At 42.4% G+C, this 144,179-nt stretch overlaps 5 protein-coding genes and 1 long non-coding RNA gene across 17 annotated transcripts in view; 3 read left to right on the forward strand and 3 right to left on the reverse strand.

The window, feature by feature from the left end:
* Positions 1–6,592: 6,592 nt before the first annotated feature.
* On the reverse strand, positions 6,593–9,180 carry HNRNPA0 (heterogeneous nuclear ribonucleoprotein A0). Its single transcript, XM_063349273.1, has one exon. It carries the CDS (start codon positions 8,886–8,888, stop codon positions 7,953–7,955), a length of 936 nt encoding a protein of 311 aa, XP_063205343.1. The 5' UTR covers positions 8,889–9,180; the 3' UTR covers positions 6,593–7,952.
* A 1,156-nt stretch (positions 9,181–10,336) lies between these two features.
* On the reverse strand, positions 10,337–62,633 carry LOC134522177 (uncharacterized). Of its 3 annotated transcripts, none has more exons than XR_010072957.1 (11): positions 62,341–62,633; positions 53,650–53,790; positions 51,893–51,981; positions 34,586–35,201; positions 31,902–32,023; positions 31,353–31,565; positions 30,521–30,606; positions 29,414–29,680; positions 25,514–27,378; positions 14,366–14,549; positions 10,337–12,665 (listed from the first exon to the last, which is right to left on the reverse strand). It is a non-coding gene; the product is annotated as an uncharacterized LOC134522177 (long non-coding RNA). The 3 variants fall into 3 exon arrangements; XR_010072956.1 differs by having other exon boundaries at positions 13,022–14,549; XR_010072955.1 differs by having other exon boundaries at positions 10,337–14,549.
* On the forward strand, positions 22,914–24,077 carry LOC134522060 (neuropeptide Y receptor type 6-like). Its single transcript, XM_063349327.1, has one exon. It carries the CDS (start codon positions 22,956–22,958, stop codon positions 24,075–24,077), a length of 1,122 nt encoding a protein of 373 aa, XP_063205397.1. The 5' UTR covers positions 22,914–22,955.
* Positions 62,634–69,167: 6,534 nt separating the features above from the next.
* On the forward strand, positions 69,168–82,867 carry MYOT (myotilin). Of its 4 annotated transcripts, none has more exons than XM_063349274.1 (10): positions 69,168–69,367; positions 71,058–71,660; positions 73,795–73,945; positions 76,372–76,473; positions 78,476–78,525; positions 79,100–79,232; positions 80,372–80,579; positions 81,037–81,202; positions 81,716–81,849; positions 82,270–82,867. In XM_063349274.1, the coding sequence occupies exons 2-10, from the start codon at positions 71,224–71,226 to the stop codon at positions 82,440–82,442; spliced, it is 1,554 nt and encodes a 517-aa protein (XP_063205344.1). In that variant the 5' UTR covers positions 69,168–69,367; positions 71,058–71,223; the 3' UTR covers positions 82,443–82,867. The 4 variants fall into 4 exon arrangements, with proteins under 4 accessions (XP_063205344.1, XP_063205347.1, XP_063205345.1 ...); XM_063349277.1 differs by having other exon boundaries at positions 69,175–69,367; positions 71,058–71,093; XM_063349275.1 differs by lacking the exon at positions 71,058–71,660 and having other exon boundaries at positions 69,175–69,367.
* A 1,404-nt stretch (positions 82,868–84,271) lies between these two features.
* On the forward strand, positions 84,272–96,031 carry PKD2L2 (polycystin 2 like 2, transient receptor potential cation channel). Its single transcript, XM_063349457.1, has 14 exons — positions 84,272–84,320; positions 84,525–84,626; positions 84,873–85,006; positions 86,240–86,499; positions 87,261–87,482; positions 88,087–88,315; positions 88,839–89,009; positions 91,398–91,579; positions 92,222–92,342; positions 93,057–93,158; positions 94,311–94,390; positions 94,471–94,540; positions 95,360–95,475; positions 95,902–96,031. The coding sequence occupies exons 1-14, from the start codon at positions 84,296–84,298 to the stop codon at positions 96,029–96,031; spliced, it is 1,944 nt and encodes a 647-aa protein (XP_063205527.1). The 5' UTR covers positions 84,272–84,295.
* A 3,828-nt stretch (positions 96,032–99,859) lies between these two features.
* FAM13B (family with sequence similarity 13 member B) overlaps positions 99,860–144,179 on the reverse strand; it is a 51,997-nt gene continuing 7,677 nt past the window's right edge. For 4 of the 7 annotated variants that reach the window (XM_063348779.1, XM_063348778.1, XM_063348781.1 and 1 more), the window contains exons 2-25: positions 140,605–140,771; positions 139,435–139,625; positions 138,753–138,965; positions 134,627–134,804; positions 133,874–134,018; positions 130,511–130,668; positions 123,741–123,782; positions 122,571–122,726; positions 120,494–120,629; positions 120,239–120,262; positions 116,603–116,670; positions 115,782–115,836; positions 115,215–115,362; positions 112,489–112,554; positions 111,199–111,409; positions 108,822–108,951; positions 108,242–108,323; positions 107,748–107,977; positions 107,275–107,358; positions 105,980–106,075; positions 103,626–103,709; positions 103,348–103,520; positions 102,821–102,922; positions 99,860–101,600 (exon numbers count right to left, since the gene is read on the reverse strand). In XM_063348779.1, coding sequence (XP_063204849.1) covers positions 101,477–101,600; positions 102,821–102,922; positions 103,348–103,520; positions 103,626–103,709; positions 105,980–106,075; positions 107,275–107,358; positions 107,748–107,977; positions 108,242–108,323; positions 108,822–108,951; positions 111,199–111,409; positions 112,489–112,554; positions 115,215–115,362; positions 115,782–115,836; positions 116,603–116,670; positions 120,239–120,262; positions 120,494–120,629; positions 122,571–122,726; positions 123,741–123,782; positions 130,511–130,668; positions 133,874–134,018; positions 134,627–134,804; positions 138,753–138,965; positions 139,435–139,591 — 2,862 coding nt within the window. In that variant the 5' untranslated portion in view covers positions 139,592–139,625; positions 140,605–140,771 and the 3' untranslated portion in view covers positions 99,860–101,476. The remainder of the gene's footprint in view (positions 101,601–102,820; positions 102,923–103,347; positions 103,521–103,625; positions 103,710–105,979; positions 106,076–107,274; positions 107,359–107,747; positions 107,978–108,241; positions 108,324–108,821; positions 108,952–111,198; positions 111,410–112,488; positions 112,555–115,214; positions 115,363–115,781; positions 115,837–116,602; positions 116,671–120,238; positions 120,263–120,493; positions 120,630–122,570; positions 122,727–123,740; positions 123,783–130,510; positions 130,669–133,873; positions 134,019–134,626; positions 134,805–138,752; positions 138,966–139,434; positions 139,626–140,604; positions 140,772–144,179) is intronic. The other 3 variants (XM_063348780.1, XM_063348784.1, XM_063348783.1) reach the window with 3 other exon arrangements.

The following is a 144,179-nucleotide window of genomic DNA, read 5'->3' on the forward strand; positions in this document are numbered from 1 at the left end:
AAACCAGAGCTCCCCATTGCCACCAGCTACGCACAAACCCAACCCAACCCTTCCCAAACACACGTGGTTGTGATTCATCACCAAGCTCGTGCCTCAAAGAGGCTTTTAAAAATAACGATACCACAGAGCAGAAGCCCAGATTCTATCTGGTGCTGGGGGAATAAAAGAAAACTCCCAGTAACAACTTCTAAATTATATAATTACAGAAAAAAATAATAATTTGCCTACATTTAAAATTGCAGAAACCAATGGATGGGTGAGCCTAAAGGGCAAAAGGCATGGCAATTCACACCAGGTTACTGACTGCAAAGGCTTGAAACCCCCCCCTCCCCCCAGCCTTGTGCTCCTGGGCATCTCTGTTTCAGGAGGCTACGTCTCCATGAGAATAACAGTAGAAAGCTCGCATTACTTCTCTTGCAGAACGCACTTTGCTAAATATCCTACGCAAGAGGCATTAGCAATTACAACTGCAACCATCCTGCAGTCCAGTAGAGAACGCGGGGGGAGAAGTCCTGAACTCGCCATCAGACAAGGCTCTAAGGAGCTCTCGCCGCTCAACGGAGCGTCATTATTCCAGCAGTGGTGGAAAGAAAACAATTAAACAAGCCCAAATGAAATCACAATGAAGGATTTTGGCCGAATTTGTTACCCAGTAAACTTAAAAGATTACTAAAGCCTGAAGAGGTACCAGATAACCACACAGAGAGACTTGGGAATTCAGCATCAGAAATCTTTCACGACCCGGCAACCCAGCCGGCGAGCCCGAAGGCAGAGGGCATCCCTCTTGAGGAGGGGGGGGACCTGGAGGATGAAATAGGAGTGAACTATTCCAAAACCCAGGTGAGGGTGCTGTTGTACAACAGGGAGGGAAGCACAGGCTCCCCCCGCGCCGTGCCCTGGTCCCCTCGCTGTAATTTGTCCATCAGGGCGTGTGTTGGCAGAGGGAGGCTTTGCCCCGAAGCTGTGTTAGCATGCAGTGAAGAAAACAAGATTATTGATCCGCAGAGAAAAAGAAAAAAGTAAAAAGAGCGTGAACCTCTGGTGCCAAATGCACCACTCGCGCATTTTATCCAGCATTGCTTTAATCCAAGTCCATGCTGGAGACAGGGACTGGGCTCCCGATTCTTCTTCCCAACCAGCGCCTGCAGTGACCAGACCCCCGCTTCCTTCCCTCCGGGACTTTGCAGAAAGCAAAATTTCTTACACAAGAAGTCCATTGTAAAACCACAGAAAGCAGCAGCAAAAGTTACAGAAACGACAGAGGAGACCGAGATGATATTCATCTTTTATATTGACTAGGTTACAGACCAGCAGCCTATTTTCAGACGCGTAGCTTTGCATGCCTTTCCATTCAAAACAGTTTTCCCAGTGAGAACAGGGCTCCTGCGAGACAAACTAGTTGACAATCGCATGGTATAAAGCAGCATTTGAACAACTGAAGTTACTTCCAGATTTGTCAGCTCATTCTGCTTCTACAGCATTTTTCTGCAGCGTTCATCGGTGATTTGTACTCCGATGGTAGTGAGCAAATGTGCGTCTTGACACGTTTCCAGCCAGAAACATAATCCCTTTCTGAACTGGCATCGATTCCTTACTGCATTACACATGAAAAGAGATATTTATAGCAGTTTAATTAATGTAATATGTATCAATATTATTTATAGCGCTACAAAGTGTATTTTGATTTTTTTTTTATTTCTTTTTTTTTTTCCCTGAGGAAGAGCTGTTTTTTCCAAATCTATTTTCCATTTGTGAAAGCACTCGGGAACGAAACTGTGCGCAGCCGACTAAGAGGGTTAATATCCAGATGCCTCAGACAGATGGCATTATTAACCTGACTGGGCTCGACATCTACTTTTCAAAGTTAAGGAGCTTTGGTTACTTGGATGGCTGACAATCTGAGAATAGCCAGTGCTCTAAGCTTGATGCTTTCTATAATAGCAACAGGCAATAGCACAGCTTTGCCTAACAGACTTTTAGGAAAAGAAAAAAAAAAAAAAGAAAAAAAAAAGAGACCAAGAGACCAAGACCAACCGCACTGAGAAAGAACTTCAGCAAATGCTGTTGCAACTTGTAGTTCTGGACTCCTACTGGCAAAGGCTGAACCAAGTACTTGAATTTTAATTTTTATGCTTTTTTTTTTTTTTTGGCTACAGCCTAAACCTGAAGCGTTCCATCTTTTTAACTGTTCTGTCTATTCAGTAGATAGGAGAACTACAGGAAATACAAGAATCTGAAGAATGTCTCTCTCCTGCACCAAACTAGAGCTTTACAGCCCATGCTCTTTCAGCGTTCCCACTCCCCATTTTCCCCATGAGATGGGTTAGAGGTTTTTAAGGGGAATATAGATACGATTAAAACATTCTTAGAACCAACCGAACAAGAGGCATCAGTTCAAAAGTGATTATATATTTCCTCCCCTTTTTATATAAATCAAGGAGAGTTCTGGGAGCAGAGAAGGCAAAAAGACTAGGATTCGGCAAAGGAAGACCCAGGAGGAAAGCACGCAACTCCCTCAGCCCCTTTACAAGTCCTACTATACAGGTAAGCGATAGAAAATTCCTGGGTAAAGATAATACAGCAGAAGAACTTTCATCTCGTTATAAGAAATACACATCTGACACCCATCAACAGCAGTACTTGCATTACAGTACAAATAAATGCTCATGAAAGGTAAGTGGAAGTAGAGGCAATGTTTGTGTGGGCATATACATGCACATACCAGAAATAAGAGAGTAATAACTTCAACAGGAGACTGAAAAAAAAAAAGCGCCATTAAGAAAAGCAAATAAAGCAAACAGTGCTTGTTCGCGCTGGCTGAAAACTTCTGGCGCACTTGCATTGTGAAATGCATTTTGAAGTGAAGCAAGGATGTAACTGTTTTATTCATGTGAGATATACAAAAATAACAAGCAGAAAACTCATCTTCGAGGAACGCATACACCAGATCACGGAACCAGGTATGCAAAAAACATTAAATAACCCATTGTTTTGTAAACTACACCTCTGGCTAAGGTGAAAGACTGAAATTTTGGGTGTTACACTTTCAGTCACCCAATATTAGTCCAAGGTATTACATATATACACATTTTGAAAAATGTATTGGAAATGCCTTCTTCCTATTCAATAGCTTAGAAAGCAGAGGTCCCTAACAACGTATACCATGTAAATGTGGTACAAACTGTTGATTACATGATAAATATTAATTTTATAATAGCTACAACAGGACAAGCCATCCTTTTTAAAAGGCTCAGATAAGGTACCTTCTATCAAACCCAACCATCTCAGACTGCAGGAGCAAAATCCCATTCTCCCAAAACGCACCACGTTTTTGTTTACTACGCGTATCTCAGAAGGGTGTCCTCCAGTTTTATTTTTCAGAGAGCAATTAACAATTTACACCAAAGCTTTGCATTTTAGGAAGACCGCTCCGAGGTACACAGAAAAAAGCCGCCTCTCTGTTTTCAGCCTGGGATGGGAGGTGGGGTCCTCAGCCCCACTCAGGCTCAGCCCCTGTTCGGCAGCAGTAGGAATGCCATTATATTGCGACAATGGTATCAGCTGACAGGGCAGGATAATAAACCAGTGTTCTGACCTACACTATCCACTTAGGTCTTTCAGTGGTAAATGAAAGCAAAATTTGCTTTACAGAAGGGATCCAAGTCGGGCAGGAGGGAGGAGAACACCATAAAGGTTTAGAAAACTTTCAGTTACATTTTTAACCGTTTCAGCTTCACTGATGAAGTGTGTACGCACAAAGTACGTGACAGCGTTCAAGCACACCTCCTGCCCGCATCCCTGCGGTGACAGCACCAGACCCCAGCAGGTCTGCGCTCCTGAAGCGGGGCCGGGAGCCCAAGAGCTGGGAGGGCAGCGGCACCACGGGCAACTCCATCAGCACATCCCAAACCCCAGAGCTCGCTCCGTTCTGGAGGATAAAGAAGTATCATCCGCCAACACATCCTACACAAGCCTGCAGGGCAAGGCGCAGCTTTTATTTAGCAAGTCTGTCCCAGCTGTAACACAGCCAGTGGCCCACAGAGATTCACCGTGCCCAAAGCCGTTCTAAACCACCCTTACATCACCTAATATCAAAACAAACAAGTGAGAGGTACTTCCACTGATTCGTGCAAGTATGAATTCGTTACGTATACAGGTGTTTAGCGTGTTTCTTTTTAATGCAAGTCATCAGTATTATAAAAGTATACGTTAGGCTGGTTTTAATAGCCAAATAAAATCTACAAGTCACACAAGATGCAGAATGAAGAACAAACTATACTTTGGAGTTGACACGAATACCCATTACTATTAAAAAAACTGCGCGCACATCACAACACGCAGAGCTGTGCTGTGATACTGTAGGCTCTGAAAAGCTTTGTTTTGGGGAATTTCTTTTTGTTCACGCAGATTACAAAAATAAAAAGAACATCTGTGTTTTAAGAAAACTACTGCACTTTTACTTTCATTGTTAAAGACTGAAAGTAAACTAATTGCTCTCACTTCCCATTTCTCACAGGTGAAACCCACACAATCCAGCATTCATTCCTGAACAGGCCATTAAACTATTAATTTCAGACACATATACTTCAGAACTAAACTACAAACAAAGAAACGGCAAACTAAAGCTACTTTATTTCTACCTCCACGACCATCCTAGAGCCATTGTGCAGTCACAGACTTCTTTATTTACATGCCAGCTCTATACATTTCATCTTAGTTCTTCCTACACACCTCTGTGCAGACGAATCCACCCAGGGGCCAGGAAATTACCAAATACCATTAAATACATAAGCAAAGCTTTAGCAACAAGTCTCTTCTGTTTACTAGGAGCTCTACTAGAAACAGGTTTATATTCAAAGAGAGTCTTTAATAAAGTCACTGTGTCTTTAACACTACCCAATACAGATATGCATCTCTTTCTGTATTCCATGGCACATCCTGCCATCACTGCCCGTTCTCAAACCAGAGTTTACGCGAGCCTCTCCAACGTTACCTGCATGGTCACAATGAAGTTCTTGCTCCCCACAGGTCAGAGTAGAGCAAGTCACACCTACTCAAGACACTGGCCACAGAACACTGTTAAACAGATGACAGTCTTTTAAGAGAGAGACTAGGTAACATGCTCCCTAATACAGGTGCAATTCCTGGGATCTACTTTTTGTTCTAGAACACATTAGCCCGACAAGAGGACTATTACGAACGCAGATAATCAAACAGCATGATCCAGTACAATTCTCAAAATCAAGCTGTAGCTTGGCAAGACCGTCAGATTTCACACATAAAGTCACTTTTTTAAAAAAACTACTCGCTTCTAGCATCAACGTATTCCTTCATGGCACGTGACATGTGAAAATGCCACAAAGCTCTAGTTGGTGCACAAACTCCTTCCCAAGTCAAACGACAAGCAACATCACCAAAGTGAATTTAACTTTTTCTTTCAAAACCAGGCTGTCCCTTGATAAGGTAAAGTCCCCATTGCAAGGGACTAAATCACACGCCCAAACTAACACAGGACCTAGAACTCAGCAGTTCATTTCAGCCACAAAAAGGAAAGTTGTGCTTCAAGCGAAGCTCAAGGATGACTGTCCAACACAGTTTTAAAGTGCAAAGGTAAAGTAAAAAACTTCAAGCCCAGTGAGCTGAAATAAAACCAAACACCTGAAGCTGTCTGCCAACAAGAGCTGTTACTTACAGTATTTTACAAATACTTCTCTCAAATGACTTGCACTCTCAACAACATATCGGTGATGCTGGTTCACAACAGAGGCTAACAAGCTTTTGAGATAAAAAAAAATTACAATATAATTGCAAATAGCAAGGTACTTGGAACCCGTTTATAAAACCTAAGCCACAGACAACCATAGAAGAGTCATAAATTGCCACAATCAAGAGGAAATTCAGCTCTTGGTTTAAATCCTGACAATACCAAAAGGTTGTCATGTTTATTTAAGCTCACATAGGTAATTAAGTTGATGCTAGTTTACTTCTAGTAGCAACAAAAGCCCTCATTTCAACTAAAACCAACATCAGGTTAGATTGACATCAAAGACTGACAATACCTTGAAATTTCATGCGAAATCCTCAGCCCAGAAGCACAAAGCCCTAGATGTTTACTTCCCACCGGAATCAGTGGGAATTACGTGCCTAGTATCTTGCATATCTGGAGCAAAGCAAAAATCAGATGTGGTCCCACAAAGCACCAGCATTAAAGACTAAGCGCTTAGACACCTGCAGTCAAAATAATTTTGTACTTTTTAAAATCCATGCCCCGTGTCATATATACTCTCACTCAAGCACATAAGGAATTCAAATCTTTATTTGATATCCATAAACGTTGCTATTCTATATTTCTATGCAGGAAGGCAGTTTTCCCCTAAAACATTATGCTTTTTAATAAACAACAAACTTTAATTCTATTGTGTGAAAGGGCTACAAATATACATTTGTTAATCAAGCAGACTACACAGATATTTTTGCTTTACAACTGGCACCTATGTTACTGGTACACTTAGCTGGCTCATTTATCATAGTGCTTTGCCCACATAGTTTAGATTATCACTTTCTGAAATATGGGCAATTGCAATTATTTAAAAAAAAAAAAAGAATACGTGCTGAGGCAGGTATTGCAAATCCGTTCTTTTTTCCAGTCAATACTCATGGAGCCCATCTTTATTCACGTGCAGATGTCATTGCATTCTACACCAGTCATCTAGTGGCATAAAGTAACTTTCAGAAGTCTAGTACAAGAGTTAGCAAACCAATTTTACTCCTGCTGTAACGAAGCCTGCAGCAAGGGGGCTGCCATCCTGTCGGTAGATGGTGCTGCGAGAGATTCTCGGGGAACTTTAACGAAGGACAATAGTTCAGAGTGAAAAGTCTGTTAACCCGGTACTATGAAAACAAGTACGCGTTTAATAGAAGAGATAAATGTCGACCCTTTCCTGGAAGGAATCACACACAGACAAACCGATAAGAGGACGTGAAACTAAGCAATTGGAAATTCTGAACATTTTATATGAATGAAGCACATGCTTAACACAAACTATTTCTTCAAAACTACACAGTACATACGTTGATGGAAAAGTCCTATAGAAAAAATTGACCAACCATGTCAGCACGTCAAACTGCCTAGTACAAGATGGTGGATGCACACAAACTGCATAAGTGAGAAAGAATATTTAAAAAACAGACCACATCCACGGATTAGTACTTCAAAAATTTCTCTGTCGAATGTTTGAAAACCAATAAATCCACTAGCAGGGTAGCAAAAAAGTCAATTAGGACCTTTACTTGCAATAAAATATTTACTCTAAGTACACAGAGATTTTAAAGCAGAGGAACACTTGCTTTGAACCTAGCAAAGCCTTAAAACCGTACGGAATGGATCCTAGGAAAAAAAATTAGACATGTAAAGGTCAATGAACACAATGATTTATTTAAAAAATAAAAAACGTAAAAACGATTTTTTTTCCTCCTTTACAGAAATGTTAATTTCAGTCATGGGATCCGAGTAGATTTTGTAGAAAAAAACGTAGTAGCCAGGTATCGAGTCCTTACAACAAAGGAAATTCCCCCATAACCCTCCCCAGTTTTTACTCCAGATCAGCAAGACACTTCCCACCCCGTACCCCCAAAAAAACAAATTAAAACAAGACATTTTTTCGTTGCTAGTATAAAAACGACCAAGGTCCAAGTAATAATAAAAAAATAGAGTCCATCAATGACTGTAACACAAAGTATGTGTATGTGGGGCCCAGTCCATCTTCAGAGAGAAAGAAGTGGCATAGGCAGCAGAGGCAACCCTCAGGGGGCATTTAGGAGCTGCTCCCACAGCAGGGAGGCATTTAAAAGGAGCTGCCCTTCAGCGAATGAGGGGAGAAACCATTTAGAAGCTGCCCCGTAGCAAAGGGAGGGCTCTCCACGCCACCCCCAATGGGTATGGGCGCTCCGGCTCAGAAAGAGCCGCCCCCGTAGCCTCCCCCACCATAGCCTCCTCTGTACGGTCCACTGTTACTGCGGCCCCCCCAGTTGCCGCCCCCTCCTCCACCTCCTCCGCCGCTCTTCATGGGGCCGTAGGAGGACTGGTGCTGGCTGTAGCTGCCGAACCCGCCGTACCCGTTGCCGTAGTCGCCGCCTCCCCCTCCGCCTCCGTAGGAGCCGCTGCCATAGGAGCCGTAACCGCCGCCGCCGCCGCCTCCTCCACCGTAGCCGCCGTAGCTATTGTAACCGCCGCCGCCTTTGGACAGGCCGTTGTGATCCCGGTTCCCAGATCCGCCGCCGCCCCGACCCCGTCCTCCTCCTCTGCCTCCCCGGGAGGGCCTGGAAGAGCCGCCGCCTCCCCCGCCCGACTGGATGTCCTCCTTGGGCACGGCCTTCTTGACCTCCACGCGGTGGCCCTGGATCGGGTGGAACTTGACCACGGCCGCCTTGTCGGCGGCGTCGTGGTTCTGGAAGTAGACGAAGCCGAAGCCGCGCTTCTTCCCGCTCTGTTTGTCGGCGATGATCTCGGCCTTCTCCACGGGGCCGAACTGGCTGAAGTGCTGCACCAGGTCCCCTTCACCCACGTCCCCTTTGAGGCCGCCCACAAAGAGCTTCTTCACCTTAGCGTGGGCCCCCGGTTTGGCCGAGTCCTCCCGGGACACGGCCCGCTTCAGCTCCACCGCGTTCCCGTCCACGGCGTGGGGGGAGGCGGCCATGGCGGCGTCGGCCTCCTCCACCGCCGAGTAGGTGACGAAGCCGAAGCAGCGGGAGCGCTTGGTCTGCGGGTTGAGCACCACCACGCAGTCGGTGAGGGTACCGTAGGCCGCGAAGTGCTCCCGCAGCCCGGCCTCCGTGGTCTGCACGTTCAGGCCGCCGATGAACAGCTTGCATAGTTGCGAGTTCTCCATGCCGCCGCCGGTACCGGGGCTGCGCCTGGGCCTGGCGCCGAGACTCCTCCTCCTGTTGGGGGGCAGCTCCGAAGCTTTTTTTCCCCCCTTCTCCGTCTTTGCCGCTTCTTCCCCCTCGCTTGCTGCGAACACTGCGAACAGCGCGACCTCACGGCTGCGGCAGCCGCCGGCGATGGGTCCCTCGGCCGGGCCCGACGCCTTCGCTTCGCCTCACCTGACCAGCAGAAGAGACGGGGGCGTCCCGGCTGCCGCCGCTCCTCAGACGGGGGGTGGGGGGTGGGGGAAAACACAGGCACGCACAAAATGGCGGCTGCGACTTCTCAGGAGCTCGGCCGGCGACTGGTGCCCACACAAAGGGGACGCTGGGAGCCCCGCCCCCCCGCCCGCCGCCGCGCACGCCCCCCGCGCCGGCGCAGCCAATGAGAGCGCGCCGCCGGCGCCGCCCGCCACTCACCATGAGGGGGCGGGGCCCCGGCCGCGATCGACGAGCGCGGCGGCTAATCGGAGGGCGCGACCTCCGCCGCGCGTCGGCAGGAGGCGCGGGGGGTTCGCCGGTGACGGACGCGGCGGGCAGCCAATAGAGGCGCGCTGTAACGGCCGGTGATAGGGGGCAGCCTCTGCGCGCGCCGAGAGAAGGGGCGGGGCCGGGACCGGCCCGGGCTGCGCCAATGCGTCAAGCCCGCGGACGTTAGCCAATGGGCGCCCTCCGGCGCGGCCGCGCGCGCTCTCCGCGGGCGGGGGCAGCGGGCGGGGGGCCGGCGGGCGGCTCGCGCGGGACCGTTTGAAACGCTTGACCGTTGGGCGGCGGCGGCGCGCGCCCCTCCTCACCTCAGCGGGGCCCGCCGCTGTCCCCGGCCTGAGGGGAGCGGCGCCGCTGCCCCATCAGGGGGGACGAACCCCCCTCAGGCCGGCGTCAGCCGCTGACCGACGGCCGGAACCGGCCCGTCCCGGATGGGCTTTCTTTCCCTTCTGGCTGCATCCCGTCCTCCCCCGCTGCCAGCCCCGGCCTCGCACCTTCGTTCCCTTCAGCTCGCCCGCTTTCCCCGGCTGTACGGCCACACGGACGGTATATTCCTGAGGGGCAGGGACTCCCCTCTGCGGGGGATTTCTCCGTTCCTTTTTATCTGCTCCCTCTTAGCCTTAGTTGGATCTTCCCTCGTTTGTGTTCATTTTCCCCTTTCCAACATGCTCCCGCCTACCCACTCTGTTCTCTCAGGCAGCTTCTTTCTTGCTTTTCCTGCCACAGTTTCCTCCCCCGTTTCCCAGTCTGCTTTCCAACCCAATCACTGCCTCCTCACCCCTAAATCTCTAAAATCTCATTTAGCTCTAAAAAGGAGGTATTTTCTTAGACAAATCATTAGAGATATTCACGGGTATGCAAGTCCCATGACATGACTAATAGTGAGATGGATTTCCCTTTTTTTTTTTTACTTTAATAGTACCTTAGACATTGTCAGCTTGAAGACTGAAGCACTATTTTCAACATAGTGATTTTTTCGTCAGAAACAGGATTTTTTTCTATTTTTTTGTCTTATACCTACTACGGTTTATGTTGGAAATTATCTAGGAACTAAGCACAATTTTTTTGGTGGAATTTTCTTTCCTTGAAGATGAAAAGGTCAGTTCATCACATCTCACTAGGCACATCAGCACCTCCACCGCATGGTTTCTGAAACTCAGGTTAACTTAGTCCTCCTCACAGATACTTGTCTCATCTGTTTCTAAAACCTTCAGTGAAGGCAATTTCACAGCCTCTTCAGGTAGCATCTGCGTGGGGACTGCTGCGCTCCAGCCATCTGATCCTGCCTTCTCTCATGTGCCAGCCCTGATGCTTGTGCAAACACAGCAGTCCGCTTAAGAGAACTGAGACAGCCAAAAATAGTTTTATTGTGAGAAAGGTCTTCGGTTTTAGCTGCCTCAGCTTTCTGAAACAGTTTGTTGCATGATCCCAAGTGCTGCAGCTGGCAGGCTGCAGAACTGCAGTATCCCCCTGATTTAGATCAACTGCTGTGGAAACGCAGCCTTGGAGAGTCGCCGATCCGAGCGCAACATTGACGGCGCTGGGCGGTTAGTTAACTGATGGAGTCCAGAGGGGCTGAACGTTTCAGCACAAAGTAAACACTGATTCTTCCTTACTCCTCTTCAGATGGCGTCAACTCCAGAGACTAACACTGCTAGTAAAATTACAGCCTCATTTCTGTCACCAGGCCAAGTTTTCATGCTTTAATCTCAAAGGCTGTGATTATCATTAACCAGTAGAATTAATACTTGCAATATAAATAGTCTGATTTTTCTTAAACTGGATTTTTTTTTTCTGTTCTAGCCAAGTCTATTAAGAGTAACTTATTAATATGACAGGAATATTAAATGTCCACGTTTGACATCCTCTTACAGGGAAAGATGTCAGGTGTTTAGATCCATTTATCTCAACGCATGAACAGACACAATCATTTCAATCATGTTATCTAGTTTTAGAAAAGAGATTATGCTCATAATGTCACTGAAATATTTGTGGGTTTAAAATAAGCAAACATATCCTACTCTATTTCTCTATTTAAAAAAAAAACCAACAACTTCTTCCCAGAGGTTGTGTGCAAGCTCCACACAATTACAGGAAATACAAAAATACATTTTGCCTACCACTTATTGTAAAAACTGTGTGGCCCCTCCCAAGATAAATTAATATCTGTTTCATGCAGAAAATAACCCACGAGAGTTTTATAGACCCTTAATAATTTACAGCAAAAAGGAAGAAAAATTAAGAGGCGCTAATTATGGCCTCAACAGATACCAAAGAAAACAGAGCGCTTGTTTACTGCTCCCTTTCTCTCCCTGAAAGCAAGACAGACAAGTAGGCCAAGGAAGAGATCAAAGAAAGAAGTCACTACTTCTTTCAGCAGGAGGAGATGAGGGTCTTTAAGATGTGAGCAAATCAGCAGGCAAAATCAGCCGCTGACACAACTCAAGTATAGCCCAACTGCTTCCTCTTCATTTGCACTTCTGACTGGTTGATTAATGAAAGGAAAACACCTTTAAAATATATATACCCATCTCTTGCAGATAGAAGTGTCTCCTCTGATACTACAGAAAGGACACACTTCACTTGACCTGGTGTCCTCCTGTCCAATGTCCTTTCCCAGCTGCCGTGTAGATGACCTTGAGCAGTTCACGTATTCGCTCTAAATCACGTTTTCAGAGTTCAGTCCCCACATTGAAAGGGCCAGGCACACTGCAAACGTACACGTGCCCTGACATACCAGCAGGCTCCGGTGATGCAGGGTTTCCTAGACAGCTAAACGTTCATTCCTCCTGCGTATCCCACAGACCTCGCAGGTCACCTGAGACGCCGTGGAGACTCCGACCAGACCTCTCCAATTCCTGTCAGATTCACGCCTGGTGAAGCATCCAGTCACCCAATCAGTGCACCAGGTCACTTGTTATGAACATTCCCACGAGTTCCTTAAATGTGCCTTTTCCTCTGGCTGCATGAGCCGCTGCAGACATGAGAGACACAGGTACCACAGCGGTGTACGCACAGAGCCAAAGCAGGAGTCTCACCGTGCACATGAGATGTGACAGGTCTGCTAAAACAGTCAACACTCCAACAGCTACAGCAGTCTCCCCACCATATTTTTAAACGGCTTTTAACTATATGCAAGTAAATGCATAATATTGTCCTATATATTTAAAAGGCAAACACCATTAAAAAGAAATACATACTTTTCCCCTCCTGACAGAGCAGTCGCAGCATTAAATTGCTTCAATTCAGAGAACAACCTACAGAATAAAAATTCATTGTATAAGCAGTTTAAGTTTCTAACACAGGTATAAGCTCCACTTGTATCATCACCTAAAGAAAATGCATGTCTCAAACCAGAGGCACTGGCCAAATAACGCACTGTATTAAATGTCCTCATGGGATATTTTAGTTAGAAGGATTATATATTATATATATTATTATACTTTCTATACATTACTATATTATTCTATATATAATATATATATTATTATATTATATATAATAATGTATTATATTGATATTACATTACATTATATTATATATTAGAAGGAAGGAAAACCGTATTATTTTCATGCACAAAACATTCCAGTTATTCCAGTAGAAAGTATACTACCTAGAGTCCACAGGAGGGCATCACTGCTTAAGAGATCGTGAAACAGGAATTTCAACAGTCCCTTTCCAGCACTAGGCTTCCTATGTTACCATGTATTCTAAGTAGAAGCTGATACAAAATAAATTATTAAGAAATCTTTATAGCAATTTTTGTCACTAAAGAAATATACTTCTGTCATGCTGTTTAATGGGTCCAAACTTCTAAGACAGAAAAGGAATGATGAAGTTTTGGAAAAGAGCATCAGGGGCAACAGAAAGACATTAGGAAGTCAAAAGTAGCTCTTATAAATATTTTGATTATGTAAACCCTCGTATAAACACAGAGTCATATCCTTTTAATTTGTTTCAACCTCTTCAATCTCGTTTATATCACTGTGGTTGGCTTCCATAGTCAATAGGTGTTGATTCATTTTTTAAAAACAATTTGAGTGTATCAACTGTATTTTTTTTTTATGAGTGCAATCTTCTAGCTTTCAGTCTGGTTTTATCTTTCCACGGTCTGAAAGCATTCTGAAAGCAAAAGGATTCCTTCATACAGCTTGTTCACTGAATTAGTTCTGCATTGACATTACGCTCCTTGAAGACTGTAATAACATCATCCTGCCTACAGACAGATTCCATCCTGATTTTCTAAATGTGCAGAGGTGGAAACAGTTGGGAATAAAGGGGATTCAACCGTAATTTCCCAGATCACTCGGAGAACCACACATTCACGTGAGGAATTTTAATCTAATCAAAGAGATATTATTAGACTTTCAGAAGCCCCACTCCTACTCAAATCAACACCCCAGGCAGAGAGTAATGTTGCAGTTCACAGGAAGACACCACAAACCTCCCCATCCTGGCCCCTTGCTTTAGCTATGACTGTGAAGAATTTCTTAAAAGAGATACAACTGTCCTTGAGAGAGCTCTGGCTTTTTTGGCAAAAGATATATCTTTTGCCCTGTTCTGCTGTTTGTACTTTCACCTGCATAAACATCAAATCTGTGATCTTACTTTTGAAACTATCATGAATTAGCGCTGGTTGGGAGAGGGCTTTCATTGAAAAAGATTGATTAAAATGCACTGAGAGGAAACTAGATAGTCTTTTGCCTACCTGAAGTTTGAACATGACACTCTTCATGATAAAAATTCCTACCCTGTGCAAATTCAGATGGGGAATAAAACACTACCCCTCTCTTTTATTCGCCTAATGCAAAATAAGATATTCTTCAGATAAAAAGGTAACAACAGAATAACCCACAGGAACTATTTCTTCAGTAAGTAGTATCAAAAGTTCATCCTACTGAACAAAATCCTCCCTGAGCCCTTTGTAAGGGGAGTGCGCTGAAAGTGAGAAACACACCTTTGTGAGGGGTGAAGTGGAAAGTCATCAGAGAATTGAATTTGCATCCTTTTCTTTGGACTCGCATTACCATTTTTCCTTAAATCCTGCCCTCCCTCCTCTTCCCTCTGAAGCTCGGTTTCTCTCTTCCTCTTTCATCTTTTCACTCTTCTGTCATAATTGATGATTTCCTTTCTTCTCTTTCCTAAAAGTTTATAGAAGAGCTGGTCATAATTTGGAGCGATGGGATGAAAGTAAGACAGCAAAATACAGTCTGAAAAGTCAAGGTTCTTGCCAAGGATCAAAGATTCTAGCACTGCTGCGACAGATGTAAAAGGGCAGATCTTTATCTGAGTCCGAGACAGACTAGGATCATAAGTTTTGCCAAAGGAAAACCTGGAGCCAGCAGCAATCTCAGTCATGCTCTGATCTTTTTCATCTGCAAATCTTTCTTTATGTATTTTCCCGTTAAAATTAAAGTCTACTAGCTTTTTTCCCCATTAGCTCTTCCTAGGCCCCGTCTATTTCTTCCATGGAACCTCTGTAGGGTGTTTTTTTGTGGTGCTTTTGCATGACTCACATTTAGCTTTGCTTGAAAACAGCAGGAGGAGTTATGCTATGAAGTTCAATATGTACCTGCCTGAAATTAGCTGTATGTTATATATACTTATATATTAGGTGTATAAAAGTGAGGCTTTTCTAGACACAAAATAGCCATTGATAATTAATATTTTGAATTGAGAAAATCAAAACTCTTACTACAGTTTGAAACATGCAGGAAAATCGAAACAGACTGAGATTAACAGGAAAAACCCCTTTTGATTATGTAAGTATTTCTTAATTAACAATTAGGACAGTGAAAGATGTCATGGCATGAGAACAGCAGGGTTTGATGCTGACAGTGTTGTTATAAAAAGACTGCAGAATGGAAAAAAAAAATAGAGATACAAATGATTATATTGCCCCAAAATCTGTGAGCTATTGAAATAATTCTTTTTTTTGGCAGAGATTACTCTTGGAAAGGATCAGCTGGAGAAGTTCTAGAAAGCTACAAAGGATTGAATCAGGATTTGGAAAGTGGAAACTATTATAAAACATGAATTAATGCAGTGACACTCCTATTACAATTGCTCACATATCTTATCTCTTTTTCAGGAAGAAAAGTAACTTGGCTGACCCAAAAAATAAAGATGCTAACCTTCCAGCCAGAGAGTATATCAATCTCCATCTCAATTGTGTGCCAACTGAATAAGGTCCAGAAATTAGCCGAAAGTTCACGGCATGACATAATTTTAAAAAATGAATATGCTATTATAAGTAACTCATTTAAAGTTAAGGCAGATTTTAAAACAGTTGACTTTTCATTCTAGGCATGACCTAATTGAGAGGTACAGACCAGAATGAAGCGTCAAGGATATTGCAAAGCTATTCTCTAGAGCTACGCAATACAATGGAGTGGAACCTAAACTCCAGATATTAAACTGAGTGATTTTTGTGATAGTTTTTTCCAATCAGGAAAAAAATTCTGAATTGTGGGGCAGTGCTCCAACTTGCACGTATTCATCAATCCTTCTTTAGCTGCATGATCTTTGGAGAAAAATTTACAGCGCATCTGATTTTCAGATGTTGCTAGTTTGGTCAAATTATAACCTATTTGCTGAAGATACCTTATTAGGTTGTTGATCTCTCCATGAAACAGGAAAACGTACAGGGACTGTGGTCTTCCTCCATCATAGCATATTATCTTACTTTCCTGACACTACCCGGCACATCTGACACTAACCTAAGAGATTTCCAATTATACTTGCTTATTTCTCTGTGCCTCTTTGAAGTGCTATAAAGAATAATACTTATAAGTATCAGGAAGAAATATTCCAGATCCTTCAGGGATATTACAGCTCACTGACCCAGCTCTTGGCTAAACTGCTATTAAAGAACTCTTTCACCTAGGAAGCTGAGAAATCCTATGTGTACGTCTCTACTAAATCTGGCTTTCTGAAGAAGGGGGCTGGCACCAGGTAGGAGCAAGGGCTGCTGCGCAGCTACATGGGAGAAGGAACTCGGCAAAAAAGCAAAAGCTTAGAGCGGTCAGCCATCAGCAAAGATTCCTGCTGGGGAAGGAATCATGTAAACGCCAAAGCAAAAGGTGAGCTCAAAGGATTTATATGCTAGAGAATTTTTCACCAACAGGTTGTTGCCAACGCAACAGACGATATTACAAACTTAAAGTTTGAAAAAGTGTTTATTATGGCACCTAATCACTTAGCCTGGTTTTCCACACTGCCCATGGTCTGTATGCCGTAGCCTGGGAGCCAGAGTAATCGCATGCCTGTAATCAAGACGAGACTGCACTTCATAGACGTGGAGCTCGTTTAGCTGAGCTGGCTGGTTCAGATGATCGCGCCCTGAGCTCTGGTGCTTGTAAGGGTTAATTGCTGCCTGGGTTCAAACTAGCTTGGGAACGTTTCCGCAAGCTGAGGTCATGCCTCTAGCTGCTGGATAACCAGATGTTTGGAAAAGATGTTCCAATTGATTTCAATATGGGTATCATACCTGGAAAGCTTTTAGGACCAGGCTTTTATTGGAATGATTGTGATGAGGTGATAATCAGTATAATGACTGGCATTCAGTATAGCAAGAATCGGCACACTAATTGTTTTGAGGTTTCTTGTGCCTTTGTTTGTTTTGCAAACTGAGACAGAAATTGCTACTAAAATTATTTAAAAATCATATCAAAACACGTACCACTTGCTACAACATAGAGTCATCTCTGAACTGCTGAAATCCCACAAAGGCAGAGTTACTAAATTTACACTTGCCATTGGCAAGCTAATGCAGTCTTATCTGCAATATATTTTAACTTTTTGTTATCAGGTTACATATAAAGTTTGCTTCTCACTACAGCTGCTGTCCTGCCTTCCAGTTAGTTATCAAAGTCTACTGATAAAGGCTATTTTCCCATCACTTAATATTAAGCAATTTAGAAATAACGTGATCATTAATAGAAAGTAAATACAATTCTGCTACCCATTAACCTTTTTTGCAAACAGATGCTACAGCATTTGGCTGAAAACAATATACCTTGATCCCTTCATACACAGCATAAAATCCACTTACTATATGTACCTTTGACGTCAGGCATAAATAGGCTGGGAACAGCTACACCCACGAGCCTCTGATGTCGGATGTGATCTAACTCACAACAGGTTACAACAAAATGAAATCCACGGAAGGCAGCAGATTGATAGGACTGTAAAACTAAGGGGCTCACACGTTAAACACTCCAGTTTTTCCACGGATGGAGGACTGCATACAGAGTTATATTAGAAACAGAAGCCTATGTAAATAAGAAACCTGACCTTTGTTTGAAATTTATGAATAGAATCAGAACACCTTTTAATTTTACCAACTTATTTCCTTTATAAACAGATAATGCATTTTTATGGCTTCTTCTGATGCATATCTAGCACATTTCATTTTTAGGTCTTGATTGACTTCCGGAGCTATGCTACAACCAGAAGCAGAAATTCTGAAGTACTTTGGAAAAGCTTTGTTTTTATAGTATTTTTGACATAATGAAAACCAGCAAGTGCTAGAAATATTTTAGAAAAGTATATTCACATTGCTCAATGGTAGCATTTTGGTTAAAATTTCAGAATTCGCATGGAACTCTTGGAATAAAAAGCAATGGACTAAAGTAAAGGAAAGGAAATTTTAGGTGGAGGCATTAAGGAAATCTTCCTAACATTAAATTAGGCACTTGAATACATAATCTAGGATTACCATGGATGTTTAAAAAACAGGTTGGACAAACACATAGCGAATAGATACAAACATACTAGAAGCAGGAGGTTTGTCTGGCTGATCTCAGAGGCTCCCTCCACCTACAAATACAACAGTATGACAACTAACAATATTTCCAGATAATTAGTTCTAATCTACACTCTAGGTACAGCATCAATCTTGCTCATCCCCAAAATCCTACTGCTTTTCAAAGTCATTCTCTCCAAAAAACCAGACACAGTAAGACAGACGCCAGTATTCTCTCAGATGTTTTGTCTGCAAGTTTCTAATTCTTTAATTTAACCAGGAATCATAATTAGTTTCCCAAGTCTGCTCCCATGCAAACACATTCTAAATCTGGACTATTTTCTTGCCTTTGCTTTTTCTAGTAGTGGAGAGCCACAGGAGGGTTCAGCATAAGAGACTGGGATACTGGGGGTTAAGGGGACCCAGGTACGGATTCAAGAGTTTAAAAAGCAATGTACCAAAGAGCACACCCTAAGAAAGACCAGCTCCTGCCCTGTCCCATAAACACCCACTCTAAATATTTAATAGGGAAACACTGAATGCTAATTTTTATAAACAAGCGACTATAAAAGGTATGGGCTTTTACTGGAAAAACAGTAATAGTAATAATAATAATAAAGCCCCTTTTCAGGACATGCCAGTGTAATGTGCCATGCTTTGCTTTTCAGGAATATTTTTATATCGCTGGAGTAAACGCTAAAATAGCAATTTGTAATGAAAATAGATGATCTTAATTGCAATAGAGCAAATGATACATTTAACAGGGTGTGCATGCTCTTTCTAAGTAGCTTACTGTATTTTCATATCTCCCTCAGTTAAAAAAGCAATAAGCCATCTGCAGATGTTTATGTATGAAATCCAACACAGGGAAAACATTTGCACTGCAGAACAGATAAGATAATTGAAATTGAAATTGCGAGATAAGGTGTCTGACAGGGCGGAGGGAGGCTGCACAGTGGAAGAAAATCCATCCCCATGACTACTGGTCCTTTCTCCTCCCTGCTCATTGCTGTTCGTCTCGTCTTGGATTCCAGAGCTTGTTTTATTCCGCAGCAGCCTTTCTACAGACTGGCAGATTCAGTCACAGTTGGAAATTGTGGAACTGTGGTTTGTTTCAGAAAGAAGATTTTAAGTATCGCTTTAGCAGCAGATGGCTTTGCTTTGGATTCTTTTATACACAAAGGAGATGTGTTTGCTGGCTTTGTAATTAACTCCGAAAGGAAAAAGGAAAACTGTTAAAGGCAGTGTGGATATGACTTGAATTTTTCATGAGGTAAGAAGTCAGAAAATAGATAAAACTGTGGCAAAAGTTACTGAAATAGATCTTTTAAAGGATTATTGTAGTCTGTACATCCTATATTTAAAATTGAATGGAAAGTTTCCTCCAGATTTTATCCGTGCAATACTTTGGAACTCAATGAACAGACAATGTGTGCAACCAAAACATTTACTGGTCACTTTGAAGGGATGAGACTATGCATCTTTAACATAGGTAAGAAAATACTTAGCAAAGAAAGCTTTTTTAGAACTGATTTTCTTTTAGACTATGCTTTTAACTTTCTTCTGTTTATGCGCATTTCAGTAATGTTTCTGCATCTAGAGGAATGAAACAACTAGGCTAAGTGGATTATCATTTCTTACAGAGTTAAACTCTCACTATGGTAGAGAATCTTTTTCAAAATGCACGGATTAGGGATTGAAGTAATTAGTTCTCTTATTAAACACTTCAGTCCAATTCTGACATCAGCTGTAACTGTGGTTCAAGGATGCTGATTCTGTTAATATTTATCAGCTTAAAAAAATGCCTGTATGTATTGCAACAGTTCAACGTGCTGCAGTAAGTACCAGTGTCACTTATTTTTCTAATGCTGTGAATACTCCAGATGTTGAAAGAAGACAGATGTAATTGTTTTATTGCCAAGGAAATGTTTAAATTGCCTTGCAGAATGACATGGACTAAAGACTAAACTTTTTAACTTACAGTACAAACCAAACAGTGAAAACAAATTAATCTTTTTCATAAAAAAAGGACAATGTAGATGATCAGTGTGCCTAAAGCTAATGTAGTGAGTACAGGTCAGTACAGGGACTTTTCCTTAATGGTAGAAAGGGCCAAGGAAGCCCTGCTACCCACACTGAATTCTTGGGAGAGGACATTCAGCACTCGCTATCAAACCGTGCTGTGCAACCATGGATAAATAAGGGAGCATAGCAAATAGCGCATAAAATATTACAAACCTGGCTCAGCCTCATGTCCTCTGAGTCCCCACAGTTTCTCCTGCTAAGATAAAACGCAGGGAAGAGCAGAGCTTGTCTTTGAAGGCATCTTGCTTCCAAGCCAGGTCCCCTGCTAACACCTGATCTTTTCTCAAAGGGCAGGACTCAGATCTGTGCGAGTCAGGTGAATACCAGAGGCAGCGCAAAGAGGAAGATCACCCTTGGGGTAAAGCAGCCAGACTTTAGACGCTTACACATCTACGGTGGCAGTAAAGCTCATCAGGACAGCATTACCACTGCCTGGCCTCTTGCCCTTCCAGCATGCACCCTTCTGTGTGGTAAACCCAGCCAGGCCATTAGTGCTGCTCCAGGGAAAAGCAGTTTACAGTGAATTCCAGGAAATATGTTGTCTGAAGGTGCTGTTGCCCAGCCACATCATTGATTCCTGCAGGGTCTGACTGTGCTAGCTTCAGAATCCCTTCCATTTCTCCTGGACATATTAGGAGAAGAGTTTTTGCCAGCTGGTGCACACACAGTAGGGTACGTAGCTCTTGTTCCTGACCTCCTGGACTAGGGACACCTGCGAGGGCCTACCGAGTCTACCTGAGCCACTGGATTTCAAAAGCTTTTGCTTTTGCAGTGTGATTGTGCAAGTTTCTATGCCATTCCCTCAACACAGCTGTAACCAAGCCAGATAGTTATTTAGGGAGGCTACAGGGCTTAATGTTAGCCCCTCACCACAAATTAAGCCATATTTGGAATATCAGGGCCACGCACAGTCACATAAATCTACAGCCACTTCTCACTCCAACATTGACTACACTAGTTGAAAAGTCTACTTTAATCATAATGAGAGTGGTTATAGATCCTCCAAAGGTGGTTGGGTTTTGTTTTTTTCAGAATCTTAATTTTAAGCACCCAAACTAATGTCATGCCAAAATATCAGGATAAAGTAGTTGAGGATATAACTCTAGCTGGAATATTCTTTGCGGGCCGGGGGGCAAACAGTTACAGAATCACAGTTGCCAGTTTAACTCCGGATTTGGCGCTTAATCTCATGCAAGCAACCAAACACTTTTTATTCCTTCATGACTAAATAATGGCAATAATTTCTGTAAGAAGGTTGACAAATCTACACATAAACAAATTATTTCTAGTAATAATATAACATCCACCTATCTCTTCTTTCTGTGCATCCTCTTTAATTTTCCACTGTTGCTTCATCCTCCTTTTTCCACAGGCTCTCAACACTATGGTATTTATTACTTAGGGGTGAAGAATGACCTCCTTCCAACTAGTTTCCCAATAATTCCTACTTCAAATAGGAATTAAGGTGAGTTGAGTTAGAGCTGAGTTTTGAAAGGTGTACATGTAGAACATATTTATCCATCTTTCAAAGTAACTCTTACATCCTTCTTTTTTCCTTTCCCAGGTTGGAAACAGCCTCTTTCTGGCCAGAAAGCTGCCGAGCCTTTGATTTAAGATTAACTTTAACTCAATGATAAATTCAAACCCATCAAGATATTCTGCTGAACTTAATTCTTCCCATTAATATTTGTTTTATAACAACAGAATTGTACTAATATCAGATTTTTGCTTGACAACTGTTTAAGTTAGAACTGAAAGACGAATCAATTCTGTGTCTCTTGAGTACATACTGTATTTAACCACAGAACATTTTGGGGATATCATTTGTCAAACTTGTACAACAGCAAACGGTGTGTAGGGAAATGGGACAACCTTTGGCAACTACCGATATGGGAATAATTGTATGTAGAACTAAGATGTGATCTTCGTTTGGTTTACGTTTTTCTCAGATTAGATTCATAGAACCATAGAATACCAGGTGGGAAGGGACCTCAAGGATCATCTGGTCCAACCTTTCTTGGTGAAAGACTGAGGAAAAGGGACATGCTATCTTTAACACACAAGCAGAACAGGAAGCTCCTTTAACGCTGTCATTCCTAGAGGTATTGACTATCACTTAAGCTCAAGCACACATCATTTTGATTAAGCCAGAGGGATTTGTGTATTAGCTCACATTGCTTTATAGTTCTAGAGAAAATACAATTGTGATGGCTAAGTTGGCAATGTGATGGCAGGACCCAATTCTTCATTTTTCTGATAATAAAAAAGCAACAGATTATCCTCATTGGAATTCCTTAAACCTTGCTAAATCTTCAGCTGGGACAGACCTTAAAATACTTTATTTTGAAAAGCAAAGTTTATCCACAGTTGGTAAAGGAGGACTTGTACAAAAATGTTCATGTAAGTTTCAACAGAGCCATCACTGCTATTTCTTACACATCACCATCAGTTACAATTCTGTAACACTGTCAGTACAGAACCTCAGAAAAGGAGCATCAACCTCCATCATTTATATATCTACACCACCACTAACATTCAACCACCAGCTCTTCCTGTCAGGATTTCTTGGTGCTATAATTAATATCGGATTTGCTCAAAACTTCAAGGACACCAACTATAAAGACAGATTCATAGCAATCATTGCCTTGGAAACCTCCACACAAAATATCTTCTAAGTAATACTAGATTTGGTCCATAGGTTGGCGGATGCTTCACGATGGATAAAGCCATTCAGCATCCCAGTGAGATTCTGGCTAACCAAACCGTCTCTAACACTAGCTATTCTCAGTTTTTGAACTTTGATACATGCCAACCTTCCTTCCTTGCAGAATTCTTGCTTATTACAGCCTACACGTTAGTTACAATAGTGGGGCTTTTTGGAAATCTTTGCCTGATTATTATAATAAAGAGACGGAAAGAAGCTCAAAATGTTACCAACATTTTGATTGCCAACCTCTCTTTATCGGATGTCTTGATCTGTATCATGTGTATTCCTGTCACAGTTGCTTATACCTTAATGGACTACTGGATATTTGGGGAAGCTATGTGTAAAGTAAGTTCTTTCATACAAAGTATATCTGTCACAGTCTCCATTTTCTCACTCGTGCTGATTGCTGTTGAGAGATACCAGTTGATTGTGAACCCGCGTGGCTGGAAGCCTAGTATTTCACATGCTTACTGGGGGATTCTTTTCATCTGGGGGTTTTCCCTCATAATATCCATTCCTTTTTTAATATTCCACCAATTAACTGACGAACCCTTCAATCATCTGTCTTTCCATAGTGATTTCTACAAGAACAAGGTTGCTTGCATCGAAGCATGGCCCTCCGTTACAGAACGGCTGATTTTTACCACTAGCCTGCTGGTGTTCCAGTACTGCTTCCCACTGGGGTTTATTTTTATCTGCTATCTCAGGATATTTGTATGTCTTCGAAGGAGACATGGTAAAATAGAGAGGATGAGAGAGAATGAGAGCAGACTGAGTGAAAACAAAAGGATTAATATGATGTTGATATCAATTGTTGTGACTTTTGCAGCTTGCTGGTTGCCTCTCAATATATTTAATGTTGTTTTTGACTGGAACTATGAGGCACTAATGAGCTGTAATCATAACCTGGCATTTACAATATGCCACCTTGTGGCCATGATCTCAACGTGTATCAATCCCATCTTTTATGGCTTTCTCAACAAGAATTTTCAGAAGGATTTGAGAGTGTTAGTTCACCACTGCAAATGCTCAGCATCACAAGAGGAATATGAAAATATTGCCCTTTCAAATCTGCAAACTGATGCATCTAAGGGATCTCTCAAATTAAAAAATCCCCCTGTGGATATCTAAAATAATCCAACAGCAGTTTCCAAAATTTTGTATTTTGTTGTAGATGACCTCCTTTTGTAGGTCGTGATTTGTTACCACTGAGTTTCGAGGAAGTCTTTGAAATTTAGTTCAGCAAAACCAGGATTATGCTCCCATAGGCATACTCTTAACAGATACTTTATGACGGTACTAATGCTAATAAACCACTTCCAGGAGTCCCAAAGATTATTATTATAATCAATAATAATGAATTATAAACAGTATTAACATCTCACTTTCTTAATCCACAATTTCCAAGTCACTGGCATGCTACCTTAGCACCAACAAAAATACTTCCATCTCAGCCACTGATGTGGTTGTCCTTCTTAAACACCTGGCTTCACCCAAGTAAGCCATGAATCCGATGGCATTCCTAACTTCAGCAGCCTTCTCACAGACCGCTCTTTGGCCTTTTCATTTTCCAGCCCTACATTCTCCCCATCTCTGGTTAACCTGCACAACAGTTCATAGGCACGTCACGCTGTCAGGTAGGCCCTTTAACGTTGCCCTAAGCCTCCACCATCTTCCTTTCAGCCCCAGCGTGCAGTTGGCTTTGGTTTAGTACCAGTTCAGCCTAGAAATTGCATTTTAACAATGGAAAAGGCTAGAGTTGGAATTTCTTCTTTTTTTTTTTTTTTTTAAATGAGCACTAACACAGGCCCCATTTGATGTACTGCAAATTCCACTCCGATTGGTGCTGTTCAACATCAAATACATATTTAGCATTTCTAACAGCATTGTATTCTACTCCAAACCACCAGCATGGATCATTGCTTTCTCTGTTACCATCATTACAAAGGTCCTTCAAACAGACCTTTTAGAATCTCCAGTATCAAACAAACACACAATGAATTCATAGTAAATTTTGGTTTAGCTACTTATCCAGATTATAGGTTCCTCTTTGAGTAGAAAATTAGGTCTGTGTTTTAATTTCAGCAATACCTTTCACCACATTTCTGCACTAGCAAGAGGCCACACTATGTTTGAAAGTAGTTTCTTTTGTAACACATTGCATAGAAGCCTGAAGGCATAATGCCGAACACGACTTTTCTCAAACTAAAACATTTTAAAAAACACTTTCCAGTTTGGCCATAAGAAAATAACCAAACATATTCTTCATCCATGCAACAGTGCCAACATTAATAATCACTTAATATTGGGCTGTTTAAATACAATACTTACAATGCTTTAGTCCAACAACTCACCGTGCTTTCTCTGGTTCAAGTTAAATATAATTAATTACCCGTATTGCTAAAGCGCTGCCTTTTTTTTTTTGGTTCCAAAAATCACCCTTGTTTTAACCCTTGTACTTAAAATTCCTTGTAATTTATTCTTTAACTTTAGCCCCACTTAAGCAAAAAGAATTAACATTCAGATTACGATCAGCTCCTCGGTGATTCAGCTATGATGAAACTTACCTTAAGGCTATGAAATTCTCTTGGATAGGGACCAGCATTTTCCATAGTCGTGCTGTTCTTACAAGATTCAGTCCGGTCATAGTTCTCTTGTTCAGTCGCTACAGCCTTAGTGCAAACCGTCTGCAGGACTCTGCTCATCAGAGGAGCTCTGGGAGAAGATCCTCACAAGCTCTTGCAGATACACTGGATTGTTAAGCACTTCCTGATCCACGCTGAGCCAAAAGACTCCTTGAAACCTATTAGGGTCCGATCCCATTGGAGTCATGAGGGCAGCACTACTCACAAGAGCAAGAATGGCAGAGTTAATGACATAGTAATCAAGTATTTGAGTGATAGACATGGATTAGTGTTGGCAGAATTTACTATTTTTTTCTAATTCGGTCAAATATAATGCATGTAAAATAGGGTGCATAAATAACCAAAAACTTAAACACCTGCCTTGTGCATCACAGAAGGAAAAACAGGAGACAGCTAAATACCTAGTAAAGGTGAATGATCAGGCTGTTGAGAGTATCTCACTATTAATTATTTCCATTAACACCAGCCTCAGTCACTGGGCTCCCTTTAGTGCTGATAGGCACCATCCGCCTGTCCAGCACAACAGGCGTTTCACCAAGCAGCAGCCAGCAACTCCTCGTCAGCGATACTGCCGACCTGCCGTGCGTAATCACAGTGGCTGGTATACGCTTTGTGAAGGGAGGTGATGGAGTTGGTTCTCTGTTCTACCGGTGAGACTCCAGGGTAATAAAGTGATTAATTAGCTCCATTTCACTTGCTTAACTGAGAGCAAATCTGATCCGGGATTTTCACTTTTCTTGGAGATTCCAGCACCCACACAGAAATCATCAAATATTGTCAGATCATCCACTGAACAGAGCATTTTCACAAATTATGGTGGCATACCTGCTAGAGGCTGGGTTATCAGCTGGATCTCTCCAAGTTTGGAACGCAAATCTCTACTATCATCTTCCTCGTATTTCAGCACACTTTTACAGCTTCAGGGCCCGTGCTTAAAGCAATTCACAAGCACATGACATTCACGATATACTCTGATTTATCAATATTAGACACAATAGTTCAGATTACTCTTAGTTCTCGCCGCAGCAAACATCTCAGACAGTATTTAGCGTTTGAATCAGGCCCAGCTGAGATTCCCATGTGTGAACTTGGCCTAAGTGGCTCCCATAGCAGTATTCCCATGCCATGGGCATGCCCAAGTGTGCTTAGTTATACAGCAGAGGCGGCCCCAAGTGGTTTAAATACAACCACAAAATGAAAACTAGTCTAAATTATGTGGTCAGTGGGCCAGCAGAAACTCTTGTGACTTTATGAGAAGGCCAGGGATGCCGATGGATGGTCTCCCTTTACTGTCTCTCCCTACAAGTGCTTGGGCAGTACATTTCTGTGGCATTAAGCAGCTTTTAAAAAAAAAAAAAAAGGTTGCTATGGCTTTTTGTAACACGTGTTATCTACTCCTGACATCCTGATCAGAGTTAAGCAATCAATTTTTCCAGTCTGAATCTCGGCATAAGAGGGTTCTTTGTTACCAGGTGGAAGCTCTCCGAGCAGTGAGACTGCTTCAGAATCGAATGTGAATAATACTACTTGTGCCTTGATTTCTTGTCATTTCTTCCTTACCCTTTCATTTGACTCAAGTGCTGATGCTCCATTTCTGTGCTGAGCGTTCCGTTATCAAGTATCTCTTTTCTTAATGCTGCACTTTTAAAAATCATTGCTAACCGAACAGAGCATCATCACTGTCTTGAAGACGTCGTCCTTCACGCTGCATGTTCTCTCGTTATACCCACTGACTTTATGCGCGGTCTGGTGTCTAATTGCCAGACAAGTCAATAGGAGTGAACTGACTTTGAGAGGAATAAGAACAGACAAAGAGAAGTCGCTTATTTTTAATACATGAGCATTAGGGACTCCAGTGTGCTGTGCGATGGTGATGTGTGTAACTGTGCATTATGCAATATTTAAAGATTGTTCCTCAAGTCATAGTATTAAACTGACAAATGTTGCCCTGCGTTAGGTAATGCTGATAACTCTGTTTTCCCTTATTTCATTGGTATGGCAAGTAGATAAAATTATAGCAGCCTTGCTCACCAGACTGCTGTTACTTGATGCAACCTGATGGAGGACTGTGAGCTTCCTCGGGGGAGCAGAAACACGGAGTTAGTTATGGAAAGCTAGAGGGGGAACCTGACCTCCAGGATGCTATCCAAATGTACAAAGTCTTAGCAGTGATGCTTTTTTTAAAAACCTGCATCAGAGCTTCGTTCAAGTTGTTCAGTCATGTAGACCAGACCAATATATTTATAAATATCTTTGTAAATGAATATCTCCTTACATGTGTTTGTATTTTATGGTTGATTGGTTTAACTGTAAGCACATATAACTAGAGTTAGATACTCGGGAAATGGCATTCTTTGTGAAAATGATTCTGTTGAAGAGAGAGCTCAATTGATTATTGACTGTAATTATGCGTGTGGACAAAAGCAGTGCCATTGCTGTGTGTTATTTAAACACTTTGATTCCTCCCGTCTACTGACAAATAAATATTACCCTGTATAAAACTGCTACGTTGCCAAGCTGCTGAATTTTACTGCCTACGATCTTGATAGGACAATTCTCACACAAACAGTTCTGGAAACTGGTTTAGCATTTTACGTGTTCACTTACTAGATAAACAAAGATCAGTGAAAAATCAGATACTTGCTGTTTCCAGAAGAGAGGAGGACTTATAAACAGCTAAGGAACTGTTTATAAGTATATAAAGAGCTGACATACTTTTTGGTGGAGAACGACAGAATCATAAACCAGGGAGGTTTCAATTGAATTTATGCCTCAAGGGCAGAGCAATTTTTTACTATGATACTTTACGATTTGTACTCAGATATAATCAACGTGGTCGGAATACTGTTTTCTTAGACATTTTGCAGACACATTGAATAATCTGTGCAATTTGTGAGAGTGAAAGCTTCCCTTCAGCACCTCAGGAAATTCTACCTGCAGCACAAATACTGGAAGAGCTCCTGTGAGCGCTGCACTGCAGCCCAGTTGGTACGAATCCGCTCCCAAAGCAGCACCTACTACTGTGTTGTAAGTCATCAATATCTAAGTAGGAGAAAGATACTTTTGATTTTTCTTGCTTAAGCCAAAATGTTCATACCACATTTGCCTGCATTATCAATATTTTATCACATACAATAAAAACTTCTGGGATTTAACAATGCCGCTTATTACTATGACAGATTCCAGCCTTGGAGATGAGATGCTTTTATTTTACCCAGTCCTGATCCACTACAAGTGGCAAATGATAGTCAGGTTCTATTTCTTGCATGATATTTTTTAAAGTTACATCACAGCTGCATCAATCGCAAGGCAAGAACATTTCACCCTGACATAACTGTAAATTAACATAGCACTAAACTGTACCGCAACAGGTAAAATTCTGAAAAACACTAGAGTTGACTTTCAAGGAGATAAATTCTGCATCTAAGAAGTGTCTGAGTCTTACCCGGATTATAAGAAAGACATAGAACTTATGGCAAGGCAGGTAACTACATACTTATAGAAACGTGGTCATATAATGCAATTACAATATGTTATTTTATGCCATCGTTCTTATTTAGCAAGCTGTGTTCCATGCCTCTTGAAGCACAGTTCGATTTTAGCCTACTTTCCTATAGAAACAAAGTTTATACCATTATGCTTCTGTTCTTTTGACCCCAGTAACATTTGAGACATTGGCCAATCTTAACCAAATTTGAAAGAAAAAAATGTCTCACAGATTAGTACACTCCTGTCTGTGGAAGAACGGTGGCTGGCTAGAAGACAGAAATGCAAATTGCCGTCCCCGCTGAAAGGTTAGACACGTGCTTGGGTCGGCACTACCTGATCAGAAGATGCTCGGCTTCAGACTCGCAAGAGCACGTGCTGTCCATCGCCCAGGACGGGTATCAGAGTTTCAGAGAGACGACACAGAAGTTTCGCCCCAGTATTTGGGATCCTTCGAAGTTAAACAAACAAACAAGAACTCGCACACAAGTTGCCACACTGTGTCCCCACCACACTGTTGTAAATGCATCAAAACCTTTGCAGCCATGTAGGCCGGAATGGCATTTCAAAACATTCATGATGCTTTTTCCAGGTTGAAATGGCCTATGGGGCAGAGTTAAAACAAAGTAAAAAGAAGACAATAAAACACCACCTCTGACAGAGAGGTCTTTTAACCAAAACGTTACCTTGGGACTCAAACTATCACGGGCTAACTACGGAAAGTCCTCTAAGCCCTGCACCTCCTGTCCCAGCTGCCGCCTCGTGTGCCCCCATGCACAGATTGTGTGGGGCAGGGGCTGCTTTACAAGATGCACAGAGTGGCCAACACAATACTGGTGGGCCGTCTTCTTACTGCAGCTCTGGATGTTATTTAGTGGAAATAAAATAACGTTTGGCTTTCAGGAGAAAAATCACCCTTCATATTCACAGACTTTTTTTAATTTTCACCCAACTCTCCACTTCCTCCAGGCCCATCACAGTAGATGGGTGATAAACCAAGCTAATAGATAAATATGAAGTTTGCTTCACCACATAAATATTTTTCTTCCTCATTGTTTTGAATAGCGGTGTGAGAGGAGAGCAAATCTATAGCAAAGCTTTGAGTAACCTCACAACAAAGGGACAGACAGGCTGCAGATGTACTTAGTGGAACCTCATAGACTCCATAAATATAAAACAACACTGTCCTTTCGATTCTGTGCTAATAAGACACTTAAAAACATTCCACAATGGCAACCTTAGAATTATCTTGTCTGCTATCACTCATTTTTAAACAAGGTTCCTTTGGCATACAGCTTAGTTTCCATGCAAACGCACTGACTGATGTCTCTTATTTCATTTCATTTCATAGGCTTCTCTATTAGTCACAGGCTATTTACATGATGTGATGGAACTGGCACCTGGGTGGAGCGACTCTCCGTGCAGAATTCATTTCACCCTCACCTGGTGAGGAAAACTTGTTAATTCCCGTAGATGTAGGAACTCCAAAGTAAAGGTCAGAGGGACCTCACCGCACCAACAGCATAAACCTTTGGGAGAATAATCAGTCAGTAAAAAGTCCCTTTTAAGGTATCCAGCCCTAATATTCCACTATTTGTAAAGAACAGCTTTATCAGTCCAACCTAGCAAGGCTGTCAGCATGGCCTCATACCCTGTCCAGCACACATTCACATTTTGGCATTTCAGATGGCTTTCAGCGTCTTATCGCTTCCAGCTTTTTATTCACAGACTTTCCCGTCCGTGTGAGCAGGTCAAGTTCTCACGCACACCAAACGCACCGTGCACTCCTACGCTGGTTAGAAATCAGACTTAAAGATCTCCTCCTTGGGACTCATATCATCCATCTCAACCAACAGCAAATGTCTGCATAAAACACGGCCTGCGCTTTCTCCCAAAATTGGCTCCCACTAGGGCGATTCCCACAGACGCCGTCTGTCTCCAGCTCTTTGTAGGAGGGAAGCGCCAGGTCGCAGCACTCGGGCTGGAGAAGGGAGGGACTGTAGAAAATGTCACACTCCGGCGGTTTTGAATGCCACCATCCAGGCTAGTGACCGTAAACGTGATGCTAAGAGAGCACATTCCCCAGAGGCATCCACCACCCTTGAGCTCTGCAGAACCTCCTGCCAACCAGCAGCACACCCCACGCCCGTCGGGCAGAAACCCCAAAACCTAAGGCGTACGAGGGTATAACCATATTTTGAGGTGCTCTTTATTAACTAAAACCAGCTAAAACTTTGGCCTGTGTTTAGGTGTGCATACATAACCATGGACGTACTGCGCTTAATCGTCAGTTCAAGTAAGCGAAGTCCCGTGACTGACTGGGAACGCAGGATTGCTGGCTTCTAATTAAAGATGAAGTTCAGACTCATTTAAAAGTTGGCCACAGAATTAGCACTGAATCCGAACGCAAAATCTGAGTTGACTGAAAGGTCATCAAACACAGGGAGATAATTACTGCTTGATGTTCCAGGAAACCCAAGTTCTGACACTAAATTTAAAAAAAAAAAAAAAAAAAAAAAAAGAAAAACAACAAGAAACACACACATGCTGGAAGCCTTTGATGAACGATAACAAGAAGTTTCTTTCTTTCCCGTCCCCATCACGCGAACAGACCAAGCATGGAGATACTGAGGGCATTATGCAAGAAAACCCCAACAACCACGTGAGCCTGAGCATCCTGTTAAACCTCACGTCTTTATTCATTGAATACCAAATATTTCAAGGGAAAACGAACTTTTTTTTTTTTTGTTACTATCATTTACTTTGCTGACTAATCAACTTACAGAGTTGATTAGCTTTTGCTTACGCAACTTTGAGTCCTTACCTCCTTCCAAAAGGAAAATAGCGTACTACAATTCTAGGAGTACTCGAGCTGTGATAAAATGCTGTGTGGGGTCAGTGTTAAAATCCTTTCCGTATGTTTTTGAATGGAGGGCTCTGCAGCAGCTGTACAAAAAGCATTTGAGAACAGCAACAGCAAGTTATCAACAAAACCAAGTTACGAACAAAGACAAATTATGAACAGTCAAATTAATATAATCAAGAGTTACAGGACATCTGCTGCTAAGAAATAATAGCTGCTTCTTGTATTCTTGGAAAAGCTCAAAAAAACCAACTGCTAGTTTAATAATTAGGGCGGCTTTAAAAACAGAGAATGACAGAGTCACTGAGGAGGGGAAGGGACCTCTTGAGATCGTCTAGCCTAACCCCCCATGCTCAGCAAGACATAATGATTTTTCTTAAGTATAATAATAAATTTATCTAATTAAAACTTCAACAGACAACTGCTCCTGGGACAGCTGGCCACAGAGGAGCCATGAGGCTGTGCGGGTCCAGCAGTGCCTGCGTTTCTGCCTCGGCACGTCGCTTAACCACCGCTGACCTCCATGGCAAGCTTGGTGCCGGCTCCGGCTCAGTATCTCCCCACCCTGGAGGATTTATTTTTTTTTCTCCATCCCAGTTCATGTTGCTGGCAAACCGGGAGCTGATTTTTCTAAGAAAAAAAAATCAAAATTTCCCCGGTGGAGGCCACTCTGGCTGGCAGAGCGAAGGCAGCAGTGGGGAGGCAGCGGTGAGCAGATGTGATGCAGAGCCACCGACGAAGCAGGCAGGAGCCTGGTATGTCTGGGCAGATGTGCAAGGCACACAGTAATTTTATTTTTTTCTTTTTTTATCCAACAGACCCAACCAGGGCTGAATTCAATAGAAATTAGTTTCTTGCCCACTTCATCTGTGGAATCATGATGGGTGTGGAAGCTAATGTTTCAGTACATGGTACCGACAGACAAAAAGAGACCAGCAGAACTCTCTTAGATGACCAGAATCCAGAGATCCTGCAAACAGGCATCTACATTTTATATTAAATATGTCAAATTTGCTTGTCAAATTTGATCCTCAGGAATACGCGTTGACCTTTTATACTGGCTTTATTTGTTTTACCCTCTAGAGCAATCAAGCTGGTCCCCGAGGCAGAAATTACTTGCATGCCACCTTTAGCACAATCAGATTAGCGCCGTGTTTACTCTAAAACCCGAAGCCTCGGTGCAGTGACGAACCGAACGCTCAGCATTGAAATGAGATCGCCTGAACGCAGCACGTGGCCCGGCCCCCATTTCCAGCCCCGTCTTGGAGAGAGCCGTGCTCACCATATGGTCCTCCTGCTACGCCTGTGCTATTTCTAGCTTCAAACACTGGAATTGGAATGGACAGATTTAAAAATAAGGCTTTGATCCCACCAAGACGTCCGCTGACCACACCTTAGACCTTTTTTGCCGGTAGTCAAACCAGCATTGTGTCACACACCCTTCAGATGGTCCCTCTTAGTCCCTTCATAACACAGGTTCACACACTTTGTTCTTTCTTACCCAATTCCTTACATCTAGTTTTACCTGCATTGCTTTCTCTCCTCCTCGCAAACCCACGTGCCTGGATTTGTACGTGCTTTGACTCTGACATTACTTATCCAGCTGGAAAGAAAGCACACCTATACTCCAGGCAATGAAATGACTCTTCCAACTTCTTGAAAGCCCCATGACACCATTTACCCAGCATCCACCATCAGTGCCAGGTGCCACTTCAGCACACACAGACCTCCCCGAGGACTGGCCGGTCCCGCGCCCAGCCCCCTGGGCACAGCTTCCAGTCAAAGTCTGGTGGAAAACCAGGGACTAACCACTTTGTCACCTGCAAAGTTGCCCACATCCCAGCGTCAGTTTTGGGTAATGCTAAAAATAAAACAACAGTTTACCTAAAAGCATTAACTTCTACATAAGTCAATCGATTTCTAGTTAATAGACCTCCCAGGACTTTTTGCTACACCAAACACTCCTTTCAAAGCAAATGATTAGGGCTGTATAAAAACCATCCTTTTCACTCTACTGTTCAGCATTTAGATTAATCTGCTAACTAGTTCCTACCATCTCAGCAGCCATTCTCCTGCAAAAGCGAACACTGAACAGTGCCAGTCAAAAAGCCTTGAAAGGCTTCAGTATTCTCAGGGGGCGACAGAGATACAGAGGATCTCTGCGTTGCACAGCCGCTGACCATCCTAACTGCCCACAGCTGTGCCAAAACCAGAAATCTGACTTGCACAGCACCCACTTCAGTGCCCCGAGTACCTCATCAATTAACCACTTGGCGTGTAGGATCAAAGGTAGGAAATGCCTCGTTACCCAGGACGGTTACGCAGTGAGGAAGGTTTTACCCAAAACACACAGAAGAAATGGATTACTCCTGTCCCAGAGCTCATCACACATTTGTAGCTACACCAGGACAGAGCGCCTTCCAGTGCTCGGCTTGTTCTACCTGCATTTTCAGTTTCCCTCTCCCTCCTTCTCTCTACCACTCCTTTACTTACTGGGAAAGAGCAAAGATGAAGTTTCTCACAGTATTTAGCAAGAACACCTACATGATGGAACTGCTTTCCAAGTCCTTGGGCACCATTAAGCAAGCCATGGGCTTATTACCAGTGCAATCCCCGAGTACTGGGCTACCAAATACCAGACTCACCCTTTTCCTTCCAAGAGATTTTTGTCAGTATTATGATGTCCACAGCACATCTCAGACACTCCAGAAATAAGGATTTGTCAAAGGTACAAAAGGAAATAGTCCCAGGAACAGCAATACCTCAGGTGACACACCGACCATGTGCCAGCAGGGGACATAACAAACTCAGTTAAACGCATGCAGGGCTTGCGTTCATATCATTCTCCTGGAGCCAAATTGAAGCCTGCTTTTCCTTGTCTGCTGTTTACTCCACCTAAGTGCCAAATGACATTAACATGAAGGCTCCCTGAAATTCCATCTCACTAACATTTAAAAATATGCTATTGATTGGTGCCTGTCTTGTGTCGGGACTTGTCAGCAAGCTGCTGTGAAGGACATGCGAATGAAGCGGGGCGCTCTTCAGAGACGTTCTGCTGCAGAAGGGGAAGGTTCGGAGCGCTCAGCAGCTAACTGCAGTTCCCAAAGGGATACGTACACTTTGGTAATTGAGATGATTCCAGTTTCCCAAGCCAGATGGCCAACTGATCTGATATCATAGAGCGCATGGCCAGACTTAAGCGGTTTGTCATGCCTCATTACACAGGCTGCTTCCATGTCTAGTTGCACATCTTCAGATCCTCTGGAGAAAAAAAGAGTAAAAAAAAAATAAAAATTACTCCCCAAACTGGCAGAAGATACAGGTACAGCAACACCCTTGTTAAAAACTAAGCCTTGAACCTTCTTAGGGAAATTAGTGTACTTCCATTGTCATAGGCAACTTTTTCCAGGCAAGTATTTTGCTCTTCAAATACTTCCAAAACGTGAAGTTGTTGGATGTCACAAAGAAACGACATTTACAGGTCAACTGCCTCATTTTAAGTGTCATGAAAGGTCAGGACAAACTCAGCTCTACATCACTGCCCGGGTCTACTTACTCTGCTTTGATTCCCACGGAGCAGCAGCCCGTGCTTGTTGGGGCAGACTGGGAGGACCAGCAATCCCTTTCTGCACGTTACTGGGAGGTGCCTGCAACGCTTCCTGCACGAGCACTGTGTCAACTCTTCTTCCCAAGCACCCCAGACCTCTCAGTCTGCCAATTTACCACACCTTACACTGACTCTACTATAAAGTATAGTGAAAGCGTTCAGACACTATTCTCAATTAATTTATACAGCTGCATTTAGACAAAACCCCAAGAGAATCCAAACCTGCTGAGCTGACTGTCGAGTCAGCACGAGCATGAACCGCCTGAGCTGTCGAGTTCCACAATCACACTTGCCATTCCGCCAGTAAATCTGCAAGTCCCACATATTTTTCTCCTGCTGGCCTCCATGTAAATATGCAGAGCCTGACTTTATGAAACAATCAGATTTTTTCTTCGCTCAGTTTTGAAAAGAAGAAAGAAAAACAACCAAAATTCTTTCCCCATCTTACTCTTTTATTGTATTGACATTTTGTCTTTTTATCTCTGGAGACCAGGGTTAAAGTTCCAACTTGGTCACAAGTCACAGGACTTGATGGAATTGCTTCAGTCCCTAATACGTTATTTGTCCACATCATAAAACTATTATCGCACAATCTGTCATTATTAGCCATTCCTGTTTGGCCAAGGCAGCAGGTTGTATTGGTCACACCTGAAGTACAGGCTGGGCTGGGCAAGTTAGCTAACACAGCAACTACCTGCACAAGGCATCCCTTTAGCTAGGGGAATTGTCCCCTTTTTCGAAAAAGAACCACATCTGCACAGAATTTCGGTGGAGCGGTTATTTCATAGGTATATTTCCTGCTAGACTTTTATGGGTACAAACTATTTTTTGCACTGGAGAAAATCAAGGCAGTATTATGCTTAGATTGTATCTAATTAATTTTTCATACTAAGAACCTTATCAATGCCAGATGGCTGGTACGTGGCCATTTAGAAAGCAGAAAGCATCAGTCAGAAAAAAACCAAAGCCCTCAGCTTCGTCCGCTGAGCCCCCTTTTCACCTAGGGCCTTGCTAGTTGAATTGTATTATATACCTTTGAACAGGGAAGTAATCTGAGAGGAGCGTGAATCTTTATGATTTTAACGCATCCATTTCCCTAGCCTTCAGAATTATTCTTTCCCATACAAGCCAAGGGTAAAATACAGGAGCCCAGAATATTAACCCCTGAGTTACCTTTTGCTAGGTTAAAAGATCTTTGGGTGGTCTTCATCACCACCTAACTTGGGGCCGTTGAGAAAGACACACAGGGAAACGGGCTGCTGTGGCTCCCGTTGTCACCTTCCAGGTACATTTTGCCAGCTGGCAAAGGACGAGCATCCCCACCAGGACAGCCGGGCAAGGGACAGAGAGCGCTGCTGAATCCAGCACAACCGCAATCAGACTCGGTGTTTGTCACTGCTGGTGCAGGGAGGAGCAAAGCCCCCGTCTCCCTCCTGCGCAGGTGAAGCCGGGGCTTACACAAACAGCGCAAAGGCATTTCTGTCCTCTTTACGCCAGGCTACCCGCTGGCTAACATTTGCCAGAATGTCACAGGAAAAGGAAAAAAAAGGCTCCTTAATTATAGTCCTTCTGTTGTTCGACTCAGGGGTTTTATTAAAAGGAAAAAAGCATGGAGAGCAGCTAATCAGCTGCTCCTAACAAATAAAGTTCTGGAGATTGATTTTTCAAGTGATTAGCGGTGCAAACACGCATTCTCACAACTCAAAACTTTTGCATTTTTATCCAACGGCTATTTTCATTAACCAAGAAAGGATCAGAGAGGGACAGTTAGCAGCCAATACTAGCCTCAAATACTAATGGCTTTTTTACTGCAGCACAAAAACCTATACTGCAGCTTTGTTTCCACGGTCCCAATAGCTCCGGAGGTTCCATAAGCAGCTTTAATTAGAAGCAAAAGCTGTTGCTGTACCTTTGCACATATGATTCTTTCATGACAAAACATCACTGGCTGGATAAAATGCCATTCAGCTTCACACAGGCCATTCACCATCTCCAGCAGCACTTAGCACTGTTGCCCCCATGCTCGAGTTAGAAGCTCTAATGACGGAGCAGAGCAGCTGCCAGCAACTTATGAACTGAAATAGGAGTTGAAATAGCTTAGAGACAGATGATACACCCTGAAGGGAGCTAACAATAAGCGTGGTGGCATCAGGCAGCCTGTATTTTTGCTGTGCTTCTTCCCATACCTGCTAGTCTCTCGAGGTACTGAGCACTCGCAGCTGACTGTGCTGCTGGGACTGGGAGCGCCAGGTCCACGTAAAGCCAAGCCTCAAAAATTACAGTCTGTGTTCTATGGGCTCACTAACTAGATTTAGTTTAAACCTCCAAAAAGGCCAGCTTTAATAAAGTAATCGCTTGTCTACCACTTGTTGCCTAATTTCATTAAGACAAAAGCAATACAAGTTTCACCAGTGACAACATCTTTCTGAGCAATAGACTAGACGGGGAAAATGTGTTTGCTCCCACAAACAACTAATACATTTCCACCTCCCTGGACCCATATACACTGGTGACAGGAGATGGATTTTTTTATTCCCTTGTGCTCCTTTTCACCAGCCATACCCAAGAGAACAGGCTGGATGAGCTTTGCTGCCGACAACCTGAAGAGAAAACAACAGGGGATTCTCCTTCTCCCAAACATGAGTTTCTGTGTCGTTCCCAAACACCAGTCCAAAATCCTCTGGACGGCAGCGAGTTAGCGTTTGTAAGAATAGGTGAGAAATGCACGTGCGAAGCTAAACACAGCAGCGTGTAAAGCAGCTACGCTGGGGAGTGAGAGACTCTCAAGCCATGCTTCATCTTGCCAAGTGGAAACTGCAGACAAGGAGAGACTGGTTGGGCTCTCACCCCCGGGAGGCTGCGTCCTGCCTCCTCCATGGCTTCTCCTTTACACAGCACAGCCTGGCTCACCCTCCCTGCTGTGAAACGCCTCTCTGGCACTTCTCCACTGAAATGGTCCTGACACACTGTTGGATGTGATTTCAGACTCCCAGGTGGACAGCGGGCCAGCCCTGCCCGCACCGCAGCAAGGACCTCCACAGGCCCCCAGAGGAGTTAAAATGCCCCAAACTCATATTGGAAGACAAGATATTCCACCATCAAGGAAATACATTTAGGCTGTGAATACTTTGGTTTCCAGCAGCTGGAGAGGGAGAAGAAGGGGAGCTGATGCTTTTAGTTCATCCTCACCAAAGCAACCTTAGTCTTGCTTAACACAGAGACAGTTTATGGCAGGTCTTAGATTCTATTCTTTCAACCTCTTACAGCTTCCAAGATGCAGCATTAATGCCCCGGGAAGGCAGAAGACTCTGAATTAAGGGCCTGGTTGTCACGCGAGTTGTTACAGCCCTCCCACTTTCACCCACTGGGCTCTCATTACAGAGCACCACAGGATATTCACTTACACCGACGACTGGAGCGTCACAGCGTTCTGGCAGAGTGATTTTTCCTCTAGTCAAATGCCATCATTTACAATTAGTGCAGTTGCTCAGGACACTGTTACCAAACCTGCAGTTAACAATTACAATTAACTGTTGGTGATGGGAGAAGCATGGATTAAAGCACTGTCTATACATCACACAGATCCGTATAAACTACTCTTCAGAAAGACATTTCATGCTGTATCTGCAAACCCAGCCTTTTCATTGCACTGCGTTTCATCCACTCCTGCACAGGGATTAGAGCAGGTCGGTGGGACCAGGACAGAATGTGACTATATGAGCTTGTCCCTGCCCAAGATTTGGGGCTCCTAGATCACCTTCTCAGGCCTCCAGGGTGAGCTGGTCTCATAGAGATCAGTGAATTCTTTCCAGTCTCAATCCCAGGTTTGTTTTTCCTCTCCAAACTGCCTGCACAAGAAGCTCTTAGACCAAAATTTCACTCCCAAGAAAAGTTTTGCCCCAGTGCAGAGCAGCTGGAAAGCCACATACAGTTGTTTCCTAAGAATTGCTCTCTTGAGGAGAAATCCACTGCCTAATTTGGGGCTGTCACAAAATTCCATGTGCCCCAACCTCCGCTTTCTGGCCCTTGGCACTGATGGTGGAAGCCAGAACTGGCAATAGCCATTGATAGTTTTCTGGACCCTGAATTACACTAGACATTGGTGCAACGTATCCACTTCTTCTTCCCCTTATGGAGCTTTAAAATCATAAAAGTATAGATGAATACAATACGGGACCTGAAAGTAAAGGTTGACTCTTCGTGCTTACACAGGCTCAGAGATAATCTCGCTGCAGTTCTCAGTGGAATTAATTCATGCACTGTGTGCACATAGTGTTACCAAGATATGAGAAGGAACGCATTACATAAATACACATTTATCGTAGGGAGTGGAACAGCTGAGACTAATTTTCATTTTTGCTTCTGCACTTAGATATGCTTTGTAGATATTTTCCTTCAGCACGTGATTCAATCCATCACAATTAAAGTAACACAATGTAATCTTTCCTTTGATTTAATTGTTCCCCTTCTGCCAGATATACAAGTTCAAAATACATTCAAAGTAATATTTAAAATAGATTATTTTCAAAATTAGTACAAATCTCCTAATGGGTTCAGAATTACATGCTGGGAGTCTTGCAATGCATTGATTTTTGGTACTTAATTTTAAAAGATTTCCAAAGTACGTCAGCATGAATCTGAGCTGATATTTCCCAGGGAACTCTAATGGACTTGGGTATTCAAATCCCTCGGAAGATCAATCTCCAAGACCAGGCTGGACGGGGCTTTGAGCAGCCTGGTCTAGTGGGAGGTGTCCCTGCCCAGGGCAGGAGGGTTGGAACTAGATGATCTTTAAGGTCCATTCTAACCCGAACCATTCTTTTTATCCTGTGCGCTGCTGCAAACGCTCTCCTTCCCAGAGCTGCCCTCTCAGATCCAGGACGGTGCCACAGCCCACGGAGGACGGAGCCCTGCCTCCTCGCAAGGCAGCAGCCCACGGCATCTGCATCTCATGTACTTACACAGCTCAGGAGCAAAGCTCTAGGGAAGGTCACAAATACAAGGTCAGAAGGAGAGACACATGGAAAGACACCAAGCAGAAATTCAGATGGTGTCCACTTCTCTGACCCTCAGGGAGAGGCAATGAAGTTACAAAGCCAAGCTACATGCCCCAGCAACTTTGCTCGCTGCTAGCTTGGGCAGATCTGACCTGACAACTTAAAAGCTTTTACTAATAGTTCCATAAGCTTGCCCAAGGTAAAGCATATGTACATACAAATACGCTTGTTAAATAGCAAACAAGAGCTATGCTCAGAGCTTTTGCACTCTCCTGTAACCAGGAGACAAGTGAGGAAGAGCAATTCAACATCACCCCAATTAATGAATGGGATTTCTTCTGTCCCTTCCTTCTATCTTCCATGTCCTGATTTTGTTTTCAACTCCCTTCCCTTGCTGTACCTCCTGAATGTTTAGTTTCACGTCCAGGCTCTGCAATGGAGAAATGCCAATGTTGATGCTTCCTAGGGGAAGAACTGAGGACTACTTAGCATGGGACAGATGAACACTTTCAGCAGGGACACCAAGTACTGGAGCGCACTTGGTGTCCCTGCCGACATCCTCAGATTGCAGAGCCACTGGCAATAATTTTAGTGGAAATGGAATGCACCACCACTATAAGGATTTAAGTTTTCATTAGCTGTTGACACAGGGTTTTATACCAGCAGTAGCACTGTTTTGTCAGGAACCCTTCCCGAGTAAGTGATTCAAAGGAAATGATTACCCAAAGGAAGCTGCAAGTGTCCACATCATGGTGAAGCCCTTGCCATTCCTCAGCACAGCCATCCCAGAGCTCTCTAACTACTCAGCAAGACAAGGATGCTAAAATCACCAACATGTTCAAACCCTTACTGTAGCAGGTATGCAGCCAGAGCTGGAAAATAGCCTCAGAAAAGAAACTGGTGTAAAAGGAGTAAAAACTCACAAGTTGTTTTTTTCCCATTTTCAAACGTCTCCCTGTGTCTGGCAGGCAGAAAGCGGCGGGCAAGCACATGCAATGGGCTTTAGAGGGTCAGGATGGGAACAAAAGTCAGTAACGTCCTCCCAGCTCACTGTCCCCCCAGCTGAGCTTACACAAAAAGCAACGCTGCTCTGTCCCAGGCGGACTGGGGTATTTCTGTGTCACATTGCACCACCCGGTACAAACCTGTCCTGGAGGACACCAGCATTGCTGCACATCACCTATGAGCATAGGCCGGTGAGGAAAGGGTCCCTGTTCTCACACTCAGGTGGGCTGGAGCAGGGGTTGGGGTCCCAAACCTCTCCCTTTCATTCTCCGCACACTGAACGATGCAAGTGAGCCGGGATGGCAAGGCAGTAACGGACGGCCAGCAGACGGAGAATTGGCTATTTTCAGCACTCAGCGACTTGCTAAGAGTGAGACGTGGCTTTTGGAGTTGATCTCCACCCCAAACTGGCGTCAGTGGAGGAGCAAGCTGACCAGACGTGCACTAATGGATCAAAAGGCCTGTGTCTCTCCTGCTTCACGTATGAACTGAGGACCATTCTGCACAGAACCACTGAATACAGTTATTTACACCAGCGTTGCAAGATCCAGACCCTTTGTCTCCATATACCGAGTTACTTCACATAGCTGTTCTATGCCAATTAAAAATTGCCTAATTCTTTACTTATATACTCATAAATTAATACATCAGAACTCATGTTGTTACTTTTCATGTACACGTTACTATTAGTCTATCCCACCCAGAGACTTGGAGCTAAAGGAAATCTTTCATGTTTAAATCAACGGAAGGTTTTCCCCTCATCTTCAATGGAATTAAATGAGACTCTCTATTGCATTGTGACACTGATTGTGACACGATGCATGTTAGTATGTGCATCAAAACATAACAGCATAGCAAATCCTGTTAGAATAGAGCCTTATCAAAGAAATGATTGACAGGAAATATGTTCTCCAAAAATAACCACAGTGTTTGCTCCTGGCACTCACACAAAGGATATCTTTGAGCCACAGTTCCTATCTTTGCCAAGTGAAAAACACAGAAAGACTATTTTTTTTCCCCATTTTAATTGTACATATGACATTTTAAAAAATAACATCAACATATTTTAAAGAGAATTTTTACTTTTTGATGTATGTTTATTATTTTCTATAACACATTGACAACATATAAACAAAGCAAATTAGCAATGATAGAGCAAGCTAACAGAATCTGTGCATCAATTTAATGCTCACTTGCACAAAGGAAATAAGCAGGGACGTGAATCCTTCTAAAATACAGCATGGACACAAGGAACCATCTATATGGTTTGAGCTGCTAGAAAACTAAAAGCATGTCATAGCAGTTATAACTTTGTGAGGTCTTTAACTACAATTTCTTCTGCTTATTCCTGTAATCACAGCTTACCTCTTTCTAACAGAATGTGCCTGACAAGCTTTCTCTTGCCTCTGCCACCTCCAAGCCATACAAATAATTAAGAAGCAACCTCATTTACAGCAGGTGTGAATAAGGTGTTTGTTGAACGCAGGGTTGTTAATGATGTAAAGGTTGGGGCCACAGCCACAGTGAGAACCGAGTCACCCAGAAAGACAGGCTGCTAGGCCAGGTTAAAATAGGGGCTAAAATTCCTGGTCATGGCCATCACGTACCCACACACGGTCCTGGCCAGGGGAGCTGACAAAGCAGCTCATCCCCTCCTGCGACTTCACCAAGCTGCTGCCTGAACCAGCCCCTGAGGGTGCTGGTCTGTGCCCACCCCAGGTGATACAGAGCTGTGTCCCACCCATCAGCCACAAAGCAGCAATCAGGTTATTTTTTTGTTTGTTTCTTTGGCCGCAACCCACGGCAGCAAGGCACCAAAGATGAGGAGGAGAATTACAGGAGGAATTATAGCCACTAGCGGCCTATTAAGTTGCTTGCTGGGTACTTCTAGCGCCAGTTCCTAATGTTCCAGGCAAAAGCTTGAAGCTGCCATCAGTGAAGCACTGAAACCTCCCAGCTTTCCTCCAAGCTCCCACAGCAGCATCTCGCTTACAAGAGGGACCCCCACGGACTGCACCGGTCTCCCTCTCAGTAGCCACAGGCAATGTTGACTTGCCCCCGTATTGTAGAGCTTCCTCAAATGGGCTCGATCTCATAGTCCTTACTTGGACACTTGTTCTATTAATTTTAGCCAGGCTATTTGGGATTAAACACAAAACCTTCCCAATTTGCATCTTCCTTGTGATGCGGGGGACAGCAACAGCCACTGCACGCTGACAGCTCAGCTGGGACATGTGCAAGTGTGGATTTGTGGACTGCAAGTAGATGCTAGGGACCTGTAAATCAAAAAGAATAAAAAACCTCCAAACAAAACAAAACAAAAAAAAACCCACAAATCAAAACAAACAAAGCCCCCACAACTCTGCTGTGGCCTTAATTTCACAGCTTAAATGCACAATAATATTTCACCTGCTCGTTACAAGCTGTAAGATGTTCTGCTGAAGTTATTTGTGGTTTGCCTGAACAGGCACAGAGTGCTGGTGCCATCTGCTGTTTGCTGGGTATTGGCAGGCAAGCCCAGGCAAATCAAATAACAACAAAAGAAAATTACTTGATAAATTAATATCTGGCATAAATGAAAATCCATCAGATGCCTGGGGGTCTCCTGTGGCAGTTTAAGGAAAACAGGGTTTTAGACAAGATTGATTTACATGGGAAATATCACAAGCAAATCCTTGCTGACACAGTCCGTAAGGCCTCATGAAATCAGACACAACACCCTTATAGAAGTAAAGTGCAGGATAAAAACAGAGACAGACACTTACTTGTAGGGCTGAAGGTACTTTTAGCTTTTAGCTTGCTCAGTTACTTTTAGCTCCTCAGCCAGAAGCATGACTCTTGGAGCTCAGAAACCGAGCAGTCCCGAGGAGGAAGTACCAAGGGCTGTTCCTAAGAATGTATCTACTTTCAAGGACACAGAGAACCAGATGCACATATAAAACCCAGACAGAAACCCCTCCTGCTCTCATCCAGCGCCTCCACCGAAGGCACTGCCAGAGGCTTATGATTCCCTACCCTTCATGCCATTGACTGCCACCTTCCAACCTCTCCTGGAGCCTTCCTCAGCCACCCTCTTCCTCGCATCCCCCAGCCGAGCCACCCCTGCTTTTGGGACCCCCTCATCAGGGGCTGGAGGTGACAGATCCCCAGCGAAGCAGGTCCCGGCTGCCCTGTCAGGGAAGGTGCTGCCTTGTGACAATGTGGCTGGTCAGCAGCAAGGCTGAGCACTGGGACATGTCTGCCCAGCGTGGGGACAGGGCACCAGCCCCGTCCCTGCCAGGGTGAGGACAGGAGACTATCGCAGCCAGTGACTGGGGGACTGGAAACACAACCACTTGCCCCACTGCCTTTTCAAGATGCTCGGTTTGTGTCCAGACCTGATACAGAGACAGCAGCTCACAAGATAATTGTTTGACAAGGGAGGATATTATTTTGCTGGGGCCCAAATCAGCTGCTTTGTATGAGAATCATTCCCACTGTCCTTCCAGAGAGTTATTTATACTGACAATTGTGCTCTGCCTTAAGCATTTAAGCTTGCTGTCCCATCAGAAAACAGGTTTCATGCTAGATAAAGTGCCTCTTCCTACCCGTACCAGTCACTAAACACTGATAAAAAGTGCTATGCCATACAGAGAAGGCGGGTAGAATATTTCTGGCAGGGCACAGACAATGTAATTTTCAAATGTCCTTGCTTATGGGCATTGAAGCCTGGAGACGTGAGGGCCAGAGGTGCTTGTGTGGCCATCAAGAGAGCTGCAGCTGTTGGGATGGCATTCGGAATATGCAGAGGGAGCTTCTGCCAGAGCTAAAAACAGAAAGCCTGGGCGGCGTGAGCAAAGTGCAGGCGATCTGCATGCTCCATTTGTTCTGACCATCTCTGGCTGAGGCACGCCAAAAGGAAAAGTCTCTGCTTTTACCCATTTTCTCTGCCTCAACAAATGGACTCTGTTCTCCTAAGCACCAAAGGGTGCCAATTTTAAGACCACTGCCACAATGGGAAACGGAACATCAGATCACGATGAACGCAATCTTTTCTGCTCTAGCATGTGGCTTGCTTAGGGAAAGGCCAGGATAAAACATCCCGCTCTGGAAATATCACAGTTCCAGCTGGATAAAACCTAGACCACATCCATGGGGGAAACACACATACATTTTTGACATATTTTGTGGAGCCTGTATCATGATGTAGCCAGCAGGGGTTTGGTAGGACCCAGTCTGGGGGCACATCAGTACACTGCCTCTGTAGATATCAGGGTATGGGTCCTATGCAGGACTGGCAGACACCCAACAATGTTCACCACTCCTCAAATTGCCTACAGATAAGTCTGTATAGCCCAGATTGGCACAGGTTTAAGTTACAGTGGAAAATATATTAGATATGTCAAAATATCTGAGGCTAAACCCAAGGGAATGCTGCCAGAAAGCATAGCTGTAAGATCATCCAATAAACGGATGCCTCAAGGCATCGTATAGTAACGTCTCTACTGCAACACTGTGAGTGAACTTTAATTTGAGGCTAGTCAGTCTCCCCATTAAAATGCTGCTCCTGGGATTCTGCATGTGGAGACCAAGCAGGCACCTCTGCTAAGTTGCTTTCAGAAGTTAATGCCGACGGATGATGGAGGACATCTGCCAGCAATGCCACTTTTGTTATGAAATAACACGGTTCCAAATTACTCCTGCTCACCTGCAATCCTTTTCCATCACACTTGCTCAATCCCCTTGAAGTCTACAAACATGTACCAGCATAATTTATAAGAGTATTTGCCTAACAGCGACAGCAGCAGAGATAATTTACACCAAGATACCCACGATAAGCACCTAGACTAAAACTAGCAGTCTGTCTGGTTCAGTGAGAACATCAGATCTTCAGTGGAACAGTAACTAACGGCAGGAGAAAGGTGAAATGTGTCCTGTTGTCCAAATATTGCCCTCATGTAAACCTGCATTGCTGCTCTGAAGCCAGAGGAACTGTACCCATCCAAACTTGGGCTTGGACCAGTATGCTATCAAAGATGGAGACAGCCCAACAATTGCTGCTCTCAGACAGGCTTGGTTGAGTTTAATCAGCCAGACTTGGCTGAGTCTACTGGTGAGTCCAGTTTCAGACAGGTTTGACTAAGTGTAGTCAGCCAAACTTGGCTGAGTCTATTGGTATTTACCACCCACTTGGAGACCTCAGTGGTGAGAAGACAGGAGGGAGGGCTTGGGGAGCCTCCCGGCACACACACTCACTCCACCGCCCCTGGACCACAGGCAGGCTGTGACAGCTTCTGGCAATGACACCTCTGTGTGACTTAAACCTGCCCAAGTCTCTCCTCCTCTGTTCGCAGATGATTACTTTTAACTTGCAATCATGTTCATTGCACTTCGCTGAGGATCTCTTAGTGGAAGAGCCCCGACTATTACCAGCACTGGGCACCACCACCTTCAAACACATACCACAGGCAGATGGAGAAGACTGTCCTTAAACACCTATCTGCTCAGCGTCCTCTCTGCCAGCAGCTGGCCTCAACCAGCCTCTGACTACCAGAGGTAAACCACTCTTTGGGGTGATCCCCAGCTGGGGCTCCTCTCTCTCCCGAAATTCACAGCACCGCCAAGCTCCCTCCCTATCCCAAGCTCCCTTGTGACATGAACACCAGCTTACGCTCAGCTGCTTCGTGCAATAGTGGGAAGATGTGCTGGATTTCCTCACAAAAGTGAGAAGTTTCTGCCTGAAGTCTGAATCCAGCCAGAAGAATTAATTCAATTCTTACTGTGAAAACTACCCTAGACACCAACTTGCCAGTGAAGATACCTGGTTTCTCCACACGGCAGATTCATTCATTTTCACACCAAGACCATTTGTTATCTACATTCCTCCATTCAGAAAACCCTTTTGGAAAAATAAAAATTAAAAAAAAAATAAAATCACTACTCATCTGTCTCAGAGTTTGATGCGGTATAAATTGAAATATCATTTCAGAAGCGCCTGGCGAAGCTCTTCAGGAAGAAGGGCCCCAGCATTTGTGGCCTTTGCGCCAGCTGCTTTTCCATTTTGGGAAGGGTTTAAGATGGCTGGAATAGCCAGTCTCTTCCCACCAGCCCTGCATTCAAGCCGGCGTCAAAAGTTCATCTGATAATTACCCCATCAAGAGGTGAATAATAGTTTCAATTCCTTGGGCTAGATTGTCTAGCTAGAGGATCCAAGTGAATCCCATTGACTTGCAGCAGAGTTGCTTGTCCACAGGAGGTGCGCAGCAGCTCTCCTGGAGGTCCAGACCCTGCCTCAGAGGTCTTCAAGCACAGATGCGAACAGGAGAGGCACAAGACTGCCAAAGGAAGCAGGCACGAGCAGGTGCAGCTCCCAGAGCATCCCTATACCATAGTCCGTGCTGGAGGGGAGGATCCACACGTCCTCAGGCCCAGATGGCCTTGATACAATTTGCAGTGACAAAAAAAATTATATAGCCATTAATAGCAGTGCCAGGAAAGAGGCTTTAGCCAAAAGTAATTTATACCTTTTTGCACAGCTTCTGGGACTCGGCATGAATGAAGCAGGCAGGGAACTGGAAAAATTTAGGAGCCTGTGCTTGCAGGAAACCCAGCTGCAAGTCGTATTTTCAAAGTGGGAATCTGGGGAAGACATCCAGAATCCCACAAAAGGTAACTAATTCAGCATACCTGAGACTGCTGGGTAGGGCTTCGCAAAGCAGCTGGGTTATTTTCATGGACACAAAACTGATAAGGGCTGACAATGCCAAGACTGAACGGTCTAACACCCCGTTGGCCTTCAGCTGTGGAAGTGCAGTGCTATGGTAGAAGATAAGATCCAATTTGTTTATAAACACTTTCAGAGTGATGGGCGGCTTTGCTTGGGTATGGCTCATCCTACCCTTTATGCTTCTACACAAAGCAATTCCCCCAAACGAGCTGTTAACCGGTGTTTTGCAGCACAGGAATTTCCGGGTAAAACTTGCTGCACTAACACTGGCCACTGACACCACCCTGCGCTTCAGAAATGCCCTCACTCCAGCTCCTCCCCTACCTCGCTGAATGATGCACCTTGCTTGAAATTTAAGCTCATAATGGCACTGTGCTTCTGCCATCATCAAAATATTACTTCAGCTCCCATGAGCTTTACGCAGCTCTTCTACCAAGTCTGGAGGATGCTAATGTGAAACTGTTTAAGTCAGCAAGACATAACGCTGGCTCCACCGACCCAAGCTATCCCTCTGCATTCCTCAGCATTCAGGGAAGGGGAGTAGCTCAGGTTTTCTTTATATCCCAAGTGAATAGGAAATTCTTCACATTCCAGATCTCTGTAAGAGTCCTGCTTCTAATGAAGTTTTGCTACACTTCTCTTTCTTGGCCCTTTTTCAATGTAGAGACTCACAATCAACCTGAGCTGGCGTCTTTCCAGCACTCAGAACTACTAGCATGATAAATTATAAGCAACTACAGATCTGGCCACCATTGTATCTCACAACAGTGGACCTGTTTTGTTCCAGCTAATGGTGCTGTTCTGTTGACTTTCAAACATGCTGGGGAGAATAAATTGCTGCAGTTTATTCCCATACAGCTGACATTCCCGCCATGCCATCACTCACAAGCAGGGATCTGAACATTAGAAATGTAACCCACCACCCCAGACAGCCTTCAGTCCTCGGAGGGGAGTCAGTGGAGAGGAGATTCCACTTCAAGACTCAGCGCTGACTCAAGCTGCTGGCAGCAAGAGCTCCAAAACCAAACCGATGGCTTAGAGAGGTAAGTAACGCTTTAATTTCTAGTGTACTAATCATGTTCTCAGATTACGTGAGAGCTTTTCAGGGGATGGAGAGGAGAGGCAAGGATATGATTTTCAATTTCAGATAGCAGCGTTCCCTTTTCTGGCACACTGAGCTCTGCTCTTACCTTTAGGCTCATCAAGGGTGGTCATTTGAGCACCCTGGCAAGCCAGGAGCTCAAACCTCACAGCATGCCTGGCTCCGTCCTCCTGCCTGCATGAGCATCTCTTACCCTCACACCCAGGAAACCCAGGAAGACTGTGGTTTCCAAAGCAAGAGAGGACACCACTGCCAACCAGCAGGCATCCCGGCTCCACAGCTCGTGTACAAGGGGTGAAGCCATGATGAGCTTTATCCTCTTGAAATCTCACTTCATTAATGAGATACTTTGCAAGCAGCCAATGCAGCACTACTGCATTCAGTGTCTTAGGCTGAGAGAAGAGGCAAACAGTCCACAAGACACTCAGCTGGGGTGTGGGCCTAGTTGTGCAGCAGAGCATCAACTGGAGTCCACAGCATCCTTCTAAACATGGCTTACAAGCGGGTTAAAAAGAAAAGAGAAGGGATCGAGTTGCTACAGGGTAGAAAGCAGCCAGAAAATACAATGCAACTTCTCAGTAAGAGTCTTCTTGTAGCATTGGGAACTCTACGTAGTGGAAGTCACCAGAACCACAGGCTTGGGATTTGGATTTAGTCTTTCAGCCCTTGCTCCACCTTTCAGCAGCAGCGCACTCATCCTCTAACAGCACATCATTTGCTGCCACAAAACTCCATTGTCCAGCAAAATAACTCAAAGCTACCATTGTGTGCCAGGAAAACACACTACCTCAATATTTCTCTGCAGCAGCCAAGGAGGCAGGACACCCTGTTTGTGCCGCCTGCAACAGGGCGGCAGCAGAGGGTCATCTCAAGCCATGGGCAGAGCTGGGACAGTAACCTCTTCTCCTACCCCAGCAGTGCAGGAGCCCCAGCCCCAGCCCTGTGGCACAATAAACACTTTGCACATTATCTGTAGGCCAAACCCAGAGTGTAGTGAAAACCTGTGCCAGGTGTGGATGGGAGCTTGAGGCCTCCCAGCTCCAAATGACAAAACAGATGAGGATCAAGCATTTTCTTGGCAGGCCAGGGAGTGAGGCAAACCTCTTGAACCTGACCTGCTTCTTGAAAGGAACTTTATTCCCTCTGTTGCCTGGATATCAGCTCTTCTTTTTCGTATTTTGCTTTTCAGTTGTATTAATTAGTAGATTTTGTGTATCCAAGAGCTTTGTCCATAACACTGTGTTATCTCCTAGAGTAATTCCCAGCTGTTTTTGCAAAACGTAGCAAGAAAATTCAGTGGTGCATCTTCACTGCCCAAGAGAGGAACTTTGTCCATTCACCACAAATACTATTAACAAGAGCTATAACTTGCCTCTACTTCTGTTGCTTATTTAACCTATAACATTCTAAATGCATTTACTTGACCAGCTCTCTAAACAAAAGCAAACTTTTTTTTAGCAAGCAGGGCAAAGAGAGGCTCTCCTGTGCCTGCACACATGGCTTCGTATTATCATTTCCTAATTTCCAAAGGCTATGGCTGTCAGGGGACAGCCCCTCGCTGAGTGCCAGGGCTGCTGCAGGCTCTGGTTGCAGCACTAGCTGGAGTTCACAGCCATCTGGACATCGTTGCATTCGGCACTGAACGCTGGCAGGTAAAGTGTTTCCAGAGCAGCTAGAATTACATTAGGCATTTTTGTTTTCCTGAGGATTTCCAGTAATTAGGCACTATAGCTTGCTTAAGGGACACGTGAGCTGGAGTTTAGCAGACACACTATCTCTGTCACTCTCCAGGAGACAGAAAATTCAAGGCCTGCTGTATTTTTAGGGCTTTTCTACCTAGGAAGTTTGTGTCTTAGCTGCCCAAAAGACGGCAATCTGAGCACCCACTGAGATGACTGCCTAGATATACTCTTGAGCAATTAGCATAACATCTAGTAGATCCAGAGACCACCAGTAGCTCAGACTCAGACCACTGCTGGCTTTCGTTAAAAAACATTTTACTGTAGAAAACCTTTTCGCAAGAGGGGAACAGAGCAAGCATGACCAGAAAACCTTTCAACCACTTGTAAACAGAAACAGGTATGCACTAGCATGAAATGCAATACAGGGTGAGAAAAATAAATAAGTCACGCTTCACTTTTCTAATGAAATGGTGTTAAAAATCTAAGCGTTTGGGCACTGCACATCTATGGTTACAAAGCTGTAGCTCTGATTTATATTGAGTCAAGTACAAACTAAAACCAGGCCTGCCCTTCTAGCTTGCCTTTGGGTGGAAATTAACATATTTGCTTTAGCGATGCACTTGGATTGCTTGACAAGCCTGCAGATTTGTATGACACCAGCTGCTTCCATATCAAATGCTGTCCCTGTAGTTAAAATTAGACCGATCATGTTTCCTGGAGGGGTTTCGGCTGTACAGCCCACTGTCGGCCTGCACGAGGGCTGCCCAACAATGAAGAGTTCACTGCTCGGCATAAAGCAGGCACACGGTACTTTGTGGAAGCCCAAATGCCATGGCTATTCTTTTAAACTAACCTTTTCTCCTCCTTGGACACAGGGTACGACACATGTCACTGTCATAAGAGGTGTTTGTGAGAGCTTAAACAGTCCGGTCTTGCTGCTTCCTAGAGGGAAAAAATAACCATTAGAACAGGCATACATTTATTTTTCATTCAGGAAATAGCTGCACAAGTTATTTAATTTTATGCAACACTTTTTGCCAGCTCAATTTTCTATAAAATGGCTTGGGTTTTGTAAAATTATTTCCCTATAAAAAGTTTCCTTTAACTATACAGTGACGGCTTCATTTAGGGAACTTAAATAACAATGGTTTGGGGAATTGGTACTTTTAACTGCTTCATAGCCTATGCTTTAGTTCTACAAACGCCGCTAAACTACAGCGTTTAACAACATTCCGATTATTTGCACTTTGCACACGTGATTTGTGCTCCGTGTAAAAGCTCTGAGGCTGGAATAGTGTTTTACCATGTTTTACAGTGCAACAGGTAGGTCCCTGTTTTGAGCTTCGCGGTGATATGGCAGCATGTGCAATGGGATGACAGTACTCTGAGCATTGCAGGTCTTCCAAACTTGGTTATATGATGCATTCTGGGGCCCAGCAGTTTTGGATAATTACCATGAACCCCGCTAGTGGAACCAGAGCTGTTGGTATAGACTCAGACTCTCTTCTAGATGCCAACAGCTGCCCAGCTTCTCTGGTGAAGAGATCAGAGATAGGGCCTGGCCTAGACACAGGGCTGAGAGCAAGAATTTAAGAGACCCCAGCTCTTCCCCACTGCACAATAGTCCTCCAGCCTCTGCAAGAGCCACGCAAGGCTAAAATGACTGAAAATCCCCTCCTTGTGTTGTCATCAGTGCCAGCTGCATCCCCTGCTCCCTCACTGCTCCTCTCGCACCGCACAGCACTAACATTGTACTCTAGAATCATCTTAAAAAATGTCACTTGAGATAACTCTGCCACTCAGGTAGCAGCAGAGGGAAGAGCCCTGCCCCAGCCTGAGCAGGTGGCGGCCAAAAAACCCATCCTTCAGATGCCCTCCTCCCAACTCCCAGGCCTGCCCAACATGGGGCATTGCAGGCAGGCCTGGGGAGGGAGCCAATTTCACCCATTTCTGATGACCAGTGGCTGGCCCTGGAGTTCACGTGCCCACCGCGAACCCCGCGTCTCCCAGGGGAACCACACACTGCCTGCGTGCTGCCCCAGGGAAGGTGCCTCTGGTCAAATCCTCACGCCACCAACGCGAGGACACGGGGTTGTCTCCCCAGCGGCTCAGACAGACGTGCCTGTCAGGAGGCTAGTGAGCTAAAAACATCTCCTGGCATGTCAGTGAAACCTGAGATGAGAGAGCTTTAAATAATGCTCCGCTCAAGCAAACAGTCTCCAGTGGGATCCTGGGTTTCTTGTTTAATTGTACAAGTTTAAATCTCACCCACTGACTTTGCTTTGCTGGCACTGCCCACCCCGGGTGTCGGGGGCTCGGCATGCAGGAGTGGGGGCAGGACGGGCAGTGGCAGAGCCCCCAGCAGCAGCCTCGTATGAATGTGTGGCCCAGCATGCTGGCTGAGCTGAACTAGGACAAGATTTTTAGGCCAGAATTCACTGTGGGCACAGATGCAAGGTGATAAAGTGCAGCGATGGGTAGCCTGGAGGATTATGTGCTGCTATTCCTGTAGACGGGCTCCCCTGCCTGGGGCAAAGGCTGGAAGCAGCTCTCGCAGCACTAGAGATCAGACAAGGAGTCAGGGTCAGGGCATGAAACTCAGTCACTCACCTCTGCGTTCACTGCAGCCTTCTCCATCGCACAGCAAGAGCACGGGCAGCTCAGGGGCCTCATGTGCAGTGGGACAAGAGGGCAGGCGGGCTCAGGAGCTTTGGTTCATCTCTGGATCCACCAGCTTTGATGACATCAGGGCTAGATGGCAGAAGCATCAGACCACCAGTTAGGATACGCTGTGAGATAACCACACGGGGCACACTTGTGTGACAGGAGATGACAGAAGCTATAGCAGGTGCACACTGTTTTGCACAGCACTGGAGAAAAATATTATGCAGGATCTGGAAAAGCTACCCTAGATTCCTATTTTTTTCTGAGTGCAACTTAGCTACTGCTATCAGTCTATAGACATCCCATTTCAATATGTTCCCACCTGAGGGTATACTTTCTCTTTATTCCTATTCAGAACAATTTAAATCAGCTAAGTAAAAGCAAGAGGCTCCAGGACAGAAAAAGCTCTTTTTCCATTTTGGTAATTACTAATATAGTAATGACATCCTATGCTACACTGGATGCTATAGCAGTCACAATTCATACAGTGCTGTTCACAAAAATTCCTTCTTCCCAAAGAAGGAGGGACATGCCTAACAGGTCTGGTTTGGGGACAGTGGAGATCGGAACATGCTGCGTTCTGCAGAAAGTGCAAACGTAACGGCACAGCCATGGGCTGCAGAAACAGCCAGTCATCGCTGGAGCACTGGATAGCAAAGCCATGAGTCACGCGCAGTTACATGCACTGACCACACAATTCCGATCTTCTCCTAAGCCTGCTGAAATGACATATCCACATCCTTGGAAGGTGTGCCCCACATAAAGTACCAAGCTGCCTGGACTGCTCTCTCTCTCTTCTTTGGCCCCGTTAACTTAATCCTCCGTATGACTCACAGGAGAGTCATCGTTGTATTCTAGGGCGGAGAGGTTAACTTACTTGCTGGCTGAAGAGCGTACGGTGATTTTTTTTCTTTTAAAAAAAAGACTGTGGGTTGTCTTATGTATTAGGGCTGAGGCTCTGCTTCATTATTCACTGCAGGTGTCCATGGGGAAACGGGGAAAACACCCTCCAGCAGTCAGCAGTGAAAGGGAGCACTGGAATTTGATTTATCCCCTCCTTATGCACAGCTGGGCTCCTGCAGGCAGGAGGCGCCCCTGGCTCCTGGCACTGTGTGGCTACAAGGAGGGGAACTGATGGGTCAGATGGCTCACAGATTTGTACCAGACCAGAGCAGCTCAGCACTGCCCCAGTGCATCGGCTCTCCATCCAAGCACCGACAACACAGAGCTCTTAGGAAGCAGTAATCCACGAGACGGCGAGCCTGTGGGTGTTTCCCCAGCACTTCCAGGAAATAACTCGGCCTAGCTTTCTTACTACATAGCATCCTAACTGCACACTTCATCTGTCAGGCAGTCTGGCTCAAAATCCTTCCACATTCCTGTAATGCTCTGACATGCAAAGAAGTGGGGCAGGGTTGGTTTGGGTTTTTTTTATAGGGAAGAAAGGAAGGAAATGCCCAGGATCTCTGTTTGACATGAATCTACTTACTTCAACAAGTATGGAGCCTCATGATTTCAAGTGGAAGCTTAGCATCTCTTAAAATAAGCTCTAGGCATCTTCTAATGTCGGTACTTAAAAAGGGATTTAGTCACTTGGTTCTAGGAACTCCAGTTTGAGTCAAGTGTCCAATATCTGTCGGCAGTTCAGCTGTTACCCAAATAAGGGGAGGGAAAGCCAGGATTTTCCAGCCCTGAGAAACAGCTGTACTCAGAAGAAGCATGTAATACGAGGGATAAAATTAATTCACTCTCAGCCCTAGTTTGCGAGCCGTTCCCAGCCGCTGGATGAGCAGCCTGAATCTCACAGCGGGTCCCACAGGGCTGCAGGGAGTGCACCCCGCTAGGCGGCCCCAGAGCCACGCCAGGAGGGACCTCTGCTCTCCTCCAGCGGCTGGATCGGGGGACCTTCAAGGCAATCGAAAGGTGATTTGAAAGGAGAGATATTGAGGCCCCATCTCTTGGGGTGGGACGTGTACCATGAGCAATAACACCCTGACTACGTGCACCCCTGCACACTGCCCAAGGACACCAACATCCTACAGATTTCACAGCCACGTGGGCCATACACAGGGTGTGTTTGCAAATGCTCATCATCCCATCAGGGACACGCCTTAACTAATTCCAAAATTAGAGCTCTCTACTGTGCTTTTTCCTATACGAAGGCTACCGTTGCCCAAACACCATTACATTCAGATTGCTGATGTTCTTTTCCTTGCGACAGTCTGCTCCATACAATGGACAAACTCATCTTAGCAAAGACTTTCAAGCATGGAGCACAGTACACGTATTTCAGCAGCCGTGTTGTTCTCCATGCTTGAAAGTCTTTGCTAATCCCAGAGGGAGCCTGTCCTTGAAAGCCAGCACACCTTTCTGCCCTTCCTGAACAGCACGTATGGAAAAGTCCACAGAAGTCCCATACACACTTTTTGAGATGCAAATCTAATATCCTACCTGCTTGATGGGAGGCATTAAAAACCTAATGCACAGAAAATGAGCCTTTGAAACACAGCTCTTCAGTGCCATGTGTTCTGAAAACGTGCTACAAAAACTTGGTCTTTGAACAATACTTGGTGTTCAGCTGCATTTCTACAATTTAGAAGGACTCTCAGCAAGCTTCAAATCCAATCAGGATTCTGTGGTTTCTGTAAATACTTTATCAATGGCTACAATAACCTCCTCCAGCTATTTGCTTATTTTCAGAGTATTTTAGCCAACGCAAACCTGCTCTTCTCCCCACCCAAAGAGCAGTCATTTTAAGAAATCATTCAACAATTTGAAACTATCACAAATTTCCCTGCAATCTATCCGGTCATCTTGGGATCGTTGGTGCGTGGGAAGAGAAACAAATAAAATCATTTTTTTCTCACTTCCTACAGAAGTCTTGTTATTCACACCGCAGGAGCAACAGAGAAGCCACTTTCAAATCACATATTCACGTCAGCAAGTAACTCACAACTAGAAAGCTCACTACTCAAGCGGTGACAATTTCCCTATTTAGCCATATGGCACAGAGGAAACAAAGCTCCAGACAGAGCTTTTTCCATCCCACTGCCTTTGGGAAAGCCTCATTCTTTGTGCTCCTGTGTTCATATCACTGTTAAGCCACACAGGGTAGTGCCACAAGATATCCACATGTCTAGCACACACTCCCAAGGCTTGAACACCTCTATGAAAATGAGCAACACCATCAGGTACATGCAGATGGCTTGCAAAATGCATGGCTTTAAAATTGACTGAAGGTCGTTATCCTGTATATCTATTAGAGTCTGTTTTCTAAATAAAAGACATGCTGGTACATTAATGATGATGCAGTCTAGGTCTGCCTTATTTCTAGGTGTAAATTTTAATATGTTCTCCTCCCCTCTACGTACACCCTTTACAATGCAGTGTATTTCAGATCCAGCAGATGCTCATTTTCTTCCTAAAACAGATTTAATGGGTTTTCCATGATCTAAACACCTGGCAAAAGAGCTTCATGCAGCTTTAATACTTTCCTAACCCTGTGTTAAATTTATCCTAGTGTTGCATATAGCATAATTCTGCAGCCATGTCAACTATTCAGGTAATGCTAGAATGTCGTCATTATGGTTTGTGTCAACAGCGTGTTCTGTATGTACCTTGTAATCATTCTGGTGTTGGGTTGCAAAGGTCCTTGGACTCTTCATTTGGCTGAGTCTAATTCTGTCCTCTTCACAAAGATCTAGAGTTACACTAAGTAAAGGTTGACATTTACATGAGACACATGGACTGCTAGAATGACTCACCAAGGTAAAACCTTGGCTATATATTCTTTCAAGGGCGTAAGCTGTACAGTGCCGACATTTCCGCTGACCTGCTGTAGAAAACGTCTGTGCTTAGCAAGGCAAACATGGACAGAGGGGCACGTCACGCATGGAGCTCGGCAGGACTCAGGAACTGGATCTCAGGAGTCTGAAAGCAGATAGTTAACGAAGCCTGGAGCAATCACTCATAACTTAGAAAAGGAGACACGTAAGAGAGAAAACAGCTATCTCAGAGTGACCTTCCAGCATTTTCCTGGGAGCTGAATGACCTCCTCTCACTTCTACTACTACGTTGGACAGGCCACATACACAGCCTCGTACACAAGCCAGCTTTGCATTTGCACAGAAGCCCACTGTTTCAATCGTGTGAAACCAATTAGTACTAGCAGGGCTTGTCAGCATTGCAGCCAGAGTCCATATGCTCTCTCCCAAATTCACTCTGCCCTTTAAAGCAGCACCTGTCACCATGTTCAGCACACCTGAAAGTCTCCTTGTTTACTAAATATCCAGAGACTCATCGGTGTCATTAGGTCTCAATAAAAACCAGGCAGTTCAGACTAAAACAGCGACTGTTCCAATGATGAAGCTTGTAAACCTTTTATCTATTCCCATGAACTCTTCTTTATCCAAATCCAATATTAAAAGTGAAAGCATCCAACACACCCATGAGAAGCGAACTGTGAAACAGAAGGACCACAGAACAGGAGATAAGAACAGAGCATCTACCATAAATCATGTATGTGAAGGGTGAGTTTGTCTACAAACCAGGGTGCTGCAAGTAATGTGGATTTCAAGGATGGCTTCTGCTTTAAACAACAGACACATACACCAGCCAAGCTCAAACAGACTTCCCAATGGTGGGGTCTCCTCTCAACTGAACTAGTAAGATCTGCTTTGGCAAGAGATTAGCCTAGCCTCCCTCAAGCACTGGCAGCTGCAGCATCACATATACAGCTTCCTGTATTTACTGTGTGAACACTGACTGCTTGGCATGTTACATGGCATCAGTCCAGTTTCACTTGCAACTTTGACAGCCATCATCTTTGGCCATGGTCTCTGCCATAGCAGAAGGTCTTAGCAGTAATCATCGCATTGAGGAACTAATGCCACACAACTGAGTAACTGTCTTGAGCACAAATTCATAAGCTAATGCTATTCCTGTTAAGTGCTAAAGTTCAGTGCCAGTTTTAACATGGCTGGAAACCTGTCAGAAGCTGTTCTTATTCAGTTCAGTAGACAAACCTCTCTCCAAGATCTTGCTTCTCACTCCAGGTAAGGTGTGTCCGACCTTTCTGAGCAAGTGTCCTGGAGTTTCTCACTGTGCTTTGATCTTAAACAACAGCCTGCCACAGCCTCACCTCTGACCACTTCACTTACTCTTGCTAAGGGCATGTCTGACTGATCATGGACTTAGAGATAAGAGTGGAACAACCAAGAGTGATGGCATCTGTACAGGAGAATTAAGCCTTCTATTGTACAGGAAAAAGAGGGGCGTAGATTCTCCAATGCGGTTTTGTTCATGCTGTTTCAGTCATATGAGGTGATCTTTAAAGCAGGTATGTCAGCCCAGGAACTCCTTTCACAGCCTGCACATCTGATTTTTCACCACGCTTTTTCTTTAGAGGAAAATAAGAAAAAACAAATCAGCCAATTTTAAAGGTCCTGAAGGGTGACTATACTGACTGTTACCCGATAAGACTGCAAGGAGGCAATGCAAACAGCATCGCAGGGATCTGTGGTGGAGTACAGCCAGGATTGGTTTGTGGCGGGAACCAGGGGCAACTCAATAACATTGGCTTCCCAGGCCCTCCTCCCACACCCAAAGGCTTGGGATTATCCAGCAGTCCTTGCATCACGGCACAGCCCTGTTGATGGCCGCGTGACATAACCTTGGACAGGAGCCATCCTTGAACTGCTTGAGAGATACTTATAACTCAAGAGCAACAGATAGAAATATGAAGGCCATGGGTGGTCCAAGTACATGTGTAACCGCTTTGCTGGATCAGGGCCAGGGGTAACATACTGCAGGTTTAGATGAGACACACAGTGACATGTTCTCATCAGAGATGTCTGACTGCCTTACAGCAGCCCATTGTCCCACATGGCTGCCTGCAGTCGTCACATGGCCTCACCAGTCAAATCCAACCAGACTGCAAAACATCCTTCACTGTAATCAGTTATGACTGTTTTGGAGAGTGACAGAAAGCAGGAGAGAGAGAGAACAGATCTCAAATTATTTGGATCAAACAGCTATGCAAAGCCTCTGAAGAGTTCAGATGCATATACTGATTTTATTTGACAAGATGAGTGCTTTTGTAGCCTACTGACCTGTTCGAGGTAACTAAATCCTAGTTTGTTGAGGTGCCTCCATATCTCTACACCATGCACCTATCTGCATCTTTACAAATGTGCCTCCAAGACACAGTGACAGTCAGCTAGAAGACCGCAAATTCAAAGTTACTCTACCTATCAAGTTACAAATGCTCTAAGTACCAAACAATACCATACAGAACCAGAAGCATCGAGCATAGGATCCAGACCCTGAAGAAATACATACATTTGACTGACCTAGTCAGAAAAACAGCCATAACCTTAAGGAGAGACTTCTTACTTGCCAAGCCATGACCACTCACATCTGGCTCCTGGCAGGCTGCAAACACAAAGCAAAACTGCCACAAAGGCAGTGGTTCGACAGGCGAGGAGCTCACAAGGGGACAGTTACGGTGGCCTTAGCAACTGATCACTAAACAACAAACAACAGCTTTGTAACCATCTGCCAATACCTTAAGGTACTGTTTGCATGACCACAGACACATGCAGGCACAAGCACAGGACTTGGCAGCACGTGACAACATCGGCTACCAGACAGTGTAGGCTCTGAATTTGACACTGCAGGTGCTAAGAGTGAGAGAAGGTGAAGGGCTGGCTTCATGGATGGGGAACACAAATCCCAGGGCACCCTTTGGCGAGTCAGCAGCTCAGGAGCATTGCATCACACCAAATGGCTCAGCAGGGGACATGTATTGCTCCTACGGCCAGCAGAAAGTCAATTCAGTTCTTTCCATGCCTTCTCCTTGCTGACAAACCAGGTTCAATTCCTTCCCTGCAGCTACAGCGCAAGGCAGACAGACGAAGGAGCACCGGCTCCACGTCTCACACATGCTGCTGTCTCTCAGTCCAGAGTCACATTTTTAACGTTCACTCCAGAAGCCGAGCGTAGGACAACAGCACTGCTGCTGCTGCTGCAAGTTATTTATCAGGACCAGCATTTTCACTGATGCAGCTGGGCCTGGGAGAAGCAGGACCGTTATCCTGCAGTACTCCACCAAGAAAAATCTCTCTTTCCAGAGTAAAAGGGAAACAAAGATGAAATCTGTAAACCTTTTATTACCACTGTGAGTTAATAAGCTACCAGTAACTACCTTTTTGTGTCAATCCACTATTTTACAGTCCTTACATGAGAAGGATCTGCTAGCTGGTTTATGAAGTACCATTTTCACTTTAGCTAAAGTAACAAGGGTTTTCTTTAGACTCTTCCACCCAAACCCAGAAAACCCCTAACTCCGCCATGCAGCCAGGCTTCACAGGTGACTTCTTTCTTTTTATAGGTCCTTATCAATAACCTTGGTTAGACGTCTCTGTGCTCTGGAGGTGACCTGAGCCTACTCTCAAATACTACAGATGCTTCTATTTTCTCTGGCGCATACCACTCACTCTCTGACCAGCATATGCTCAGTTCACAAAACAGAGCCATCACTGTGTTGTTAGAAAAAGGAGACACCTCTGAAGACACTGATTTATGTTTGTCTCTCCAGGTTCATAGATTAAATCTGAAGGCTAAGCCTCCTTGCAAGCCTCAGCATCCTGGCAGGGCCGAGGAATGTCACAGTAAGTGCAAACATTGTTGGGTCAAGTATGCTCAGCATTCTAAAGTCTCTGTCTCCATCCTGCCCTGTTTATTTTTCTCCCCACACTAGGAAAAAGTGGAAAACCACCAGTGTTTTGCTGACCATTGGTTCCTCAGACAATGAAGTCTCTGGCAGCCATTCCGTCCACCAGAGCTACACCATTTTAATTCAGCCATTATCTATTGACCCTCAAAGAGCATTTTTTAAATTATTACTCATAGTATTTTAGAAACGTTTTGCAAGGATTGTGTCAGGCCCATCTTCAGCATGTAACTAAGAGAACTGATGAAGCAGGGGACAGGGTGAGAAATGCTCAAGGGGCTACCACGCAGCTTAGCCATTTGTCAGCCTACTTCAAAGGCTCACTTCAGCACAGAGAGTTGATTTAGAGCACATACTTGGTCAAGAGCTGGGGAACTCAGAATACCCAGAAATTAACTTAAATCTTGACTCAGGCTGAAAGGGAAAGAGCTGATAACTTGGGTTATTTCAGAGAAAAGACAGATTATAAAAAAGACCAGTGCCACAGCAAAACAAACCCAAGCACTTCAGTTGCACATTTATATGCAAGACGCATAGTTCAAAAGTTAAATGAGACAGATATGAGTGCACATCAACACTCCACCATGGAACATGGACATATCTTGCACTGCAAATATTTGATCATCTTAAAACCATCTTTCTTGCTTAATCAGAGACCTTATTATAACCTCTGCATCAGCTGACCTTCAGAGGAGGATGTCAGGACAGAGCAACAAAGTTCCTGCTCATTTCTCTACCTTCAGCTTCACTGTAGTTACCACATACACCACACAAGCCAAGAAGAGCTAGACCTGGGACCAACTAAACCAGGAGGGGATCTCTGCAGAAGGGCGCAACTACTGGCAAGCAACCCTGATCACAGAGACTACTAATTGGCTTATAGCTATAAGACCAGCAGCACTTACCAGTTCTCAGCTCCTCTTTCCACTAACTTGGGCGTTCAGAGTCAGGGAGGCATTTCCTCTTGGAGTGCTTGAATGGAGACTCTCCATGGGGTATTTATTATGCTGGCGCATGAACAACAGTAAAACACTCCGGCATCTTCTTCTGTTTCAAAGTGCCAGCAACGCAGCCAGGTTTCTGCATATGAGAAATTCAAGCTATAAAAATCACTTTTCTTTTCTATATAGATGCAGAGTCCCTCGGTGAGCCTGACCGGGTCTGCCTACGGAAGCACGCCTGTGTTTACAAAGGTAAAGAGCACAGGTCGTCTGAACGACACAGCTCGTTCTGCAATTACTAGCATTGGACTTTGAGTTTTCTTGCTCCATCAGAAGGTATTTCGAGACTGGAACATCGGTTCATTTACAATTCAAAACAGCCAGCATGCTTCATTAGTGATGCTATCAATCTAACATCTTAATTGGTAAACAATCCAGACAGACAGAGCCACTTACATGAATTCATCTCATTTATTTCCTACAAAGGAGGCTGAAGAGGAAACCTCTCATAGTAACCTCCCTTATTATGTTGTATTCACTGGAATAGATGTTTTTCCTGCATTTTTATCTTTATTTAAATGCATAAGCAAGCTAAAGCCTTTTAAAGAGCACTGGTATACAGGTGAAAAAAAAAAAAAATCCACTCACAACCCATTGCAAATGCATTTAGAATTAAATCAACTATTGTAAGTAAAATAAAAATAGGTGCATGAGATCATCTTCTTCACTGAAGGGTGTATCATCCTGTAATAATTGCTTCAATGGGGAAATACTTACGTCAGACACTTAACTCCAATTTTTCCTCCTCTAGGGTCTACAAAACATAAGAGCTACGAAGGGTCAATTAGTGGTATTTGAATGTCGCATTCGTGCTACACCCACCTTACAGGTTCACTGGTACAGAGAATATGATCCGATAATCGACTCTGCCGATTTCCGAATACTACGAAAAAGTAGGTATTACTATATCTGCCTGATGTACAGTAATTTTATTGGGGCAGTGAAAAGACAGGAGCAAAAAGTGATACAAAAATCAGGAGACAGAACACGTTCATAGAGGCAGAGTTAAGTTTACCAGTATTAAATGACCTGAAGCGACTGACTGCTGTTCAGAGACCATGCTTCCTCCGGCAACACGTGAGCAGATCAGGCGCAAGGCGGGAGATTGCCATCCTGTTAGTTATTAATGAAAGTACTACTGAGCCATAACGTCATTGACACCACATATTATAACTACTGATGAACTCAGGAAAAAGAATTTAAAATATAAGCATATTTTAAACAATTTATCATACTCCCAGGCATGAGGTCATAGCCCCAGTGGGCCAAATTCACAGCAACTAACTCCAAAGTCGGTGGAGCTCTTTCTATATCACCTCAGTGGAGAAGTGTTTGTACCATGAGGTTCCCCAGCCAAACCTGAGCTTCTCCTATCCAGATGGACAGAAAGGGAGATGGTCCCTTTTGTAACGGGGCAACAGCTGAGGTGGGAAAAGAGGTGAGGGCTAAAAGTCCTTCCTCCATTCTGGCATTATAACCATTTAATTTTTTTCTTTCTTATTTTGAGCAGAGGCTTGTTCATCAGCTGTTCCTGGTAAGTACACTGCGTATTTTTTTGTTAGACACCTCATCGGTTAATTACCCCAAGCTTAGTTTTTCCCACTTCATGCAAGATAAAACAATAATGTTCAAAGGGGAGCCAGAAGACAGCATTCAGTGTCAGGCTGAGAGCTTTCAAGTCCTTGGTTTTGACACAAGCACCTGAAAGGCCCTGATTTATTTCACAACACAATGAAAAAGGTATCATCCCGTTTACACTCAGTCAAGGAATATGTTCCCTATATGTTAAGGGAAAACATATCAACTATTTTGACCTGTGATCATTTCTGGGGTTTAAACTTGTGCAAGAGAAGACAGAATTTAGCAAAAAAATTGTGTCTTGTTTCTTGGAAGTCACAGGAAGAAAGATCATTCCTTCACCTTCGCTCCTTCTGAACCCCTTGGATTCCTATGCCCTTCACATCACTTTGTTGCACTTCCTTGCTCCCAAGCCCCATCACTAAGTAGCCATCCTTCTGCAAGGACCAATTCCTACAAGTTAACATTTGGCTTTTATGGTACAACAGCATGCCTGAATTTGTCATTTCAGAGGAAGTCTGCACCCTGGTAATTACTGAAGCTTTTCCAGAAGACTCTGGAGTATTTAAATGTGTTGCTGAAAATGAATTTGGATCTGCGGCATCCAGTGCACGTCTCTCTGTTTCCCCAGGTAAGCTCATGTGTCTCTGAACTGAGCAACTAAGCATGAGAGAATTTGCTGCTGCTCCACATGAGGTAGAGTGACGACCAAGCAGAAGCCAGACCCTAACATTTTTGCAGGCGAAAGAGAAGAGAAATGCCCCAAAAACACAGTCTGCTTGGGTCCTTCTCAAAGCTGGATGCAAGTTCTTCTGCATTTCTACTTTTGTCCTGTCTTCCTCCAGGGTCAAGGATGACAAGGTGGAGATGTTGTTCTGTCTCACAGAGGAGTCTCATCCCTGAGCTTCATCCCTCCAGGGACCCCAGCTTAGCCCAACACATTGGCTGTATCTATACCTTGTTTATTTTAACACCTGACTTGTCATTTCAGCTTGTGCTGAAAACCATCTCCAAACAGAACAGCACCTTGTGTCTAAAGCAAAGCTCACCAGCCCTGGTGAGAAGTCAGTTTTGGCCAATGCAGCTGTGCAGGTTCTGGTCTATGCAGACCCCAGGCAGGTTGAACTCTCATCCACCTGCACAGACATATCAGTTTCCCTTCCTGTTACTGCAGCATGCTGTATTGGTGAACCACCACTGCCTTCTACCTGACTTGTGGACAATTCTAATTCCAGGAGCAAAAGAGCTGGAAAGCTTTGCGGGTGTTGCCCACAGGCCAGCTGTGCACGTCACCATGAAGAAACCCACCTTCCCTAGGAACAGCCAAACAGGAGCCAAGGACCGAGACGCGGCTGGCCTGCCATCCTACAGCACAGAGACCCCAGGGCTGGGCAGACGAGCGGAAGCCGCAAATTTTGGCCAGATGAACTCCGAGAGCGAAGCTGAAGATTTTCACGGAGCTTATGAGAATTCGCCTCAGGCTTCACCTCTGAGGTAAGACAATGCTTATTCTGTTATTCTGTTTAATTGCTCCAGAGAAACAAAACAAGTTAGAACGCTCATTTTAGCAATTCCATCCCAGATTTTTGTAGCGTTTCTTGGGTGTTTATAGGCATAACCAAGACTTCAAATGGTGACAGTTAAAAGGTCCAAGCCCAGCACTAGAGAGGAGTTTTCCTCAGTCCTGTTTGTGAAGGGGAGAGCTCCGAGGCAGACGTGTGCCTCCTCCCTCAGCCGAATGCCAGCGCGGCATTGCAGCGATACTGTTACACCGTGTGTAAACGGCTGTCCGTGACAGAAAGCACTCTCTGTGTTATAGATTATTTTTGGATGTACTCAGCCGCTTTAACTAAACTGGCTATTTTAACAATTCTGAACATCCTCCTCCAAAATCACTGCAGGAAAGATCATATTTCAGTGTAGATTTCTCCACGCACAGGAATTCTTTTTGCTAAATCACTGAGTAAAAATGGGTTTGCTTCAATAACCTGCAGTTCGCGAGGAGGCTCACAGTTTAGCTTCAAGCCCTTCCATGAAATCCAGGCTTGTTCCAGGGAAATCAGCTGGGGCCCTATGCAGAGCCACTGCAGAATCAAAGCCCTGGCTGAAGCTGACTGGTACGGAGTTTAGGAGACTGCAGCACGGCAAAGCTGTGGAAGGGCTTGCTTGCAGCCTGCGATGAAGCTGTGCTGCTGTTGCCTTCAAACATCACAAGCCAAGCATGTGAATGCAGCACCGTATTCAATTCACAACCAACTACACCAGTCCCAACACCTAGAGATAAGGCTGTTTGCTTGGGAGTATCCAACACAGACCAACATTGCATTAATTGTAACTTTTACACGATGATTGTTTTAAACAAGACTGTTAACTGTCCGCTGTGCAAAAATGAAAACCTTTCATAGAATTACCTCATAATTACCTCTTGGAGGGAATGGGAGCCGTAGGAAACATCTGCTAGCTGTCTTTTTAGAACAGAATCCGCTTTTCCATCCTCTCCAGATTTCTCAAAGGCAGCAGGAAGCCTGCATTTCTAACAAGCAACCTCTGGGAAAGCTCTTTTAGATGATACTTTCTGCTTAGGATGACTGCTTGTAAAGTTTATTGCTTGCAGCAGTACCAGTGAGCTATGGTTGTATTTTTATTTTTAAAGTTCTGGTCAGTTTGAAATGCAGAACCTGATGTCCTGCATTAATGGCTATAACATACCACCAAAATCAGCTATGCAATAGCTTTTAAAAAATCAGGTTATACAAAACATCAACAAGCGTACAGAGCTGCAGAGTGCTTTTGATTGACAGCAATGCTGAACCAGATTTTGGAAGGCATTTACACATCTCAAGATACAGAGAGAAAACTATTAAAATTTCTAGATATACCCACCTATGAGCATTTAAATATCTTCAAAGCCCACAGTCTTATTGCCATGTGCTTTGAAACATCATTTTGAATGGGACTCAACATCGTCAATTTTGCTGTTACCTCAAACTAAGTCATCTCTAATGACTAGCTGTACAATAACTGTCTTGTTAGGCAGATTTAGCCATATAACTCTCTCGTGTAGCGTATGTGGTTGCAACCGTATTACCGAAGACAAAAAGAAATACCGACAAAAACAGTGATGACAGAACAAAGCTATTACTGGGAACAACTGTAAAAATGAATGAAGTCCTTGTACTCCTACTTCTGCAAATTACTGCTTAGCAACAGCCACTCAACAAAAGCTAGAAAACGCAATTCTAGAAGACTGCCACTACCAGCTACTCCTTACAGCATCCCTCTTGATAGCCTTAAAGAAGCAGAATAAAATCTATACCAGTTATTAACTTTAATAAAGGAACTTAATCCAAGCAAAAGAGGAGGCTTCAGGCAGTAAGTATATTGACAGGTCTTTTAGGTAGCTTTTAAGATTCCTTAATAAATAAGCAAATGATTCTTAACTTTTTTCTAGATGTTTGTTGCTATATGACTCAAGCAACAAGGAGAACATGATCGGATGCAATGTGTCACCATTCATAGAAAGTAAACTGAAGCTGTACAGAAAAGCTGGTCTCTAACACCTCACAGTGCTGGTCAGGGTACTACTAAGTTACCCTAACACAGGCTATGAGATTTATTCCTATCCCGTTATCAGTTCAGCTTCTAGTTCTTTCAATTTTTTTCCTACCTTCTGGATCTCACGTTTTTCTGTTCCGTCTCTTTCACACAAGTCGTCCGAGTTGTGTCCAGCCTTCTAAGCGCATAAAGCTGTTCTTAAAATTGATGCCTTGCAGCCAACTTCAGTTCGGAAACAAGCACAGTGCACCCTCATTGAAGTCGATGGGGAGCCGGGGAGCCTGTCTGAGCACAGGGTCTGACCTTTAACATGCTCACAGCTTCCTACAGGGCAAATGACCATGCTTCAGTTACCTTTTTTTTGGTACTCAACTCTCCCTGTGCAAACTACACGTTTTTATTTTTTACTTGAAAAGCAAATAACCTCGCCAACAACCAGGGACGCACGGCTTTCTCCCTTAATCACTTTCATCACGAGGAATTTAAATAAATTAGCACTCAATTAACACCTGCTATGTAGATTTAGTTCACAACCGGTGGGGTGATGTTTAAATACAAACACTAAATTTGGATTAATGCTTGAAGATCGCTGTGCTGAAGGGCTCACAAGTACAGTAAAGGGAGAGAAGAGGCAACTGAAAGACCCAGACCGAGCTGCGGTACTCACAGAGTTGGGATTTTTTTAAATAATAGTGTGTATTTTAGGCAAGAGTTGACAAAGTATAATTAACATACTTAAAACACTATAATGTTAATGTAAGATGTAATTAAGCACTGAAGCCTTTGATTAAAGGGATACAAATCACCTAATCTGCCAGCAGGATCCGTTGCTGTTCTGGTGAAAACACCATAGTTGCACCTTTTAATCCAAGTAAATATGTATAATAATACACACAGGCAGCAAAATATCGAATAATGTTTTGTCACCGAGTGTATTTTATTTGTGTTATGCAGTTTATGACTCTTCAGACACATCCGTGAGCAATGAATGCCACTGCTCTTGATGAAGGTCGGTACCAGACAGAAGGTGCGGGTACCACCGAGGACGAGGACACGGCGGCCCCGGGGACCGCTCGGGTGTGCTGCCGGGTAGTTTCTTAAACATTTTTGGTCTGGCTTTCACCTATCTGTTGCCTTTAAGTACACAGCCTTAAAAACAGTAACAGTGTTACCACTACAGAGACAGTTAGCTACAGCCAATTAGTAAGTGAATTGAAAAAGGAATTACACAGAGATAACAAAGTGGGATTCAGGGACGTGCAAGCACATTGCAGCAGTCCTTCCTCTCTGGTCCCTGACGGCTGTTATGGGCAAAAAAACCTGGACTTCTTCAATTCTTTCCCTTCTCCGGGTGAACGCGGGGACGGAGCAGGGGAGGCGAGCGACAGCGCTGAGCCTCAGCCGCTCCACCGCCGGGCGGGGAGAGCCGGAGCCGGGCATCGCTCCCGCGGCCGGGGATGGAGCCGGCCGGGGCTCGGGGGAGCCGCGGAGCCCGGCCCCGCAGGCAGGTCCCAGCGCTGGCCAGGCGGGTGATTTGCTGACCGCGGGCACCTGCCCAAAACCCGGGCACCGGCCTTTAAACGCCGTGTCCCCGCCGGTCCGGGGCTGGCGGAGACTCTTATTGTGACAGCGGTGCGGGCAGGACAGGCAGGTCCCGCCGTGTCATCTGCTGGCAGCACATTAAAGCCTCCGGTCTTATAACGCTACGCAGAGGGCTACTATGACAGTCCGGGTCAGTGAATGACGGTCCCTTCCCAAAATACTGGTTAAAGCCCAGGTGACAACTCCTAGGCTGTAGGTAAGGTGCCGTGTTCGGGTTGGGTTTGGTTTTTTTTTTTCCACGTCACTTTTTGACTCGGAAGCTGGTTAGGGAGCTGGCATGAGAAACAGCGGTGCGCTGGGCAATGCTGAGATGAAAAGGTACCTTTAAGGTGCGGTGGTGTCAAAAGTAATGTGAGAGGCAACAAAAATTTAAAAATATATACATATCTATTATAAGATAGAATTATAAATTTAGATACTTTTTTTTTTCCCACCCAAGTCAAGGTGGAATGATTTGAAGAAACTGTAACTTATTTGTGGCTGTGACAAATGAACCTGTGCGTCACAGAATCGTATCATATCTTGTTTAAGTGCAGTATTCTAGAAAATAAAGTAAACGCCGGATTTGCTACATAGCCTGTAGGTAAAATGAATGAATCTGTGCACAGGCAATAATATAAAAATGGTATAAAACCAAGATTCAATGAATTTTCTGCACCAGTGAATGAGAACACAATGTGGACATGCTCCAAAAATCTGAGCCAGCTTCAAATTCCGAGGGCATGACAAGGGGAAAGTTGGGGAATTCTTACTAGAAAACCTCTGTTTACTTACAGTTAATTTACAACTAATATTGATAATTACCTTTAGGAAATGAAAGCTTTGAATCTTTAAAATGAGAGAGATGTCTTTAGTTGATCTCTCCCCACGGGAATTTACGACCTTCGTGGAGCCCTTCTTCGGGCTCTCCGAGGAGAGGAATACAATATACTGTGTATATATAGCAGCGAAACAGCTGATCTCAGTGGGGCAAGATTACAATTTTTTCCAGTACATGTAACTGTGTGGATTTATATTCTCATTTTTTTATTAGTAGCTTTACGTTTATTTTGGGGGGTAATTTTTTTATCCTGGAGCTGAAGTTGCTTGTCAGTTTTAACAAACTCGCTCAGTTTGCTCTAATTAAACTTTCCGCTTTTGTAAATTGATGGAAAGCCCAGATTTAGATATCAAGGACCTGCAAAATAAATGCAGGACCTCTGAGCAGCTCAGCTTGCCTTACTTGATCCTGCAGCTATCTAATTCGGGAAATTATTAGCCCTAACAGCAAATCTCGGGAAATCACTTCAAATGGAGATGCACAGTCCTTGGCATTCGAAAACCAACAGAGAAGAAATCAGGATACTTTGTTTCAAAGGTTTCGTTTTCAGCTTAAAAGAAAGTGGAACCTGTTTCATGCTTCCCTGTGGTGTAAGGAATTTCTTGGCACAAATAGCCAGTTCTCTGAGTAATAATACATTTAGTGTTTTGACAGGGCACAAAATTGCAGGATTCAAAGATCTTTAGTTAAGGTGATATGTGGCAAATTACCTTGCTTAGCAATAGTATCTGTGGTTATCTGTAGACTTACGCAGGTGCTGGGTCGTCTCAATAAATCAATTGCTATTTCTTTTAGAATTTACTGGGCTCTTGCAGATAAGATAGCCGTGGTGAGCACGGCACCTGAGTCGGGTAGGGTGCGTGAGTTGTTACTGTAATCCGAAATGTTCACACAGTTCTGGAATAGTTCTAATCAATCCTAAATCTCTTTATTTTAAGCTCAAGCTTTAACTGTCAGTTGCCTGAACTTCATACTCTTTGGATTGCTAATGACTGCTCAATACACAGTATTTTTGTGATTCAAATCATGATGTACTATTTATTTTATCTGTATTGTCTTCCCTAAGGGAAAATCCACACCAAGAAAGCCTCTATTCTGCAAGGCAAGGGTTCCATTCTATCCAGGATCCCAGCCAAGAAAGCTTTCGTGGCCTACCACCTAGTTTTTACCAGCCACCTATCCAAAGCCAGTTATCACCAACAAAAACCCAGGACAGCCGTGAAACCTCTCCTATGAGTGTCCCTAATTTCCCATCCGTTTCCTCTATGTGCCAACCAACTATGTTTAACTACGAACGTCCAAAACACTTTATCCAGTCTAAGAACGTGTGTCAAGGGCAACAGCAGCCTCCAGGACCCGCAGCCTCTACAGAGTCAAGCAGACAAATCAAACAGTCCTCCATCCTAATACAGCCTCGTAACCCAAGTGGGCAGAAATTCTCCTCCTCGTCATCGCTGAGCTCTTCAATCACGCTCTCCTCGCCTTCCTGTAGTGCCCCTAAGGAATCCACATATCCCGTCACGCCTGCATCTGCTCAGTCTCCTGCTAGCTCATCATCTGGGCAACGGCTTATATCCATGCCTAACCAACCCCCCGCAGCATTCCTGTGCTCAGTGCTACCCTCGCAGCCCGACTATAACAGCCAAACTCCTTCTCCTATGGAACCTCAGTAAGTATATACAGGCTTCTAACCTCCCCTTGCTTTCCTCTGGCCTGGCCTCTCCCGTGCACTGACCATCCCAAATCCAACTGTCTGGTGAAACATCAGCTTGGCTGAAGTCAATGGTACAACTCCCATTGACTTCTGATGTTGGAGGCAGGACTCTGCATGAACGGAGTTAGGAGGCTGAGTGCTTGCCCTTGGTGTCTGTGTGGGAGAGAGGAGCATCCACCAGGAATTAAATTGCACAGTACTCATGGGCTGCTGTGCACGATTTCTGGAGTCAGTTTGGACAGTTTAGTTTCATTTGATGGAAATATCTAATTTAAGGGTATTCAGAACAGAAGATGGACACCCATCTCAAATTAATTTCAACAAATATGGCTTATGAACGGGGAGGCCGGGGGAGAAGGCAGTAGTATTTCCCACATATAAACAAGTTCAAGATTCCTAGTAAGTCTCAACAGTATTTTCAGGTTCCACATCGTGATGGGACTCTATGCCCACCTACAATACAGTTTCCATTAATCATACGTGCTAACAGAAAGGCAGCCACTCGAAAATTTTACCCCTTCAGACTGAAGACTGAATTCTTTCCTGAGTATGTATTATATCATTTTGCCTTTGGGCTGCAATCCAAATATCTCCCAAGGTCAGTGAGATCTCAAAGGGAGCTGCGTCTTGCCTTCTCACCAACTTGTATTCCTGCCAATATTCTCTGGAAGTCCCGGGGGCAACTCAGTGTAGAATACGCAACGAACACTCAACCGAGGATATTGGAAAGGTGATAGGGGCAGGGGGGTCCTGCTGGCTTGGATATAAATTCAGGCATAAGAGTCAGTTTGTATTCAGGAAATCTGAATGTTTCTGGGTATTTTTTGAATCACAGCACTGTGGGAAGCGGGAAGGTAAGACGCAGAGGGCAAGATGGGGCACTCAGGACTGTTTCTTAAAAGTACTGCAGGAACGTGTTGGGGTTAGGTACGTATTTAGAGTAACTGCTGGGTTTTGTGTATGTAGTGTTGGGTAGTATGTTTTCACAGCAAAGGGTTTTGGTGCCTCACTATGCTTTTCATATAAGCTGCTCTTAAATGCAACACCCTGTGAATTGAGGAATTATTTTCCTAATCATGCTACAAATGGGCAAACGGGGACATGAGATGTATTAATCTGTAGGGCAAATTTTTAAAGTTTTTAAGTTATAACTTGGGCAAGTTATTAAATCCACGCAGTGCTGGGAATATGTACCAGAATTATAACCCTTCTACCCTATTCTAATCAGCAGAACAAATTCCCAAGTGACAGAAGGAAGCGGATTTTGAATAGAAATAATTGCTGAATACAAGTGCAGCATACAAGACCCTGCTGCACGTAACGACCAGGGTCAGATCCCGTCAGCACAGAGTGCTGTGACCTCTGGCAGGCCTTCACAACCCATTTTGAGGGATGCTCCTCTTTTCCTAGCACCTTTCAGAGTCAAGCCTACTATCTAACTCCAAGATTTGATTGTGTCTCTTGACTATGGATTACAGGATCAGGCCATGTGGGGGGCTGCAGCAAGGGCTCCTAAAGACCCAGCCTAGCTTGGGGTAAGCTCAGCTATGGAACTTCTCACAGAAATGCTATACGAAGTAACTTTCTGGGGCCAAGAAGAGGACAACTAATAAACTGTTCATACCTAATAGAATAGTTTGTGACCTTGCTGTGGATTTGCAGCACCCAGGGACTTTTTAACAATTGAAATTATAAAGGCATGCAGTTTTTAAGCAGAACTTGCTCCTGGACAGACTCGCATTGCTCAGTGGAGTTAGCGGCTCCACACTGGTGGCCTTACTGCACACATCTGAGTCCAGGCAGGGGCCATTGCAGGATGCAGGGATGCTGAACAGTGACCTACGGCAAGCTGCTGCGAGTGCTGTGGGAGGACACTCAATGGCTTGGCTAGAACATGATGCTTCCCCTTAAGTTTTTGATACTCAATTACACCACCTAGCCTATCTATCTCCCAAATGCTTTACGGGTTCATTGGAACCACGGTTCCTAGGTAGCAGGTTCACATTTTTGTCTGTATTCTGTGAAGCTGTAGCAAACAGTCAAGCAGGCCCACAGGAATAACTTTTGTTTCCTCTTCCTGCATGAGTAGTTACTCACAACCAATGTATAACAAACAAGCTAGCATCAACTCTATGCAGAAGACATCAGAACAAGAAATTCGAGGAACAAAAGAGGCCCTCATTCAGGACTTGGAAAAGAAACTCCGATGCAAAGACAACCTTCTCCAGAATGGCAACCAGGTAAGGGAAACCTGCTGATTAAAGAACCGGTTTGCTCTGACTCTCGGTAGTGCAAGCAGGGATGCAGAGACTAGTTATAGTGCCCCAGAGGCTGGAGCCTCCGAACTAAGCTGAAAGCAGAAGGAAATGCAGGAGCAACACTGCCCAAACACCTTTACTCAACAGATCCCAGCAAGAGTTCTTTGAGCCATTTATGACCAGAATATTCTTTCAGTGTGAGGTGGCTGAATTTTTCTATTAGAAATGTAAAAAAAAAAAAAAAAAATCTTTTCCAACAGTAACCATTTTTAATCATGGCTCGGGGGTGGTGTAAAGGCATGGTTCTGAAAGATTTACATCCAACCTCATTGTTTCCCAACACCTTCTTCATAGTTATTTTTGCTATTAGAATGCAAACAGCTGTACTGGTGGGCCAGGTTCAGCTCAGCCCTTCCCAGTAGAGAAGCAGCACATGCCTTAGTGCCTGATGAAAGCTGGCCTGGTGGCTGTAAGTATGTCTGTAGGCATTCTACTCTGGCAATTGAATGTCTGCCTCTCCTGTGACTTCTGTAAGGGATGTGTTGACTTCTGAAGGCCATTTGATGCAGCAAGATGGCTTTCAGCTGCTCTTGCCTTTCCCTCTTATCCTACCTTCTTGGCCAGCACACAGCATTCAAGCTGTCTTTGAATTTGTGCCACCAAATCAATAAGGCTAGTGTCAGGAGAAAGGTACATGTTTAGAGCTGTGGCACAAACTTGAACTCTCTGCTGGGGATCCTGCTGAACATCACATCCACAGACTACTAGAAACACAAGGAGAATCTCTCAGTTCTCCAGGCACAATTTTACCCTGGCATTCAATGCTGGGGTTAATAAACCACCCCGAGTCACTAGAAACTTGGAGAAGTACCAATATTTGAAAGCTCATTCTAGACACCATCACCACATGTGGTAAACCTCTTTGATTTCTGTTTGTATGAACAACAACAAATCAGATAAATCACAAAGTCCGTCTCCTATAAGGAGGTCTCTTAGTCTCAGTACCTACTTATTTATTCTGCGAAGGGACAAAATGCAATCCCCTTTTCCAAGAAATCCAGGTCTGGGAGAAAAATTTGCTTACCAGTAGGGAAGCACTTTACAGCAAGCTAGAGAGAGTGAGAGGTCTCTAACGTAGGAACCTTCCTGCTGGCTGGAGGCAGACTGGTAAAAGCACAGTGTTTATAGTTTCCATCTTCCTTCCCCTGAAGTAGAAAGAAATTTCTCCATTATCATCAGTGGGAACAGGTTTGTGTCTCATATATAATTTTAAACATTGAAGGAAAAAAACCATATCAGGTCAAATCTGACTTAATGTGTCCCTAACAGGAATCTTCTCACTGCTGTAAGAAAGCTTCCAATTGCAAGCCAGTTTTTCTTCCCATAGGAAGCCAGTCTAAAAATAAGGCTTATGCAATCACCACTCTGTGTCCTCCTCCCCTTGTCCTCCAACATCTGAACCAACTGGCCAATCTCAGCCACACTTGATACAGCCGTAACAACCTCAGGGATATTAAGCTCTCGCAGGTTTTGCAAAAGGTCTCTCTCACTCTTTTCTAAAGAAAAGTCCCACAAGCTTCCCCAAACCCTTACCTACCCAGGAATAATCACATACATGTCCTGTACACAGTAGAAATTCAGTCAGAGCTTGTCCTCACATCACAAAATCCAAACCCAAGGTAAACTTTGTGGGAAGCGAAGTGTCAGGTGTTCTGGTGCTCAGGAGACTAATGTACTCTTCTAAAGTAAGGCCACTGACAGAACTTGAATTTAACTCTGTTCGTATTTATCCCTCTGTCCTGCATCCATATTGTAGGAACATGTTACATGACTGAAACGCATTCTTGCCTCCTCAAGACAGCACCCAGCATTTCATAAGGCAGCAGCTGGGCTGGCATAAACTTCCCTTGTGCTTTCAGGGGCAGTGGTGCTCCTCTCTGGCTGCGTCTGCTTCTGATGTGGCTCTTGCTTTTTTGGGAGTAGGGGCGCTAGCATCCAGCACGCCTCTAGCTCCTGAAGTAAATCCACAGCTGAATGACTTGGGAAGTCTTCCCAGTGCTAACAGAAAGGTACCCTGGGACTTACTCTGGCTTCTGAGATAATGCCATCAGTTACCCATAAATAATCCCGGTGGAGAAAGAGGAGGAGTGTAAGGCCACAGATGGCATGAGAGAGGCTTTGATGAACAGGCAGTTTAATCTTTTATGCATTTCAGTGCTGTATATATTGAGGCTGACTTCAGTAGTCATCACAGACTGCAAACCCTCTGGAACAGAAGTTGTGTTTCTATTCAGCCGCTGCTTTCATTGACAACACCCTGAATTTGTGGCATATTAATGTGCTCTTACAAGCTGACCTGAAATAGTAAATGGACTTCTGACTAGAATTCCTCTCCACTCTGCTTTAAGCGATTAACTTATGAAGAAAGAATGGCTCGCAGGCTGCTCGGACCAGTAAATGCTGCATCTGTGTTGGAAGCACAAAGTGAAGACAACATGCAGAATGCACAGGTAAATGGGGGGGGACCTTTCTCCAGAACAACAGTTTTCTGGTGACTGTGCTGTGACCTGCTTGTACCTGAACAGGGCAGAGAGATGGGGTTTATTTGGTACCAGTGCAAGAGAGGGGAGGGAAGGGGCCAGCTCGCACTGGCAGAGCTCTGTATAGTAGGGATTTGAGGGGTTTTTTGGGGGGGTTGTGGTAGAGGGGGGGAATTTAAGCACCATCCCCTTGCTGGGTCTGATCTGTAGGAATGATGTCTCCAGGGAGGAATTACAACAGCTGCTGCACAGCACGTTACACCATGCTTGTGACAGGCAGGGAGCAGCACAGCCAGGGATACAGGTACTCACTCTCTAACAGCCCAAGTTCAGACTTGGCCAGGACAGCAAGATTTACACCTGTCACTGTTTGGAATAAGTGACATTGACTACAAGAGGTCAGGGCCTTGAAGTGGGATCGGCTAGGTTTTAGCCCCTCCAGGAGCCTGCAATCATTAAGAGAAGGCAAAGCATTTATTTTAGCAGCCCACATACTGACAGACAAGCATCTATTACTACTGGCATTTTCAAAAGCATTTTAGTTGAAGACCAGTTAAAAGGTATCTTTGGCACTTCTGTGATCAAAGTTAGTGGAAATGTCTGTGATGTGGCGCTGGATACCTGCGCAGCCAAAGAAAACATACCTCCTGCTGCATGCATGCAGAGAGCCAGCAGGCTGGCACACACCTTCCAAAGTGCAGTTAGCAAAACTCTTTGCAAAAGACACTTAAGATCACAGCAAGGGAGGAATACGCAATTTGAGCTATTTCTCCCCAACAATCACCTGACAGGCAGGCAAGAAGGGAACATTATGGATGTCGGAGAGCAAGGGAAGCCTCGTCTTTTGTAGAGAACAAGGAAACATTCAGTCAAAACCGGATGACTGACAACTTTTCAGGGTGTGTGAAATGCTGCATAAAAAGGAGTACTGGAAGGAGAGGCTGACTTATGTTTGGGAGATCTTACTCCCATTGTTCAGTCTTATTTTTAAATATTGTAGTCATTGATTCATTCAGCCTCATGATTCCTCAGGAACTTAACTACATAGTCCTTATAATAGAGCATTAGAATTACAAGCTACTCCATCACTACAGCATCCTTTCACAAGACAAGTAATAATTGTACAGAACTAGTGTAAATGAGCAGATAGAAGCAATTGCCTCTTGGACTCGGCATTGAGCTCAGTCCAGCAAGACCCCCATTCATGCAATGCTTCTCCTGAACTGAAGACTGCTTCTGTGCTTGAAGTTTAAACCCAGGCTTAAATATTCCACAGAACTCAGCTATAGAGCACAGAACCAAGCATCGTAATGGCTCAATGCAAACACCCCAGGAATTTCCATGCAGTGTTTCCTCTATCTGACTCCATTGCTAAAATGAGTCACTGGTAATAAACTCTGCTTGCATTTTCCAAACATCCAAGTTCCTAGCAGGCATCAATCCTGGGTACTTTAGCAGATTTACTCATGTGATTGTGGAGCTGTCAGCGAGCTTAGTTGGTGCTGTGATCTAGAAAGAAAAATATTTTCCAGCTCAGCATGTGTCCATTGCTACTGGTACCATATTTAAGTGGGCACAATACAGCGTTCTTGCCAGCGATTCCACTTCTATTCCTGCTATAGCGAAGGACACTCTGTACTTAGCTCTCATTTTAGATACTGCCAGTAGTACTACTCCCCTCTAACAAAGGTTATTGGCTGGCCAAAAGCCTTGTGTGCCAAACAAAAGTGCTGCACCTATCACCTGTGCAGAGTGATGAGACGTTGTGCCATTCTATTAATAGTACTTGTTACTGTCATGGCAAAGCCTAGGGTGAACTCTTGATGCAAGTTCCTTTACCTTTTGTCCCAATGACTTCTGAAGTATTCAGCTTTTAAGCAGCAGACAGTATATGAACTTTAAAATGGCTTCTCATTCAGTTTATAGATAGAACTTTCTAAGTTAACTCACCTCTCCTCTTTCTCTTTCCAAGCACCAGAATGCGGAAAACATCAGGCTGCAGGTTCCTACAACACATGTAAGGTAATGCATAAGCTTGTGCTGCATTGCACTTCAAGATCTTATGTCAAGTGTTTCTAGACAATGTTAGTTTTACTTCCTTATTTATCACTTTTTCTAAAGTAGTAATTACTAAATTCATACACTTCAACTAAAATATTACTATTTGAGGATGGCTGATGATGCCTATGATCTTAATCCGGTCAATTCTAAACATATCACTAGATGTTTAAAGACCCCATGTACCTAGGGCAAATATGCTTCGTATTCTAGAAGACTAATCTCTAGTCAAAGCAAGGTTCAACAATGTAAATGATGACATGTAGCACGATGAAATACAGCCTACATTGCTCTTGTAAATTCTTCTGGATATTAGGCCAAAGATGAAGGTTTCCTATGTTACGCTTCTGGGTTGAACTGAACAACTTGAGCAAGATAGGTGGCTGATTAAAACCCACGCCTTGCAGCTGAAAACCAAACCACAACTGTAGTACTAGACTCCTAAGCATGGTGAGGGACTCTAGCTGCAATTAGTACTTCAATGTCATTTGTGCTATAGTGACTTTTACACAAGTAACTGTTGCTGTCCACTTTTTAGGAGCAGACCGTCCTCAAGAGGAGATGACCGTGGACATGACTCCATCCAGGAAAAGTTTTTTCAGCCACGTTTCACACAAGTGCCCGAAGACGTAATTATTGAGGAGGGGCGATTCTGCAGACTCGACTTCAAAGTAATACCCGCCTTTCACTTTCAGTTCCATTATCTCTGTGGGGTGTGCGGCATGAAGAGAGGTCTCTGAGCTGCGGTGCCTTTGCACTTTAATAAGCCAGAGCACTAATGGCAAATGGTGCAAGGTCTCTCCAGGCAACGTAAACCAAGAAATAGGAGATGCCTAAATATTTCAGCATTTTCCCTTGGAAAACGTAAATGGAATTAGCTTCATAAGAATATGGTTAAAGCTAAATAGTGGTAAATATGGACCACCATAGAACACCTTCTAGACCTCACTGGGAAGAATGAATATTAAGGCCTTGCTGAAAGAAGGCATTTTGGGAGGGAACTTTGTGCTTTGCACTGGGACTTCGCTGACTTCAATGGATACATGCTGGACATACGTCCAGCAAGGCCTGCTTAGGACTAGCCTGCCTTTAGTGAGTCTTCTCTGAGGTAACTGTGCCCTTGCTGGAGCAGACAATCTGGAAAGGAAATGCCCTAATGACAAACAAACAAAATGCCAGAATGGCCTGAAACTGCATGGCAACGGTACCAACCCTAGGGTTAGAACGAACCTGCATCTTCCACACATGCAGCTTCGCTGCAAAGGGGGTTTGCTGATTGTGGTTTGGCTTGTTTTTTCCTAATCGCTTCCAATCTCTTTCCTTAAGTAAACTCTTGACAGACTTAGGCATGACCGTTAGCCATTTTGCTGCAAATTGCTTAACTTCTGAATGTCATGGACAGCCTGGAGCATGTCTGCAGGACAGTTTATTTATATACATTATCAAAACAGTATGGATTGCAACCCTATTGATGGTACTAACTGTGAGATTAAAAGGGTAAGTTCCCCCCCTCTATGAACCCAAAACGAGTATCTTTGGCCTAATCAAAACTACCTTACAAGATGGGAACAACCGGGGCTTGCAGAAACAGCATCCACTGTCTTGTAGCTAAAAGCTCATCTTTCCATGGCACTTCACAAGCCTTACTCTCTGTGCAGCACCACATTAATATTCAAAACTAGGCAAGACTAAAACTTTGCAGTAGGATCATGATTTGATCATCTATTGACATCAAACTCCCTATAGCATTGAAGAGCTTTTATTATCTTAAAAGCTGTTTAACTCTTCACTGCCTTCCTCTCCTTCACAGGTTAGTGGGCTGCCGACTCCAGATGTGATGTGGTATCAGAATGGAAGGATGGTTCACCAAGATCAGTTCCATAAAATGATAGTGTCAGAAAAGGGATTCCATTCATTTATTTTTGAAGCAGTCAAATCATCTGATGCAGGGACATATGAATGTGTGGCTGTCAATCGTGCAGGAGAAGCCTCTTTCGCAGTTAAAGTGGAAGTAATTGGTAAGACTGAGAGCACCGATAATTACTTGGCCACACATGGAAAAATCTGAGCAATCTAATGCCTTCCTCCATGTGTTTGGAATTTAAAATAAGTAAGCAGCAGAGATAGATCTCCAGATACTCAGGCTCAAACAATAACAAACACATTACCTTTTCCAAGACTATTGTAATACATACATCTGGGATGCCATATTTCTTCAAAGCACTTCTAGTGGGATATTTAGATGTAGTGGGATGTCCAGAATTTGGGAGTTATTAATCTCCCAGAATTGATAACATATGTTGATTGGCTCTTGTCCTACACCCTTATGTTCATGGGAATTGCCTGTACACTGAAGAGATGCAGTAAGGAGCATGTGCCCTCCTGAATTTAGCATTCTGAAATTTTAAAAAACAAGCCTGATATTAGCATTCAATACTTAGAGTAACTCCTCCTTATCTTTCCTCTTTAATTTAGCAAAAGAACATCACACGCCTCCAACTTTCATCTTCAAGCCACAAAGCAAAAAGGTTTTTGAAGGAGATACAGCCAGACTGGAATGCCAGATCTCTGCTATTCCAACACCCCGGATTTACTGGAAAAGAAACAACGAAATGGTACAATATAATACAGACCGAATAAGGTATCCTACTAATGAGTTGGCCATTGGTGTGTTAGGAAACAATAACCAGTATTTAAGTCAAATTTGAATTGGCTGGTTTCTAAAAGCAGCAAGCTGGAAAGCTAGATCCATCCCTCGTTGGGATGGTGAACAGGCCCATGTGCTGGACAGGCACAACGCTCAGAATCTTGTTTCGAGGGCACAGAGAGAAAACTGTGACCAGCTGCCACTCTGAATTGTAGCAGCAGTTACAAGGCCCACAGAGAAGCATGGCTTTAGGACTGAAACACGCAATGCATTCATCGTGCTCTGAGGCTATGGGGCTACAGAAGGGCCTTGATGCCACCTGAATGGTATCATGATGGGAACCACTGCTGTCTCGTAACACAAATGCTGTCTAAATAGTTTGCAGTGCCCTGCAAGAATTGTTCTAGGACTTTCTCAGCTCCTCAGCATGTAAACTGACCCTCTGATTTCAATGTCTTCTCTCCCTCTCCCTCCAAGCACTTACACATAAACACCTTCATTTTTCAGCTTGTTACATGACAATACTGGAAGGATTTGCCTCCTGATTAATAATGCAAACAAGAAAGATGCTGGCTGGTACACTGTATCTGCTGTCAACGGAGCAGGTGTGGCCACATGCCATGCCAGGCTGGAGGTTGCCAGTAAGTACCACATTCACAGTGCCACAGCCACAACTGCAGCTGCCACTGGCACTTGTACTCAGAGCAGAACCTCAAGTTTAACCTAAGGAAGCTCAGGCTGCTGGGAGGGTTTCTTTCCAAAGGTACTGATCTAGACAAAAAGTAACTATCCTGGGAAAAACTTTTTTGTTTAGTACCAAGACACTGTGATGTGCACACTGTCTACATCTGCTGTCTGCACTGCTTAAAGACTACAATTTGATTGATACCAAGAATGAGGGTGAATATAAATCTCTGGTGTCTGAGAGATAGGCTTGACTGTTAAATTACTCCTAAGTGTTTACTGATTTATGGTGCAGATAAAAAGCAATTGGGTTGCTGTACCATGGGTCTTTCCACAGCCTGGGAAGACACTGAAAGAAGCTTTTTTCTCTCTTCCAGCACATGCAAACAAGCCAGTCCCAGCCCCAAAGCAGTTGCGGGTTCGACCAACTTTTAGCAAGTATTTGGCACTTAATGGAAGAGGACTGGATGTGAAACAAGCTTTCTCACCGGAAGGAGAGTTTCAGCGTTTGGCTGAGCAGTCTGGACTGTATGAAAGTGATGAACTTTAACTGAAAACGAAGAGGAAAACTCACACCTATAAGAGACACTTACAACATAGATGCAGTTAACTGGTGATTGCTCTAATTAGCAAAATACCTATCTACATATTTTTACTTTGACTCTTGCACATTCAGCTGTTCCCACTTTACCATGTTAGATTTTATTTATATGGTTTGGTGACTATAACCATTTACTGAGTATTGTATTTTAACTATAAAGCCTAAGAAAGCAGGCTAATTAGTTTTTACAAGTGGGGGTGGTTTTAGTTCCACCTGTGCTTGGTTACATGCTAAAGTAGATTGGCTTGTACTGCTTCTCTAATATCACTCTTGATAGTATCAGAAGTCTGTACTGTCTGAATACTAAAATCAAATAGACTAGAGTGTTTTTATGAGAGTAAATTAGAAGCAAATAAAATTTTAAATAACCAACATCAGCTGTGACTCTTCCTTGATCTGTTAATACCAGCTTACAGATGTCTGGCATCAGCTGCAGCCTGGCAAAGATGGATTCTTACCCTACTAAGTCTGACACCGGTCCCCTCCCCTGTCTGCTCGCCGACAGCTATAAACTATTCAGTATAAACCAGATGCTGACACTCCCTTAACAGTAAAACAGGTCCGTGAGGCAACATCAGTATTTTTTCTCCTTGCCCACTTGCCCCAAAAGCTGCCCTGTACAATATGAAGCATTAAGGCTATCATGTTTTCCCTCCTTGCTCCTTTAATTGAGGAGTGGCTTTAACTTATCTGACTCTTGACTCTCAACAACCTGTTGATTTGAATCATCCAAATGGTTTGTATGCTGCTACTCAGAGCTACCTTGCTCAAAATAATAAGAAAAATACCATGAAATCTGATTTTGCCAAACTCCAACAAACCTACTCTCTGAAGATTTTTCAACCGTCCTTGCTAAAGGAAAATTTGTGAGGGTGGAACTGGCCCGAGCTCCTCCTGGGGGGGTGCACGGTAACGCTGCTGCTAGTCAGCAACCCCACCAGCATCTTCCAGAACGGAAAAAAATGAGGCCTCAGCTTCATCCCACACTGCTGTACATGAAATAAAACCCCAGATCCGAACCGCACAACACCGACTATGAAACTCCCAATGCAATCCAGCAGCTCTGCCACCACGCTTCTCCCTCTGGAGCAATGAAATATGCTGAAATAACTGTCCCCCCCACTGCGCTCTTTGCGGGTTTGGGCTGATCGAATGCAGACTGACACCCGGGTCGTCCACAGGCTTCTTTAGAACATAAAGACGCTGCCATGGTGGGCAGGGGTGCGGTACCAGTGCTGTCAGCTCTGACCCACAGCACCCCAACTTCTTGCCAGGGCCGGGAGCCCAACCAGCACCTGCGCTCGCAGCGTTTGCGTTAATATACATTTAAATGAACATAACCTACGTTCCCTGCTGCTCTTCCCAGCAAGATGGGAATTTCCTAACTGCCTGAACAGAGCCTGGAAGCACCCAGACGCTGCAATTTATCGTTTGATTTCCCGCCCCCCGAAGGAACGGCTGCCCACGGGGGAGCGGGAAGCACGGGCTCTACCAGGCCCCGCTGCTGCGGCCCTGCGGGGAGGGCTGGGCAGGGGGCAGCGGACGGACCCCCTGAACGCCACTAACAGCAATAAAAATAACGATAATAGTAAAAGCTCCGAGGGCAGCAGGGGCAGCCCCGCGACGGTAGCCAAGGGCAGCCCGTGGCCACTCCGATCCCGCTGCCCAGCCCGACCCCTCCGGCAGGCGGTGAGGGGAACCGTCCCGAGGCGGGGAAATCGTTGGGATTCAAACGGGGGAACGCCGGCAGCCGCCCCGGACCGGCCACCATGGAGCCGTCGGCGACGCGGCAGCGGTCCGCGATGGAGCAGAGGCTGAGCGGCCCCGGTGCGTGAGGCGGCCCCGCTCCCCTCAGCGCCGGTCCCGCTCCCCTCAGCGCCGGCGCCATTCCGGGTCCCCGCCGAGCCCCGCGGCGCGGCCGGGCCTCGGCCCGCCGCCCCCGCGGGAGGGTAAAGGGCTACGGGGCTCGGCGGGGACTGAGGGCTCCCTCCTCTGACTCCTCTCTGCCCCCGCCGCCATTTCCCCGACCAGGTGCCGCCGAACACCGGCCCAGCGTCAGCAGAGAACTGGAGCTGAAAACCACCCTGCGGGAGCTGATCATCTACGCCTTTTTCCTGACAGACCTCTGTATACGTAAGTCATCAGATGACTGAGGTGACCGTCTACAAATAATTAATGTGTAAGCTGTACCTCTTTCAGTATTTACTCTTTACTCCACCTGTCTTCCACCCAAAAGTGTCACTTCAGTCGGAATTGCTCTGACTGCCTTTTTCTAGCAGCACGACTTCATGACAACTGAAGCGGAGAAGCAGGGCTAGAAGCTGTTGTCATCCTCTAATTCCAGCCCGTGAGCATCCCCTCTTTCCCCCTTCTTTCCAGTGACGTTCGGCATGGTGAGCACGGAGATGTACTACCTGAACAGAGTCATGGCCCAGCTCTTCCTGGAGCCGCCCTTCTCCGAGGACAGCCAGAGTGGTTTCAGGAGCATTGAGAGCAGAGGTGATTTCTGGAGGGTAAGGCTGTCGTTGCAAAGATGTCTTCTTGGACAGCGAAAAAGTGAAGAAGCTCCGAAGTGTTAATCCGGAGCAATACCGTCTCACGTTTCTCCTAAAAACCATGTGCTAGAAGTGCTCCCAGCAGGAGAAAGGCAAAAAACTTCTTAAAATCCATTTGGAGAAATTCTGCGTACAAACAATAACACTGATACTTCTAAATAATCAGTCGAGGAAAACAGTAGGACAGTTAATTGCTGCATCACATTCTCAATATTAGGCTTGGTCTGAAAAGAGCTTCAATAAAAACAGAAAGATTTGGGGTTTACAGTTCTTTTGACTTTCAGGTGTTAAAAAAAATATTTATGATTTCCACTAGGGCAAACAGGAAAACATACCATCTCGTTTCACTTGGTTTGCTGTTACATTACCTCATACTTCAGTGACGGCTGCAAAACGCTGCTCTCTGTTTTCACTACTAGGTGGAGGACTTCCCCAAATTACCGGCATTGCGCAGCTGACTGCAGAAGACAAAGTTTCTCACCTTACGCTTCCTTAAAAATGGAAATGCCTGGTTATAACAAACCATTTGGAAGAATTGTACTTTTATCATGGTGTCTGTTATTATTAGTCTATAAAATAGTAAGCCCTTGCTATGCAGTGTGGGCGCTGGCATACTAGAAGTGGTTGTGATACATGCTCAGATGGTGCCAAACCATGGGGGCTTGTTTTGTACGCAGAATAATGTTCTCCCCAAGCTCTTTATCAGCATCTAAGAAACACACAGAAAAGGGGGGATTTTTTTCCCCGCCTTCAAAAATAAATACTTCTTCATTTAGATTCAGATGACTAATACCTAGTCAGAAATATATCCCAAAACAGATCTTCAGAGATTAAGATAACCAACAGATTTTGTTAAACAACATACAATGTTTGTGTTTAAACATATCTGTTTATAATTCAGCAGAATTTTTCCATGAAATCCCAAACAGACATGTGTTGCAGCCTTACCCTGAATAATCCCGTTACCTATCTCTGATAGAATTGCATAGGGAATAGAATTGACTCATAACAAAAAGACGTAAATATATCGTATTTATAAGACAGTACATAGGTGGGAATTGTTTGTGTTCTAGCTTACACTCTGTAGCTATAAGTAACCTGAGAACCCTATACAGATTTTTATGCTAAAAAGTGGAGTAATAGCAGTATTTCAATCTTCTTTTGAAACTTTAACCTCATTTGTATGTATAGTTTGCAGAAGGACCCCTGTTGGATGGACTCTACTGGGACAAAAGGTGTAATAACAACACGATGTTAACCGTCCAGAACAACAGCAGCCATATTTACTATGAAAATTTGCTGTTAGGAGTAGCCCAGATCCGACAGTTGAAAGTACACAACAACACTTGCTCCATCTACCCGTATTTCCATGCTTTTTTAGAAGACTGTTACAGTGAATATCATTACCAAGCTGAAGACAGGTCTGAGTTTGGTCTAAAGAACGACTCCGAGTAAGTCATTCTACTTCAGCACAGAAACGTTTTTGAAAACATGACCATGTTCTTAATGCCAGTATAGTAATATAAACACTTCTTCAGTTAGTACATGCAATTAGCTGAGTTTTTCTCTTGTTTACATTGCGATAAACCATGGATTTGTTTTTGTGCCAACATTACAGACGGGAATTTGGCATGGGAAATTTATAGCGGAGAGACAGGAAGAACTGGAAACAGTGATCCCAGTTCAGCAAAAGCGCATGTTAATGGGCCTATCGCCACTAACATCTCTGGAGAAATGCTCAATTATGAGGCCTGAATTTAAATCACATGTTTATAAATTGGAATCATGCTAAAATGCTGTGGAAACAAGAGCCAAAAGGCCTGCTTCACACGCTTCATTTAGCCTTGATTTAACGCAATGAAAGAACATGTGAACATGCCACAGTAACAATGAACTACGTAAACCAGAGATACTCCATTTATCTATAAAGGTTTTAAGGTAATAAACTGTCTAGCCCATGTTGGGCAAAATCCAGATTCATAAGCAATTGCTGTTTTGTGAATGTACTGAGTAACTAAATAAAAGAAATGGGAATATCTTAAGGCTGTATGTCTCATGCTTACTTCACGTAAAGTGTTATTTAAAGGTCTGGCTTAAATGGCCAGCTGTGGATGCAGAAGAACACAAGAACTAACAAGGACTGTAAAAAGTCGAAGCTTATTTCAGCCCAGTTTCCATAAGCTGATCTGCTTTGTTTTCCCTTTTCTGCTAGATGGAAATACACCTCAGCCTCCTCGTTATCCCCGTGGTACTGGGGTTCTATGGGCTTGTACAGCAGTGGGGGATATAAATTCACCTTACCTCAATCGAAGCAGAAAAGCCTGGAGAAGTTGGTGTTTCTCAGGCAGAACAACTGGCTTACTAGAGGAACCAGAATTGTATTTATCGATTTCTCAACATACAATGCTAACGTAAACCTCTTCTGTATAGTCAGGTGAGTTCTTACATTTACTCCACGTGAAATCCAACTTACTGAGGCATAATGCTTCTGTAAGGACACAAGGAAAGGCTGGTCGCCTCAGGCACATGCAGCCACATTTCTCAGGTAGCAGCTGGCAAGACAGTAATTCGTTAAAAATGCAGAAATTCAGTGGAAGGAGCAGACCCAGATCCATCCTTTCCATTTTTTTTTTTAATAGTTGGTGTCTGTTCTGTACAGCTGGTTGCTGCTGTCAGTTGGAATAGATTTCATAGCCTTTTGCAAGGTCAAAGGCTGGATTATTAATCTTCTTGTCAGCTAGTGGAGGGAAAAGACTCAGGGTGCAGTGAATGTTAGGTCTTCTGAGACACAGTTTCTTTAAAGACTTAACCAAACACCGTAGCTTGGGTATCCCAAGAGCTTCTTATTTTCCCCTCAACCTTCCCTACCATGTAATACTCTTTTAATGGGGAACTTAGTGTAACCCTTACAAGAAGATCTTACGGGTGTAGGAGTTCCAGTAAGGTATTATTAATGTAGCAATAATCAATACTAGAAATTTAAGGGCTGAGATGATTTCAAACGACGGTAACTAACTCCAGTCCCCAACTTTTTCCAGGTTGGTGGTAGAGTTCCCTGCCACTGGGGGTGCTCGCACCTCCTCACATACCTACTCTGTGAAGCTCCTCAGATACGTTACATATTATGATTACTTCCTGGCTGCTTGCGAAATCACCTTTTGTCTCTTTATCATTACATTCATAATCCAGGAAGCTACAAAAATAGTAAAACTGAAAAAGGAATATTTCAGAAGTGCCTGGAACTGTCTGGATTTGCTGCTGCTCGTGGTGAGCTACCCCTTGACTTTCACCTCTGTGCGTGCCAGCCTAGGCTAGCACTGGATAGACAGCCAACGAGCCAGAACAGCCCAAATCTGTGTCTGGTTAGAGTCAGTCACCCACTGTTCTACATTGAAGAAGCCACATGGCCCACCATGGTTCAGCACACTTGAACTCTTTTCTAGCCTTGCTGTGTCTCCACGTCCTTTCACGCATTATACGCCCTGCTTGTTTTAGCCTTAATCTTTGCAGAGCAGGGAAGCACCAGTGCATAAAAGAGCTAACACAATAAAACTAGAACATACGCAGCGTGTTACATAGCACAAGCCCAGAATTATCACAGTACAATTACAAATTATTTGGCCAATAAAGTCTCATACGTACAGTTTATGACAAAACATCTAAAAAGCTCAGGTTCTTCAAATCTAACCAAGGATCTTTTGAAATCAGTACAGTCTTTCCTGTGCAAAGTGGCAAGTCTCAAGAGAGGGGGGTGTAGCTGGACTTGAGTTTCACTTCTGCTTTCCTTCAGGTATCCATCCTTGCCATTGCCTTCAACATCTACCGCACTGTAGCAGTGTCCCTGCTAATGGAAGAGCTGCTGTCTGATCCCCACGCGTATCCAGACTTCTATTTCCTTGCATTCTGGCAAGTCCTTTACAACAACATGATTGCCATCAATGTCTTCTTTGCTTGGATAAAGGTATTGATTCTTATTCCCTTTTTTTGTACTCAAGAATCATAGCGTTTCTAAGCATAGCATAAATGTTGACGTTTACATTTTCATGAGTAAATTGCAAAGGTGGGGCTAAAAAGGAGAATTTTTTTTATAAGATTCCAGAAGAGTTTAAAATTACCTCCTTCTCATAAACATGGGTCACACAAATTCCAAACCCGTCTAAAAAAAAATTTTGCATGTGGGCAGCTGTCTCTATTGGAGCAGCTGGGAAATTAGCATGGCCAAACAGCCTCCTCAGACTCAGTCTTTTCCTGGACCAAATATTATCCAGGTCACAGCCTGACCTACACAGGCATGGCTGTAATAGGTGAAGCTATTCCATAGCTTTTGTGGCCAAAAGCAATGGAAACAGCAGCTACTGTTTAACTGCAGAGGAAGGCAAAATGTGTCTGAACTTGATTCAGAAGTGGCTTTGTGCCAGGACACCTTTAATTTCATTCTTAGTTGCAAATAGATTTGCTGACTCCGGACAGAGTAGCAAAATCCTCTAAGATTAGGGGCTACTTTTGTTCCTAACCAGATGCTCTGGGGCCAAACCAGTCCTGCGTGTTTACATGCCACTGCCCCTCACCTACTAAATCCTGCTGGCTCTGACTGGGATCTGCACCCAGCAGACATCAATGACTTTTTGGTTTGGGTGGCCTCAGCGTTCCCAGCAGCTGGATGAAACTTCCCAAAGCTTGGCGTGATCCCAGGCTGCTTACAGGCCCTCTTTCCCCTAAGGCATTTGTAAAACACCTAGCACAAAGCAGCTGTGAAACAGACAGCGGAGGTGCTCACATCTGCCATTACAGTCATACCCCAAGTACCTGAACATAAGCTATCAGGAAAGGTCACGTCCTTTTAAAATAAACAGGCTTTTGGCCTTCCTCCACCTCCCAGGCCAAAGCTGCAGGAAGAAGCTGTTTGGGAGAACTGGCTGTTAACCACTTCTCTGGACAGTCTTCCTCATTACATCCATTCTGTACCCCAGCTGCATATTCCCCCTGCGTCATCCTCCCCTCAGACTGATTGCTGTTAATTTAGTAGAACAACTGTGTTTATAATTAATGATTGTCATTGAACAAGGCTTTTGTTCAGGCCTTGTTTCAGACACAAAGTAAAGGAGAGCTCCTTAACAACGCAGGCCATCGGGGAATCCTCAGATACAGGTGCGTGGTGTCTCTTGTAATCTCCTTGAACAGGGGTCACAGAATCATAGAATAGCTCTGGTCAGAAGGGACCTTTAAAGGCCATCTGGTCCAACCACCCTGCAATGAGCAGGGACATCTTCAACTAGATTAGGTTGCTCAGAGCCTCGTCCAACATGACCTTGAACGTTTCCAGGGATGAGGCACCTACAACCTCTTGATGGCACATCTGCCCCTCATCCTATCGCTCTACTCTGTGATAAAGAGTCCCTCCCCATCTTTCCTGTAGGCCCCTTTAGGTACTGAAAGGCTGCAGTAAGGTCTCCCTGGAGCCTTCTCTTCTCCAGGCTGAACGATCCCAACTCTCTCAGCCTGTCCTCATAGCAGAGGTTCTCCAGCCCTCTGATCATTTTTGTGGCCTCCCCTGGACCTGCTGCAACAGCTCCATGTCCTTTCTGTGCTGAGGCCCCAGAGCTGGAGGCAGCACTGCAGGTGGGGTCTCACAAGAGCGGAGTAGAGGGACAGAATCCCCTCCCTTGACCTGGTGGCCACGCTACTTTGACGCAGCCCAGAATGCGGGGGGCTTTCTGGGCTGCAAGCGCACATTGTCAGCTCACGTTGAGCTTCTCATCCACCAACACCCCCAAGTCCTTCTCAGGGCTGCTCTCAATCCCTTTATCCCCCAGCCTGTATTGATACCATGGGTTGCAGGGTCCTGCACTTGACCTTGTTGAACCTCATGAGGTTCACATGGACCCACTTCTCAAGCCTGTCCAGGTCCCTCTGGATGGCATCCCATCCCTCAGGCGTGTCAGCTGCACCACTCAGCTTGGTGGTGTCCACAAACTTGCTGAGGGTGCACGCAATCCACTGTCTATGTCATCGATGAAGATATTGAACAGTACTGGTCCCACTATGGACGGGGACACCACTTGTCACCGATGTCCATATCTGCGAGAGCTGATTACACATACCAGTACCCAGCAAAGACCTGTCCGCGCACTATCAGCTTTAACACGTAAGCATATTTGCCCTGCAGAATATTCACCTTCTCCAGAAACACACCCAATCCTAGTTCTCCTTACAGATACATACCATGCAACTCGTTTCTAGGTAAGACTTAACCCGTAAATTATGATTACAGACAACATTCCAGAAATTCCATTAAGAAGCTGCAATATATTTTGATCCCCCAGTAACAATATGTTCTGTTCTCTTGCAGATATTTAAATATGTAAGCTTTAACAAAACCATGATGCAGCTGTCCTCCACTTTATCGCGCTGTGACAAAGACATCCTTGGATTTGCCGTCATGTTCTTCATCATTTTCTTTGCCTACGCCCAGTTTGGCTATCTGGTCTTTGGGTCGCAAGTTGAAGAGTTTTCCAGTTTCCAAAACTGCATGTATGCTACTTTTTAACCTTTTTGATACAAACCCCTCAGTTGGTGCAGGCGCAAACCAGTTTCTGCTAAGCAGAACTTTAAAGTACAGGTCTCCAACATTAAGCTTATTTCATAGAGCAAAACCAATGTTGTTGTCTATGCAATTTGTTTCCCAAAACCTTCCAAAAATGTTCAAAAGAGACCACAGTTACGTTAAACAGTTCAGGGAGGCATGAGAAAGGGAAGCTCAGGGGTGGTTCACCCAATGGAGCTATTAGTCCCGACAGCTCTCAACACAACTTTGTCACGTGTAACCAGGCCCCTGGGCAATCAGGCAGGCTTGGCTCATGAGGCTACAACGGAAGGGAAATAATTTAAAGAAACCCCCAAAAACCAGGTGATTTATTCAAAATGGAAGTATTTTCTCATACAAGCCATTTAAAAATTCCTTTGTACTTTCAAATTCTCAGATATATGCTAAACGCCCAGTTTACCATTGCAGTATTATCCTGGCTTGCCTTTAGATTTCAGCGACTAAGGTAACGGTGGATCAGTCTCAATGGTATCAATTGCCTTTTTTTTTTTTTTTTTTACCAATAATGCTCACAATACGTTTCTTCAGGAGAAGTCAGTCAGCCTCCTTGTGGTGTTTTTTACTTCCAGCTTTACACAGTTTCGTATTGTGCTGGGAGATTTTAATTTTGAAGCCATAGAAGCAGCAAACAGAATCCTTGGACCTGTTTACTTCATCACATTTGTGTTCCTTGTGTTCTTCGTATTGCTGGTAGGTATCATCTTAAAAATGCTTACCCTTTTGCATAAACAGTAGGGAAGAACTGTTGTGCAGTGCTCTGAAACAGTGTTTTCCACTCCAAATTAACAGTGGGCTTGCCCTGGCTGCCCCTAGTACACCTGGGCAGAGACACGCTCCAAACTCTTTTGCAGGAGTTCCTGGCAGGCAAGACATTTCACAGCTCTCCCTTCCTCCAGACAGCCACAAAAGGGCCTTTTGCACCAAAAAAACGAGCACCTTTCAATTTAGTGCACCACCCATTTATTGAGGTTTTAATTTCTGAAAGCTTAATTGTATGCTCTTGAAAACTGCATCATGTCAGCCTTGTCAGGTAGGAAGGCTGAAGAGAGACTTTGATGGGACCGTGTAGGTGGAGGTTTGCTTTATCAGTTAGATTGATGTTTTCATTAGTTACTACAGATTGAAACACCATCTGAAAAAGCTACAAGTATATAAAAGGAAATCTTTTACCTCCGAGGAACTAGGCCTTCTAGCCAATACTGCAGATGGGAAATGAGTGATTTGTCTCCCAAAAATATTCTCTGAGACCACCAAATAATTTAAGTGCATTATATGTACCCAGCAAAGCTCTTCGGTTCGATTAGTTACATGCCCTGGCAGGGAACAGCCCCCAAAACAACAGCCCCAGCATAATACAAATGCAATTTCCAGAAACAATCGTCTAACTGCATCCTTCCTGTGCAGAACATGGTTTTGGCTATTATAAATGACACCTATTCAGAAGTCAAAGCAGACTTTCAGATGATAACCAGTGAAGAAATACAGATCAGAGACCTCTTTAGACAGGTAAGTACACGCTTCTGTAACTACCTCGTTTAATTCAAGATAAGAGGAGGAATTCTAAGCCGCATCATTAGCAAAGAGCCTTAAACAGCTGGGCCATAGCCATTTAAGAACACACAATATTTAATTTTTCACTTGAAACAAACATTTGACAGATACAGAGACATCCTTCCATCAAACCCACGGGAGCTCCTAACGGTAAGAGTAGCGTATGAGTTCGGGCGCAAAGAGCCTACCTTTACTTCAGCCTTTTAAAAGCAGTATTTAAGACCAGCCTGGTTTGTGATAGATCCTGTCATCAGCTTTCTTCAGAGCTTACTGTTGCTGCTCTTCCAAACTGAGAAACTAAAGATCTCTGCATGGAAAAAGAAGTAGAAATATATACCTTTAAAACTCCTCAAAGTTCAGACCGTGCCAGAAATTAGTAGAAAAGGGGAAGAAATCTTTCCCGAACTCTTGAGTTCAACTTGAAATTATAACCTCCCGTCCCGCCAAATGCATACACTGAAGCCAAAGAGCTTGCATGCAGGTCCATGGCCGGGACGAGGCAATATCTCTGCCTAGAAAGCTAACTTTAGCTGGGGAATACAGCATCAGGAGCGAGGTAAATGAGACTGAGGTGGGTGTGGGATGAGAGACCTGCGCGTTCAGACTGCGGTTCTCCAAGCTGGCCTGTGCTGAGCGTGCTGTAGGGGAGGGCTGGCAGATGGACCTACCTGAAATTTTCCTGTAGGATTTTATGAGTGGCACAGGCACAAGTTACATGGCTTCTGCAAAGCCTAGCTTCCAGTAAGGAAAGGGGGAGTTCCTACAGCTAGTCTGGTCAGCAGCACAGCTCGGATTCCCCCACCCAAGCTCATTCCCGACTTATCCTGGGCTACAGCGGGATTAAACAATATGCTTGAAAACAGACACTCTTACCGGATTTGGTTGGCTATGACCTTCAGGGATCTCATGACAAATTTGAGATACAGCAGGGTGAATTCTCTGAGCTGAGCTAAGGGAACAAAGAAGGCGGTAGCCTGGTGGGATTTCTGTTTAATTGCCAAGGCGTTACGCTGACACTTTGTTCCTTGCATTCAAGTCCTTGTGCAGAAGTGTCTCTGGTTAAACACAAGCCAATTAACTTGCCTGACTTTCCCTGTCTACGTTCAGAGTTGCAATAAGGCCCTTGTCAAGCTCAAGCTGAAGAAACCAGAGCTGGATAAAAATTCATCGGAGGAGACCTTGGAAAGGTAGGATCTTGGCATTTGCTGTTACCCCCTGCACCGCGCACAGACCGGTTCTCACAGAACTTCTGTCCCTTCTCAACAAGCAAGGAATTTTCAGCCAGTGAAGGAAAGGATAGTTCTAAGCATTCCAGTGAAGCCAGTGCTAATGAAGAGGTAGGCTTGATTCTTTCTTATATCCTTCGAAACTGCTGATTATATTTCAGAAGTTGAATAATACAAAAGGAGTCACAGTTGTCCCCACTGTTCCTTACAAGAGCTATTTCTCTACAGGATACTATTTCTAACATCATAGAAACAGCAAAAGCTAGACCTATTGATAAATAAAAATCACTAATTATGCCCAAAACCTCAAAGGAAAGCTTGCTCAGGGGCAAGGTCGTACACTACCAGGGCAGAGCTGGCAGTAGGGTGAGGTCAGTGTGTCTCAGCAATGGTACAAAGTTGTGAGCTGGGCATTTGCCCAAACGTTAAACGGAAACAGATGTATGGAAAACAAGTTTTACAGCAGTCTGTTGGGTCACAGGCTGCACCTACAGCAAGAATAAAGATTACTGTAGCTTCTTTTTGCTTTACAAAAAGGTTTCCAGCAGTTTTTTGGTAGTTCCATATCTGGGGTAGGCCAGGGCAAATACTTCTAAAATGTATTTTCAAACATCACTTCTACAACGGCAGAGGGGAAAAGCCCCTTGGCTGGCTGCCAACGGTACTGCACACAACCCTTGCCGTCTCTCAACTCTGAAAAAAAAATGTGTATTCCTGTATCCTGTCTTTTTGGAAGGGCCAGAAGGAAAATCTACTTTCAGACGGAGAAGAGAGCATTCATCTCCCCAGAGCTGCATGTATCTTGTCACGCATGCATGCCCCCTCCCTGCAGGAGGGACTGTTGTTACAGGTGTCCCAGTGAGCCATACTGGCTTCGTGATTTTGGTGTTGGTGGTTTTGTGTTTTTTTAATCCCTCTGGTGTTGAATAGAGCTACCCGGGGTCATCAAAGCTACAGGAAGGGGGACTTCATCAGAAGCATCCATCTGCTGACAACACGGACTCAGTCCTGGCTCAGAGCTACATCTCCACTGCAGAACTTCATCAGTAAGTGTGTTCTTGCAGTCTTACTCCCATCCCCAGGCAGCTGCAGCCCCAGCTGAGCCCCTCACCCAGCCACAACCTGAGAGACAGGAGAGCAACACAAAGTCACTGATTTTAAGATATTTTAAGTGCTCGCTGGCTGACAACAGCTGCCCTCAGGGAGGGAAGAAGGAAATGAAAAAATTTAGTAGGGCAGCTTGTAAGGACGTTAGTCAAGAATGAGGTGGGACAAGAATTTAAAATATTGCCACCCTTGCAGAACATTTCCTTGTGGCTGCCCAGGGAGGGGGACAGAGGCTGTGAGACCTCGCGCCTGTGAAGGGCATCTCGGGACGTAGCCTGACACAAGTGAGCAAAGAGGAAGGCTGCAAATGCAAGTTTAAGGGCAGCACCTTCTCAAGGACGCGTTGCTGTGTTTGTGTGTTCTAGGCTCTACTGGCATACAGTCATGTTGGAGAATGAATTAAGACACACTAATCAAATATTAAAGACAGTTTTGGAAAGCATTCAACAAGCAGGTGGCCGTCAGGGGAGATTGCAAGATGGCAGTGAAATGTGAGTTCCCCTGGTAACAGAGATGGCCTGACTCTTTGCACAGTTTGAATAAATCCAGAGTCCCCATCTTCCCCCCACCCCCTTTATTTTTTTCTGTTTCTGGATAAGAGAAGCAGGAATGTTAATAAATGTATATACAATTGTTGCTTCTGGGTCTTTTCTGTGGGAGTTTCGGGTGCTTCTTCAGCTGGGAGAAGAAGTGACCAACCCTGCTGGAGTTCTGGGTCGGCATCTCCACAAATGCCACAACGACATTTATTCCTCTGCCCTATTTTGGGGCCACTGTGAGACACAGGGAGGAGTGGGGTAGCCACGGGCGAGCAATGCCAGCGCTGCCGGCGCCCTGCTCTTCGCTCCTTCTCTGGCCCTACATGGCCCAGCGCGACCCTCGGTCACCGAGCACAGTCCGGCACATGGGCATCAGCCCTCGCTTCCCTGGACTTCCTCTTGCTAGTGCATCTGCTGCCAAGGTTAATGCTTTTTTCTCAACAATTCTTGTTCCAGGCACCTGCTGCTTCTAACACAGGTTTCTGTGCCTTCAGAGAGAGGAAAGAAAAAAAAAAAAGTTATTCTTCAGGAAATAATCCATCTTTTATTTTGATCAGCCTTAACAGCTGGCACCACTAGAGGGAGATTTGCTTCACACTTGCACCAGCCTGAATTTTCAGAACATCCTTTTTATTCCTGAATCCATTTATACCCGTTGCCTTAGAGACAAGGTGTTATGTCCAGGCCAGAAGCTGTCTACTCCGATGGAGTCGTTAATATTTGTTCTTTGCTGGGACTCAGCCACACGGAGAAATAAAACAAAACGCGTGTCCAGATGCCATCTGAGCATGCCATGAGAAAACACGGGGCCACCACCGGGCTGGCAGGACCCCACCTGCACCACACAGTCCCTGCCCCAGGGAACTTCTGCTGGTGGACATCTCCACTCATCCGACACCCAACCCCCAGCCTCTGAAGTATCCTGAAACTTCTATAGATTCTACAATCATTTATAATAATATAAAGCCTTATGTCCTGCAGGGCACTGTCAAGCTACTGCATGGTCTCTCTGCGTCTCATGGCACTGTTGAGGAGCTGCCTTGTGGAGAGGGGAGCAGACGGGCATTTGAAGGGACCCAGAGATGGCTTCAGCCCAGCAGTACGCCGTAGCCATGCACTGGTCTGCCCGTCAGCGTTCACTGGTTTTGCACTTCAGTCTCCTGGCCAAGCCGAGCCATCCTCTCTCTTCTAAAAGGGACCAGTTTAAAATAAAACCACCTTTTCCTTTCCCTTCCTAAAGGTTCTTGTTGCTCTGCAGTGACCCGGGACACTTGGCCCAGTTTTCATAGGTCACCGACAACCTGTTCGTCTGGATTACTCAGCAGCCTGACACGTGGGGAAGCAGATGCACCTTCGGCATCTCCGACCTTTCCTCCTCCTGGCAACCCCCCTCGTACAAAGAAGTCTCAAAACCTTTAGCCACAGCTACTTACCCAGAACTTTGTGGAAGAGCTTTCAAGTGCTGCTCGTCCTTGCTCTACTCCACTCGAGCACAGGGAACCCTCTTGATGGCCCACCTCGCTCCTCCCAGCAACCTCCGTGTCCTGCACGCATGTAACGGCTCAAGGAAACTCCTTGGAAAAGGTAAAGCTTGGAATACTATACATTTGCGTTGTCTCAGAACTGGTTCTTCAGCAAGGAAGATCTGTCCCAGTACCACCGAGCTTTTTGCACTCTCAAAAATATCCGTTTCTCCTCCGTTTTGGCTAAGGGTGTTTAACACAGGGTTATCTTCCTTATTCTTATGTTCTTGTTAGTTCATTGCTTTGTAGTACGTGAATTTTAAATGGTTCCCACCAAACCACTATTTGAGGGATTTTTGTCTTCTCATTAGCATCTTGATCAGAGCAAATAATGCTAAGGAAAAATGGAGGATTGAAGAACAGATCTGTAACAGCCCCGCTCATTCTTCAAAGCCAGTGTCCTAAGAATTCGTGCTTTCTTTGACCCCCATCTTGAGAGGAAAGACAACGTGATCAGAGGGAAGGGTGTTCTGTCCCACCCTAACGACATACTGAAGGGTACCTTCTGGTCCTCTCCCTCCCTTCTCCCTCAACTTCCCCGTTGTTTTTCTTCCTCCCATTTACCTGCACTGCCACGCATTCACAAGCAGAGCCTTCACCTTCAGGAGTTCTTCTGTCCCCTGCCAGGTCTTAAGCTGAAGAAATGTGAATTTACACAAAATACAACAGAAGAGTCAGTTTGAAAGACCTCAATCACTTTTCGTATGAATTTTCATATGCTATGAAAAAAAAAAAATCTATTTTGTCCAGAGGAAAAGCATCCTCTTGTGTTCACAGAAGCGTGTGCAATAACAGTGATTTCTACCACAAGCACAGCCTTAAAATCAGTATCATAGCAGTTACTGTAAGAAAACCACAGAATAGTTTGGGATGGAAGGGACCTCTAAAGGCCACCTAGTCCAACCTCCCCGCAAAGAGCAGGGACATCTTCAACTCCATCAGGCTGCTCAGAGCCCCGTCCAACCTAACCTGGAATGTTTCCAGGGATGAGGCATCCATCGCCTCTCTGGGCAACCTGGGCCAGTGCTTCACCACCCTCATGATAAAAATGTCTTGCTTATATCCAGTCTAAATCTGCCCTCAGTCTGCCCTCTTTTCGTTTGGAGCCATCACCCCTTGTCTTACCACAACAGGCCCCGCTAAATATACACAGACACAATCACATACTGCTCATCGGGTGAAGGTGTGGTCACTGACAGTGAACTAATTAGCGCAGTAATGGCTGTCAGCTCCCTGCCCCATCTACTCCTCAAGCTGCTGCTGCTGGAGCAGGAACGAGCGAGACTCACAGTTTGTTCCCACGTCAGCACGCAGCCGGCCGGCACCCCAGCAGGAACTGAAGGCCACCATAAGCCACGCCGTCAGTTCAGGAGCTGCTGCGGTCACCTCCCTGCTGTCTCTGCAGACAGGCACAGGCTAGAGAGGCAAAATAAGGCCCAAAGTGCTGCAGCTTCACCAAGCGCTGTCTCAGCACCCGAGCCGTCACCAGTGGCTCTGCTGCGGAACACGCGCCTGCCTCAGCAACACCCTGGAACTACAAACACAAACAGGAACGGCGACGGACTCGGCACTTATTTTTAAGAGATGGCAGTGGAGGAGAAAGCACGATGAGAAACAAAGATATATGACAATAAAGGTTAAGGTACTTTTATTATAAAAGTCTATACAATGAGCACCAGACATAGCAATGCAATTATATCTGGTTTAGTTATATATATATTCCATATCTATATATCCATATAGATATATAGGTTTTGCTTTTACCAAAGTAAAACTGTTATATCACAAAATGCCTAGTTCTACCATTTATTTATTGCTCAACAAGGATGGCACAAAACACACTCGGCATAACTGTTGCCATGCTTATCTACTATACTGAATAAACAGCCAAACACTGCATAACGAACACAAAGCAGCTGTTAATTCTGAATTGGAACCAGTCTGATCACTCACTCACTTATAAAAATATTGGAATCATATAGATTTAAGCATTATAAAGGAGGAATATATTATTTAAAACATTTAAATAGTGCATATTGACATTTTGCATGTGGTATATAAAACACAAACATTCATGTACAACACTATACAGTACAATTAGTTTCAATGTTTGGATACACCCGTGTCTGCAGACTGATAGAAAAGTAACTGAAGTGTACATTGCACAATGGAACTGAAGAAAATGGATAAATGGTCTCAAGACTAGTTTAACCTCATCATTTTCTAAGGTCCCAGATTATTTTGCAGGTTTTTTTTAAAAAAAAAAAAAAAAAAAAAAAAAAAAGAGGCATACCACCAGTGCTCAATAGTTTTAGTGCTTTTTTTTTTTCTGAATTCCAAAAATTACATGCCTACAAGCAGAGTAAAACAAACTGAAAAGTATTCTACAGTACACAGATGAAATCTGAGCACTAAATATCCTATTTTCAACCTATTTCATATGCTTCATGACAGAACAGCAAGTCTCTGAGGTTACATGCTAGCCAGTTCTTACGAAAGTTCATTTTTGGTCTTTCATAAAGCAGTGTGAATCATAGCTACGTTGACATTAGCCAGTCAGAAAAACATGCAGTGAGAGGAGATGCATGCAAAACATGGCCACAATCAAACTGATACATTAAAGAAAAAAAATAATAATAATTGAGAAAGCACCAGTTAAAATTAACACTTAGATTTCGCCAGATCAAAACCAGCTGCTGATGGCTGTTGCGGAGCATAAAGCTAGTAGCTAAATCATCATTCAGCACAGCAGATGTGATACTCAAAACATTATTTAGTCTCAACTCTGCAGCTAAATCATGCAAGGCCCATAAACTGTTTTGCTTACATCATAAGGATTAGGTAACTTATTTTTATTCTCCAACTGTAAAACAAAATCGTGATAAACAGCAGTAATTTTTCGTTCAAAGCCAACGGTTCACCCTGTGGTGCGCATTAACTACACTGATTTTAGCCCTTGATACCACGCTTATTTCAGGTACAGTGGAATTTTAACTGTCCTAAGCCCAGTTCTTTTCTGCTGGGGCTACGCAAGGCTGAGCGCCATCAGATTTCCCGCACACCGAAATGTTCATTACGGTCCTCAAATCTTCCGAAAGCGGAGATGCAGTATCCAATTCAGACAAAACACCGTGTCACCACTAGTCGATAGTAACCCATAAAATGATAAAATGAACAACAGTAACATAAGTCCTGTAGGCAGCATGTGATATAACTTTTCAGTTTTCCAAGTTTTAAAAGACACTAAGCAAGGTCACTTTCTGGTTTGTCCACTGTCATCTTTATCAAGGAGGAAACGTGACCACTAATGAGCAAAATCCATAGAAGTTAATTATTACTGTGTTATAGGTGCAATTTAGAATACCAAAAATTAAAGTTGTTCCACAGCAGTGCTTTGAAAGGAATTTCAGTCTGTTTTTATAATATTCCAGGAAAAAGAGCTGTATGTTTAATTTGCTGACTTTTTTCCCCCCAAAATAAAAAATAGGCAAGAGGAGTAGTTCAGCGTAGCATTACGCTATTAATAATTTCTTCAATAATGCAAAATGTTGGTAATAACAAAAGTCTCAAAGTCCTTGAATGCTAAAGAAAAAAGAAAAGCTCTGGTTGTTTTGGAACAAGATGGATGCATCTGTAACGCCAAACTTGGATGGAAACCGTGTTTGCTAAAGTTGGATAGAGCAATCTCGAACTTCGAAATCTCATTTGCTCTCTAGCCAGGACCTACTTACCCTTCAAACATGTTCTAGTGGCACCACAATAAAGTGCACAAACTGGATTCTTTCAACAGTGCCTGACAAATGAACACAAGCGCCCAATAAGTACAGTGGTAGTATCACGGAAACACCACGTTATTCACTGCTTTGGAGGAACACAATTTAAATCGATTTTGAAGAATCTTGTTTGCTGATCAGGACTTCTAACAGCCTAAGTTTGGCTTTGATTTTCTTGTACTCCCTGTACTCGTCAAGCATTGGAACCCGATCTTCTTTCTGTACGTTCCTGTAAAAAGAAGCACACCTAAGTTGCAAGAAAATCCTCCGTACGACAGCAAGCCAAGCACAAAAGCAGCAATGTGCAGTTATCTTAGGGCAGATAAAAACAGTTTTGGCAGCTTGGAAACCAATAATAGACACATTGTTATGTTTTAGTTCATTGTAGTTCAAATTGCCATCCCCTAAAAAACTGAATAGAAAACCCAGCAGCTTTTATTCAGCACAACTGTTGCAGCGTTGTTTATAAATCGTTCTCTTAAGTTCTTCTGGAGACTTTATTAACAGGATATGAAGACTTTAATTTCAGATCCCGTGTATACATTACAAAAAAATACAAATAAATTTCCTTCGATCTACATTTTCGCTATGTAGACTGACCCACAAACTGATAGTAGAGAATTATTCTTATTTATCTAAGACTGGACTATAACCAATCAATCTATTAATCTGACTTATTTTTAAATCAACCCTTCATTAACAACCTCATTATTTGCCATTAAAGTCAAAAGGAGTTACGTCCCAAATTCAGTAAGTTAGTGGAATTTGTGTGACCAATGGGCCAGGAGTTTAGGTTTAAGGAGCAATACAGTAGAAAGTGTAGTCAAGTGAGACCATCTGCCAGTCAAGGAAGTGACTGACCTCTTAAGAACATTACTGGTTTTGTTCCTGAGGCGATACACCTCGAAAAACCTCCTATTACACACAAAGGGCAGCAGCGCAATCAAATTCAGAACAACATACGTTCAAAAAAAGCCCCAAAAAACTAAATACAGAGAAGAATAAAAATGATCCACCCCTTTATTGGTAAAGCAAATATCCACTGTCAGGACTGACCTACTGGAATAAAGGACAAACTTCTTAGGGCAAACTTCTCTGCCCTACGTTAAAAACAGAGGGAGGGTCTGGGGGTGCAGGGGTTGTGTGTGTATATATATAAAATACTTCTTTGTAAGTATTTTAAAATGTTATTTTTTTTAAATGAAAAAACCCACTTCTTCCATTTTCATTACTACGCTTTACAGACTGTAACAGAGGAAACAAAACTCAGGAGCAGGCTTCCTCTGCCCTTAAAAACACACAAGAATGTTCTCTCCTTCAGGAGATTATTCATGTAGAGATTAAAACCGATCAGATTCCATATGGCAACATCCGTATAAGAAAGTTGAAAAAAATACTTGGCTGCAAAATGAAGCTGCTCCCCAGCATCTGGTTTTAGGGTAAACAAACCTTCCGTTCTGCTGATAAAACTCCTCTTCAAATTCTCGCAATGTCTTACGTAGCTTCTTCTTTTCAGCTCTGGCTTTCCACAGTTGCTCCAATAATTCAGGCCTAAACATTTCAAGTGAAAGAAAAATACTGTTGGCCACACAATAACACTTGAATTCTTCAAAGCAGACTCAAAACCAACTGAGCTAGGGGCACTGATAATAAATTTGTCTTGCTCATAAGGAATATGTTATCTGTTTGGTGGCGAAATATTGAGTATGAAGTAGTAGTTAATAAAAGGGCATAAATTTTCTGCTGTCTATGTAGCTCAAGTAAGTCTCAAGAAGGTTTAGAAGATACTAACCAATTCACTGAATACAAAAAGATCTTAGTCACGCATGTCAGAGGACAGGAACGCTCATTCAGCCAAACGCTTCCTGAGAAGTGTCGCTCCCTTCCACTCAACATCACAGATTTGCTATCGCGACCGTAAGTGCAATAATTGCAACTTCTGTAATAGAATTAGTCACTTCTTTATTTTTACGCACATGGAAGCAGCGCGGGTGCTCGACAGCCTCAGGTCCCGGGTCAGTTTCTCTTGACCATCTTCAACATCAGACTCGGAGTTTTCAACTGGGCTTAAAACAGACTGGGTTTGGACAGCAGTTTTTAAGATATCGTTCAGGTCTGTAGACAAACCATCACTTTCCTCCTCTTCCTCCTGAACGTCAAAGCAGAAATTCCAAACAAATATGAAGTATTTCAGTTCCCTATTACGAGTGCTGGGAAGTATTTATTGATGTATTTTTAAATGCACTGTACGCACCTTAATTTCTTCAAAAAAATGGGCAGTTTCACCTTCAATAATGGGCTGTAACATCTGCCCCCGCCTCTTGGTTGATGGTGACCCCTGCAAAAATTTAAGTTTGTTTCATTACGTGCAATTAGACATTAAATGCTGTGTGCGGTCAGAATTTTGTTCAAGTCACCCAATACATAAAGGCTTTTCTTCTTTCAGAGGAGTAAAAGACTGCAAACATACTTACAGACAAAACAACCCTATAACCCAGACAGCTAAGATGCCCAAAGTATCCTCAACAGAGAAGTAAAAATATCTGAAACTAATATTCTTCTTCTGACTTAAAATAAAAAGCACTGACTCTCACTCTACACGTTTCGCAGAAAATTCACAAAGCGCAAACATCTCTGAATTTCGTATTTACTCTTGTTCCTCCCAAACCAAACCACAGGGAGATTATAAAAGTAAAGTTACACAGTGCCAAAGCCGTTTTTTATCTTCTGCCGGTTTCTCCGGCCCTCTGAAGCCCCACAACTGGAAGTGCTACGTAAGAGTTAGCTATTGCCACCCCTCAGAGTCAAAATCCTTTGAACGTCAGCCTAAAGCAGGCGCCCCTGAGCTGTACAGGTATCGCACACAGGCGATTAGACCCTGCTCATCCGTCATCCCCGGACAGCACAAGCAATTTCAACAGATGGACTCTCTGAACAGGAGGCAGGTGGAACACAAAAGCCACACACAGACAGTGACCTGTCAAAAAACCACTTTAGTTCATGAAAGGCAAATAGCTTCCTGCTTCTTTGGACATTTCCATCCAGGCTTCAGGGTGTGCAATGAGCATACCGGGACCCCCTGAGAGATCTCTGATGGAAGCAAGTGTCACATAAACCAAAAAGCAATTCTTGAAATACCTGGCACTGAATACAGCCTACCTAGAAGCTACCGCCGAACAATCCCTGGTAATTAGAGAGCTCCACATATCTCTTACAGATTTCAAAAGCAGAGGGCTGTGAGAAATATTTTTACAGAAGTTGCCTACAGCACAGATTAGGAATTATGTTACCAAGATCTCTTCTGAATTTAAAATCATTTCGGTGGGCTATCACCCATCCCTTTATTTCACAGCCAAAAAAAAAAAAAAAAAAAAAAAGAGAATGACTATGATATAGCCATAAGGCTACTGATAATATAAAATGGATCTCAGCTGCCAGATCTTTGAGGTGAGAGAGAAGGGATAAAACTCAACCAGTCAAGGGCACCACCACTAACCTGTGACTCACCAGTTACGGAGAAATGCTCAGGTGTTTAAGAGCAACCTGTGTTTTGGAGTTCAAAAAGGGATACTGTATTATAATAGACCTTAAACTGAAATATGACTGCAACGTAAATCCCATTTTTCTATAAAAGCAGCTACCCAAAAATGCACGTGCAAGAAAGGAATGATCTGGAACTGGTCCCTTTATCTCAACGTACTTCGGCTTAAAGGGGATAGCTGAGAACAGTCAGAGTCAACGTAAACAGCCGATTAAGTTCCTGCTGAGTAAGCCACTGCCCAGCTACGTAAATCTGGTAGAGAACTGTCTGTGTGCAAAGAGATTATCTCACGTCAGCTATGCAGTCCTTTCCTTCTAAAAGGGTCAAATAGCTACTATCAACACTGTTCTGTTGCAAGTCTGGGTCAGCACGCAAGATTTCCATTTTAGCTCATGAAGAACAAAGCCAGCAGCTGGCTGACACTCCCCAACTCTTTCACAGGTACCATAAACAAGATTACGTCAATCTCCTGGCACAATATGAAAACTTTTCTTCCTCATCTCTTGCAAGACCCCAGAGCGAGGAAAGAAAAGAATAGAGAGCACTGCAAGTTAGAAGGAAATGAAGTGAAAACACAATGAAAAAGCGCGGATGTTGTACAGATGCTGCAGACGTCACTAACACGTCTCACACCGGGGAAGCGTGAAGGAATGACATGGTTCTCAGGCCACCCTATCGCTCACACCTCTGGTGACAGCAACCCGCAGCACAGAAGAGGGGCGAGCTTCGCTGCAACTGGTGTTACTATTCTTGGGAGGACTAGAAGTACAATATGTACTGCGGATCCAGACGTAGCGCAGTGACTTGGGAATGCCTGAGCCATGGCAGGAACAGCTCATTTACTTCCACCGAGCACCAGTTACTTCCTAAGAGCCATCAAGGTCACAGACAGCTTTGAACTGCTCTGCTCTCAGCAGTAAATCAAATGCCTCGAGTACAGTGACAATATCGTCTTATATCTTCCACAAGAAAGATGTATTTTATGGAACAGTGTTAGTAGCTTTTCTAAAGGCAGCCTAGCAGTTCAAAGGTGGGGAAAAAACAGAAATAGCATTTGTTTTACTCACAAGAATAGGAGTAATGCTTGCTCTAGTTAACATTTGTTTTACAAGTCTGTATCTGTCATAAAGTGGCTTCACAATATGTCTTTCTTCTCTAGTAACCTAAAGGCAGAGAAACCACAGAATTAATTACACCAGTCACTCAATAATATACAAGCAAACACAAGGCGGTATGCTTCTCATGCCAGGCCACGTACATTCCAGTTAGGAACATAAAACTAGTTTAAATTGTGCGTATGGAATAGGGTTTGCGCAGATAAAGGGGAGCAGAGTAAGTGGGTGCTTTTTCCTCTCTTTTCTCACTTTAACTCCCTATATTTTTCAGGACGAAGTTGTAAAGACTTCCTAAAAAGCTAAGGGAGCTTCAGTAGAAGCAAACTCTATCTTTAAAGACTCATGGAAAAGAGGCAAAAAAGGGACCAAGAACTGGGGGAGAAGACTGTGTGCCTCGCAATGATGATGATTCTACAGAAATGAGAGGGAGGAAAAAAGAAAAAGATGAAACTGTAGAGGGATTTTATCTGATTTACTCTCAATTCTTGGCCACTGTGTACTCAAACATAACAAAGGCTATCCTGAACAGCTACTGGCATATTCTGCCTAAGGGGACTGTAGAACCAGTGCCAGTATCTCCAAGACCATTATTCTTCCTTGGCTTTTAGACTGAAAAGCTTGGTTGGATGGACACGGCAGCGCTGATTACAAAGGTAGTGGGCCAAGTCCAGAAGGCTGATAGAATAACAACCGGAAAGATCTTGTGACTGGACTAGTGAAGCCCATCACTGTCCAAGACAAAAACCCAGAACTTCAGGCACTAATTGCCAGTCACTTGCTCTACCTTCCATACCTCCAGTTACATAAGATACATGCCACAGACTTGGTTAAAAAAAAAAAAAAAAAAACCAAAACCACATCTTTTCATTTCCATTTTTGTAAAATCCAGAATAACATTTCAGGCCTTCTCCCATGAAATTCAACAGTGTCATTTATTTTTAAGATTTCTCTTTGCCTCACAGACATATAAGGCACCAAACGACACCAATCACTTTGCAAAATCCAATAATCTACTGATTTGTGGAAAACAGGCCTATTAATACATACACTTTTTTGGTTTTAGAAGTCAATGCAGTAATTTCCGCTGACGGCAACACGGAAACCAGTAGATAACTGTGTTTTGGAGAAGAAAAAAAAAAAAAACCACACCCACAAACCAGCATTAAATTCTGGTATTACTACTGCACAAGAGTTACTGTTGTCTATGCATACATTAATATAGTTTGATGAAGTAAACCAAGCATTACCGGCCGGCCGTGTTGACTTTCATAATACAGGAGGCTTTTCTGGAGAGATGTTTTCTCTTCTACCAAATGGTCCTTTGTCATTTTCTGTCAGAAGAATAATTCACGTTAAATCAAACACAAATCGCTTTAACAGTTTTTCTACATTATCAGCTATACAGATGCCTTAGCCAAACTTAGCTTAGTTAATACCATACAGCCCACCTTCAGCCATTTATAGCCGTCCAATATTGTCAGCACATACATGTACGTATTTTAATAAAGAGTGAGCAAGGACAATGTGGTTCATCTTGATCATTTCCCCACAGAGTCTAAAATATGAGGACTTGGTAAAGGCCTGCTACAAAAAAGACATCAATTTGTCGATAAAGTGGTATCTGAAGTGTCTGACAGTGCTCCATTTCCCTCTGTTATTCTCTTAGAAACACCTCATGCTTGTGTGTAAGCATGAGTAAGCACAAGAACCTTGTGCTTACTTTTATATCTTCTGGCAAACATCTCTCAACTCGTTTTTCTTTTAATCTTTTCAAAATGAGTTCAAGCGTAGCTTCCTTGGTGGGCTTCTTCTCTTTCTGCACAACCCGCATCTCGTCTCCGTTTTCTTCATCCTCTTGGTCAAGAGAGGAACCAAAGCTTTTTGGAAGAGTGTTACTTCGTGGACGTGTTTGAGGTATGAATTCTCCATCGGAGCTCCTCTGCTTTGCATCTGAAATGCGAAAAATTGCTCAATCCAAAGGTATAAAGGAAATAACTTTGTTGGTTCGTTTAACTGCAAGTAACGCAAAGCTTCTCTTCAAATGAACTAAAAACAAAGCCCCAAGAATAATTTGATTTTGAATTTTGAATAGTTTAGAATCTAGAAATGAAACTTCTTTTTACTGTCCTGTGGAATTTTAGTGAATGACTTATACATTTTAGCCGTGTAGATAATTTACGTTTGTAGAAAACCAGAAACTGTAGCATCCCTTACCTTTTATTTGCTTTCTCAATTTGGTAAGTTCAGTCATCCATTTTAGAACTTTTGGATTGGCTGCAATATCACTATAGGAGGGCTGAAAAGTAATATAAAAACTATGTTTTATGAAAACAAACACACTAAATCTTGTTTATGAATACTTCTTTCAGGATTTGGTAGTATTTACGACAGCAAACGTGACTGGTAACGTGGATGCCGCTCAGTACCAGATCAGATCTCGGTGCCAACATACGCACAACATTTATGAAAATAAACTTGAAACATGACATCGGAAGTTGAACCAGAGAGTGGTAAAATGCTTCTGTCTCTCCACACATCTCATCTGATATCCCCTCAGTCTCACTGCATAAATGGCACCGTCTGCCCTTCTTTGGGCTCAGGAATTACAGCACATTTTCTAGTATTGCTGTTGCTCAGTTCACTTCTGCAGACAGCGGTGTATATCAAGATTCTTCTCATTTGCAAACCTACAATTACTCAGTCATGAACTACAAGCTTAGTTAGAACTACAAGCTATACCTTAGCTCTACCATGCAGTCCTTTATACTGAGTGAAAGCAAAAGTGGTAACTTACCTTACTGTTTTTCTCTTTTTCAAACTGTTCCTCAAATTGTTTGATTTTTTTCTGTAATTTCTTGACAAGCTGATAGGGTGTCTTGTCTTCCCTTTTGTCATCTTTGGAGCTAAAGGATGCTCTTCGTGTTCTGTATTGAAAATGTTTTTTAAATGTCATTTAAATAATTAAACGAGTGCAAACAACTTGCATATTTGAGTAACAGATGACTAATTTCAATTTTTTTTCTCCGGTTCATAATCCATTCTTCTCAGGTTTTCAGTCAGGGCTGTTTACTTACTGAAGCAAAATGCTTTGAACTGCTGCCTTCAAAATGTGATGTGTTATTTTTTTCCTCTCTATATAATACCCATAACAGAAAAACAGCATGTAAAATTCAAGTGTAATAAACTACCACACCATTAATTACATTGTCATTAAAACAGTTCAGATCTTTCTGGTGGCTTGGCTACTTATTTAACTTGTTAGATACTCAGTACTTGTTGAAGTACCGGGCACAGAATAAAGCCTAGGCTAGAAACTACCATGGAACAATCCTTGGTAATTAGACAGCTCCACTTAACTGTCTTAGGCAAGTTATTAGACACTTACCTAAAAACCAGCTACATCCTCTGTTGGCCTTACTAATGTTTCTAGAGGATGTGAGTCTGGTTTTAAATCACCTTTTGCACTTGTTCAGCTCCTTGACATTTGCTGCTTGTGAAAAGCCTTTTTATTTCAAGACTGACCACGAGAATCTTCTAGTGCGCTTGTTACACGAGGTGCCTGAAAGATCCCTCAACACAGCTAGTGACATCTACGTAGCTCAAGATATTAGAAATACTAATCTAATAATCTACTAGTGTAGATCCTTATTACTTTCAGCATGAGAACAGCTATTGCAATCAGCACTTTTCTGCAGGTCAGTCTTCCGCGTCATTTTAACAGTACTTGTCAAGAATCTTCTGCAGCTAACTGGAGAAAACTTGGGCAAGAAACTTTTTGCATCAATAAATTTATGTCAGACAGAGAATTGGAGACTCCAAACTTGGTCTTTCCTGTTTCAAAATTTCTCATTTTTATGAGGTTATTTCTTTCCTAACAAGCATGGCAATTCTTCTTAAATTCCCTTTCATAGTAACAGTAGTAGAAAGTACAGTTCACAGGTTATTTACAGTTTTGGAGGGTCACACTCCCCAGTGTCACACAAATAACTTGCAGCTTGTTTATTTAGAACTCTACTTTCATACTCTGGGTGAAACAGGCTTGATCCTCTCAACCTGCATGAGAGGACCTGCATCAAGAACCCTACTCTCCACTGTACTGCTATGCCATGCCTCTCCCTCCAACAGCTAACCCTTTCCTATAACCCTTCTGAATGAAGACTTCCCACAGCCCAAATGACGCATCTGCCCAGACCATTACTGCCTATTTTAATTGCAATGGTTTGTATAACCTGACTCTCTTTTACTGGGAGTGGAAAACACACTATGCAAAACAAATCCAAAACTATGCAACATGAAATAGATAGACAAGCTACTGAGGGGAGAAAAAAAAAAAAAGGAGAAAAAAAAAAAAAGGAAAGTCTGGTAAACAAAGGATATAAATACTATCTTCAGCCCAGGAAGTGCCATTACAGCAGGCTGTCAGAAGCCCTGACCAAATGTCAGGGAAATCCGTGCAAGCTTGCCCTATTTTTATACTCTTTCCCTCAGTGTCTGCCACTGGCCACTTTGAGAGACACAACACCATCCCGGACGAACCTCTGGTGTGACTCACTATGGCAGATCCTGGGCAGGCAGAACAGCCAAATGGCCATATAATGCTACATTTGACCTTGGTCTTGACGAGGGACACGAAGATGCCCAGAGGGCTGGAGCCCCTCTGCTATGCGGACAGGCTGAGAGAGTTGGGGGTGTTCAGCCTGGAGAAGAGAAGGCTCCGGGGAGACCTTGGAGCCCCTTCCAGTCCCTAAAGGGGCTCCAGGAAAGCTGGGGAGGGACTCTGGATCAGGGAGGGGAGCCACAGGATGAGGGGGAAGGGTTTTAAAATGAAAGAGGAGAGATTTAGATGAGATCTGAGGAAGAAATTCTTTCCTGTGAGGGTGGTGAGCCCCTGGCCCAGGTTGCCCAGAGAAGCTGTGGCTGCCCCATCCCTGGAGGTGTTCAAGGCCAGGCTGGACGGGGCTTGGAGCAACCTGGGCTGGTGGGAGGTGTCCCTGACCAGGGCAGGGGGGTGTAACTAGATAACCTCTGAAGTCCCTTCCAACCCAAATCATTCTATGATTCTATGAATTAATTCATATCGTGAAAACACATGAGGTTCTTCAACAGTTGTATTTCACGCTGGCAGTAACATCTCCTCCTCCAACACCCACCAAATTGCATTAGAAACATACCTAACAAAAGAAAGTGCTTTGGATGAAGAATCTAATGTTTCTGGATCATGTAAGAAACGTTGGCTTTGCCCAAAATCCAAACTACGATGTGACAATATCGGATGGCAGTCCTCTTCCAACGGATGATTAGTCATCCTTCCAGCCTGCGGCGAAAGCTGAGCTTCTCCAGATTCACTGTCCTCCTGCCAAGATTTGAAAGCAGGAAATGGATCTAGAAGATAAAAAGGGGACATAACATGGTACCTTTCTGTTAACAGAATTACAAACAAGAGTAAAAAGGAAACAAAAATACATACCCAATGCTTAGCCTTGTATGCTATAAAGGATGTGGTGTCATACACAAAGTGAATAAAAACATTGAAATACATCAGAAAGCTACAAATTCTGTCATATAACGATTGAAAGAAAAAGGTACTGAAATGAAGTATGCACACTAGGATCCCTTTTTCAAAGTGTATCTTGGGAGTATGCATTTCTGAACAGTTCAACAGTGTAAAAGAGCCTTATTTACTTCTCAGAAATCCGAAGTTAGAAGAATATATTTATTGTCCGTTGCAATATTTTTCTGTGAAAATTAATTTTTATACCTTATGCATGTACTTCGGAAGATTGTCCTCTTGGTTTTGAAGAAGGTAAGCCTGAAAATACCTCTTTAGGTACAATACCCATTTGCTTAAGTCTTTTTAAAGGAGCGTTGTTGGGTTTTTAAGTTTAAATCCATCTTGACACCACTGAGAAAAAGAGATTTCTTAATTTGGGGAAGGTGATTTCTTTTAGGCAGGGGATTCCAAAACAATCAATTTTTTTAGATCTCTATAAAAAAGTTAGTTGCTAACATCCCTTACAATTCTCAGATATGGTTTTCTTGCTGTCTAACAAAAAGCTGATACGGCCTTCCAAGCACTTTAATCTAAAATCCCACCCCCCTTTTTGCTTTTAGAAAACATTGCCTCTGTTTTCCAGTTCAAACCAGAAATTTGAAAACTGGGTTCAAAGTGTGCAGAACAACAATAAAACCCACAGAGTTTAAAAAAAATAACCCTTGTACCTGCTTTCCATCGTACATTTACTAAGTATTATTGGGATTTTTCATTTTGTTTTTAAGCTATAATCTTGCCTGTTCACACAGTACAAGATACAAGAAGGGGACCTTTTAGAAAAAAGTAAACAAAAAAATTGCAGATCAGAACATTCCCCAGACGTAAGGGACAGCAGGTGAAGGGTTAGTTAGAAAGCAAACCATAAACTATCAAAAGGCAGATAACTGAACGTATGGCGAACCATACTTACCCTCCCCTTCTCTCTGCAGATGCATTGTTTTGAAATCAATGAGGGGAAAAGTGATAGGGCATGGTGCTAATAAAATGAAAAAGAATGGCAAAAATACTAAAGTGAACACACAGCACAGTCAGAACAAACTATACATAACATGTAAAGCAGGAAGATACAGTACCAGGGAAAAACATCCCATCTTTTGGGCCAGGCCCTGAGCACTCTCAGCTTCCAAGCAATTTCAGTGGAAGGTAAGGATGCTCAGTCCTTGGCGAATTTGAACTTTTTACTGAAAAAGGTTTACAAAGAACTGACACAGGAATAGTAAAGACTTTTTGTAGTTTAATAAGAGTCACATGCATCCTCACAGTAACAAAAGACAAGTTCTAAATAGTTTTTTTTGCTCGCAGCTGGTAAAAAATAAGAGATGGTGGCGATGTCCACAAAGCAGGACAAATGCAGAAAAAAATACTCAGAAATATAGATCTGCATTTTTGCTTTAAGCCAGCAAGCATTTGATGTTCAAGAACTCTGTTGGTTACAGGCCTTTAGGTTTTCTATCACATAAGCTTTCATAACCCAAATCTTGTAACAAGATTTGGACTAGTATAGATTTCTTTACAAAGCCAATCTACTCCAGTGGAATGCCACAAGGACTTGCAGTGCCTTGGAAGGCTGAGATCCTAATAACCATTCTAAACAGGACTAAAGAACAGCCAAAGTTAAACTGCTTTGCAATGAAATGACACCTCTTGCAAACTATGACTTTTCTACCAAGCAGCTTATAATATACATTTATATACAGATACGCTACTTTCTTTTCCAAGAAAGGGTCATAAAGCTATTTGGGTAAGTAAAACCAAAGCAACTTTTACGAGCAGATTTAAGGAAATAATGAAAATGGTAGCCACAAACCTTCTGAGAATACGTATTAAATAAGATTAACACAAATAGAGGATGCAACAAAATGTAATGTGCATGTAAGCAATTAATGTAAATAAAGCACTGAGAACATAAGCAGGTTTGTTTGGTTTTTTTTTTAAACTTTAGACAAAGTTATTAACTTGGGCAACAAGAATGAAAGTCTGGACTCAGTGTCTTTGGATGCCTGTAAATGAACTTCTGCAGGACATGATGTGCTCTAGCCTGCCAGGGCTCAAGAAGGCCAACCAGCAAATATTTTACACATCTAAGTAAGCCAATCACAAGTTGCAAACCTTGTAATTTGTAAAAGAGCTAAAAGGGAAGGATGGATTAATGCAGGCAATTAATTTGGCAAACAGTCAACACTGGTGACAAATTAACAGTAAGTTATTACCGTTTGAGCTCCAGGACAAAGTTTTATGTGCTGACATGCTGCAACTATATGCTGCACTGTTAAACTACGTACATCCCAGGTACACTTCACTAATTTTAATGCTTGAAACACTGCAACCAGAAGTAAAGTGCAGTCATTCTTTGTTACCAGTGTCTTACTAACATTCGACTGTGACACTTACAGGCACCTCAAAGAATAGCTGTCACTAGAACAGCCTGGTGGAAGTTAAAACCTCATCCCTGGGTAGTAAATCTGTACTGTATCTAACAAGTTGTATTTGCAGTTTTTTAAAATTGGAAACGAGTGGACTGTGGTCATTGTACTGTCGGTGACAGTTCACAGTATTTTAGGAAACTGTATCATTTGCAGTTTTTAAGGTGTGATGATTCAGAACATCAACACTAGGCAGAGGAAACAGGATATAAAGAACACATAAAAAGATAAGAACTTTGAAAAGATATTGACAAGAGTGTTTTGCTGTGGTTACAAAGGGGTTATGTTTTTACTCAAGTAAAACAACAGTCTAAACAGTTATTATCAGCCATTTGAGCAACAAAGTTTAGTAAAGTCACGAGCTTAGGGGCTTGCTAAACCTGGAAGGCCATGACGAATAAGGTTACAAACATAAGGAATCCTGTCTGAGAGAAAACTATGTTTCAAACGCTTTGCTTTTCCTAAAATCCCAGCAATGGAAGGGGCACTAAAGTAATATCCGTTTGCAACTTTAACTTTTATTTGAAAATTTAGAGCTGTTTCAAGTTGTCCAATGACATGGAAATCAACATCTGACATTCCTGATGTTTAAAACAAAACCACCACAGATTTTTCAGAATAAATGAAATATAAATTGCTGTGTTTAGTAGCTTAGTGATTATAAGTCAAATTTAGCTAGTATTAGAACTTCAGTAGCTTACATTTAAAAAAGAAAAAGAAAAAACAAGACACAGTGTGAATATTAACTGTATGACATAATCAGAGAAAGTGGTTTTAAGGTCGTGGATGAGAGACTCAGAGTCCTGGGAACCATAAGTCAAAAACAAAAACAAAACACATCTACCCTCCCCCCCCAAAAAAAAAAAACCAAACCCAAAACCAACCAACCAACCAACAAAAAAAAAACCAAACCACAAACAAAACCCACCAAACAAACCTCTAATATGAAACTTTGGCTTTTTTGCTTTCCTTAGTTGCTCCTTTGACTAATTTTTCTTTACACTTTTTTAAGATCCCTAAGTAAGTTGTAGATAGTTCTGAGAAAAGATGGGATCTATGTCATGACTTGGTCAATCTTACCATGTGTGCAGGAACATACTATACTGATTGGACTAATAAAAAAAAGTGCAAGTTGTCTGCTGCTTCTGCTTTGTCAGATGTTCTATTTATCATCACTAGCTAACTAGATTGTGAACTAAAGGGTGAAAATTACCTTCCCATTTGTCACCATCAGATACATTCTTCAGATCTAGACGTGGTACTTGGACACCCAGAGCTTCCTCAGAAACATTAACGTTGCCAACCCCTGACACCTCTGAATCAGTATTTGCGTTAAGATCACAAGTCTTGCTACTGGAATCCTGTATTTAAATAACAGAAGAGACAATTTTATGGTTATTTGGCAACTGGAAATCAGGTACTTAATCAGTGTCAGTTCCAGCACCTCTGGAAATTTTCTGGAGGAAAAAAAAAACCATAATATTAATTTCTTCTTTCCTAACTCAAGAATTACAAAGAAGCTTCTCTCCACCCCCACCAATGGTAGTCACTGATTTGCATTACAAAACATTCCTTACACCAGATGCATAAGTCTAAGCTTGCTCTGCTGCCAAGTTTTCTGAAGCTCGATGAGAGCTCTAACAGAGGTTTTGCAAACCTTGCAGCAGGTCAACCAATGTAAGATGTTAAAAGCTAAAATTATTGTTTTTCTTCATATCTGCATTTCATGTAAGTTTACTAGATGCAGTGTATCTGTACACAAATGAAATCATAATCTTACCAGAAACATCTCTGAAGATATTGTGTCATCGCCACCAAGCAATATACTATTTTGTCTAAAAAAAAAGACACAGACCTAGTTATGATTTTAAATACAAATTCCTAATGGACAGTAAATACTTTATATTCCCTGTACATTTTATTCTTACGTACCCTAGTCCAGTTTTAGCAGATGTGCAATGGATTTCCTTAAAGTGATAGTTCAAATCCTGGGGAGCAAAAGTTATGTTGCCTTCCCTCCCCCACCCCGCCTCTGTTCTTCACACAGAATTTCAAGTTGAAGCATGTAAACAACAACTGGACTTGAACCAAGCTGGATATAAAAACAGCTCCGACCTTTATTCCCAAACTGGGAGCAAGTATTTTAAAACTCAATTTCACTCAAACTGAAATTTCAATCAGTGCTGAACTCAAACTGCAAATGAACTTAAAGTTTTCTGAAGAGTCACTATTACCAGCATTAAATGTTCAATCATTAAGAGCAATAAAATGTGCCAGAGCATTTTAAAGAAAACAACTACTACTACTTCTGTTTCTCTTGCCCAGAACATAGGGTTATTCACAAGAAAAACGTGATATACATTATATAGGCTTGTACTTATTTTCTCTTTTAAGTGCATAAAGTTCCCTGTCTTTTATATCATCATCGTAAAAAGGGAACTCCATCTCATTCTCTCTGTTTTCACATGTGAAAAGTTTTGTATTTAGTTTCACCTCCCTTATGTTACACTGTGCTGACACAAATCACCAGTTTGGTACACTTACTTTTCAAAATTAAAGTTACACAGTCTACCATGTAAGTGACAAAAGAAAAATACATACCTTTCACTATTATTTTCTCCATTAACATCTGCATCTTTATCACATGGTTCCAATAATACATCTGCAGTCTGTTGGCAAAAAGTATGTTTAGAAAGATTAGGGAATGGCATTCTTAGCTGAAAACATTTCTGTAATCATCGCTGACCACAAAAAAATCTCAAGAACTAAAAGCACAGCTTTTCGTGTGGGGGTGGGAGTCATACTTTTTAACCATGCAATATTTTTAGATCTAAAGTAAGGCCAGTAACCAGGTGTTTTAATCACTAGAATACAGACAGACAATTACTTTCCACCTGCAGACAAACCATTTTCTATTATTTCTTTTAAATACTAACACCAACAGTTCTACTGCAAATTGTCAATCATAGCATGAAGTTTGGGGTGACCAAAATCATGGCAGTAAGTATATCCCAGTCTCAAAAACAACTGACTTGGATGCAGACTTCTGCTCAGCATATATGAAATGAAACAAGACTGACAGACTTTCTAAAAGGAGCTACTAATCCCTGTCACTAAATAAAGCAGCAACAGCACTTTATTTAGGAAGGGGATGAAGAAATGCTGGCATTTCTGTGACACCATCTCACAAAACAAGTTCAGATGAATACATGTCACCATTTTGTTCACTAAAATTTGGCACAGGAAGACTGACGACTTTAAGCATTTACACCAAAGCCCAGTACTTGATTTCTTCCAAAAATGTCTTATTTGGGAGAATAAAAGAATTTTGAAATATAAAATGTCATTCTAAAATAACAGATTACATCTGGTTTCAGACTCAAGAACTTCTCACAAATGCTCTTTAAAATGTCTGAATATAAAATAAAAGTTACCTGGAGAGTTCAAATATACATAACAGGTGCCAGTTTTACACTGCTGACAGGAACATTCACCCTTATCAGACAACACTTCATTTTTCTGTTTACATTATTTCAGTCCTCAAGCCAAATTCCAATTTGGGGAAACAATTTTTAATTCGAGTGCATTTGTCATCCTCCTGCAGATTATTTCCACCCTAGAGATGAGCTGTGCAAGTCTTGCATAGTCACACTTACTGCAATTGTGGAAACAGCAGCTTCTGTTTCCACTGCAGACCCAAAGCAGAGCTCACGTGCACATCTTTTGTTTCCTATAACCCTACATGACCTTCTCAAACTCCTTTCATACAGAAGAACCAGTAGATTTCCCTTTAACATCTCACCGGATGGTACAACTCTCCAATAATATTGCAAGTAGCGTACTAACAAGAATGTAGAAACTAACATTGAAAAAAGAAAACTTCACCCCAGAATGCCACCTTACCGCTGGTACCAAAGCAAAAAAGGACAAGAACGACATCAGGTACGACAACAGAAGCACAGCTGTACATGACCATGTGCTCCCGAGCACCACGTTCCCCCTTTATATTCTTAGCTTGGTAACGTACATTCGAACTCTGAAGTGCACGTACTGCATAAGAAGGGTAATTCACATTTCTCAGCTGCTCTTTGAAACCATTGGAACTGCATAAAATGCACTGAAAAGCCACCAATTTGCAATTTTTGTTTCTCCATCTACATTTGTATTTTCCAAGTTTTGATTTCTAAAGTTCAGCTTATATTCTAACTAGGAAGTCAGGAGAAAGTAAAGTGTTAGGAGTTAATATGAGAAACTCATTCTCTGTTGGTTTTGAAAGCTTTCATTGTCAAAAGACTGAAAATCTAAAACAAATATTACAAATAAAAGAAGACTTACAAAAACCAGTCAAAAAAGACTGATGGCAGAAATATGCCACTCTACCCTGTGCTTTCAACAGAGCTCTTGCAAACATAGTAGTCACCTGAACTGGATAAAATATCATCTAATTGCAACACCATGTTTTGGGCATTTTGCGCTATAGGATAACAATCTAGTAATTTTTTTCTAACAAGATTTGGCACTAATGCATCAGTAAAGAACCTGGAGAATCAATACATTTTGTGAAATTTTAATTTACCAAATGGGATTCTAAAACAATATGCTAGTTTAGTGGGAACAATTGAAAAATTTGGCTTGTTGGGTGATTCAAAAGACTCAGTTGGGATCCAAGAAAGCAAACAGAAGGCTAGGAGAAGAATACATTACAATAGTCAGAAGTGCTACGGCAACATTTTGTTTTAATAAAAACATAAGATTCCAGACAAGTCTCACAGTTTCACTACACTAAAGCATCCATTTCTGTCTTTTCAAGTTCACAGACCCATTAAATTCTTCTGGTTAATTTACGTCTTCTAACAATAGGTTTGCTTATCTAGTTATCTTCCAGGAAGCCCTCAGAAAGATTTATGGACTCACAGGCAAGAAGCTAAAAACCACTGTAGAAAGTTCTCTACATATGAATAGCAAATCTCTCTACCCACAGAATTCATCATTTAGATTTATGACAACAAAAGTTTTACCAAATAAATAAGGAACTATAGATTTGAACTTTTCGTTAGAATTGCTTATTTGACAGCTGCAGATGTGCTGTTTCATACAGAGCAGCAGAAACTACGTTCTCTTGCATATTACTGTTCTACTCGATTTCATTTTTGTCAGCACATATCTTACAGCATTGCTTCATCGCATAAAGATACCCTGAATGAGAGACCAATGTCTTCTTGCTAATAAAAAGTGCTGGTACAGTTCAGGCCATCATTACAAATTCAGGCCGTACGTACTACAAACCTTCACATTTGATTGTATGTGAAGATCTAATAATTTGCAGCTCAAAGCAAAGCTGAGGAATGTTTGTTGTACAGGGCAAACAATTATTTCAACATTTAGAGTTGCTACGCTACTGGGTTTCCAACCAAACTGCGCACACTACTTGCTTCTTTCAGTGATATGACTCTACTCCGTTCAATTCAAACATAATCTATAAAAACAAAGCCAAAATTAAATCTATGACACCTGATTATCCTGTGGTTTGTTGTTTACATTTTCAGTTGCTTTCTAAACTTTAACAGCAACTTCAAGTATCATTAACGTTGTATTTTCTGAGTAAAACAGCTTTTAAAAAATACAACTAAGTATTTTATTTTTACAAGCATGTTAGCATCACATCGTGATATGTGCTCATGCAACACTCTAGACGGATTTTTCTGCTTTAGAATACAAATAGTTGATCTTGATACATTTCAAGATGACAATACTGTGTTGAACCTCTTCAGGAGGTCACAAGTCTAATTTTCTTTCTTTTTTCTTTTCCTGAACACCTCAAGGGTATGCATTCTAAGCGTACATGTCAGTATGGAGGGACTCAAGCCATCAGCACAGCAGAAGTCAAATATATAAGCAAAGAGGTCCAAGGAGATGTAACAGAACCTCCTTCAACTAGAAAGGAGATGAAGATGTGTTGAGAAGGGCATCTAGGCCTACCATAGAAGAAACCGGGAACAGTGAGAAAAGGCTGTAATTAGCTAATTGCAAAGCCACACCTTCCTAGCACAAGCATAGTCAAGAGGCTGCAGAGTCTCAAGGTGACTGTTACTTCTACCCTTTCTTGATACAGCAAAAGGTGTGACTAACTCTGGGCTATGCTACAATCACAGCTCTAGATCTTCTGCTCCTCAGGAAGCCTTTGCTAACACAGATGCTACTCTAACCGGTGCTATGCTTGCTGATATACTGACTTACCTGAGCAGAAGGAAGGGCTGGTACCTGTGAAAGACCAACAGAAAAATATTAGTCAGGGTCCAAACAAGTTGCACCAAAGTACACAAAAATTTCTGTGTGCGCGAAACGTGCACAGCAGAGAAGACAATTAACTGCACAGAGCAACAGCGCCATGTAAGGCTACACCAGAGCCATTAGGAAAACTTGGATCTCTAAAGCACTTTGCTAAAGTCACAGCAATTTATGATTTTCTAATACAGGAGGTCTTCCTCTCACCTGAACGCTTTCTTCTTCCTCAGTTACAGTATCATGTTTCATAGCTTCACTGTCTAAATCAGTGCAAACCAATACTTCAGAGCAGTCTCCTGTGTTCTCACTGCTACCAGTGTCATTATCTTCAATAACATCATTCCTAAAGATAAGAACAGAAAGACTTTAGCAACCTGTTGTTCCACCTCTAAAGAAAAAACGCCACATTTTTTTTTTGTTTTCCTTAAACAGTATCAAACATCAGGTCAGTTACTCTGACCAAAGATACTGGTAATATCTACAATTTGAATCACCTGTAAGCAAATTTAATTATTTATGTAGTTTATATATACTTATGAGGTTTTCTACAACAGCACATGATAGACATATTAAAATGTATTTATTTGATTCTTGTATTAAAGGTCAGGCATACATCCCCCACTTATTATGCTGCCCTAAGGAATAAAAGCGCCAACAGCCAGAAACAACGACATATTGAAACTCCCGCAACTCCATAAAGTTGCTGTGGCTACACTCCTCCCAATACTGAAGCCAGTTAGTTTACAGCTAGTATCACTATGTTCCCCTTCAGTGAGAAATCCCGTAATTTCTAACATTTAATCTTCCTAGAATTCAATTTAAGGCTTGTAACAGTACCACCAGATTAAAACTAACTTACACTGTATTTATGTCCATACGTTCTTTACATGCCACCATCCCTGTTCCCACATGATTCTGTAATTCATCACAAGCCTTTGACTTCCTTGCCTTCCCTCTTCCTGCTCACAAAGAATTCCAAACTAGTTTTAAAAAATTCCCCTCCTCTATCAGATACAGATACTAAACAGGATGGTTCAGAAACTAACATTTTAACTCTTTTTTTCTTAATTCTGGCAATTATTTTAATTTAGTTCTAAGAAATTTGCACTGGATCGCTGCATTCTTTAGTTCTTCATTTAACTGTGTATTTGCCTTGTGCACAGTCTGCTGGCGGCACTGCTTTAAAGGACCCAGACAACCTCTATCAAGAACGCTATCATGTAACCTCTATTACGGTTAATCCACAGTGGAACGATGATCACAAGCATTTGAAATAGTCACTGTGCCAGAAGAGTATATTGGTTTCAAACCTGCAGTGACAGTACTTTTAGCCTCTGCTTCTGTGAGGTCAGCCAGCCTTTAAAGCACTTACGCTGTAACTGAAGGAATTCAGCTACAACAGGTCTTTCAGGCAATTACCCACTTACTATTAATTACTTCAAAGGCATTAAATCACTAAAACTCAGTTTTAATTGATCATTACCAGCAATGATCATTACTTTTATGATCAACTGCTAACTTTAGTCTGATCTCTTGTCACAGATAAGACTTCTAAAAACAGTAAAGATCGAACAATTCAGAAAACAGCATCTGAGTCTGAATATTTCTCTTATTTCAGGCTCTGAGCAACAAAGGAATTTAGGTACTAAGTCCTACTTAACTACATATTTTTGGAGTTTGGGTATTAATCATGACTATTTATTTTTAATAAAGCACCAAAACATACCAGCTTCTTAATGCTGCCGTGGCAATCGCTACACTCATAACATGGCAAGATTTACAAGAAAAATAAAAGCTGATCAAATGAGGCTGAACTGCTACGCAAATAGACCCACAGAACTCATTCTATGCATTTTTAGCTATTTTGTTGACAGCGGCAGACAGAGCAGTAAAATAGCGATGTGGAAAGATAGGGTAAAGAAACCGAAACAGCATCTACAATAGCTTTCATATGGTAAAATTGTGTCGTAAGTAACATCGGTGAGATAAGAATGAGCGCACTTGCGTAAATTTAAGTTCTTGTCCTACTTGCACAGAATTCAGCAGTCAAGCAGTTATACTTCACGACATTTTTAACTGTAAGATCAATTCAAAATATTTGCTTCAAGAGCTGTTGATTACTGGCAACTGATGGAAGTTGATTTGGTTTAAAATACGAGATAAGTTGAAGTTAATAGCAAAAGTCGTTAACTTTTGCTTTGGGTTGAGGTGAGTGACAGTTGGTTTTGGAAGAGTTAAGACATACAATCCTATAGAATTCATTACAGATAGAAGAAAATCTTACTGGTTGTTAGATCCTTCCTCATCCCTGCTGGGATTTTTTGCTTCATTGTTACAGCCCAGTCTGTGTTGCTGTATATGTTTAAGATCGTTATCTAAGCTGCTCTGCAGGTCGAAAAGGTGCTGTTCCACAGCTGCTCTAATTGTTCTTTCTAAAATGCTAAAAAGAAAAAAGACACAAAATTCATATTAAGTACTCTTCTTTTGCATTGATCTATGCAGAAAGGCAGAGATAACAAACTTTACACACGACAGCAATCTTTGATGACAAGTACTTCAAGGCAAAAAGAGACTAACTTTACCAAAAAGGCAGTGGAAATTACCGCACCTACTATCTTTTATTTCATAAGATTTACATAAAGTATTATGAAGATTATTAACAGTATTTTAAGAGTAATCAACACATTACAATGACTAACTTATTTTTTGATAACTATACACAAAAACTTATAAAAGCTTAATATATTAATGTGTAAAATCCTGTGTCAGAATCAATCCTGGAGCAGATTCCACTTCAGGAGGGGTTACAGCCAGTTATGCTGAAGGGGGCTGTAATCTTAAAAGACAAGAGCCAACCAATAGCAGAGACAATGCACAAGTACCTGACGAAGGACACAGGATACACCCAAAGATACATCAAGAAAAGAACAGCATTCTTTAAAAACAGACTGCTCTGCTGAGTGCTTCTTAGCCAGCTCATCCAAAATACACAATTAGGCCTATAAAAACTCCTCCTGGAAGAATCTTAAACTACTTCACCCCATTTTTAACTCTGTAATTGTGTGTTTATTTTTCCTCCGCATTTATACACACAATTCCACTGAACTGTACTCAATATTAACAACTAGAAGTGGTGCTAAAAATACAATGTAAATGCTATAATCATTTTAAAGTCAAACACCTATGATGTATCTAAGTATAAAACCAAAGCATTCTGGAATCTAGATTCTACCATACTGTACTCTCCTGCTTCTGCTGTCAACGACACTGACAGATATTAGGTTTTTCCTACATTAGTGTTAAATGCCACAAGTGAAATACTTCACACTAGCACATGTTCATTCATAACTGCAATCAAACCTACTGCATTTCTTTTTCTTGGAAGAAGAGGTATCTTCTATGCGTGTTCTACTAACAGCACAATTCAAACATTTTATATTTTCATTATACTTACTCTGCAGAGGCAGGCAAGATACTTATGGGAGAGATATGAGCACTGCAATAAAGAAGAAATAAGTTAATGTAATGCAAACACTTATCACACTAAATAAAAGTCTTGAAGTCAACAGAAAGCAACTTAGAAAATACTTAAAGACTGCATGTAATGCGGCTAATAAAAGTAAATATGTAAAGAAAACACTGATTTGCAGTCCCTTTATTATTTAGATAAAGAAATCTGAAAGAATGCCATCATAAGACAGAAAGTTGTAGAAGGAGCAGTGCAGACTTCTGTCTCTCAAGAGCCAACACTCAGTACATTATGAAGCTGTAAAGCTGTCGGATGTATGGTCGTTCCCATGGGAAACACTAAGCACTTAGTCTCCAAAGATTTCCTGACACCTTGCTTAAGAATGCAGATTTTAACCTTGCTGCCTAAAGCAAATTCCAAATTACTGTTTTCCTCTACAGCTGCAATTCATGGAGGTTCTTCCCTGCCTCTCAGACTGTTGCATAATTTTATTTTGCAACGTTCAAGGTACCTGCACCACTCTCCAAGGACAGCTACGTTTCAGGTGCAAGGCAAGTACCTTCCAGAGGTTTGGAGACACGAGCTAGCCATTTGTAAAGCACTCAGAAATCTCCTAGCACAAGCCACTTCAGCCTAGAATGTTAAAACTCCCTGAGGAGGACGAAGGGTGGAAATCAGTGCAACTAACACAAGTAAGTTCAAGGAAGCTAACTCGTGTACGCGCTCCCTCTTCAATTTTCCATTAATTTGATCAAAATTCTGTCATTATAAACAGAATATTTAAGTGTTAGACAAAGTGGCAGTAAATATGCAAAGAATGAAATAAAAGAAGAATTATATATTTCAAATGGCAATGAGTTGCAACTTACAGGTCTTATTCAGAGAAAAATACTAATTTTACTTCAACTAGGAGGTGAGGAGGGAGTTATTAAACAAATGCTTTTTCTTCCTATTATATATAACTAATCTCAAAAAGCTGAAAAATAAAATTATAGTCTATTCTTTACCATGCGACAACATCGTTGGCAGCCAAAGTTGATTTTAAATATTATTTTCATGAATGCATAAAGTAAACCTTGAAATACGAGGGACGTTGCCCCTCCACTGCAGAACTGCACAGGTACTACCTCTGCAAGACAGCTTTGACTCATATTAGTCTGTACACAGTCTCTCTGCTTACCCAAGAAGAGTTTTAATACAGCAAGGAATATCTTGGTTAGATCTTATCAAGTTTATTAGTAGTTCCACCACCAGAGAGGTAAGATAATTAGACCACCTCAAGCAGATTTTCTATTTTTTCTTCCTCTAAGTATATGAAATACAAGCAATAGAAGACTTTCAATTAAGCACCAGCTGATAAGGAGTTAAAAGTATTTATTTAAAAGTAATTATGCCTTTTTGTCTTAGACAACTTGTACTGGGTCAATAGCAAAGTGCACTGTATTTAAACACCAGCATGGAACAACTGAACAAGCAGGTGTTCACAGAAGTTTTTAATTATTTTTTTTCCTTAATGGAAACTTGACTTTGAATCAAGCGCACTTTATGATTTGTGTGTCTGTTTGCCTAGGTGGTGAAAAACCAAAGCAGATCTATTCCAAATGCTTTGACAGAACAGGCAGCTCTAAACTACTATTTCAAAATAAACATTGCCACATAGCTTTGGAATATTAAAATACCTGATGTAGAGGCCAGATCCTGCAGCCGCTAATTTCAAAGCTGCCGGATCAAACAACTGAGGGTGAACATACTGGCATTTTGTTTTTTCTTTCAAACAGAGAAACGGTAAGTTTGCAACTTAAGATATTTACATTTCAATGGTATTTCTCTGCACAGTACAGCATACCCCTACTACTTGTAGACAGCGTTTTAAGTTTTCTGATAAACAATTTTTGTTTTGACAATACTTGAAATGAAAAGATGAAGACACGAAGCTGTGAATAAGATCAGCCCCACGAACCAGATGAAAGGAGCATAAGCAAGAACCTCAGAGAAAAAAAAGTAAGATTTCAAAACAGAAAAAAATGTTGTTAAGTATCCAATCTCAGTATTTTCAGTAAGTTCTATAAAGGATGCATTATAAAAGGTATGCTTACTTTCTAAAAGTACTAATACATATTTGTACAGATTGAAATCTATTTACTGTTAAAACACAGGCACTCCTAGAACAAATTGGGGTGGGGGGGGGAGGGCGGGGGGGAGAAGGGGTTCAGAGCACAGAACACTGCAACACTCTAGTTGTAAAAGAGAGCAAAAACAATTTCAGTCAAGGGCACAAGTACAAATACTATTCATAGGAAACTGATGACCTGGAATCCTTTTATTCTCCCACTTGAGACAATGAGGAACTGTGTCAAAAGTGGGGAGAATCAAACTCATCTCCGAAGAATCCAAAAGATTTCCGACACAGTTCACAACAAAATTTTCCATCTTGCCGCGTAACCTTCAGCCCCCAGCGTTGGATCATTCACCAGTGCTTTTACTAAACACCTTTAGATGCATTAGAGGTACTCAGCAAAAGATGTGCATAAATCAGCAATATTGCAAAGCCTGAAAAATCCTCTTACTACGTAAAGAGTATCTTTCGTCTCCAACTAATCACTTTAGCAATTAAGGACTTTTTGAAAGAAATGTGTCAATCGCTCTTAGCTGAAAATACGGGACAACTTCCCAACCGATGTACCACCGTTCAAGGATACTTTTTAAAAGCTGTAATTTATACTGCTACACAGAGTCTTAAACGCAGCATGACACAGCAAGACACAGAAAGGTAAACATCTTTGTTTCGTAACGCTAACCCCCTCCCTAGAATCTCTTTTGCACTGTCTCCCGACCCATAGAAAGTCTCATAAAAAACATACCTTAAGATAGAAAAATACATTAACAACAGATAAAACATTTCGAAGTTTTTCTTGGTAATTTACTGACTGTACATAGATTCTGATTTCTCGTTAAAAAAAACCAAATCAGTTGTGACATTATTTCACTTCCTAATGTCCCCAAAATACATTTAATCTGAGACAATTTTAAAGTTAAAAAATAAGGTCTCATTTGCAAGCACATCAAAGCCGCATTTGCCTTTTATATATTTACCTGTGCTGCAGAACTTTACAGGCCATTCTGATTATTTTTGCTATCCCAAACGAGCACTTGATGTAAAACTGCTTCATTTGAAAAGCAGCGAAGCGGGCTGCTGGCTGCTGGTTATGCATGCTGCTCGCCGGGCTTCAATGGCTGCTTGTCAGGCAGCACTTCTGGAGTGCTGCACTAAACCCCGCAGTCTAAATAGAAATAGACTGCAACATGAGGTCACTCCTGACAATAAGCTGCCCAATCAACACTTGAAAGCTTTCCTAACGTGTTGTTCACCGATTTTCCAGCATGGAAGGAGGGACAAGTATTTGGATGTGAAAGAGAGCCCTAAACTAAAAGAATAATATATTTTCTAGCAATTCAGGCAGTTGATGGTGATTAGCCTTGCTCTATCTATGCATTTTGTCTCACTCTGTTGCTGTTAATACTATTGCCTGCACTGATCAGAGCTAATTAAAGCAAAAAAGGGTTAACAAAAATATCACACAAGCAGTGAGGAGCTCACCCTTGACATTGCATTTCATATAGACAAAGCAAACTGTTTACAGAACTTACTATTTGTCATAAATACAAATATAATTATATATAATAATATATTTTATATAATTATATATTATAATTACAAATATAATTTTGAAAAGCCCAAAGAATGTATTAAGAGTTTTTATAATAGGCTTTCGACTGACAATATTTGAGAAGAACTGCAAAAAGTATAAAGCAAATACCGCTTGGCAAAGCGCAGTGATGAAAAATTTGGAGTGACAGAGAAGAATTCTAAAGTGATTATTTCAACAGCACGTCTTAAAAGTCAGCTGCAACTCTGAGTCAGTAATTCTTTCCTCCGAAAGTCAGGACAGCAAAACCAAAGGAACCCTGGTGAAAAGGCTTCTGGTAAAGGAGAGTATGATGTTTCCTTTACAAACGCATTGTCAAATCGTGTGCAGCAAATGCGCCCTGTTTGGGTAACGGCCTTAAAGATCGGTCAACAGGTTTATTTTAAATACCATTTTCCAGCAGTCACTAAATCAAACTGCATTAATGATTATCCACATTCTCACTGGATCTCTCTCACACTCAAAGTCAAATTAACACCATGCAGTGCATGAAGGTCATGTGTTTCAGAAAGAACAAACAGAAAGAGTAAAGAAAAAAGGTAGTGAGCAAAATTATGAGCAAGTTACAGTCCAAATAACTAGAAGGAAGGTCATACACCCCATTGAATGAATCAAGATAACTAATCTTTAGCGTGCGGAACATGCAACCTCAGCATTCTTCTCTATCTCTCCACAGAGACCAAAAATATACAGATAGTCAGTTCCCAAAAATCTGACAACAGCAAAGAGGTAACAAAACTACCGGTTAAGGAACTGCAAGAATCATGTTTAAATTCTACTTCTCTTTCCTTTTTCAGATGCTGCAGGCCCTATGTCAAGACAAACATCCCAATAAACCTGCATTAACATTTGCTTTTTTAAATACTTTTTTTTTTTTTACATCAAGAAACTACAACAAAAAAAGGCCACTAAATGCATACTATGAAAGCCTTTAAGTTTGGAAAAATATTTAGAGTAATTATAGTGGTTAAAAGTTTAATAAAGCATACTTTCTCATTCACTGTAATTTATTTATTTTTACATTTCCTGCAGTTGTTCTGGTTTTACAGTCAAAATTCTTCCTTCTACAGGATTCCTCCTTATCCTTTACCACAAATTATGTAAAATGCCAACCATAATTAACGCCTATTAATTTTTAATTAACCCTAAACATTGAGTAAAAATGTTTTTCTCTTCAGGCTATCAAATTTAAACTCTCGAACATGTTGAGTTTGTCACTACTGCTGCGCTTACACATTCCGCAAGCAACTAAATACCTGTGAATAGTTAAATTGCTTTAAAGCTTTAATTGGAAGAAGCAGCACTTTTTTACGTATTCCAATTGCAGCAACTTTTAATTTAAATCAAACTAAAATTAACCAGCTATCTTGCTGAAAAGGATAATTAACAATTAAAATATAAGTTAAATTACAAAACAGAATTATGTTTCTCTCCTGATTTTATATTTTACTAATTCCTGCAACAAAGCAGAAGGAAGCGTGCAGCCAAGCTGCTGAACAGATTTCAACCTGAAATCCACATTCTTGAGACTGGTTGCTCGTAGGCACTAAACTTATCCTGCATTACCCCTGCGTTTCCACCCCTTTTAGTCACACTTTTATTATAGATTCTTTCTCACCCCTCCCTACAAGTTCTTACATGCAATGCCCACACCTAACACATCCTGCAGAGCTATGTAAACTATAATACAAGTAAAACAGCCTTAAAAATTAAAACTTGTGTACTACCAAGCATGTAAAACAAACCTGTGTATTACAAGCAAGTGCAAATAAGCTCTCAAATGCAAGTACCATTTTAAGTTTATGCATCTCCTTTAAGAGGACAGGTCTTAATTAAAATCTGACTCCCACTCTAGTACTCCTGCCTCATCCCTCTACAGAGTCTGGCTCTTAGGCAGGTAACACAGGTCCCTCCAGCTTCAGCAGCCCTTACACCTGTTAGGACAATGCAAGACCTCGGCTTTCTATGCATTTTTCTAGTAACTTTTTTCTAAAAAGCAATTAACAAATTAAACCTCAGCTTGTGCATAGGTACATGTCACTCCTACATTGATATAACAAAGAAACATCAGCCTCCAAGATAAATTTAGTCGGCAGGGTTTAAATTAACTGAAGAAGGATCTTCGTATTAGCAAGTCAACTTTCACAAACCGAGGTATCCAGAGCCCTCATTTCAACTCAAATTAAGGAGACCTTCTGGACCTTAGAAATCAAGTTTTTTTGCAAGCAACCCATTCTACGAAGTCTCACGTATAACCTTACAAAATGCTATCTTAAAAGTGCTCAAAATTTCTTCCACGGTGCTCCTACTAAAGGCTTTTCTAGAACATCTATATTCCAACCTAAAAATCATTAATGGTCAATATTATCCCACTTGCTCTCCACTGCCCTTTTAGTCATATATAGTTCCTCTTCATGCCTGGTGCTTTCTCTCTCTAGCATATTTTCAGGAAGTAATCACATCTAGACAGTCTTCATTACAATTGTTTATGAAGTATATTCCACTGTACTCTAGGGAAATAAGAAAGTACTTTCCTCCTCATTTAACACCTGACCAAACTGGGCACAAAAAAAGACCAACCTGGACAAATAAATTCTCACAGGTTTAGGAATGAATTAGGGTCATGTAAGGACACTAGCATGTGACAAGAAATCATCCTAGGATTTCCCACTGAAAGGGGTGGTGGAAAGATGGCACAGAATGGATTTGCATCTACAAATACTCAGATACTTTTTAGTTTCTGCTTAATTTCTGCTACAAAATTTACTGTTTAAATAACACTTTATGGTTTCACTAAAATATGCCCCTTTTCCCTTTCTCTGCATAAATCACCATAAATAATCCAATCCGAGTTCTACAGGCGTTCCTCTTCTGAATTTGGGAACAGTTATTTTATCCCATATTTTACTACAAGAACTGCACCTACTTCCACAGCTTCAGTTTGTGGACAACACCACTTACCTCAAAAGTCTGACAGCTTCTCTCTCTCAGACAGAAGAGACTATACTCCAAACTTTAAACCCAACCTCCGAGGCAGAAACAAGTTACCTTGTTGATGCTGTAACACTCCTGGAATCCGAGAGACTCCCTGTCATATCTAGATGCACCACAGCTGGCCTTTCATCAGGTTTCTCTGTGCCATCTTCTGGAAGTTCTTCAGACTGCTCAAGCTTTACATCTTCCTCCTCTTCCAAGAGATCATTGATCTAAAAAAGATTTAATCACAGTTAATGGCTTGAAAAGTTCTTTTAAGAGGTCCAGACCTCTTAAGTACTGTGTCCAGCTCTGGAGCCCTCAGCACAGGAAAGACATCAACCTGTTGGAGCGGGTCCACAAGAGGGCCACAAAAGTGCTCTGAGGGCTGGAGCATCTCTCCTATGGGGACAGGCTGAGAGAGCTGGGGTTGTTCAGCCTGGAGAAGAGAGGGCTCCAGGGAGACCTTACTGCGGCCTTTCAGTACTGAAAGGGAACTTCTACGAAAGACGGCAACAAATTTTTAGCAGGGCCTGTTGCAACAGGACAAGGGGTAATGGCTTTAAACTAAAAGAGGGAAGATTTAGACTGGATATTAGGAAGCAATTTTTTATGCTGATGATGGTGAAGCACTGACCGAGGTTGCCCAGAGAGGTGGTAGATGCCCCATCCCAGGAACCATTCAAGGCCAAGTTGCACGGGGCTCTGAGCAGCCTGATCTAGTTGAAGATGTCCCTACTCATTATACTAGATGACTAGGTTGAACTAGATGACCTTTAAAGGTCCCTTCTGACTCGCACTATTCTATGATTCTAAATGAGTACAAGAGGTATACAAACAACGTCCATGTGAGAGGAGAACACATTTTTTAATTTTAGAAAGCCAGGAATGCTATACTTGCTTTTATGTAAAATCATACATTCCACATCACTAAAAAGCTACATAACTCTTTAGAAACACTGGACAAAAACTGAAAAGGGAAGCACCTTTGATGTAGTAAATGAACACAAGCAGAATGAAGAAACAACAAAATCCTGACTACACTGAAGTCCCAAGGCACAGAGCCTTTCTTTTTCTATGTATAAAATAAGGACAGGTAATTCTCCTCCATTCCATAGGCAGCCTTATTTGTATATTACATGAGAGGCGTTTTCAAACCCCTCTATGGAAGGCAATATAGAAATCTAAGAATCCAAACTTTAAAGCACTGAATGAATACTTGTAAAGGTAAATGTAAGAGCAAGACTATTGAGAAGTTTCTGTGAAGCCTCTTGTCTATTTTTGTTTCCAAATACAAATGTTTTTACTGAAGAAGTAAAATACAGCCAATTTGAAAAGTAAAACAACATAGCCAACGACACCTTCATTTTCTACAAAGCAACTATTTCTAAAACACAAAGAGGTAAACTCAACAAAAGTGACTGATTTGCAAAGCCCGTCTGTGATTGATCACTGATCTCCCAAACTTGCAAAACGCAGAAAATAAAGTAGCAGCAGCAGCCTCAAGAAAATACACTTTATAATTCAGCTTTGTTTTATACTCATGTCAGATATTAAGAAAAATTGAAACTTTATCAGTTTAAGATTACACCGAAGGCAGAGAAGAGATGTTTATTTATTTTTAAAAGGGGTGTAATGCATTATATGGTGCTACATTCAGGGCAAGAAACGTGTTTATCCCCAACTTTCCTCCGTAATTGCAGGAGGATGTGCCAGTGAAGCAAGGGCAAGCCCAGCGGCACACAGTCAGCTGCCACTGGGGCTGCACCCAGTGGAGACAGTGGCCCTTCTGTACCCCCACCGCACCAGCCCGGGACGGAACAGGACCCAACAGTAGTGCACTGTTGACATCTGGTGGAGACGCCAGGAAATTAAAGGGACATCCCAACAGGCCTCAAATTTAGGGATAAAAAAAAAAAAAACCAAACCCAAAACACACCACACTGACTGTTATGCTTGGGAAAACTTTGCTAAAACATATCATAACCCACAGACAAATCAGTAATTTTAAAGCATGAGAGTACAGATCAACTAACTGTACTTTAAAGAGCAGTCATCCCAACTTAAGACGACAGTCCTGAGCCTCAGGTTGCAAAAGTTACAGCCCAGCTTTATTTAACAGCTTCCTGCATGCAGCAGGGCTGTGTCAGTTCTCAGTGCTAGACGTATTCCTGCGAAGAGCTAAAGAGACAGCAAACATTGCAAAGCTGCAGCACTTTGCCAGAAGAGCCAGCAGAGCAGAAGCTGCTCAACCCAGAACTTGCTGCCCGTGCTTGGCAGACCAGACCGATGGGTGAGGTGTCTCCTGCAGGGAAGAGGAAGCAAACAGCTGCCCTAGTACTTGCCTTACTTGTCTTGCTAGAGGACGGGTTTGTGGGATGGTTAGGCTTTAAAAATTCAATATTTCTTGTTACCTTCCTTAGCAACTGCTGGCTATTTACCCTTTTTCCTCTTTCAAGAAAATACATCATGTGTTAAGCCAACTGAACGTGAGAAAATTCAGTTTATAGCTTTCCATATTTCGAAGGAAGAGTTTCAGCCAAGGTTTTATTAATAATCCATGAACCTGGCTTCGATAATACAAAAACTACTTCTTCCATGCATTGTCACTTACATACAATGACTTGTTAGAATTAAAAATATTTGCCAACAGAAGGAGGTTGTATCACAATAGAACATTTTCATTTCCCTAACAACTCTCCATCTCTATTTAACCCCGCATGACATAGCATTTTACTTCACAAAGTCAAATTTGTTGTGAGGAAAGGCATAAGAGTGATTGATAATCGATACCACGGTCAGGTGATCTGGCAATCCTGACAGGTGAAATCTAGGACCAAGGGCATTTCTATTCCAGTCAATTTTGTTTCTCTAATTTCAACGCTTTTCCCCACTAATGTCAAGATGATATTTTGAAGTCCTAGAATCAGAAACAACATTCAAAAATTTTGGCATAGGGAACCACCACTGATAACATCATCAAGTGGAGTGCGAGACCCTGCATGTTTCTGTAAGACACACCTAAAAATATTATTGACCAAGACCAACAACAGTTCTGCATTTGCTTAAAAATCAGTTCTCCTTTCCTAATTAAAAAGATGTACTGTTTATATATTTTTCTGTCTTTTATAGATGCATAACAGTATCTATATTGGGCAGGATATCATTGTTGGCTGAGTTCTTACATATTTTTCTATATAGCATAGCTGTACTTACTACAAAGCAACAATTTCACAAGCCACGTTAAGTATCTTAATATGTTAACATGTTATCTATGTTAAATAACTGTTAAATAAGGAAATACCAGGTTTTATCAGTTTGCGAGAATCTACCGAAAGGCACACTAAAGAAAAGTATATTTCAACATATCTTTCATAAACATAAACGTGTATGACAGTTACTTAAGTGACAAAATACTGGCATTTAAAATATTCTTACCTGCTCAGTTATTGAGCTTAAATCATTAGTAGATGAAAAATCTTCCTCTTCATTTTCAAAGAATTCATAGTAGTTCTCCAGAAGTCCCGCCATTATTCTGCTAACTATTTCTTGCTCTTTCAGATCCTCCACATCTGTGTAAATGCTAAAGAATTCAACGCTGTTTTAGTCTAAAAGTCTAAATCCAACTCTTTCCTGAAAGAACTCCTGTGAACAGCTTCTATGACTAAGGGCTACATTTCACACCATTATCCCCAATCCATTGTGAACACACCAACCTTTACACATACCTTCACATTACTGCATTATAAATGTTTCCACTAGTTTATATTTAAAAGTGATGAAGTAACAACTATTCAGTCAATTAAGTCTTCATGAGGAATGTTTATAATTCAAGTGTTTTCCTGTAGAGAGGAAACCCCAGTATACTTCCTACTTTAAGAGCTTTCTCCCAGCACTGCTTTCTTGCTGCAAATAGTAATCTTATAAGCTATCTCTAAAGAATTTGAATCTCAATATAATTACAGTAATGCAAGATCAGTGGTTTCTAACACCATAGCTCATAGACAAGCTGTTGTTTAAATCCAAGAAAAAATTTTAAGGCAAAACTGGGGTGAGGGAGTGGAAGGAATGGAAAGAAACATATTGCCCAAAACTTTTTGTGTACTTGATGCTGTTACTCATGGACTAAGAAAGACTTTAGACTACAGATGTACACTGTTGAATTCACATAAAAACACTGTATGAACTTACTGAAAAACATCCGGGCCAAAGACTGCAGCTAAAGAACTTGCCGACCAAATTTCTTCATGATGCGATGCTACATTAGCTAAGAACTTACACAGAAACTTTAACAAACTGTAATTAACAGGTGGAAGCTGCTGCAAGAGGAACCTCAACTTTCTTCCAAATTCATCTTCATTATTATAATCTGAAAAAGGTAATAAAGATATTTTAATCACAAAAGTAAAACATCTGCTTTTTCACATTTGATATTGATCAACTTTTTGACTCTGACAAAAATTACTTACTGCTGAAGTACAACTAATTTGGTCAGACCACAGACAAAAATGTCCGAATTTGACTTGCACTTGTTTGGTCTAAGATTTTTCGTACTATATTTCTCCATGGAAAAAGAACACTACCACCCCCAAACCCAAAAACCAAAGTATCCAGCCCACATATCTGAAGAGTATTCATAGTGGTAGTACTTCATAACAGTCTATCTGTCCTAGCATCGCATCCTCTCGTTTCTGTCTCTGGATTAGTCTCTTCCTCTCTGATCTTTCCAAGGGAGGCCGATAACCCATTTCCTATTCCGTCACTTTTCTTCAATGATGTCAGAGGTTTGGAGGGGTGGTGAAGAGGTGGGGGAACATAGCAAAAAAAAAAAAAAAAAAAAAAAACCCTCCTCAGTAGATCCCATAGCAGAGTACCACCAGATTACTTTCCCTAATGATAAATATAATTTCTTCTATGAAGCAGAAATTGATAAGCTAAACCAATGATTGCTACCATATTCTCCTCTGCAAGTCCAATCAGCAGTTTTCAGCATGTTTTCCACAATTAATGCTCACTCAGGTTTCCGATTACATAGGGCTAGCTCCTCCATATCCTTTCATTTACCATTTTTATATAACAACTGCTTTGCAGAAGAGCTCTAGAGATAGCAACAGCTCCAGAGGTAGTGAGTCAACTTAAAAGCTAGTTAAAATTCTCCCCATTTCAGGTAAGCTAAGCACTTTGTCACTTTTTCCTCTATAAGCATCCCATTCTCAACTCTACTTCCTTTTGTAATACTTAACTGATGAATATAAGCAATCTCAATGCAGTTATCCTAACGCATACTTAGCTTGAAGCTTGCTGATTCAATTTCAGACCCAAAAAAGGGTCTCCATAAAACTTCCTTATTCTCACCCTACATCTAACTAGCTTCATCAAAATATCTCCCCACAAACCTCATCTGTTACATTATCAGCCTTATAGGCAACAAGGTTCAGAGTTCATAATTGTTGCTAACAGAGAAATTCCATATAAAGGAAATGTCAGGAAAGCAAAACGGGAGAAAAAGTTATAGTAACAGGCCTCCCCTTCTTTCTCAGATATTTGAAAATTCTTCTGGGATTAGTTAGAAAGGGAAAAAGATGTTTGAAAATGATGAGCAGTCGCTCTGCCTCTCTAGATGAGAGAGCTCAGACATCCTGGTCCTTAATACCAAATCAAAGAAGTGAGTAAATTCCCTGTTATGTATCTACGATAATACCAAACATTAACTGTGCAGGACTTCATTTGCTTGGACACAGTCAACACCTACAGTATTTGAATACAGGTAACCAGGCACAGAAAAGTAGTTTTCTCAGCACAGTAACACAATAAAATTAATATATTGTTGTTAGTTTTTATTCTAGAAACGCGTGTGGGAAGTAGACCTTCAAAAAAAAAAAGAGAGAGAGAGAGGGGATAGTCAGACCACCTTGCACATACACATCTAAATGTTTTGTCTAACAAATCTGTCCTAAAATTTAGGTTTAAACAACAGCCAGAGTTCTGAAGTGAGGATATTCTTATCTGTAACTGAAGTCCTCTGGCAGTAAATCATGGATACAAACTTCTGGGACACACAGCCTAGAGCGCTGGGGTCAAATTCACACTTCAATTACTACAATCCCTTGCCTTTGAGCAACCACCATTAGGCCTGCACAGAACAAGCCTCAAAAGATGAATATAGATATACGACAAGGTGTGGCCTAAGTCGTTTTGAGAACTAAGCTTCACCTAACAACCTAACAATACGGAAGGCCTGCTAAAGAGGGAAACAGCAGAAGTATCATATGGATCCAAAATTATTACCACCTTCTGCACTTCTGTAAGCAATTCCTCTGCCGAAAAAGCAGCTGATATTATAATTCTGGAAACCAGCATAGATATGTCTAGCCAACAGTCAAATACCAAAAGTCAAAACCTGAGTAGAGGAAACCGAAACTCTAATTTTAGTATCAGGAAACGACATTTAAAGTTTATGTGTTTTGATTTCCTTGGTACAGAGATAAAGTGAGTTCAGAAAGATTTTAAAGTTATTTTACACTTTAAAAGACAGTAAGGACATAAGCTGCAAGTTTAAATGAAGTTTCTCTGTATATTTAACAAAATGGAACCAAATGGGGACTTACATGCTGAAGAACAGCTCTTTTCCCGAAACAACCCATATGTAAATCCTTCCACAGTCATGTATTTAAAGATGGATAAAACCCCAGCTTCACACCGTATTTTACAAGTTATAGAAGGGAATTACACTGTCACACCAAGTGCGTATATCTCAAGTCCATTTCCAGTCCTGATAAATAGCATTGCAAATCAAGGTGCACAGCAGTATTAGCTGAGCAACCTGCAGCATTCTGCATTACTGTCTTAACAATCCTTTAGTTATTTATTATCTTTTTCAGGGAGAAAAAAACAAACAAACAAATCCAAAAACCCCCAAACAACGGTCTACTAGCTACTTAGGTCCAATGAACCATGACCGTAGCAACGCAAACCAAATAGCAGACATACCACTAATGAAATTCCCTACCCACTTCAGTTTCTCATTACTGCATGGGACAAAAACAAACAAAACTTCAGCCTTCAAGAAGTTTCTCTAGCCAGTAGCTTCCAAAATTCGTTTCCAGCACAAGACTATTTAGTGCCTCACACATCAGTGTTCAGCTTCTGCTCATCGGCTACCCAGATAACCACCCCACATTCAAAGTTTCACGATATACCGGCTACCAAGGGAGGAAAACGAAGCCGCTTCACACTGCTGTAGATGACCCTCCAGTTCAGCACTTGGTAAATACAGTGTAACAGCATGTGAAATCTATGCTCTACTCATCCTACAAACTGATTCCCACTGAACAGACAGGACTATCACAAGCGTTATCAAGCTCTTATCAGGAATAAACTCGACAACAGAAAATTAAATCAAAAACGTGCATCTTACAAAGCAAAACAAGACCAGCACTTGAAGAAAAGCACGAACTGACACTGGAAAATGAGTAACACTCCTGCAGAGTGACAACCAGCACAGCTCTCAGTCTTGTCACAGAACTCCAACATCAATGAACCCTTTAAGGACATTAGTACTGTAGTACTGCAAGACAAGCGTTTTTACTAGTCAAGTTATGAATCAACTCCAACACCACCCAACACAGCAGAGGCAAAAAGACCCAGGAGAGTGGATACATATAGGCAAGTTGGCAATCGGTAAAGAAAATAATGTGCCAGCATATGGGTGTTAATTTGAAAGGGCAAGGTTTTGCAGTATATGAAAAAACATACTTAGCAACAATACGATGACAATGGGGTTTTTTTCCTCCTACAAATGAATTTTAAACTGAAAAAAATACGCAGTGGGAAAGCAAATATGACATGAGTACAGGGCTTGAGAACTCTTCTCTAGTACACAAAAGCTTTAAGTGCCATGGAAACACAGGCAGAGTAAGTGAAATTCAGAGGAAGTAAGACAAAAGCATTCCCTAGCACTTTTAAAGCATCGGTGGTGAGAAACTGTCAAATAACTTTGATTCCAGTGGCTTTGACCAGTGTCCTAGCATTCACACACAAGAACATGCAATATTCAGACCTAATCGGCATATGTGGCAGCTTCACTATTTTCCTGCATGATGGATAAACTGTGTCTTTGAATCCAGACCGAGTTTCCTAAAAAGGACCTATTTATTTGGGGTTTAAGCTAAGAAAGGTATATTTGAATGCCTCCCGATGCACACGTTATTACACAAAACACCAAAGAAACCCTAGTGCCATTACAAATCTCAATTTAATACTGTTTTTTACTCTTAAAATGATAAAATTAAAACAGTGAATCAAAAATAATTATTACCTTGAGAAAGTTGCATCAAATGTATGTGCAAACTGCCTGGGATAACTGGCTCTGGAAGTTCTTGAAGAAAAAATCTAAGAAGGCTAATAGCTGAGGGTACATCTGCTTCTTTAACCAGGTCCACATCTTCTCCATTATCATATCGTTGCCGAAGCCACTCCACTGTCTCAGCATTCCCATTGACTTGAAAAAGTCCTTCTTGTTCCAGACCCCCTGAGTTAGAAAGAAGTTGCAGAAAGAAACTTTTAGATCCAGTATGGATAAATATATCAGAAAATACCGATAATCAGATATGCACAATTCACATACTGAATGACTTTCTGGACAACAGTTTTGCAAGACTTCCAGCAGTCCTTTGCCAACAAACACATTCTTATGCCCAGATAACAATACAGCAATAAAGTACATGTTAGCAGTACCTAAAACACACAATTTCCTATGAAGTACCCTATTGAACTGACTGCATTAGTGTTAGCTAGAAAACAGCGATAATCAAACATAACAGGAAGAGTAAAGAAAGGAAGTGTGTATCACTGAAAAAAAAAAAAAAAAAGACCAACCCAAATCATACCCAATTAAATGTAAGTAACCTAAGAAAACAAATAATCTTCAAAAAACACAATCTATTCTGTAAGAACAACAGCTAAATATATGATTTAAAGTACAGCAAGATAATACATACCATGTTCCTCAATATAGTCCACAACATGACGGACTATGAATGGAACCTCATTGTCTGGTTGCCCTTCTTGCTGCAGCTCATCAAGTGGAATTCCAAATATTTTGTTAGCAAGAACAGAGTTGCAGTTACTCAAGGAAGGGGAGGAGCTCTTCCTCATATCTTTTTGCAGCCAAAAATCAAAGCTGTCTGTTCTGTCAAATAAGGGGAATTAAAAAGCAAAAATCAGAGTTCAGTGTACACTGTTGAATGTATTGATCTGTAACACAACATGCTTTAATTACCTAATGCAAATGCTCTCCAGTCTCTCTTAATCAGTTCACTGATTTAATGAAAAGTTCTGTAATAACTCCAAATACAGCTAACTACATAAATGGCTGTTACTGAGGTGTTCTGTTCAATCCTCAGTAGAGGGCCGATAAGAACATACACAGTGGCAAGGAAATTCAGAAAATTCTAGTTACAACATCGTTACTTAAGTTTTAAGGTACTTTGGGAGACCTAGATTCTTCAATACGCTTTCCCACAGTATTTATCAGTCAGGCTTCCCAGATCCAACAGAAAAGCCTCTCCAGAGGAAATGAAACTAGTGGATCATATCAAACTGAAACCACAAGTTTTAGTTGCGCGAAATTATGAAGTATTTTGTGATACACAACTGCATTGCAATCAACTTCTAATATATTTGGCATTTTCTCATCTACACAATAAAGCTTTCAACACCTGCATCAAATTAAAAGTTTTACTGAACCCCAAACCCCCAAAACTGGTTTACAGTTGCTCAGTGATACCATTCTTCCTATCATGCAGAAGCTCAAGCTTTACCTGCAAGTCTTTGCTTGATACAGGATCTAGATTACCAAAGGCAGTGTAAGTCACTCAATTAAACTGTTATCCTGTCGAAACCAAAATATTTCTTCTAGCAAAGAAAAAAAAGTCTTTTCAAAATAAATAATAAAAAAAAGAAAACATACTTGCTTAAATGCAAGCAATCACTTTCATAGAGGATGGCACACAGAACGTGACGTACATACTGTTAGTCAAAGCACTGCAACCACACTTAATTCTCTGGTTACTAATGGACTGACAAATTCAAATAGATTAGAGATACTGAAATCCATACTTCCTTTTTTTTTTTTTTATAGCCCAAGTAAAGTAGTTTAAGAAACCTACCTCAGAGCACTTAAACAGCCGAGTTTGAAAAACGTTTTCTGCGCCAGCTGCCCTCACTGACCAAGCATTCTTTTGTCATTTATGGTTGTTTAAGATTATGGCAAAAGATCAGCCTGTAGTTCCTCATTGAAGAATAGCAGAACTCGATCAGTACTTCAGCAGTTAATCTGAAAGTAAGGAAAATATTATTAGACCATCAAGTTTTCAACAGTTGTAAACTCAGTCACAAGTCTAAACATCACGTTTGAGGAATTCTCCTTGTCAAATCATCAGTTTCTTGTTCTGAACAAGAAAGCATGAAGACCACATTAGCACGGCTCATGGGAGAGCATGCAAAAAAAGCAAATCCCCTTTTTTACTTAACCAAACTTAAAGCACCAGTTAGCATGGGACATCTAAGTCTTAACAATTTTGAAATAATTTTCAGACTCATTCATTCCTCTTCCAAAGAATCATGAAGGGCTAACTAGGTCAGACAAAAGTGCTTTATAGTACCTACCATACTAAAGCATTTAATGGCTATAAAATTTTCAGAAGGATCTCAGGCAGTGGTTTAAGACACCATCTTTAAACGGCACAACTGAAAACAAAGTCTTAACTAAGGAACATAGAGAGTCAACCAGTTTTCAGTGGTACAGCTCATCTTTTCTGGTAAGTTGATTATGTGTCCTAACTGCCAGTTCAAAGTCCAAATGATCATCAGATCTGCATACAGGAAGGAGTCAGAACCTAGATTTCCTAGAACCACCCACATTTTTGCCACCTTTTAGAATCCCAATTATCTGGACGTTTTTCATGTTCTCAGTTCTCAAAATAGCTACAGACCACAACAAAAGCCTTTTTGTTTTTTTTGTGGTAGTAAAAATTTAAATTGCAGCTTCATAACACAGTGGAGCTGATTTAATGTCCAGATACAGTCAAAGGGTTATCTCAGTCCCTTGATCTCACCCATTACCTGTTCTAATTAAACTCAAGCAACTGTAACTGGGGAAATCTAGCTTGCAACATACACACACAAAGACAACGGACATCACCAAACTAGAAAACAAAAAGGCTTTCCCTGGCTTTAAAGTATACGCACTGAAACCTTCTGTTTCATAATTTGAGATTGATATGAGAATTCAGATGATGAACTTGAAAAATGTACCTTCCCGCTCTTTGTTCCCCCACACTGCTCCTTCTTCTGTTCCACATCAGAACAAATCAATGTCATCTTCACTTTCAAGGTCCTGACAACCTACTAGTCTCATTTCAGTACCGAAATGCTGGTCCATTCATTAGCCTATGAATCAAGAGTCCCTCCATAGTTTGAATAAATAACATTTTCCTGCTTCCAATCGTCCCCAAACTGCCCCCATGTGTTAAGGGAGGCGGCCATAAGCTCTATATAGGACTGCTTCATCCACCTCAAAGTTTTCTTGCATTGAGGCCTAGAGGAAGAAATATTTCAGGTTTTCAAGCGTTAAAATCTTTGCCTAACGATGTAAGCAATACTGACCAATATTCTTTCCTGTTCTTCGTCATCTGTCTCTATCTATTGTCTTGTATTACTCACAGGTTGTAAATCTGTTATATCTCTCACACAAGTGGATCCTGATCTGAGATCAGGACTCCAGGTGAGCTGACAACAGAAAATGAAGGGTTATATTCCAGTCAACAGGCTTTACTTATTTTTTTTTTAAAAAACAACAATCATGTTCAAATCTGTCATTGTGTATTCGTGGTTACTAAAAGATGCTGCCACATTTCAACAGTGAAGCAGTTGCAAATCATGACTCTCCTACAATTTCTGATGGCACTGCCCAGCCATTTTCCTTACTATTTCGGTATGTTAAGTGATTGTCAGCATAATCTTCGCATGCAAGTAGATTTTAATCAATCCCACGATATCATGCCATTTTTGAAACTTGAAGATCCATACAGTCTATTTTCTCAAGTTCTACCAAAGTCAGTCTATCCACAGCGAACCAGAAAGACTCATGTTAGCCATATGGGATTAATGGCAGCTGGGGGAGGGCAGGGGGGGAAAAACAAAACAAAACAACAACTTTGATGGATCTGCCACAATGCTTCAGGCTGCCTTGCTAAAACAAACAAACAAACCTTCAAAACAAACAGCACCTAATAAAAAGAGCAAATTAGAAGCAACCACTTCTTTATAATTCAGCACCAAGTGAACAATCTTGAGGTCCTGCTTTCTTAGCAAAGATAACTTTGGGCTTAGTTAGCCAACATAAAAGCACAGCCATTTTTACCAGGTGCTGCAGACAAATAAGCTACCTGAATATTGATTTCATTCAGGAGACATGAAAAAAAGAAAACAGATAGACTTCTATTTTAACTAGCTTGGCAATGTAACAATGAAGTTGAAACAACCTGGTTGGCTCGTTGTCAGGGCAAAACCGGATTTACAACCCAAGCTTATACTTTAAACAAAGTTTTATATGGCTTATCATCACCTAGAAGAATTGGTGAAAGCCTAATTTTCACCCTCTCAGATACACACATCCTTATATACACACACTTCACTATATCTTACATGCACCACTTTCTTCTCAAAGCACTGAAGTCTTTTGCCTTTTAGTACAGGCTTCTGTGTAACCTTCACAGGCTGTGATACAATGCATCTGGTATTTACCAAGTCTAGAAAAAGCTAGAAACTTGAAAAAAAATTATCTGACCTCCAGAGACTTTCATTTACTGTTATTTCCAACATCATAAACGAAGCGATAGGCTCAGAAACTGTTAATAATTAAATATTATATCTCCACTTTTTATATTGATCAGCAGCTTTCCCGCTTGCCTTCCCTTGACCCAGGATATACACCACTTCAACACAGATACCTCAGAAAACTAGGACAAGATCTGTAACCTTTGGAATTATTTCTAGAGTCTTTTACAAATACAAAGCAATACTGTGGGGGGTTGTTTTGGTTTTTTTTAGCTATGATCAAACATCTCAGAAAACAAGATCTGATCTATTTAGTCAACTATTCCAACTTCTATTCATATTATCCTGACCCTTTTGAAGGTGTGTTTCCCCCTCCCAATTTCACAACCTACATGCTTCACCAGTACTATCAAGCGAAAAACAATAATTAAAAAAAAACAAACACCCAACTAGGTTATGCTTTATTATAAATATTCTGATCGCATCTTTCTCAATTACCCCCCGTTACTACAAACATTTACAAAGATCCCCTAAGCTACAACGATGTTCTACAAAACTACAGAAAACTAAAAATACACCTTATCATGACCACATATTATAGCACAACTTCACAAGAGGCTGAAAAAACCATACTATGTCCTATGCAAAATCTTGAGCCCAAGTATCTTAAATGAGCGTAAAGCACGAAGTTTCATTCTGTATCGTGTATTTCAGTGCCCTCATCTGTTATTTAAGAAAAAAAAAATTGGTTTCTGGGGCTTTTGTTTTTAAATAAGGCAAGTACTTCATACAGTCTGCTGGGAAAACAGCACCACAAGTTTCATTTTGCCATCATAATAGCATTCACTTATCTTGGCAACTAAAAAAGTATTCACACCCACATATGAAATGCCACTAAAGAAAA

Source organism: Chroicocephalus ridibundus, chromosome 11 (assembly GCF_963924245.1).
Source record: "Chroicocephalus ridibundus chromosome 11, bChrRid1.1, whole genome shotgun sequence".
In the NCBI taxonomy this organism is placed as follows: Eukaryota; Metazoa; Chordata; class Aves; order Charadriiformes; family Laridae; genus Chroicocephalus; species Chroicocephalus ridibundus.

Coding starts and splice junctions, on each gene's coding strand:
- MYOT (XM_063349274.1), top strand. CDS start 71,224: ATGAGTGTCCCTAATTTCCCATCCGTTTCCTCTATGTGCCAACCAACT. Junction 81,203..81,715: donor TATAATACAGACCGAATAAG/GTATCCTACTAA, acceptor TTCATTTTTCAG/CTTGTTACATGACAATACTG. Junction 81,850..82,269: donor TGCCAGGCTGGAGGTTGCCA/GTAAGTACCACA, acceptor TCTCTCTTCCAG/CACATGCAAACAAGCCAGTC.
- LOC134522060 (XM_063349327.1), top strand. CDS start 22,956: ATGGATAAAGCCATTCAGCATCCCAGTGAGATTCTGGCTAACCAAACC.
- PKD2L2 (XM_063349457.1), top strand. CDS start 84,296: ATGGAGCAGAGGCTGAGCGGCCCCG. Junction 88,316..88,838: donor TGGATTTGCTGCTGCTCGTG/GTGAGCTACCCC, acceptor GCTTTCCTTCAG/GTATCCATCCTTGCCATTGC. Junction 91,580..92,221: donor TCCAGTTTCCAAAACTGCAT/GTATGCTACTTT, acceptor TTTTACTTCCAG/CTTTACACAGTTTCGTATTG.
- HNRNPA0 (XM_063349273.1), bottom strand. CDS start 8,888: ATGGAGAACTCGCAACTATGCAAGCTGTTCATCGGCGGCCTGAACGTG.